At 37.3% G+C, this 144,179-nt stretch overlaps 7 protein-coding genes across 9 annotated transcripts in view; 2 read left to right on the top strand and 5 right to left on the bottom strand.

Annotated features, from left to right (window-relative positions):
• The window catches only part of LOC306857319 (uncharacterized protein), a 3,918-nt gene extending 2,295 nt beyond the window's left edge, over window positions 1-1,623 (bottom strand). The window contains exons 1-2 of one of the 2 annotated variants that reach the window (XM_079397215.1): window positions 1,261-1,623; window positions 78-233 (exon numbers count right to left, since the gene is read on the bottom strand). In XM_079397215.1, coding sequence (XP_079253341.1) covers window positions 78-134 — 57 coding nt within the window. In that variant the 5' untranslated portion in view covers window positions 135-233; window positions 1,261-1,623. Of the gene's footprint in view, window positions 1-77 lie in introns of both variants that reach the window. The other variant, XM_079397216.1, reaches the window with a different exon arrangement.
• Window positions 1-3,910, bottom strand: part of LOC306858097 (inactive all-trans-retinol 13,14-reductase) — a gene marked incomplete at both ends in the record, with an annotated part of 17,824 nt that extends 13,914 nt beyond the window's left edge. The window contains 2 exons of the mRNA XM_079398494.1: window positions 1,620-1,667; window positions 3,754-3,910. Of these exons, the coding sequence (XP_079254620.1) occupies window positions 1,620-1,667; window positions 3,754-3,910 (205 nt within the window). The remainder of the gene's footprint in view (window positions 1-1,619; window positions 1,668-3,753) is intronic.
• Window positions 3,911-5,378: 1,468 nt separating this feature from the next.
• Window positions 5,379-8,391, bottom strand: gngt2b (guanine nucleotide binding protein (G protein), gamma transducing activity polypeptide 2b). Its single transcript, XM_079397702.1, has 3 exons — window positions 8,297-8,391; window positions 7,216-7,304; window positions 5,379-6,856 (listed from the first exon to the last, which is right to left on the bottom strand). Exons 2-3 carry the CDS (start codon window positions 7,297-7,299, stop codon window positions 6,731-6,733), a joined length of 210 nt encoding a protein of 69 aa, XP_079253828.1. The 5' UTR covers window positions 7,300-7,304; window positions 8,297-8,391; the 3' UTR covers window positions 5,379-6,730.
• Window positions 8,392-14,233: 5,842 nt separating this feature from the next.
• On the top strand, window positions 14,234-20,498 carry tmem101 (transmembrane protein 101). The gene is made up of 4 exons (XM_079398173.1): window positions 14,234-14,389; window positions 14,552-14,732; window positions 16,507-16,653; window positions 19,776-20,498. The coding sequence occupies exons 1-4, from the start codon at window positions 14,259-14,261 to the stop codon at window positions 20,082-20,084; spliced, it is 768 nt and encodes a 255-aa protein (XP_079254299.1). The 5' UTR covers window positions 14,234-14,258; the 3' UTR covers window positions 20,085-20,498.
• A 5,763-nt stretch (window positions 20,499-26,261) lies between these two features.
• Window positions 26,262-40,167, bottom strand: lsm12b (LSM12 homolog b). 2 transcript variants are annotated; one of them, XM_079397647.1, is made up of 6 exons: window positions 39,761-40,167; window positions 37,227-37,441; window positions 34,934-35,067; window positions 32,915-33,024; window positions 32,458-32,584; window positions 26,262-27,277 (listed from the first exon to the last, which is right to left on the bottom strand). In XM_079397647.1, the coding sequence occupies exons 2-6, from the start codon at window positions 37,351-37,353 to the stop codon at window positions 27,185-27,187; spliced, it is 591 nt and encodes a 196-aa protein (XP_079253773.1). In that variant the 5' UTR covers window positions 37,354-37,441; window positions 39,761-40,167; the 3' UTR covers window positions 26,262-27,184. The 2 variants fall into 2 exon arrangements, with proteins under 2 accessions (XP_079253773.1, XP_079253774.1); XM_079397648.1 differs by having other exon boundaries at window positions 39,808-40,162.
• Window positions 39,872-46,074, top strand: g6pc3 (glucose-6-phosphatase catalytic subunit 3; the record flags this gene model as incomplete). Its single annotated transcript, XM_079397645.1, has 6 exons — window positions 39,872-40,089; window positions 42,918-43,024; window positions 43,098-43,188; window positions 43,900-44,018; window positions 44,100-44,241; window positions 45,579-46,074. The coding sequence occupies 6 exons, from the start codon at window positions 39,872-39,874 to the stop codon at window positions 45,919-45,921; spliced, it is 1,020 nt and encodes a 339-aa protein (XP_079253771.1). The 3' UTR covers window positions 45,922-46,074.
• A 3,306-nt stretch (window positions 46,075-49,380) lies between these two features.
• LOC306857431 (protein TANC2-like) lies at window positions 49,381-124,514 on the bottom strand (the record flags this gene model as incomplete). Its single annotated transcript, XM_079397373.1, has 24 exons — window positions 49,381-51,400; window positions 52,850-52,950; window positions 53,161-53,307; window positions 53,409-53,500; window positions 54,595-54,627; window positions 57,439-57,571; window positions 58,728-58,903; window positions 59,994-60,117; window positions 60,195-60,328; window positions 64,884-64,977; window positions 65,870-66,271; window positions 70,598-70,834; window positions 72,451-72,573; window positions 72,656-72,764; window positions 74,494-75,101; window positions 76,192-76,361; window positions 77,266-77,497; window positions 82,392-82,516; window positions 83,576-83,857; window positions 88,989-89,102; window positions 99,108-99,350; window positions 100,276-100,438; window positions 102,045-102,193; window positions 124,403-124,514. 24 exons carry the CDS (start codon window positions 124,512-124,514, stop codon window positions 49,381-49,383), a joined length of 6,123 nt encoding a protein of 2,040 aa, XP_079253499.1.
• Window positions 124,515-144,179: the final 19,665 nt, after the last annotated feature.

Raw genomic sequence — 144,179 nt, 5'->3', positions numbered from 1 at the left:
CAACATATTTACAGAGTCAGGAAGCAGCATATTATCGCATGAGTAATTCATAATTGTACATTATTTTTACATTTTACCTGGCTGAGTGAATCCAGCAAATGTCTAATTCTTATGCCATAAACCCCAACCTTCATCTCAAACAAAGCCAGGAGTTTTGGAGTATAGAAGTCCAGCTTTTCCAAGAATGTACGCTCCAAGGAAATTGTGGTGATTCTTCTGAATTAATTCTTGATCTAAAACAAAGAAAATAAAATGTTTATGTCAGAATTAATTTAACAATTGTAAATAAATTTATTGAACTTACTGACATGAAATACGCTTACAACTAAATTTACCTTTACAATTCATTGACTGTGGTTATGCAGTTATGTAAATTAAAAATGAATAATTTGCCAGTGTCATTCATGGCATGTATTTTGAATCATTTATCATAATCTTTTAAACTACACTAACTTTTTTACTCAAGATTAACACTCGTATGGAAACAAATTAGAATCTCCAATTGCTTGTAGATATCAACCACGTGTAAAGTGGATGTTGGTCAGTAAAAGAACATCATGAAATAAAATACAGGCTTTACAACTTCAATAAGGTTGATTGTTAAGTAATTAAGATTTATTTAAACAAGCATTTAGACTTGTGTAATTGCAAAAGTGTGCAGTACAGTCACCTTATCGATGTCTATATATAGCTATCATACCCGATAGTATAGGTAAACAATATAAATAAAGTTCAAGGTAATATTAGCCTTGTACAGTGCATTTTAAAAACTAACGTTAATCCTGTGATTAATAGCGAAAAACAGGGTGATTATTACATTTCAGCAGCTCGAACTTTTCTGGGACAGAATGCTCGAACACGACAGGGCAAAGCTTGCATGGATGTTAAAACTCATTTTTACAATAATCGTCTGACAAGATTAACGTTATATATAAAACTTAAGAAATTTGTTTTCGACAGAGATGCCGTTTGCTAATAACGGATGGTGGTGCAAATCGCAAACTCTGTCAACTATATTAACAGCTTAATTTAGTAATGATTTAACTCTGTTATACATGTGTTTAACAAAACAAAACTAAGATTACGTTTTAACGTTATCCAAAAATCTGTTAACATTGTTAACATGAACACTGTTAGCATCCGTAACTCGATAAAAAAAGAAACGGTAGGCACAAACCACTGGGACTGCAGATAGCTTAATAACTCTACACTTTTCTGCAAACATACCTCAATTAATGAATAAGCATATTAACAACTTACCGTGTTAAAATTCACATTAGCCGTCGTGAAGTCTCCCTTCCTTTCCTCTGTGCGCGCCACTTCGGACTCGGAGCCAAAGGCGCATGCGCATCAATTATTTCGCTGTATTGAGTACATTTTACTTGAGTTGTTCAGTTTTGGTGCGATTTGATTAGATGGCGAACACTAAGTAAATATTACTTAGGAGATTGTATTTAAATTTACTTATGTATTTTAGAACAATAAATGACAAAGAAACTGCAAGTAATGTATTGAATTAAACATGCCATTTTTAAGTAAAAAGACAAAATAGTATTTGTTAGTAAAACATACTTAAATAATGTTTCCATTATTTACAAAGTCAAAAAATCACTTTTTACAGTGCACAATTGCATCCAGATTCTTTGGAATCTTCTCCTTGGTAAATCCTGGAAATACATAGAAGAAGTAAATATGCATTATATGCACCCACATATTTCATAAAAATGAGCAAAAAACGTTATTCAAAACTTTAGTTAAAAAGTAATATATTTAAAATACATTTATTTCATACTAAGCATAATTCAAATCTATTAACACATTTACCGACAGATAACTCGAGACTTACTGATATTAAAATTATAATTAAACTTTATTTGGCACACTACTTGTGCACAATGCACATTTCGTTATATTACTATTACGTTATATCACTTTTGATGAGGATTGTATGATCTTTGAATAATATCAGACTTTAAATGCAAAATATTTAAAGTGCACCTGAAGTATACTAGCAATAGTTCCACTTTAGCACAGTCAAATATGCTAAGTATATCTTTAATTGTACTTCTGCACAATTAAAGTGCATTAAGTACAAAATTAGTTGACCTTAAGTATACCAGTTTAGTATACTAAAAGTACAATTGCAGGGCATTTTATTATGTATAAATATGAAAATGTATTTGTAGTATACTTAGCATAAAATAAATGTATTTGAAATACATTTAAGTATATTTATTTTTCACTAAGGTGTTTGTGCAATCTTAAGTAACATTTTACAGCAGAAACACAGTGAGTGATATGAGGAATGAACAGTCCTGATCTGGGGTAACTCCCAGCATTCTGTGCTGAAGGGCTGGTGGATTATGAAAAAGCCTGATAAGGAGCTCATATGGCCACAAAATATTACCAAATACAGCATTATCTTTCAAATAAGAGGTTGTGTGAGCTCTACAAGTGTTATCACAGTCAGCTAATCTAATTAAGATACTGGCATAGCCATTGACACACATGTTAATAGTTTTACAATAGGATTGAGCAGACTTTACATAATTAGATTACCTTCAGTGCGTATTATCTGATATGACTAATACTTCTTTCTAAAGTAATAAATGATATGCACATGCATTATTTTAACTGTGGTGTGTTATTTGATATTACATTTAAAGTTAATACATTTAAAGAAAAAAGTACTAAACTGCAACTTCATCATTACAAAGATGCGATTACAAATATATTAAAAATGAGGACATATGATTTCAACAGATATTAGTTAACCATAAATGCTTGTCAGTACATTCAGCAGTACTTTAATCATATTTCATAAACAACAGAATTATTAAACTTCATATAAAGATGTGCTTATATCCTAAGAGTGTCAAAAAAGTAAAAATGTCAACTAATTACATATGAACTATACATTTTTTTTATTTAATTGTAAATAACATGCAGTAAAGTATTTTTAATTAATATTATACCAACCAATAACATAATAATATTATTATTATTATTGGTTAAAAAAGTATGCTAATGTGTACTACTTTTATAGTGGTCTCATTACAGTATATACCATTTAAAGAATGGTCTGTTTAAAATAAAATAAAATAAAATAAAATAAAATAAAATAAAGCAAAGCACAGTTTGTGTTCAGCAGATGAAAGAAATTTACACAGGTTTGGATTTTTATAAATGCAACATTTTTGGTTCACCATAAAATCAGCAATTATTGTTTATTATAACTGTTTATTATTCATGATTTATCCATGCACTTCATTAAAAAAAAATCATGTGTCCTCATACTAGTTAATCACAAACATTAACTTCCGCTTTTTTCTGATGATGTATGCACTGACATGAGGGCGGGACAATAACCTGTCACTCACATGATGTCACAGGATTTTGCAAATGACAATGATTTTAATAACTTCTTGGACATTCTTTAAGATATTTCACTTGGATAAACATGGAGAAGAAAATGTTGCAATTTCTGTTTCATGAAGACTTGAACTATTACTTAACTTTGTTTATATACCAAGAATGCTGTGTTCTATAGGATGCTTATTTTAAACATGATGATTAAATGATGGAAGTGCATTCAGCAGAAACATGCTCATATGTTGCATTCGAAGATTAACTCACATTAGATTGTCTATTTGCTTTTAAAAGCTGCAGATTAGCAGAACAGGCTTAAAACAATCTCAGGTCATTCGGAGGTCAAAGAAGCATTTAAGCATCTAAAGAAGTCTGCAGACTCACCTTGTTTGAGCACTTTGTCTCTCTTCCTCTGGTCCAGCTCTAAAGGTCCTGCAGGTCTCACTGACTCCACTGTAAATGGACTGGGCTTTCTCAACAGATACCAGTACGTTCCCCCGGCCCAAATCAGGATGCACACCAAAAACACCAGCAGCCACATCCCGAAGAACTGACTCAAATCAGTTCAGATTTGGGATCAGAGTTTTCTTGAAAAACTAAGAGTATCGCACATAGGAAGCTTACACAGGAGTTTTAAGCTGAAGATAGACGACTGATGAAAGTCTCGTTTTATATGCAAGCAAAGAGCAAAGGTCTCAGCGAATGAGTTTGCAGTGAAGCAACACTCGAGTGTCATACGTAATCGATCGAGATAAGAGTGGTCATATTTAATACAAGCTTTAGCCCATATACAGATCCAAAGCAAACATTTATGTTTGGGAGGTAAACAATGAATAATTGGTTTACTTTGTTTCAGGCACAATGAGCCCAAGGAAGTATTTGGATACTTCAAGCATACTTAAAATGTTTTTTGAATTACAAAACAAAATATCAAACCAGTAATAATTTTTGTGTAACTAATAACATATATACTTGGATGGGTTAAATGCAGAGCACAAATCCTGAGTATGGGTCGCCATACATGGCCACACACCACTTCCTTTCCCCTTATCTGAGTGGAATAACACACACACATATATAAATATCCACTGATGAAACTCAAAGCAATCATTAAGCACCTCAGAGTAGCAAAGGAGAATTGTTACTTTATGAATGTAGAAAACATAATTTTTTATCAGTCCTGATGTGTTCAGCAAAAGGCTTTATCTCAGCTGCTTTGAGGGTTTTTTTGTATCTTGTTAAATTAAGCAAGAGTGTGGAAATTTATTCTTCAGGTTATCATAACCAGATAAGGTAATTACATCTTTGTATCTGCTCTGTGTTTATCTATATGACAGACATCTGTCGATAAGGTTTTCCAGGCCCAATTAAACTAACTACAATCAGTCTGCTTGGGTTTTACATTTAAACCTCATACACACACACACACACACACACAAACACACACACACACACACACACACACACACAGGTCACAAATCTATGTTGTAAACATCCATATCATCTTTGCATTTTTTTTTTTTTACACACTTTTCTTTTATACAGTGGGGCAAATAAGTATTTGATACACTGCCGATTTTTCAAGTTTTCCCACTAACAAAGAATGGAGAGATCTGCAATTTTCATCGTAGCTACACCTCAACTTTGAGAGATAGAATATTTTAAAAAATCCAGAAAATCACATTGTATGATTTTTGAATAATTAACTTCCATTTTATTGCATGAAATAAGTATTTGATCACCTACCAAGCAGCAAGAGTTCTGGCTCTCACAGACCTGTTAGTTTGTCTTTAAGAAGCCCTCCTATCCTCCACTCATTACCTGTATTAATTGCACCTGTTTGAACTCGTTACCTGTATAAATACTTATTTGCCCCACTGTACATTCAAATAATTTTGAAAGAATATTTTTATGGTAAAGCAATAAGCACCACATCTCAAATCAGTAATAACAGTAAATGCTCTCAGAGTGTTCTGGCATGATTCTCTCAAAGCTATGAACAAATATTTCCTTCAATTGGCTTTAATAATGTTTTCAAAACATTAGCACAAAAACATAATTTTTACATTATTCATGGAACAAATGTATAAACAAATAGTTTTCCTATAAAACTTTTAGTTGGATGTTTGTGTAATGGTTTTTAAATGTTACTATACTTTCTTCAGAACATTTTAAACTAAAGTAACATTCTCATAATATTTGCAAAACTATAAAATGGAATGTTTAAAACATTTAAAAACTGGACATATTGAATGTTCAGAGAATTATTATTTTTTTCTCCATAACTTAATTCCAACATTAGTAAATGTTCAAAGAACAAATTTTTGTTGGCAGAAAGATCACTTTCTCTGAGACTCAAACTCTGGAAACCTGAAGATTAGAGTAAAATTACCCTGCAGTTAGTGACTCAGGTTACAGTGTTTCTCAGCTGCTTAGCTTTCAGAAACTGTGTGACAAGGAAAGATTTAGTGTGGAAGCAGCTGAAAAAAGGAGCTCATGAAAGAAGAGCTTTAGGTTTTGAATTGAACTGTGTGTGTGTGTATGGTATATACAAAAATATAATATTATGGCACAGGTGTTTGCAACATAAGACAAATGTTTGCTTTTGAGATGCGTGTGTGATGATTTGTGTGTAAAGTTTTGAAAAAAGAGGCAAAGTTTTGAAAATGTGTGTAAGCAGCTGAAAAAGCCTTGTAAACAGGAGCTGGAGAGAGAGAGAGAGAGAGAGAGAGAGAGAGAGAGAGAGAGAGAGAGACGTGAGGCAGCGGTACAGAGCTGGAAAAGGAGCTTACAGGATGAAAAGCTCAATCCTGAGATGAGGATCAGAGAATGAGCTTAAGTTCTGGAAACGCAGGAAGACAGAGAGGTCTGACACCCAAACCCCGTTTGCATGGCCTCCCGAGGCTTTTTAAAATGCCAGCATCAGATGCAATTGAAAAGCATGTGAAATCTTCAGTGCCGTATTGATTTGGGGTACATTTACACATTTTAAGAAATGTCATTTTTTTTAGTCCATCTCCACCAATTGGTTTTTATCTTTCATTGCATGGGCAAAACTGAAGAATGAAAGCATGCACATTTGGAATGACATGAGGGTGAGTAAATAATGACACCACTTTAATTTTGGGGTGAACCGTGTCCCTTTAAAGTCAAATTAGGGTTCCACTCTTTCCTTTCAACCAGTAAGACATTTGGTTAAATGCTATTGAGTTTATTTTAAAAAGAGACAGGTAACATCATATCACAAGAGGTATTGAATGACATGAGAGCGTCTTCTGTGTAGTATCCAAAACTAAAGTGGTTGCTAAAAAAATAGTTTCTAGTACAAATATTGATGTTTTATACAAAATTAGCCCTGCTGCTACGTTATAATGCATCCACCCTTCTCCTTGAACGGGTTCTTGTCTTCTGGGACTCCTTTGACCAGCGGGTCTTCAGCAGACAACCCCTCAACAAACGCAATGATCTCTGGGGCTGTTGTTGAGACCTGAGAAGAAGAGTCAGGAAAGATGCTTTAAGTTTCATTGACTGCCACCGTCTTCCTCAGAATGGGACTCAAATACGTAAGCAATCAGAAATCTGTAATCTTTTAATCACACTCATGTCATTCCAAAACATAAAAGAAGATATTTTAAAGAATGTTAGTAACCAATGAGTTTCAGTTCTCTTTGACTTCCATAATATGGACGGAAATTACAATGGAAGTCAATGGGAAGCAAAACTGTTTGGTTTGAAACTGTTCTTTAGTATAATGTTCCCAGAAGATAGAGTCATACAGGTTTGGAACGACACAAGGGTGAGTAAATGATGACTGAAAGCTCATTTCTGGGAGGACTGAGCTCTCACCGCTGTTCGAGGAGTGTTCACTTCCAGCTTTAGCTGCTCCAGCTCCATCTTTAGGATGTCTTTATCTGACATGTCCCGAGCCATCCTGCCTGTCCAGAGGACATCAATCAAATATGATGCATGTGAAATTAAGCTCAATATTCAGTCTGAAAATGTCTCACATACAATGCTTGTACACTGTATAAAGAGGTAATCTAACAACATTTATCTCATAACAATCCATGAAAAACAGATAAATAGATTACATAAAGATAAGAAATTTGATTTTTTTTATTATTAAATAATGAAATTATGTATTTAGGTTGATTCAGTGGTCATATTATATTTCTGATTTGAATAAAATCTGTTTATTTTTAGGTAACCATTTTTCCGGTGTACTGTTAAAAGCACTTTATATAATTCTAAAAAGGAAAACTTAGTATGATACTAACACAAGAAAAAGCTTATAAATGCTCATAAAAACAATATGCATGGTTCCAAATGAACTTTTACACATATCAAAAAGCTGTGCATTTATAGAGAAGTTGCTGGAAACCACTTTGTAAAAAATGACTTTCCAAATTTGATAATAAAGATTATTGGCGTATGTTTTACAAGAAAATCCAATTTCAGCATTTCTGCTTATAAAAATGTCATGCGTATTGATTGTGTTTGTTTTTCGCTTCTTTGTAATTATTTGTGAAATTGACAAGCAGTTTCTAGGCAAAAATTGCTTCTACGCCAAATGATACTAAATTTTTTAAGGTAACTGGTTGCAAACATTTTATTTTAGCTACATTTAATATAAAAAAAAATGTGAAAGTTAATCAACTAAATGTGTTTATTTAAATGTAGCTAAAATAAAAAGATTGCAACCACTTACCTTAAAAAAATTTAGTACATTCAATGAATGATTTTTTATCTTTTTCAGTGATAGGATGAAAAACCTCAGGCCTGGTTGTTCCAGTAAAATAGTTGTTTCATATAATCTGACACACACACACACACACACACACACACACGCACACACACGCACGCGCACACACACACACACACACACACACACACACACACGCACGCACGCACACACTCCTCTATTTACCTGTTGAATGGGACTGGCAGCAGTCAGAGAAAAGTTGCTAGGAGATCATCAGCATCGAGGCTCCTCTCCTGTCTGTCTATGAACAGACTACGCTCTGATCTCTGGCTCTTCTCCTCTATTTCTCTCCTCCTCATGTGTGGTGGGGATTGCGCTCTGATGTCATCAATGCCCTGATCTCATTAGGCCAATCAGAGGAAATAGGACGGCCGTGAGGAGTCACCTCTAAATAACATTAAAATACTGCAGGGCTGCCATTGTGCCTCACATTATGCACTGATGGAATTACTCTGTCAACTACCATCAGTGGCTCTTAGTAAGGATCTTCAGTGTAGACAGAGCTCAGTGTGATTGGTATATCTCAGGCAATAAGCACAGCATTGGTTGAAGGAGTAAATATTCATTTCTGGAGAGAAATGTTCTGTGAGAGACACTGAAGAAGTCCTCAGACGGCCTGGAACCAAACATGTCATACTCCTGCCTCAGACTCAATTAAACAGCTACAGATTTGTTTATACAGGACATTGATTTTGCAATCTTCAAGTTTTTCATCAATACAAACTGTTAATAGCCAAGCATGATAAATACTGAAACACACCGTTTACAAGTCTGGGCTCAGTACGATTTTGTTGTTGTGAAATTAATACTTTTCTTCAGCAAATACTTATGAAAATGATCAAAATTTGACAAAAGATTTCTATTTCAAATATAAGCTGATTTTTTGAACTTTCTTTTAATCTATGAATCCTGAAAAATAAATGTATGACGGTTTCCACACAAATATTGTGCAGCACAACTGTTTATAAATCAGAAATGTTTGTTGATCAGTAAATCAGTATATTATTATGATTTCTGAAGATCATGTGACTCTGAAGACTGGAGTAATGATGCTGAAAATACAGCTGCAGATCACAGAAATACATTACAGTTTAACACATATTCACACAGAAAACAGCTGTTTTAAATGATAATATTTGACTGTTTTTACTGTATTTTTGATCAAATGCTGTGGTGAGCAGAAGAGACTTCTTTTAAAAAGAAAAACAACCCTAAACGTTTGAACAATAGTGTGCGCTGGAGTATTAATGGACTGAAAGATCAAAACATTATTTTTTTATTATATTCAACCAATAAACCAAATCTTGATCATTATTAAAATGGTTTTAAAAATCACATTAATAATGCATTTTGTTCAAAATGTTTTTTTTTATATTGTTTATTAAAAACATGTCTCTTTTTAGCACATCAAAATACATAAAATAGTAGAGTCCTTCTAATACAATAAATGTTGTGTTCGTTTATGAATTGCATGCCATAGATATGAACAACACTGAAAAAAAGGTGTAGGATTTAATTAGAAGGAATTTACACACAAAAACGACAAAGGAGTGGCAAGAACAGACTGAAATTAATGTGAAATTGTGAAACAGAAAAATGGAAAATTGCATCTTTTGCAATCTTTGTTTTATTTAGTACCTTGAAAAATCTCCTTTTTTTAAAGTGTGACGCACCATTTTTTTGTGTTTGAAGCACATTATCCAATTGAAATGTTGTTTATGAAATAAAGTAGTCTTGAGATCTCTCAGGTGCTTGTGTTGTGTGTTAAACTCCATATGAAGTGTTTCTCAGCTCCAGGTGCGTTTGGCCGTCATCCACAGCATCATGGCCCAATAAACTGCTCAGCGCAGGATTACTCTGCTTAATAACCGCAATGCTTTCTTACATTCCCCGTGTTGGAAAAACAAGAGTATTATCTGATGATTAAGAGTGTTTCAAGTCCACGTCTAAACAGCTGTTTTGGATAGTTTTGGAGGAGAACACTGCCAGACCTGAGCAGGCTTGAATTCGCTCCAAACTACATTTATATCTGCTGTGTTTCCACTCATGAACTCTGGGTAAGCCGGTTTCTCTGGATCTGGGTCAGGCCCCCTTCGTCCAGGATTACCAGCAGAGACCTTGATTCCTGATCAGTGACTTCACCGCATCATCATGACGAGGAGCTTGTAAAAGCATATGGTCAAAGACCAATCTAAACAATAAGAGTTTAATACAGAGGCATTTTTTAGAAAGTGTCCTGGTGTACTTGATTTTTATCTGAGCAAAAAATGATTACTATCATGCACTATTAACTAAAAATGTATTTTAGTGTAGCAGTTCATCTTGTCAGGCATATTTAGAACCAGAATCATTATAGAGGACATTAAAAGACTCTAAGATAATAAGTCAAGACTTTAAATCTTCACCAATCTTTGCCACTATCCTTCAAACCAGGTCAGCAGAGTTTTGAATCATTTAAAATAGTGCTGTCAAATAACATCATATCCAAAATAAAAGTTTTATTTTTTACATAATATATGTGTGTGTGCTGTGTATATTTATTATGTATATATAAATACACACACATGCATGTATAGGCTATATTTGGAAAACATTTGCAATGTATTTACATGCATACATGTATATTATATATAAACATTAAATATATAAACAACATATTTTTCTTAAATATATGCATGTGTGTATATGTATATATACAATAAATATACACAGTACACACACATATATTATGTAAACAAAAACTTATTTTGGATGCATCATTTGACAGCATTAATTTAAAGTAATAGAATTTAGTATGATCACTTTTTCTTTAGCATTATTTAATAATACTGGTCAGAATACATATGTTTCGTTTTTACATGAATGTATCCGTGCCACAAACAGAGGCGGAATCAACAGGTGAGTGAAACAACAGGATGATTTATTGAACAGAGGATGCTGATTGAGTGGAGAGACTGGCAGGTAAGAAATCCAGAGAGAGAAACAGTTCAAATGGGCCTTAGCTGTAAACTGATCAGAGCCCTTTCTTTACAGGACCAACAGAGAGCGGTAATCAGGATCAAACCTGGAACTGAGACGGGGAAACGCAGGAGAAGCTGGATGGTAATAGCACATGTAAGTATAGCTGGGTCTGGTGACTGTGCAAGGTCATGAACTGTAGACCGGACGGTGAGTGTCTGTGGGAAGCGTGTATTTAAAGGGGAGCTGATGAGTGACTGCAGGTGCAGGTGATCAGAAGGCAGGTGATTGTGAGCTGGCGATTGTGAGCTGGCGTTTGTGATCTGGGGATTGTGATCTGGCGATTGTGAGCTGGCGTTTGTGATCTGGGGATTGTGATCTGGTGATTGTGATCAGGTGATTGTGATCAGGTGATTGTGATCAGGTGATTGTGATCAGGTGATTGTGATCAGGTGATTGTGATCAGGTGATTGTGATCAGGCGATTGTGATCTGGCGATTGTGATCTGGCGATTGTGACCAGGCGATTGTGACCTGGCGATTGTGACCTGGCGATTGTGACCTGGCGATTGTGACCAGGCGATTGTGACCTGGCGATTGTGACCAGGCGATTGTGACCAGGCGATTGTGATCAGGCGATTGTGAGCTGGCGATTGTGATCAGGCGATTGTGAGCTGGCGATTGTGATCAGGCGATTGTGAGCTGGCGATTGTGATCAGGCGATTGTGATCAGGCGATTGTGATCTGGCGATTGTGATCAGGCGATTGTGATCTGGCGATTGTGATCAGGTGATTGTTGTGGCCGGTGACTGAGGTGGCTGTGAATCCCTGACAATCTGTTACACTGAATGCCGATGGAACATTATTTCACTCATATTTTGACATTTTATTTTCACAAACGTTATTCGAAACATTACATTAGACACTTTACTTCCATTCAGTATAATTTCTATGCATTTAAAATACTGTGTAAGTACCTAAAATGTACATTATCAGTACCTTTTAAAAGGGTCCATTTTTATTTAGATGTAATATGGTTCTCTCACACATTCATCAAAAGCATACTCAGCTTTGGAAGTGGAGAAATCAAAACATTATCAGATGAAGAGGCATCGCTAATTCACAAGCAATAAAAATGTCTCTAAAACTTAGATTAAAAAAAGGACATTTACATATTTATATGCATTAAATTCAGTTTGTTTAGTTGTTTTATGTTTGCTCAGCCATGGCTTTTTCATAATGCAACCATGTATTTTGTATATTATTACCATATACTATCTTGATTCAGGTGAGACGGTTCTGTCATTTAACATCCATTAATATAATCACAAATCTAACTGAAACCAGATGTGAATGTTTCTTTAGTAGTACAGATCTATATGACCACTTATATACTGTACAAAACTATTTTTTTCCACACTTGCAAATGAAACAGATTATTAGAGTATGTTTTACAAGAAAATACTGTTTCAGTATTTCTACTTCAACATTTTACATTTAGTTTTATGTGTTACCATTTCTTTTGTAATTATTTGTGAAATTTAGAAATTTCTGAGTGAAAATTGTTTTAAACTTTAGTGCACACTAAAAAAAAATGTACTTTGAAACAATTTTTACTTAAAAATTTCTAATAGATTAAAAAAAAAAAAAAAGATGAAACTAGAAAAAAGAAACAGCAAACAACATTTTGAAGCAAAAAGACCTAAATAGTATTTTCTTGTAAAATGTCCCTAATAATATTTACTTTATTTACAGTTTTGAAAAAAATATATAAAATAATATTTTTTACTGTGTAGGAATAAACAAAGCAGTAATTATTTGTAAGCTCACTGTAAAAAAAAACTGAGCCAACTTAAAATTTTAAGGCACTTAGATTTTTTTTTTTTTTTTTTTGTCTTGTTTCCAGATAAAATATCTAAAAATTCTTAAATCAAGAAGGATTTTCTAGACAAGTAAAAATTGTCTTGTTTTCAGAAATAAAACAAGTCAAAATTAAGTGAGTTTTTGCTTGAAACAAGCAAAATAATCTACCAATAAAATCAATAATAATCTAGTCAATACAATTTATGACACTTCAGTGTGCACTGTTACTCAATTTTTATCTTTTAAACACTAGATGGAACTAAAAGCATTTCCACTTATCTCTGTGGCAGTGAGTGAAAAATAAATGAATCATTTCTTTTTCAGGTATTCATTACAGCTACAGTAGCACATGAGCTGAATTGTCAACATGTAACTTTTAAAAGTAATCATCTGACTGGACCAATCACAGTATTAAATAATTTTATTTTGAGTCGTTTTATAGAGATTTCTGATCCAGCAGGCGCCCCCTGGAGGAAAACCCCTTCATGTCCCACATGTCCAGGTCCTGTCAGGATTCCTGAAAGGTGCAGCGATGGACAGAAGCATCATTCCGCGATTCGGTTCTTTTGAACAGTTCGTTTTAATGAACCAGTTCAAATAATTGATTCACAATTCTTACGTCATGACGTATTTACGTCCTTGTTGCAGCTCATGGAATGTTTCAGATAAATTACTTTTCCAAATGTTATATATTATATTGAAACTATATTATGTTGTACTTATTCAGTTATATTGTGGCGTGAAATACAGAAATGTATCAATAAAAATATTCAGTATTCAAGACCTCTCTCGTTTTTACAGGAAAATGTGCTTTTTTGGCTTTACTAAATAATCTAAAGTGGATGAAACACGCTTTTAATTAATTTATTTAGATTTTTTACCAAATTTTACATTCATAAACAAGTTTACTAATAAAAAAAATGGTTTTGTTGACTGAACTATAGGCAGTAGTAAAGTCTCTTTGAATAAGAAGCTTCAAATGTCTAATTATTCAAATTAGAAATTTGATCATTTTATCACCTTATTTATTTTTTATCACTACACACCCCCCCAACCCCTTTTTTTTTTCTCTGATTTATTTTTGTATGCATTAAAATTGTACAATGTTGAACATCTGCATTTGAAGTAAAAAATGAAAACAGAAAGTCGTTTAGAACCTAAGTGTAGTTTTAAACAATACTTATTCATCTTTACATCTCAGGTCGAAGACGAATCGCTCTTCTGATTCATTCAAACGAATCGACTCAAAAGAACGATTCGTTCACGATCCCTAGGAAGGAGATGATTTACTTCCGCCATCCGGAGCCATGGCTGCTGCAACCAGCAAAAAAGCTCTGAGGTTTTTCTCTCAGTTCGGAGCTTTTATTCTGACTCGGTTCAGCTTCTGGAACTGCTTCAGTATGCTGATGCTGTTCGCGGAGCGCGCGGATGTGAAACGGTACGCGCACGTGCTGCATAAACACACGTCACGTGCAACAATGTAACAAAAGAGCGCTTGTGTTTCAACTGTATCATCAAAGTTTACTTTAAAGAACCGAGAAAGAAGTTTGCCAAATGTTGAATGTAGCTGATATGCATTGTTTGTTTTTTGTGTTGTTAGGAAGCCAGACATCCAGGTGCCTTACCTGTACTTTGATTTAGGAGCTGCAGTGTTGTGTGCCAGTTTCATGTCCTTCGGGGTCAAGAGAAGGTGGTTCTCTCTGGCCGCTGCGCTTCACCTGGCCCTCAGCACATATGTGTCCTATATGGGGGGACAGGTCCATTACGGAGACTGGCTGAAGGTAAACGCATCCAGTTTGAGTTCATCTGAACAAAAAGGAATCGTTGTATTGTTAAAGTCTAGTGTCACCAGAAGTAATAACTGATTTGCCATAGTTAGTTTTTTTGTAGGCCATACTGTAAGTTTGCATCACTCTGATTTCCTTGATTAAAAAAAACAAACAAACAGTAGTTTTTGGATCTACAGTCAAACCAAAAATTATTCAGACGCCAGATATAATTTTGGATATTTTTTTTACCAGTGGGTGCAGGACACTATAGTTCATTTATGTAAGTGAGAGAACAAAATAAAGTGAACTGTGACATATTATACTCAAAAATTCTTCATACAGTGGACTATCAGGAAAATCTAGGATCAAAAAATGATTCGGACGCTTTGAGCTGAGTATGTTTTGCTGAAGTGTTTTTCTTTAATTGTTAATGTGAACTTTATACACCACAGACTGAACAAAATGAAGCATTGCTTGGTGATTGGTTGAGCTAAATTGGTTTGATCTAATTGTGTTCTTAATTTTAACAGCTGACAGCTATTCAACCCAATTCATTACATACCTTTCTATCAAAGTTATCTGACATTATCAAGATCAATTTGTTCTGAGACAGTTTAACTCTGAGCTCTTCTCATATTTTATTACCATTTTCTAAACTATAGTAAATAAACTTTGGTTTAATTTTAAATTTTGGTTTGACTGTATGCTGAAAAAATTTCTGTGACCAGCATAAGTTTGTGATTCTAAAATGTTTTGTTCATCATAAGCTTCACAAATGGGCTCAAAGTTGATGAATTTTGAAGCTTAAATGCATGGCCAGAAGTAAAAATCTAAACGTAGGCTATAAGTAAACTACACCAACACTCTTAAAAATAAAGGTGCTTCAGGACGCCATAGAAGAACCTTTTTGTCTAAATGGTTCCATAAAGAACTTTTAACATCTGAAGAACCTTTCTGTTTCACAAAAGCTTCTTTGTGGCGAAAGAAGGTTCTTCAGATTATAAAAAGGTAAGAAAGAGATGGTTCTTTAAAGAACCTTTGACTGAATGGTTCTTTGTGAAACCAAAAATGGTTCTTCTATGGAAGTGAATAACCTTTTAAGCACCTTTATTTTTAAGAGTGAAGGTTGCATAACTTTAATGCCTCCATCAAAAGTCTATATCTAAATGCATTTTCCTGGAAAGTCTGAGCTAGAATAGTTTAAAAGAGCTCAATTATAAACACATTGAGGCTGTGAAAACCACTAGCGAGTAGACAGATGTTTATTGAGCCTGACAACTTCTGTAGATCCATTTAGACACCTTTTCAAAACAAGTTGTACTGCTTTATTTCATGTTGTAGAATAAAACTTGAAAATAACGAGCTTGTGTTCACCATAGACCTTATTTCAGACATTTAACCAAAAACCCATTAACTTCAGGACGATGCAACGACAAGTGGCAGGTTTTGGCCTACAAAAACACTATCAGCAAGACTCACGCCATCGGATTGCTACTAACATGTAAATTAAGCTATGAATTTGAACTAATTACATGCTTCACATTTACTTCTGTTCTCGTTGATCTTCCTATTTACTGTGCCTCTGACTGCTCATGCAAATCCATTTTTCATATTCACCCAAGAGATTAGCCATCTGCAATATAGTGTTATATAACTGGAGTGATATCAGTCTTTGATCATAGCACAGCGGTCAGAGGAAGGTTTGCTGGAACGTCAATCATCCGTTGCTTGTTTAAGGAAATGTGGACGATGTAGATATGAATGCTTTCACTGATAACCGCTGCAGGTGAGGATGCACTCCAGAGCCATGGCCATCATAGGAGGGTTTCTGGTGCTGGCCAGCGGAGCAGGAGAGGTTTACAGACAGAAACCCCGCACACGCTCGCTGCAGTCCACTGGACAGGTCTTCCTGGGGATTTACTTGATCTGTATGGTGAGTTTGTCCAGTTCATTTGCTTCCGTTTCTGCCATGGGACCTGGATCCAACCTTTACGAACACCTGAACTACCAAATTTTGTTTAATCACAACATATAATCATCGTAGTTATTAGTGTTCACCGTCTGTTTGATTACGTGTAATTTGTAACTAACTGCATGATTCTTACTATACATTTCTGCCAGTCACCACGAACCGGTTTGTCATTGGTTGAGCTATATTCTCTTCATTACTGAAAGTCAAGATTCACTTGAACAATTCATGGCAAATTTATAAAAATTCTAATAGAAATGTGTAGAAAATATACTTGACAATTTGACAACTAGATTAACCATTTTGCATTTACCGTAATGACATATGATGAACTAATGACTTGAGGTTTTGAGGGGTAAGACTATAGCACAGAGAACTATACAATACATCTTGAACAACATGACAATAGCAACTGATAATGTAGGAAACAGCAGACAAATGCACATAATCAGTTCAATGAATGTACCAAAGCAATGGCAACTTGTTCAAAATAATGAGAAACTGCTTTTATGATGTGCACAAGTGACTAGATGATGTGGAGGTTGAACAAGTAGTTTTGAGAATTGCATTTCTGATCTGAGAAATGCACCAAAGCCACTGAGAAACACTGTAAGCTGACTTTGGCCCTTTTATCCATCCATGGAAGGTTCTGATTGGTGATTTTTTTTTTTTTGCTCCTAGTGTTTCCACTTGGGTAATTGTGTGCTAATTGACCTCAAACTTTGCAGACTTGAGTGAACGATATTGAATGCTAGTGCTGTCTAAATGACCACATCAGAATGAGAATGAGCTTTATTGGCCAGGTATGTTTACACATACAAGGAATTTGTTGTAGTGACAGAAGCTCCACAGTGCAACAGAAAGACAGCAACAGGACACAGATAATAAAAGAATAACAACAATTAACCAAAAGGCAATGTGCAAAGCAGCAAAAACACAATATATAATATAGACAACTAGTATGTACAGGTCAAGTATGTGCAAATTAGAAATGAGAAAATAAAAATAAAATAAGTGAGTGTGGTGAATGGATAGTGTATTATAGTTGTGTGTTCCACGTTTATTGTCAAGTGTTCATGAGATGTATTGACTGAGGGAAGAAACTGTTCCTGTGTCTGGTCGTTCTGGTGCTCAGAGCTCTGTAGCGTCGACCAGATGGTAACAGTTCAAAGAGGGAGTGTGCTGGATGTGAGGGGTCCAGAGTGATTTTACCAGCACTTTTGCTCACTCTGGATGAGTACAGTTCTTGGAGAGTGGGGAGGGTTGTACCAATGATTCGCTCAGCAGTCCGGACTACCCTCCGTAGTCTTCTGAGGTCAGATTTGGTAGCTGAGCTGAACCAGACAGTTATTGAGGTGCAGAGGATGGATTCAATGATGGCAGAGTAGAACTGTTTCAGTAAGTCCTGTGGCAGGTTGAACTTCCTCAGCTGGTGAAGAAAGTACAACCCCTGCTGGGCCTTCCTGACAATGGAGTCAATGTGAATATCCCACTTCAGGTCCTGAGAGATGGTGGTGCCCAGGAATCTGAATGACTCCACTGCAGTCACAGTGCCGTTCATGATGGTGAGTGGGGGGAGAGCAGGGGGGTTTCTCCTGAAGTCCACTATCATCTCCACTGTTTTGAGCGTGTTAAGCTCCAGGTTGTTGAGACTGCACCAGACAGCCAGCTCCTTAACCTCCTGTCTGTAAGCAGACTCGTCACCGTCCTGAATGAGGCCGATCAGTGTGGTGTCGTCTGCAAACTTCAGGAGCTTGACAGAGGGGTCTTTAGATGTGCAGTCGTTGGTGTAGAGGGAGAAGAGCAGTGGGGAGAGAACACAGCCCTGAGGAGCTCCAGTGCTGATGGTTCGAGTGCTGGATGTGAATTTGCCAAGCTTTACTAACTGCTGTCTGTCTGTCAGGAAGCTGTTGATCCACTGGCAGACGGAGGTGGGGACGGAGAGCTGGGTCAGTTTATTCTGAAGGGTGTCTGTGATGATGGTGTTAAAAGCGGAGCTGAAGTCCAGAAACATGATCCTCACATAAGTCCCTGGTCTGTCCAGATGCTGCAGGATGAAAGCACTGAGAGATGTAGGGATTTGTGTGTAGAGTTTTGCAGTAACAGTTCACAGAATCTGACTCATGTGTTAAAGCAGGGGAATAATGTTTATAGTTCAGCAGAATGGGTGTGCTTTTTGAAAAATGGCATTATGGTTTTGAAATTTTAGTTCAAAAGCCTGATTATAGTGTTTTAGCAATCGAGAAAAACTAAATAATAGTTAAAATCATTGACAACTATTTTTCATGAACAAGGCTCACTAACTTAAGCACTACATACAGAAAATTAAGCATTAGCTACTAGTTAAATTAAAATTGATTAAACTTAAACTAATAAACATATTTAGCAATTTTATCTAAAGCTTGATTTATATATATATGTGTGTAAAAAAGGCCTTTTACTTGCTAAAAACTCTATAAACTATCAATTAGAGACAGAAGGCATGGAGTAGATTGAGTGTGAAACATGTTTAACAGCAAAGGTCTGATCATTTTGAGGCCTTAGAAGTTCACATATCAAATATGATACTGTAGTCTTTATAGGGTTAATAAGAATCCATCAAAGAACAAAAATAATAACCTCAATTCTTGAAATTCATTTGCCATGTATCCAATACATAGCACTTTTTTTTTTGCACTTCATAATAATAAAAGATTGCTAGTATCTCGGCATGTAATCCTTTTATTTGGATACATAGCAAACCAATTTCAAGAATTGTTTTTTTTCCCGTTTGATGGATTCTGTTATTGACTTGAAATCATGTAATTTTATTTTTTTGCATTGTCAGTTTATTACAATACAGCAATAATGACAGTTTAGCACTCATTACATTATATATACACACACTGTATCGACTCTGTATCAGTAGTAGCATTGCTGTTACATTGAGTCTTGAATGTTTGCGGAAATAAATACTGGAAAAGATCGATTCATGGCTTTTGAGAATCGATATTGAAATCGATGTCATTTAAAGAAACAATTAATTGAAACATCTATTTTTTTTTGCCCTGCCCTAGTTAACAGCACTGCTGTTATTTCTCCTCCAGGTTTACTCGCTCCAGCACAGTAAGGAGGACCGTTTGGCGTATCTGGACCATATTCCCGGCGGTGAGATCACGGTCCAGCTGCTGGTGGTTGTGTTTGGGGTGTTAGCGCTCTCCTATCTCTCGGGCTGCTATGTGCGAGTGGCTTCACAGATCCTGGCCGTTCTCTTACCTTTGATTGTGCTGTTCATCGACGGAAACATGGGTTACTGGCACCGCAGCTGCCGCGTGGAGTTCTGGAACCAGATGAAGCTCATCGGGCAGAACGTGGGCATCTTCGGAGCAGTGCTGATTCTAGCCACAGACAGCTGAAGACAGAGGAATATAATATACAGCAGGAGAGACCCAGCATGTGTCTCAGGGGATAAAAAGAATAACACACTCAAACCCACAGCGGTGGACTACAATTCCCAGCTTGCTCTGGAATCACCATTGCAAGCACAAAGATTGTTTACATTTATTTTGTTTCCATTTTTTCAATGCATTATTTAAAATTAAGAATGACTACGAGTCTTAAAAGTTAAAGTTGAATGATGAATTTGAGGGGAGTTTGGAAAGACGTTATTGTTTTGATGTTCGTAAGCTGTATAGTAATGTGGGATTTTTATCCCTATGTTACCAACATTTAAAATGCCATTGCATTGTTTGCAGCTTCTATTTAGTTTGCATTCCTTATACGACTTCTATAAAAGCATCACAAATGTCAATTAAAACATTTTTGTATGGAACCTACAAAATCTTTTATTGCGTGGTATTTACAGATAGATAGATACAGGTACATCTAAAAAAATTAGAAAATCATGAAAAACTGCATTTTTCTTGTAACTTATTTCAAAAAGTGAAGCTTTCATATATATATATTCTAGATTCATTACATGTAAAGTAAGACATTTCAAAAGTTTTTTTAATTTTAATTTTGATGATTAGAGCTTACAGCTCATGAAAGTCAAAATCCAGTATCTCAAAATAGAATATTTGCTAAGATCAATCAAAAAAAGGATTTTCAAAGCAGAAAAGTTCAAGATCTTTAAAGTATGTTCATCTCTGCACTCAATACTTGGTCGGGGCTCGTTTAGCACAAACTCCAGCATCAGTGAGGAACGGCATGAGATCAGCCTGTGGCTCTGCTGAGGCACTATTGAGTCTTCAGCTCGTCTGGATTGTTGGATCCACTGTTTCTCATCTTTCTGTTGAAAATATCCCATAGATTCCATACGGGCTTCAGGTCAGGCATGTTGTTCCTGACCTTTATGATTCTCCATAAAGCTTGTCAGCAGATGGAAGCATAAAGTGCTCCAAAATCTCCTGGTAGACGGCTGCATTGACTCTGGACTTGATAAAACACAATGGACCAACACCAGCAGACGTCACGGCTCCCCAAATCATCTCTGACTTCAGAAACTTCACACTGGACTTCAAGCAGCTTCTGTGCCTCTCCACTCTTCCTCCAGACATTGATTTCCAAATGAAATGCAAAATTTAAATGTATCTGAAAAGAGGACTTTGGAGCACTGAGCAACAGTCCAGTTCTTTTTCTCCACAGCCCAGGTAAGACTCTTCTGATGTTGTCTCTGGTTCAGAAGTGGCTTGGTAGCTCTTTTCCTGAAGACGTCTGAGCGTGGAGACTCTTGATGCACTGACTCCAGCTTCAGTCCACTCCTTCTGAAGCTCTCACAAGTGTTTGAATCAGCTTTGCTTGACAGTATTCTCAAGTTTGCGGTCATTCAACTTTGCATTTAATATGCTTTGATACAGCACTCTGTGAACAGTCACCTCTCAGTAATGACCCAGTAATATAAATATTCTAATATTTTGAGATACTGGATTTCAACTTTCATGAGCTGTAAGCGCTAATCATCAAAATTAAAACAAAAACTTTTGAAATGTCTTACTTTACATGTTATGAATGTAAAATATATATGAAAATGTGACTTTTTGAAATGTTACAAAAAAGTTTCACGATATTCTAATTTTCTGATGTACCTGTAGATAGATAAACAGGCGTAGACAGACAGACATAGATCGATAGATAGATAAACAGACATCGATATATAGATAGATAGCTTCAGACAGCTGTGCTCAAATTATTCAACCTTGTACTTAGTTCAGGCTGTTTTCCTGACATCTGGAGCCAATTCACAAGAGTGGAGACAAATTGGACCCTAATAATTTCAGGCATTTGTGTGAGCAGTAATCTGGGGAAGTTATTTAGCAGTATTTTAAACAATAGAATAGTAAACTTCCTTAACGAACACAGTGTCCTGAGTCCTAGTCAGATTGGCTTTCTTGATTATAGAACTACTGACCACATTTACACCCTAATCAAACACAGAAAACAGACTAAACACGGAAAAATATTTGCATGCTTTGTCGATTTAACAAAAAAAAAAAAAAAAGCATACGATTCTATTTGGCACAATGGACTATATTACAAACTTTTACAAAGTGGTGTAGGGGGTAAAGTTTATGACATTATTAAATCAATGTACTCAAGCAACAAATGTGCAATACGAACTGGCAACAAACATACAGAACTCTTCTCCCAGAAGAGAGGAGTACGGCAGGGCTGTAGCCTGAGTCCAACACTGTTCAACATCTACATTAATGAATTAGCGGTGCAGCTGGAACAGTCTACAGCCCCTGGACTCACTCTACAAGACAAAAATATCAAGTATTGCTGTACGCAGATGATCTAGTGCTGCTGTCATCCACCCCACAGGGACTACAGCAACACCTAGACCTGCTGGAGAACTACTGCCAGAACTGGGCCCTGGCAGTAAACCTCAAGAAGACCAGCATTATGGTCTTTCAGAAAAAGCCCAGATGTCAGGAACACAGATACCAGTTCAGTCTAGAACACACGATGCAGTACACTTACCTCGGCCTGATCATCACTGCATCGGGGAGGTTCAGTACGGCAGTGAATGCTCTCAAAGATAAAGCTCCAAGAGCTCTATACGCAATCAAGAAAAAATTCCAAAACATTGAAATACCGCTTCCAATTTGGTGTAAAATCTTTGATAGTGTAATTCAGCCCATAGCGCTGTATGGAAGTGAGGTTTGGGGTCCACTCAGTGATCAGAGCTACACTAGATGGGACAGGCATCCAACAGAAGCCCTACACACAGAATTCTGCTAAATGATCCTAAAATTACAAAGAAGAACACCCAATAATGCATGTAGGGCAGAATTAGGCCGTTTCCCATTGATTATAAATATACAAAAAAAGATCGCTCAAATTCTGGATGCATCTAAAATCAAGTCCCAGAGAATCGCTACATTTTAAAGCACTACAAACCCAAGAACTGAACCCTGAAAAGAGTCCACTCAGTCAGCTGGTTCTGAGACTTACTAACCTGACTAACACTACTAACACTAACCAGTCTCAGACCAGCACTGCTTCTCACCCAAACATCAAAATAAATCTAATTATCAAACAATATAAACATATATCTGGAACATTGGGATCAAGAAACCAAAACAAAGTAAATTACAACTCTATCGAACTATAAAATTAAAATATGAATTAGAAGACTATCTCCAGACTGTGAAAGACACAAAGCAGAGACAGATCCTGAGCAAGTACAGGCTCAGTGAGCACAGACTAGCCATCGAGACCGGCAGACACAGAAAGAGCTGGTTACCCAGAGAGCAAAGAGTGTGTGTTCACTGTGAGACAGAGACACACTTCCTACTTCACTGTTACCAATTTAAATCAATCAGAGACATATATATCAAGTTAAGATAATACTGGGAGAGGGACCGACAGTCTGGGACGTGCCACAGTCTGAGAGACAGCAGGTGAACGTGTGTAATGTGTATTACGTCTGACCTCAGTGTCTCCCCCTACTGTCCACCACAGTGACCCTCAGCCTCTGTGTGTTTATATGTTAACACTGTGGTATGAAATATTGTATCTTTGCAGTCATGGCAATAAAGCAATTTTGAATTTGATAGATACATAGATAGATGAACAGCTGTAGACAGACAGGTATAGATAGATAGATAGATAAAATATTACAACAGCCACTCAAGAATTCACACTATTATATGTATTGTATAGCTTTATCAAGAGTAAATAGATTTTGATAAAATATTATGCTCTCAAAATGTTCAAAACTTATACTAAAACAATAATATAAAATGTAAGTTCTGTAAATGACTCGGCAAACAAATTGGTCAAGAAAATGGTTCAGTTCAGTACATCAAAGCACACGATACTACATTAACTCCTAGAATCCACTTGCGTAGATGTAAAGTAACACTGAATAAAGCAGCAGGCCGTCCTCAGAGGTCAGCTGCTCCAGGTATTGAGTCGCAAAAATTAAACCAACCTTCTCCGTGGCTTTTCATGCGTCACTCAGCTGCAGATCACTACTGAACACTCTCGAGTACTGAAACACAAGCTCAAGTCTAGTTTCCTTCAGCAGGACTTTCTACAATTAGCAAGATCAAGGGATGACAGAGCTCACAAATGCGTACTGCAACATTTTTCAGAGCAAGGAAAAAATATCCATATGGAATTCACAGGATTGATAATAAATTAGAGCGCTGCTGTGATGGCATATCTGTGTAGGCTAACCTAGTTCCCTCATTAAGAACCTAATAGGATTTTTCCACTGGCTTTTGGATTATTGCAGAGAATAAACTCTGTGACCAAAACAAGTTTTTGGCTCTTGTATGTTTTGTTCAGCACGATAATCTTCACAAACAAAACTTTTTTTTTTTTTTTCTGCATTGGGAAAGTAAATGGGTTCAGTTTTGATTTCATGTCGAAGTGAGCATACAGTCAAACCAAAATTATCCAGGCACCTTTCTCACAGTAGTGTGAAGTACATTTTAATAATCTAAAGAACCTTTTTCAACTGTAAAGAACCTTTTGCGGAATAAAAAGGTTCCGTGGATGGTAAAGGTCATTTTTGGAAACATTAATGCCAATAAAGAACCTTTTTTTTTATTTTTTTAGAGTGAACTTTCCATTTCACAAATGGGTTACACTGAGAAAATAGTTCTTTTAAGAACTGTTCACTGAAAGGTTCTTTGGGGAACTGAAAATGGATCTTTTATGGCATCAGAGAGAAATCCCCCTTTTGAACCCTTTATTTTAAAGTGTACAGTGGAAAAAGGCTCTTTAGAATATTAAGTAGTTCTTCACACCAAGAAAAAAAAAATTATTCCATGGTTCATAAAAAAAAAAGCCATGTTTTTAAGTGTAGACAGAAAAATTTATTTGCAAAAACCCAAAACTGAACGCACCTCAGAATACACCACCTGCATGTTGCTTTGTGAGAGCAGAAGCACCCGGAGAGCCCATATCCCAGTGAAGGAGGTGCTCCTCAGCTCCGACAGCTTGTTCCCGCTGAGGTCCAGGAGCCACGTGCCATGAGGAATACTGTGGGGAATGAGAGTGAACCCTCGGGATCGACAGTCCACCAGCTCAGACGCTTCATAACAAGAACACTGATGAGGGCAGAGCTTCGAGCTCCCCACGACCAGGAAAGCGATGGGCAAAAAGACGACGCAGAGCATCTTCAACAGCTCAGTCTCCATTCAAAAAGAGAAAAATATGGTCCTAGACATTCCAGATTAACAAGCACACTTGCCTCGCTCGTCCTCAGTGCAGAATCATCAATATGAACTGAAAACAAGTATATTCAACTGGTATATTTGGTGCATTAACAGCTTGCATTCTTTGGATCAACAAGGATGTGTGGCTTGGCATGAGAAGTCAAATTATATAAACAGCTCGAAATCCTTCAATCCGTTTCATTTCACAGTTAATCGCTTTTATGTTGGTCAACTTTCTTCCTGGACAGATGTGCATGGATCTGTGAAGGAATTCATGCATGCCTTACAGTAATAGACAAATTACAGCTCTAATTGTACTTACCACAGTCTTCATGAATATAGTCACATGGATGATTCATATTTCCTCTCTATCGGATTCACCTGCACCCTTGGTTCTTGCTTCACTAAAGAAACACACCTGGATGGGGAGCCTCTCACAAGCAACCCTGCATTTAAGTCTCTATGACACTGACTTGATTTATCCTCAAAGCACAATGCATCACTCAAGAAACAAGAGTACTTGGTTCGTTCAATGAAATATTCATTATGTACCATCAATTTAGAAGCAGGGCGTGTAGTCTTACAGTTCTCCTCTGAAGATCTCAAGAGAAACCCTAAGGAGCACCTTACACTGTGTTCAGTCTTCGAGGTGTAGGTTTAAAGATGGAAACGGGTGCCAGCCGTGTGAATGGAACAATGTGTATTAGTTACAGTAACATTTCAACCTTTATCCTTAATTATTCAAGAACAATCAAGACCTTTGACACTGCCATAGAGTCGAGGGAAGTCAAAACCTTCATAGTAGTGATAAATAATGCACCGAAAACCTGTGTAATTAACCCAAGTCTGTAGCTAGAGATGTTTTATATATGTGACCAGTATATAACCTTATTATAATAATTACACAGACACCTAGAATCACATTTCTTTCTGATTTCTATAAAAAGAAACATGCCACAAGAGAATAAACTTCTGGTTCATACTTCACATTAGAAGTGCAATGCTAAGATGCACTGTTATACTGGTTTGAACGCAGAACAGATGCATGCCATGTTCAATATAAAGTACATACAGCGTAAAATAGATTCTGAAAACAGCCCATGTTGAGTTAATCGATCAAAGAATCTCCCATTAGAAGTTTACCCAATGTGTTTTTTGCAAAACAACTCGGGTCTTTCAGCAATTAAACATTTTCTAACTCCTTTTTGCAAGCAGTGTGTTCAAAGTTTGTGAAAAAGCAACTGAAAGTACAGCATTACAGTCAGAATTTTTGTTACTTTTATTTTAGAAAACGTCCTTTGTAACGCGTGGCATCTGAAGTCACATTTAGTTTAAAATACAGAACAGACAGACAATCGTAGAACAAACAGCCAAAAGAAAGAAAAAAGCATAAAAAGTAAAAGCTAACAGGCTTTTCTGACTGGTTTGTTTTTTTTTCTTTTTTTGACAAAATGGAATAGAAGGCGAAGGAGGGATGTAAGAGAAGAAAATATGAAAAGCTATTTCAGATGAAACAGGAGGAGGAAGAAGGGGCAGAGAGGGGATAAGACACTAAGTTAGTCAAAGAAACTATGGTTTGTTTGATGGTTGGTGTTTTAAATTATCTTTATAAAGTCTAATTTAGAATGAACTCTCTCTCTCGTGTTTTTTTCTTAAAACATTTTTGCTTTTTTTTTTTTTAAATGTTTTTTGTTTGTGTTTCTTTTGTTGATCTTCCAGACCCTAGGCCCTTGGTGCATCCGCCCTCGGACGACGCCGCAGAGCGGGAGAAGAGCGCTGGCTTGCACCAGATCTTAGGCCCTTGATGCCCATGGTGCCCTCCCCAGATGAGCCATACCCCCCACTCAGGAGGATAAAGACGAGTCCTTCTGTGTTTGCTGTGCTTGTGTGCGCTGCATCGACTTCTGGCTTTCCACATCTTTAAAATGTTTCTCAACCTGAAAGGAAAGAGAAAAGCCAGTCAGTCATCGCAGGAGATCAATATGACAGCTGTGTATAGGAGGATGCACCAAGCACAGCAGAAACATGTCAACTGCTTTATATACAAGAAGTTGGTTTTTTTACACCACTGTTGAAAGAAAAAAAAAAAAAAAAAAGCTATGCACCTAGAATTTTTTTTATTGTTTTACATTTGTCAGTATGTACTAGGGCCGGGTTTTGACAAATTTCACGATTCGATTCTCATTCAAGCTTGCAAATCGATTCGATTACCAATTCGATATCGATATAATACAGGTACATCCCAAAAAATTTGAATATCGTGAAAAACAAAAGTTGTTAAATTGTCAAAAGTAATTTTGATGATTAGAGCTTACAGCTCATGAAAGTCAAAATCCAGTATCTCAAAATATTAGAATATTTCCTAAGATCAATCAAAAAAAGGATTTTCAAAGCAGAAAAGTTCAAGATCTTTAAAGTATGTTCATCTCTGTACTCAATACTTGGTCGGGGCTCGTTTAGCACAAACTCCAGCATCAGTGAGGAACGGCATGAGATCAGCCTGTGGCTCTGCTGAGGCACTACTGAGTCTTCAGCTCGTCTGGATTGTTGGATCCACTGTTTCTCATCTTTCTGTTGAAAATATCCCATAGATTCCATATGGGCTTCAGGTCAGGCATGTTGGCTGGCCAATCAAGCACAGTAATATCATGGTCAGCAGAGCACTTGGAAGTGTTTTTGGCAGTGTGGGCAGGTGCCAAGTCCTGCTGGAAAATGAAATCAGCATCTCCATAAAGCTTGTCAGCAGATGGAAACATAAAGTGCTCCAAAATCTCCTGGTAGACGGCTGCATTGACTCTGGACTTGATAAAACACAGTGGTCCAACACCAGCAGACGTCACGGCTCCCCAAATCATCTCTGACTTCAGAAACTTCACACTGGACTTCAAGCAGCTTCTGTGCCTCTCCTCTCTTCCTCCAGACATTGATTTCCAATGAAATGCAAAGCATTTCCCATGAAATGCAAACATTTAAATTTATCTGAAAAGAGGACTTTGGAGCACTGAGCAACAGTCCAGTTATTTTTCTCCACAGCCCAGGTAAGACTCTTCTGATGTTGTCTCTGGTTCAGAAGTGGCTTGGTAGCTCTTTTCCTGAAGACGTCTGAGCGTGGAGACTCTTGATGCACTGACTCCAGCTTCAGTCCACTCCTTGTGAAGCTCTCACGAGTGTTTGAATCGGCTTTGCTTGACAGTATTCTCAAGCTTGCGGTCATCCTTGTTGCTTGTGCACCTTTTCCTACCCAATTTCTTCCTTCCAGTCAACTTTTCATTTAATATGCTTTGATACAGCACTCTGTAAACAGCCACAGCTTTCAGTAATGACCCTCTGTGACTTATCCTCTTTGTGGAGGACGTCAATATTCATCTTCTGGATCATTGCCAAGTCAGCAGTCTTCTCCATTATTGTGGTTTCAAAGAACAAGAGATACCCCGAATTTATACTGTAGAGATGGTCATTTAATGAAAGTCAAATATAAATATTCTAATATATTGAGATACTGATTTTAACTTTCATGAGCTGTAAGCTCTAATCATCAAAATTAAAACAAAAACACTTTTGAAATGTCTTACTTTACATGTTATGAATGTAAAATATATGAAAGTTTCACTTTTTGAAATAGGTTACAAAAGAAATTAAGTTTTCCACCATATTCAAATTTTTTGAGATGTACCTACCTCTCTCTCTCTCTATATCTGTGTGTGTGTGTGTGTGTGTGTGTGTGTGTGTGTGTGTGTGTGTGTGTGTGTGTGTATGTATGTATATATATATATATATATATATATATATATATATATATATATATATATATATATATATATATATATATATATATACACACACATACATATATACATCAGGTACAGTAGACTACATGCCAAATTCTCTCAAGGAAATAAAATCTATCAACTAATGCATGAGTCAGTTGGTACTAACAAACACGCAAACCTAAAGACAGTTTTACCAAAGTTCTACCAACATGTGAACTTTGCAACAAGGGGAAACAACACACTGGACTTTGTTTACACAACAGTAAAGAACTCTTACAAGGCTGAACCCCGCCCCCACCTCGGGTACTCAGATCACATCACTGTTATGCTAATCCCAGCATATAGACCACTTCTCAAACTCGCCAAACCGGTTCAAAAGCAGATCACAGTAAGGCCAGAAAATGCCACCTCAGTACTGCAGGACTGCTTCCAGGACACAGACTGGAACCTGTTTAAAGAGGCAGCCACCTACAACAACCACACAGACCTGCATGAGTACACTGAAACTGTGACTGCTTACATCAAAAAGTGCACTGATGATGTGACAGTCACCAAGACCATCACCACACGTGAAAACCAGAAGCCATGGATGACAGCAGAGGATCGTGGGCTGCTAAAGACCAGAGATGAAGCATTCAGATCAGGAGATAAAGCAGCCCTCAAAACAGCAAGAGCCAATCTGTCAAAAAGGTCATATGCTCAAAAAAAAAACAAAAACAATCACTTCACAGACAGCAGAGACACACAGAGCCTGTGGCAAGCCATTCAGACCATCACTGACTACAAGCCCCCGCCACAGGCCTGTGATGAGGACACATCCCTCCCCAATGCACTCAACCACTTTTATTCACAGTTTGAAATGATGACACACGCACAAAAACTGCCCACAACTCCCAACGACCGGGCGCTCTGTCTGTCTCCAGCCGACGTAAGGAAGACCCTATCTAGGATTAACCCACGCAAGACTGTGGGTCCTGACAACATACCTGGCCGTGTTCTGAGAGACTGTGCTGCACAGCTGACAGATGTCCTAACAGATATCTTCAACACCTCGCTGAGCCAGGCAGTCATCCCCACGTCTCAAATCCACAACAATCATACCGGTACCAAAGAAATCACCTGTGTCCTGTCTCAATGACTACCGTCCCATAGCACTGACTCCAGTCATGATGAAGTGCTTTGAGAGGCTAGTCATGCACAACATCAAAACCAGCCTCCCCAACACACTCGACCCGCTCCAGTTTGCATACCGTCCAAACCACTCTACAGACGGTGCAATTTCCTCCACCCTCCACCTGGCTCTTACCCACCTAGAAAATAAAGACTCCTATGTTAGAATGCTGTTCATTGACTTCAGCTCGGCATTCAACACAATAATCCCACAACAGCTCATAAATAAGCTAAACCTGCTGGGCCTTAACAATTCCCTTTGTAATTGGATCCTGGACTTTCTAACTGAAAGACCTCAGTCAGTCCGTGTCGGCCACAACACCTCGAGCACTACAACACTGAGCACAGGTGCTCCACAAGGCTGTGTGCTCAGCCCGCTGCTCTTCACGCTGCTGACCCACGACTGCACTGCCAAGTTCAGCTCCAACCACATCAAGTTTGCTGGTGACAACAGTGGTAGGTCTCATCAGCAACAACGATGAAACGCACTACAGAAAGGAAGTGGCACAGCTGGCTGAATGGTGTGGCACTAACAATCTGTCCCTCAATGTGGGGAAGACAAAGGAGGTTGTGATGGACTTCAGGAGAAACTCCGTTCGACAGCTCGACTGTGGAGAGAGTCAGCAGCACTAAATTCCTGGGGGTGCACATCACCTGGACCACCAACACCATGTCACTCTCCAAAAAGGCACAACGGCGCCTACACTTTCTCCGCCGGCTGAAAAGAGCAAGTCTCCCTCCACCCATCCTCACCACATTCTACAGGGGCACCATTCAGAGTGTGCTGACCAGCTGCATCACTGTCTGGTACGGGAACTGCAGTGCTGCTGACCGCAAGACCCTCCAGCGGACAGTGAACACAGCTACAAAGATCATCGGTGCCCCTCTCCCCTCCATCCTGGACATTTTCCATACACGATGCTCCAGCAAAACCAACAGCATCGTGAAGGACTCCACCCATCCCTCCCACAGTCTCTTCCAGCTCCTACCATCAGGAAGACGGTACCGGAGCATCACAACCCGCTCCGCCAGACTGCTCAACAGCTTTTTCCCCCAGGCTGTGAGAGCCCTGAACTCAAACCACCCCGGCCCCCCCCGAAACCCCATGCAAACCCCTACCTCCTGAAACATGGACCACCCCCCACCCCAAACCTTACCACACCAAAGAAAAAAAACTGTATGGAACTTTTTTGTGCAATTGGAAGTGTGCTACACACAGGTGAGTGGGCCTGTACAAACCACCTGTAGTAACACACTCTCCTCTATGTGCACTAGACACTTTACACACACTGCTGCGTGAACACAATCCCACAAAAGACTCCGCAATATATGTATGTTTACATGCTCATGCACTACAAATCATCCTGCACTGTTCCCCAACCAGCTGCTGACTCAAAATGTCTCTCTTTGCACATGTACAGTATCTGTGAAGCATTCGTATAGTTTGTATTCATCTTCTATTTTTTAGTTTGTATAGGGTAAATACGTATATATAGTATACTTAGTTAAATCTGTCAGTAGGTTAGTTGTGTATAGGCTTAGTGTTTTTTACTTCATTGTTGTATGTCTGTATTTATGTAGCACCGTGGTCCTGCGAGGCACGACATTTCGTTCCACTGTATGTCCCCACATGTAGCAGAATGACAAAGCTCAACTTGAACTTGACTTGATTACATATTCATTATATTTTACTTAACCTGCTAATGGAGTCATTTATTGTATGTTTGAATAAATTTGTCATGTTATGACAGCCACTGTTTAAATGTTTATATTTCAGCAAATAGGAGCAGAATAACTAAATTATATCATTAAAAGTCTACCAGGGAGTGGGATGGGTTCTAAATTTGCACAACTGCTTTGTTTTATAATATTGTTCCCAGAAGAAAATTCAATAAACAGTTGTTAAGAAAAAACAAACAAATAATGTTTAGTGAAGTTTTGTTAATGTCAACTGAAAACAGATTAAAAGACTGATCTTGGGATTCAAGAATCAATACAGATTCATCAAAATGAACTAAAGCAAGAAACAAAAGGTCAACCTTTCAATTTCACATTGAGACTGAACGTAAAAATGACTGCTGCCTTTTTTAATATTGTCCATCTTGTTAAACCTACAGATGCCACTGGAAGAGATGTATTAAAGCACTGCTGAAATAAACAGCATTAAAGATACTCACAATTTTGCGTATATGACTTAGAGCACTTCCCTCTTTGCCTTTGCAGTTCTCCACCTGGTATGGTGGTGAGATTACGACGTCATCCATAACAATGATGTTCTTCTCCTGCCATTTACAGTCTTTGATGCTGGAAAACAAAGAGATCAAACAAACTCAAGACAGGCACACCACCCGTGAACAACACCCTCTAAACGATCAAATGAAGACAGAAACACATTTTATGCTTGAATGTTTAGGCTTGATTTCTCACTTTAGTTGAAATCACAACTTGACATTGTACTTTAATTCGATCATCATGGCAAACCCCACGAAGGAGGACCACTTTGTTGAATGTAGACGAAAACAACTTTCAGGCTACAGATCTGACTGTAGTCTTCATCTCACATGCTTTTAATCATAAGACAAAAGTATTCAATGCATTCGTTTTCACAATGTATATAAAGTTTGCAAATCTTACGTTTTGTGTATAGTCTGGAATAATTGCTGGCCCTCAACTGACACCCCAGCACTGATTGCATAGGCTTGGGACAACTTGTCTTCCTTTTCTGTCCTTGCCCGACTGGCAAGCTGTGGAAAAAAAGGATGTCAAAATAAGCCAAAACTGACAGACTTTCTGCATAATGGATTGTTTACTGTCACGTGTTCATCTGGTACAAGATATTCAAAGCGTTTTTACAAGCCACTATGAGAAAACAAGAGGATTAATATGAAAAAGAGAACATATAAACTGCGTATAAACTGACGTAAAATTGGCAATAACATGTTTTCCGTGGTAGATAAAGATGCGTGGCTATTAATGATATTAGTAACTAGGGCTGTGTATTGGCAAGAATCTGGCGATACAATACGCACCACGATACAGGAGTCGTGATACGATCTATTGCGATACTGTAAGCATTAAGGCGATATTTCTTTTTTTAGGAACAGGATATATATTTTTTAGGAAAGCGGTCATTAAGAACACCACCATATGCAAACCTTATCAAAAAATAAATAAAAATAGTTAAACCAGAACACACTGGGATCTGCATTTGCAATAATCAGCCCCTATAACATTCAACATTGAACCACTTTTTGTGCAGTATGAGTAAATGCTAGTATTTCCTGTCACTGTTTAAGTTCAGAGATGAAGACTGATATCTAGCAGTCGGGATATGAACTCAAAACTAAACAACTGCCATGAATCTTGTATGATTTTTTTTTTTTTTTTTTTAAATATCGATATTCCGTTTTGGAGAATTGATACAGTATCGCCTAACAAAATATTGCGATACTCACGTGTATCGATATTTTCTTACACCCCAATTAGTAACGGAAAAAACATACTTTGCAGCAAACAACTGAAACTAAACTTCACTTAAAATTCACATAAAAATGAAATAGACCTTATGGATGCACGATATATTGGCCACCACAGCAGTATCGGCCGATAAATGTTCATTTTTACTGTTCTTGTTATCGAACCGATAAGACAATTTGGCTGATTAAAGCTGATAAATGCATAATATTTCCTTCTGAAACACTTCAGATTCGCATTGTTCACCATGATGGTTTTTAATTGCCTGAAATATGATTGGAATCACTTTGAAAATGTAAAATACAGTTAATTTCAACTTGTGCAGGGCAAGTATGTCATAAAGGCTACATAAAATTATATTCAGAACATTACAGTAAAATAATTTATGGAATTTTTTGCACCTGTGTTTCAGAGCGTTGTTTTTATAATTCATATTGTATTACTTATAAAGCTTTTTTATTTAATTTACATTTTTGGGGCTAAAGAAAGTGGGTAATAGGGCTTTTAATGGTGAGACTTTGTAATCAGGCTCCCAAAAGTTATACAAAAATTTGGATTTAGATTTATCGGCCAACATATCGGCTTTCATATATAAAGAATTATCGATATTGGCCAACATTTTCATATGAGTGCATCCCTAATTGACATTTTCACAGGTGTGCATATGTCGTCTATTATCACAGCACCACGGAATGTGGCTCAATTATCCAGTTTTACAGAAAGAAAACAATACAATAAAAGACAAGTGCAACATCATTATTATCTGTACCATACCAAGATATATCGGTTTGTTTTGATACTGATAAATGATTTACAAAGTGTGACATGGAGTTTGGAGCTCACCATGCATTTTACTTTAACAATTACTGTTTTTTTATACAAAATAAATGAATATTCCAGTAAATTCTTATTGCTGGTCAGCACGATCTGTTTCATAATATCGGCCTCTGTTTTTTTGAGTCTGTTTTGAAAATGTCACGTTTTTGTACTAATGCCAGACTTAGTCAAGAATGATCTCATCTTTTGGTTTGTATCCAAATAAAAAGAGAAAGTTGAGTAAAGGCACATTCACAACAATAACATTAACTATAACTATATTAGCATTCATTAAAGTCAGATGAATTCTGATTAGCTGACAAGTGTTTTTAGTTGATTGTGAAGTGTTAAATGTGATCTTACCTTGCTAATATTCAAGGACGCTAGAGGAGGAGGAGTCTCAGTGCGGTCATTAATAACATCCACGTCTGAAACATAGGCTAAGTTAACCAAGATTACGTCACTGAGGTTGGGCTTACCACTGGAGGAAGGACATTCTGGGAGGAGAAGGGTTAAGGAGAAACCAAAACAAGATATCCAGAGATGATCATGCTAACATTCTTTTACTTAAAGACATGGGTAGATGTTGAAAACTCGTTTGGGAAATTAGTTTTACTAATCATGGAAAGCAGGTACTGGCACACCTGTGTGCTACACAGCAAAGACAAAGGGATAGTTCACCCAAAAATAACAATTCTGTCATTAATTATTCACCATCATGTCGTTCCAAACCCGTAAGACCTTCGTTCATCTTCAGAACACAAATTAAGATTTGATGAAATCCGAGAGCTCTCTGAGCCTCCATAGACAGCAAGGATCCTAACACCATCAAGGCTCAGAAACATAGCAAATACATCGTTAAAATAATCCATGTGACATCAGCGGTTCAACCGTAATTTTACAAAGCTACGAGAATCATTTATGTGCAAAGGAAACAAAAATAACGACTTTATTCAACTATTTGTCTCCTCACATCAACATTTGCAACATGTGAGATACTCTCTAAAAATGGCGGTATATGGTGGAGGAGACAAATTATTGAATAAAGTCATTATTTTTGTTCTCTTTGTGCTCAAAGTATTCTCGCATCTTTGTAAAATTACAGTTGAACCGCTGATGTCACATGGATTATTTTAACGATGTATTTGCTATGTTTCTGAGCCTTGATGGTGTTAGGATCCTTGCTGTCTATAGAGGCTCAGAGAGCTCTCGGATTCCATCAAATCTTAATTTGTGTTCTGAAGATGAACGAAGGTCTTACGGGTAGGAGTAAATAATGATCTATCCCTAGAAGTTCAGACGGCTGTTATTTTAAGACCCAGACATATAAAATGAGCAACAAGTGAATACAGAAAGTGAAACTGTAATTAAACCAACATGAATAATTGGTTGAGCAAGTGTACAAAACACAAGATGGGGGAAAAAGTGACTGGCTGAACACGTCAAAGCATCAAAGGTCACGCTTAAATGCATGTGATTTACAGAGAGATGAAATCATGATGGTGTGAAAAGCAGACTAATTCATTTATCAGTACAAACAAATCAACATCAGACGCTTGAAGAACTCACACACATTCCCCAGATGATGCTTCGCAATCTACCTATCCTGAACTCAAAGCATATCGTGTTATATTTGACATGCATTGATTTATAAGACTTCATGATCAAAACATGTCACACACAATCTACCACATGCCTTCGGTCATCTGAATGATATACTTATATAAAAAGTAGAACGCCGTTTAGTGCAATTGTAAAAAATGTCCACTTTTTTTTTTATCATTTTACGCAAGTAATCTGTTATAAAGATCTCATCGATTTACAGTACAAGATTATTTTGTCATAAATATCAGCATCTGTTACAGATTTTTACTCAGTTTGGGCCTCTGAGGTGTTTTTAAGTCCTTGAGGATAAGTTTAAGGTCACTGTAGGAGCCATAAAAGCCTGATGTATCAAATATGATACAGAACATGCATCAAAATACTATATAGGGGTAAAACCTTAAAGACATGTTATATAGGCAGTGCCTTCCAAACACAATCACCAACAGCATGTCCAGAAATATCTGCTAGAAACAGGCTGGATAACAGAAACTTCGTTTTTCATGCAAAAACCTGTTTGGTGATCTATTTTATACATTAAATATACAGTGAATAGAATTTGAGCAGTCACTTTTCCCATTTTAGACCTCGCAAACGCCCGTATTTGTATAAACTAGAGGAATATGAGCATTGCTCCGTCCGATATTACTGATCTGAGAACAGCAGCCAGATACCTCATGTGTTAGGATAAAAACAAGCGTATCTTACTTACCAAGTAACACTTGAGGAGATAAATCAAGGTTTATATTCTGTGAGAGCTGCTGTGGAAAGAGGTTAGCTTAGCGCGCTAAAGACATTAGCTTATTCAGGCTATCGCGAAGACATGCTAATCAACACGCTAACCACAAACAACACTTCTCCGACACGCTTTCAGCGATCAACCCCACATCAAACCAGCTTAGCTCAGAAAACCCCACACGATAAACACAGCGGATCGTGTCCAAACACAGCACGGAGAGTAACTGAAGCGAGGACGGACACTGAATGAGGCCACTAGCACAAACACGCTCGCGGAGCGGCCGTTTAACACACATGCTCGAGGAAGAAAGGATACTCAAAGTCAACATCTTGGACGAATAATCGAAAGCCACCACCTCTCCCTGCAAACGCTGGCCGAGACAAGTGAGGCAAGAGACGTGACTCCCGACGCTGAAATACTCCCCCGGTCCCGGAGCCGCCATCTTCTCCGCCAGGGAAACCAGAGCGCTATTGCCAGCTTTACGTAGACGCACGCAACAGCGTGAACGTCGTGACGCAGACGCACGTCAGCTGACAGGAAAGAGGCTCGAGAGTCAAACATAGAACAAAATGTACTGAGTAGAGAATATATAATATAATATAATATATTAAACAGTATAAATACAGAATAAACAGATAGGTCTATATAACAAAACAACAACAACAAAAAGTTAACATTTGTCCAGTTACATGAGTTTGAAAAGCCTTCGGATGTTTATTTTATTTTTTTTTATCATTTCCATAAGTTTCTTATTTTGTATTTTCACGATTAAAAAGGGGTTCAAGGCGCATCTTAATAATATTTATTTATTTATTCTAAGTAATTGAAATGTTGTGTGCATTTGTCAATTTTATTTAATTTCTGTATTTTCTTAAATGTGTGTATAGATTTTTCTTAATGTGTGTTACTTTTTCTTATTTGTAAGTCACTTTGGATAAAAGCATCTGCTAAATGACTAAAAGTAAAGTAAGTAATTAAAAATGTACTTATTCAAAAATAATTGAAAACATTAATTCATTTAAAAATAATTTTGTTTTTCAGAAAAGTTTGGATACTTTGAAAAGTAAAATATCATAGGATTCTAAATAAATGTTTATTTTCAAATAAATAAATGAATTAATCATTTGTCATACACACATATATATAAATGAATTAAATAATTGATTTATTAATATTTTGTCATGTCCATTTTAAAGTACATTCAAAATGAGACAGAGAAAGGCAATAAATAAATATAAAAAACATAATAATAATAATAATATGTATCTTCAAATGATTTGTTAACATCAGTACATTATAACATACGGTATGGATATATCCACTACTGGCCCAATTTATTATTGCAGCACCTTCTGATATTTGAGCAGTTATATTATATATTGTAGAGTATATTATTATATATTGTATAGAACAAGAGGATCAGGAGGCTCCTAACTTCCCCAAAAACGCGGAGGCTTTCTTTATCTTTCTCTACTTTTCTTTTCCCCTCCAGTCTGCCTGACTCTCAGCTCTCTCCTATATACACTCACCTGAAGGATTATTAGGAACACCTGTTCAATTTCTCATTAATGCAATTATCTAAACAACCAATCACATGGCAGTTGCTTCAATGCATTTAGGGGTGTGGTCCTGGTCAAGACAATCTCCTGAACTCCAAACTGAATGTCAGAATGGGAAAGAAAGGTGATTTAAGCAATTTTGAGCGTGGCATGGTTGTTGGTGCCAGACGGGCCGGTCTGAGTATTTCACAATCTGCTCAGTTACTGGGATTTTCACGCACAACCATTTCTAGGGTTTACAAAGAATGGTGTGAAAAGGGAAAAACATCCAGTATGCGGCAGTCCTGTGGGCGAAAATGCCTTGTTGATGCTAGAGGTCAGAGGAGAATGGGCCGACTGATTCAAGCTGATAGAAGAGCAACTTTGACTGAAATAACCACTCGTTACAACCGAGGTATGCAGCAAAGCATTTGTGAAGCCCCAACACGCACAACCTTGAGGCGGATGGGCTACAACAGCAGAAGACCCCACCGGGTACCACTCATCTCCACTACAAATAGGAAAAAGAGGCTACTATTTGCACGAGCTCACCAAAATTGGACGGTTGAAGACTGGAAAAATGTTGCCTGGTCTGATGAGTCTCGATTTCTGTTGAGACATTCAGATGGTAGAGTCAGAATTTGGCGTAAACAGAATGAGAACATGGATCCATCATGCCTTGTTACCACTGTGCAGGCTGCTGGTGGTGGTGGTGGTGTAATGGTGTGGGGGATGTTTTCTTGGCACACTTTAGGCCCCTTAGTGCCAATTGGGCATCGTTTAAATGCCACGGCCTACCTGAGCATTGTTTCTGACCATGTCCATCCCTTTATGACCACCATGTACCCATCCTCTGATGGCTACTTCCAGCAGGATAATGCACCGTGTCACAAAGCTCGAATCATTTCAAATTGGTTTCTTGAACATGACAATGAGTTCACTGTACTAAAATGGCCCCCACAGTCACCAGATCTCAACCCAATAGAGCATCTTTGGGATGTGGTGGAACGGGAGATTCGTGCCCTGGATGTGCATCCCACAAATCTCCATCAACTGCAAGATGCTATCCTATCAATATGGGCCAACATTTCTAAAGAATGCTTTCAGCACCTTGTTGAATCAATGCCACGTAGAATTAAGGCAGTTCTGAAGGCGAAAGGGGGTCAAACACAGTATTAGTATGGTGTTCCTAATAATCCTTTAGGTGAGTGTATGTGTGTGTATATATATATTCCCCACAAGTACTAGATCAATATTACGACTAACAAATATAAGGAAATATCAGGACTACATTCAAGTGTTGTTATTTACAGAACGCGTTAGTTTAGTTTGTCCCTCCGCGGCCCCCGTCACGGCACCGTGTTCAGTGTGATGTGTCTCTGATCAGCGGAGTCTGTTCTCTGGATGGATGAGCAGCGGCTGATGGAGAGCGTTCACCGCGGAGGTGTGCTGGCGGCGGAGGCGCTGCAGAGGAGCGCAGGAGGTTATGAGGAGCTCTGGCTGCTCGCGTCGCATCTCGGAGACCCTAAAGCCGCGGTGCTGCTGCTCTTCCCCGCGGTGTTCCACACTCACCGGCGCTCGGGCATCGCGGTGCTCTGGGCTGCTGCGCTCTCAGAGTGGATCAATCTGCTTCTCAAATGGTACGAAACGATTTGCTTTGCATCTTGGGATGAACTGAAGCAAACCGAGATCTATTCTCTCTCGCGCTCTCTCTATATATATATCAGGGGCGGAGTCACGGGTGGGCCGGCCCACTCAGATTGACAGCTTGCCCACCCAATCAGATCGATGGAAATACATTTTTTTTTAGAGAATAAGAAGAGAAGAGGATTTTCTGGAATGTACAAACTGCTAAATAATAGCATGTTGGTGAATGAATCTTCTCTTCAGTGGCACCTGCAGCTGTTCTGCTGTACATCATGCCATTAATTATGAATTTATCAGTCTTTTGCACGCCAAAGTCAATATCTGCATATAAACAAAATACGCATTACGCACCTTCATCATGAGATCAGGTTAGCCTACAACAATTAATTAGGCTATTTTACAAATGGGAATACAACGAATTCATGACAATGTTTTACATTCAAGCTACCCGTAAAAATTATAGTGAAAAGTTTTAAAGCGTTTGCTGCATGCATTAAAAAATAAATAATTCACATATCAGACAAAATTGCGTTGCAGCAAATCCTTTAAATTTTAAGGCATTCAGAACGGAGCAACATCAAAATCAGAAAATATAAGCAGCTATACAATTACAGGACAAAGTTTTACATATAGCCTATGCCATTATAATTTGAGTTTTATTTTTTAATTGTATAGAATTATAAAATAAAACGCAAATGATAATCGAGGCAGTTTTAGGCTTTATTTTTATATTTTAGAGATCCATCATTTATGGTGAAGAAAGAAATGACTCCCTATCTCCTCATTGGACGTGCATGCCTTTAGAGAGAAATGCATCTTTATGGATTACATAATGAAAGAGTTTCTATTTTGGATTTGAGTTATTTCGTTTTAAAGTATTAATTTAAAGCTTTCTATAGATAAATATTTTTGATCATATCTGTGAGGCAATTGGCTGAGTTTCATTTCATCATTGTGAAGCACTTCTAGGCAGAAAGTGCATCCTCTCTTTTCCTATTTATTTAATAAAAGCACAACGTTTTGTTGATATTGTGAGCGCACACAAATAAAAGACCCTTTACAGTTCTGAACGATGGGAAGACTGGCTCCAGTCTCGGGCTGAGACTTCTGATAAGCTGTCGGACAAGGGCCGGGCTAGGGCCTATAGCCTATTTAAGGCCCACGTAGGGCTCTAGTCCACTTCATCCAACGCTGCTTAGTTTTCTGTGAGCATGCTCTTTACCATTTTGTTGATTATAAAACGTGACGCATTCGTTCTGCTCTCACTGGTCCTCCCAAAGGAAAAACTCTGTGCGTCCTTGGAAGAAATCCTGCAGGTGCCCCTGCTTCTCATTATAACAAACAAAGAAAACACACAGTGTCAGTAAGAGCAAATGTGCAGTGTAAAAAAAAATCATAAAGCCGTCATAAAAAAATAGGACCAGGTTCGATTTTCTGTGTTTTTGCATCCGTAGCAAGCCTTTTGATATAAGGATGATGAATATGAACAAAAACGCATACGAAAATTTTGGATTCAGTGTACAAGGACCTTTAGGCTAAGAATCATTCATAATATCAAAAAGGGTTTATTAGTGTAACGAGCACTCACTAATGAAGCAGTGAAACGGCTCTATGACCAGGCATGCACTTTACTGATCAGATAGCTGTCCGATTAGAAACTCTTCCATGTAGGGGAGAGTGGGGACGGTTGCAACACTTTTTATATTTCCTTCAGTTTCTCAGAGGCAATTTTTTGTGGAAAGCCAAAATTTTAATATATTAAACCCACATCTGTCAGATACCCACCCACATTGCTGTTACATGCATACATATGATAATATATGTACAATTTAATCTTCAACAGACAAAGTGAAATGTTGCAACTGACCCCTAGCAGGTCAGTCCACAGTTACAGTTGCAACATTCATTAAACTGGAATAATAAAAAAAATTGTATAACATCATATTGCAATTTCTTTATTTTATTTGTGAACATAATATAAAAATACAAAGACTAGTAAAAGAACAAGTAACAACCACGTTTTGGTTAGTTATTAGGCATACAAAAAATTTGAACAACAAAATATTAGACTTAAGACTAGACTTAAACTTTACTGAACTACTTCTGTGAACTCCTGAAATGAACTGTGTGTGTGAGTGTGTGTCTGTCTGTGTGTGTGTGTATGTCTGTGTGTGTGTGTGTGTGTGTGTGTATGTCTGTGTGTGTGTGTGTGTGTGTGTGTGTCTGTGTGTGTGTGTGTGTGTGTGTGTGTGTGTGTCTGTGAGTGTGTGTGTATGTCTGTGTGTGTGTGTGTGTGTGTGTATGTGTGTGTGTGTGTGTGTGTGTGTGTGTGTGTATGTCTGTGTGTGTGTGTGTGTGTGTGTGTATGTGTGTGTGTGTGTGTGTGTGTCTGTGTGTATGTCTGTGTGTGTGTGTGTGTGTGTGTGTGTCTGTGTGTGTGTGTGTGTGTGTGTGTGTCTGTGTGTGTGTGTGTGTGTGTGTGTGTGTCTGTGAGTGTGTGTGTGTATGTGTGTGTGTGTGACAAAGAAATTAGTCCACATCTTTTTACTTCACTCTGTCTTATGCTCCCAGCTAGTCTTCCTTCCTCTGTTTTACTCTTAAAAAATTAAACCTCATACTTATTCTGACCTGTACTTATTAATATATATAAAACTATAAGTGATCACACTAAATTGTACTATTAGATTTTTGATTATTAACACGTCTTGCTGACAATTGGGCAAAACCTTATATTTTGAAGTTATTTTAGATTTCAGTCACATGATCTCGTGTAGGAATAAAATATTAGTTTTAATGAGTTGTGAATGGTGTTTTCTGTTAGGATCCTGTTTGGCGAGAGGCCTTACTGGTGGATCGGAGAGTCTGGACTGTTTTCTAAAAACCCACCAAAAGTCCAGCAGTTCCCGTCGACCTGTGAGACCGGCCCAGGTACAGCAGCAGAATAAACCTCCTTATTATACACCACTTTATACTTCTAACTAACCATTTATAACTCTCTCAGGCAGTCCGTCGGGTCACGCCATGGTCAGCGCTGCTGTCTGGTGGGTCATCGTCTCTTCACTGGCCTCCTGCCTTCACAAGCGCACCGGCAGGTCTGGGTTTAATTAGCTTCTCATCAGATAGCAACCTTAGTTATTCACAGTGTTGGGGGTAATGCATTACAAGTAACACGAGTTACGTAATAGTTCTAGACTAAATATCAACATGTATTTACTCATCTCACCTGCACTAAAACACATTCAGTGTTCCTGAAAATCAATAAAAACAGACAAACTCAAACTCAGAATATTATACAATCCTGCAATAATTAAACATGTTAAATAAGACAAATATAATTTATATATTTAATCCCATTTTATTAACTATTGTCTTTGCTGCTGACCTTCAATGATCCAATTCAACCAAACTAGTAAGCATAAATGACACATTTGTGTTTAATTTTTTAATATTGTTGAACTTTCTTCTCCTGCGTCATATTCTTCATGTGATTAGTTTGAGCGGCGTCCTCTACTGTACAGCATACTGTATTGAGGCATATTCATTTCACTTTTGGTGTGAAAGGGCTTTATATTTGTAAAAGAAGAACTTTTTATATTTAAAACAAACAAGCAAACCCTGTCCAGATTTAAAAAGTAACTCAAAAGTAACACAACGCATTACTTTCCATAAAAAGTTACTAAGTAACATAATTACGCACTTTTTTAGGGAGTAACGCAATATTGTTATACATTTCTTTTAAAAGTAACTTCCCCCAACACTGGTTATTGGTATGTAAGACTAACTAAACTATCTCTCTCTTACAGTAAGATAGTAGCTGCAGTACCGTATCTGTTGTATGCTGTATTTTTGGGATGTGTAGGCCTTTCTCGAATCTTCATCTTGGCTCACTTCCCACATCAAGTCATTGCAGGTCTTCTGACAGGTCAGAAATTAGTATGATATTATTTAATTATTATTAATATTATTATTATGTATGTTTTATCTTCATGTGCTTTCTCCTCAGGGGTGTTGCTGGGGGTTTTTCTGAAGCGGTCAGTGCCTGAACACCGCTCTCTGCACTTCTTCTTTCGCTGTAGCTTGGCTTTGCTCTTTGGAGCTCTTCTAATGCACGGAGCCCTGCAAAAGATTGGGGTTGATCTCTCTTGGTGGGTACAATGTTATATACAAATTTACATTTATTTAATTTTCTCAATTGTTATTAAATGGTATTAGCCAATATCACAGGCATCAGGTATGGACCAGGGAATAATCAGCTGACCACTAATTATATCATATTAGGCCTCAAAATATCACATATACATTGCATATTTGCATTACCAGTGCTAGATAGTAACTAATTAAGTGCAATCAGGATAACTTGGTTTATGAAATTAATATATATAAAATGTTTGATTTTGAAGGATTATTGTAAATGTCTTTATTTACACAACCAGTCAAAAGTTTTCAAGATTTTTTTTTTTTGAAAGAATTCTCTTCTGCTCAACAAGCCTGTATTTATTTGATCCAAAATACAGCAAAAGCAGTAATATTGAGAAATATTTTTACTATTTAAATAACTGCTTTCTATTTCTATTTGTTTTCAAAAGCTGTATTTTCAGCATCATTACTGCAGTCTTCAGTGTCACATGATCCTTCAGAAATCATTATAATATACTGATTTACTGCTCAAGAAATATTTATTATTATTATGTTGAAAACGCCCGAGTAGAATTTTTTCATGATTTCATGATAAAATAGTTTTAGTTAGTTACTTTGATGAAGAGAAAGTTCAGAAGAACAGCATTTATCTGAAATAGAAATATTTTGTAACATTATAAATGTCTTTATCATCACTTTTGGTCAATTTAATGCATCCTTACTAAATAAAAGTATTAATTTCTATACCTCCCCCCCACCCCCACCCAAAAAAAACAAAAAAAAACAAATTATACTGACTCTATTTTGTACACTATACACCATTATACCATTCAAAAACTTAGTTTTATTTCAGATAAATGCTGATCTTTGGATCTTTCTATTCATCAAACAATCCTGAAAAAAAATGTACTCAACTGTTTTAAATATTGATAATAATAATAATCAGACATGTTTCTTGAGCAGTAAATCAGTATATTATTATGATTTCTGAAGATCATGTGACACTGAAGACTGGAGTAATGATGCTGAAAATACAGCTGCAGATCACAGGAATAAATGACAGTTTAACACATATTCACATAGAAAACAGCTGTTTTAAATTGTAAAAATATTTCACTGTTTTTACTGTATTTTGGATCAAATAAATGCAGGCTTGGTGAGCAGAAGATAATTCTTAAAAAAAACATTTAAAAACGTACTGCTCAAATCTGATGAGTTCAAAAGCAATCTGAATACACGTGTAATCCAATAGATTACTTTCCTAACTACAGTGTTTGTCAAGTAATTTGTGATCAGCTGTAAGTAATCTAACCAGGACTTGTGTGTGGTATGCTGTGACCCACAGGTCCATCCCGCTGGCTAAAAGATGGTGTTCTCGCTCCGAGTGGATCCGTATGGACACGGCACCCTTCTCCTCTCTGAGCCGTGACGCCGGGGTTCTGCTGGGTCTGGGACTCGCTCAGTACTGGAAGCCCGGAGGATGGACTCTTCCTTGGGTTCCCAGGACCCTCTGTCTGGCCCTCTCATCCATAGCCCTCCACTACATCAACAGCTTCCCCGTGGCCACCGCTCCTCCTCTTCTCTTCTACTCGCTCTTCTTTCTCAAATACAGCATCGTGCCGCAGGTGGTCATGGTGCTGGTGCCAGGATTCGTGCATCTCCTCACAGCCAAACCCAAGAGGGAGTAAAAGCCAGTGTCGCAGCTTTTGGTGTTTGAGCCAGCCATCAGTAAGTTCTTGACACAACAGAACCATCAGCTTGAAGATCAATCATATATGAGTTCTGTTTGAACAGAAGCAGTTGCTTGCAGCTTTAATGAATGTTTTTGGAGTAAAAGGAAAAGGATCACTGCATTGCATAAACAGTTGCATTGCATAAAGAAAGTCTTTAGTGAAACTGTTTCTTGTTGTTATCTTGTCTTTGATGATTCTTTAAAAAAACGTTTCTTGTAGAACAAAAGCCTGTTCAACTTTACTGTATTTCTTTTTTTAACTTTCAAGTTATTGAATTGTCTCGTGTGTGTGTGTGTGTATATATATATATATATATATATATATATATATATATATATATATATATATATATATATATATATATATATAATTATGTATATTTTTGCTTGTAATAAACTTGCTTATAAGCAAAAAATCAATGTTCTGTCTGGGAAAAACTAGATTTTTATATTTTCTGTGAACGCCACAAAGTAGTTAATTTTCCAGTATTTGCCAATTATGATTATAACGTGTTTTAAGTGGTTGCTAGGGTGTTGCTAACCACCTCAAACCAAATAAGGTCCAAGTCCATAGATATGGTTGGAGGATTTAAATCATTTTCCAGGGGAAAATTATACGTTTCATTAGTTAGAAATGTCATTTTCTCAACAACCAGCATGATTTTGAGGTATCACGTGTCTGTTTAAAGGAATAGTTCACCCAAAAATGAACATTTGCTGGACATTTACTCACCCACAGATCATTCGAGATCAGGAAGAGTTTGTTTCTTCATCAGATTTGGAGAAATGTCTCAGCAATGGATGCTCTGCAGTGAATGGGTGCCGTCAGAATGAGAGTCCAAACAGATGATAAAAACATCACAATAATTTTCACTTCTCAAGACGTTAAATGATGGTCTGGAGTGGTGTGGATTACTTACTGGATTATTGTGATGTTCTGACGGCACCTATTCGCTGCAGAGGATCCATTGGTGAAAGTGCAAACAAGTCTGATGAAACAAACTCATCTACCTCTGGATAAACTGAGCAAATGTTTATTTTTGGGTGAACTATTCCTCTTATGATACTTGTTTTGATGAAATTATTTGATTATTAGTGCTTCTATAACATGTGTATAAAGTACAGTAAACGCAATAAAAGTAATTTTAGGAGCTTGACCAGTTATACATTTCTTATCCTGAAACGTAAAGCATATAAAAATGACAACTGACATGATAAAAACACATTCTGGTTTATTGAAGTCATTAAACGTTGTCACAGCGCTCTGAAAGCTCACATTTACAGACGAGAAACTCTGCTTAGCAAGCAAGTACATTAAAATCAACTCAAATCCAACTGAAAGATCAAAAGAATGGCCAAACCCTTCAGAGGTAAATGTCACATCTCTCCTGTTGAGTTTGGTGGACATGAGTGTGAACTTTATTTCTGTTTAGTTCCTAGACACACGGCAGATTCACGAATGTCTGTGTATGTCGATTCAGAGGGGAATGGAGGATAAATCATGCGTCAGGTTATGTACAGCAAAAATAACTTGCACCAAAAAAACCACACCACCCTAAAGAGGCCTTTGACGAGCCTACATCAGAGTCCTGTGTTCCCAAGTGTTATTTATTTAGCTTTTCCCCGAGGTTGACCATGAGGCATTTCTCGATTCAAGCAAGTTTACACTGACAGCAATAAAAAGGTGAATATGGTTGCCTATAAGACAAGCTGTCTAGATATCTGTCCATATACTGTATTTGTTGAGGAGATCTGACCAAAGCCACATTTAAGCTCCGCGTGTTAATAATATTGCATTCTGAAGCAGAGAACTTCAAAAGGAACTATTGTATTTTTACACGACAAATACACTATTTCAAAATGGCTAGTTTGCTTTTCGGTAATTTGTGACGCCACTGAACTGTGTTTGACACGTGAGGTTCATCGAGTCCTTCTCACGCTGCATTTAGCGACGCGTTTGCAGAGAGCAGGATTTTTGTATGCATGAACACATTTGGCCACTATATACAGCAAGTACACTGCGCTCTATAAAGGCTGTTATATACACTCTTTAATATCTTTTTAAAAACATAATTTTGCTCTTTTATATTATTGTTCATTCATTTGCTTGAAAAATTAGAATTGCACCAAGGACAATAACTGCTATTTGTTTTCTAGTAGTACAACTAATCACAGGTTATTTTCCAGCGTCCACTGAACGTTCGTCAGTAAGGATTTCCCAGCCCAGATCCAAAAACATCTCCAACCCCCTAATATTCACATTCCATATAATCCTTACAAATGAATAAAGTGCTCTCTTTCTTCATAATGTCACAGGCAGATCAAAGTTACGAATAAAAGTTTAAAAGTTAAAGCAAACATACTTCACTTGATATACTAATGCTTCTCTGTGACAACGCAAGATTCCATTTCTTAGAACAATAAAGAAACTGAAAAAAGAGAAGAAATTCTATTACTACCTTGCAAACGCCCCTGAAACTTTGTGTTGCGTAGTATACATACTGTAGAGTTCATAAGACGTCTATGGTGTGATACATTCCTCCGCTTGAAATACGTCTGGATTGCCACTCCAGTACTTGGTAATTAACTGAACTCATTTTAAAGAATTAAAGACCAAGCGATATCCACAAAATGCGAGGGTTACTTGAAATCATATTAAGCTTATTCCCAAGGAATTGATTAAACTACTATTATTGCCACTCTACAACTGTGAATTTTGGCACAAACAATATTTCTGCTTGGGAGCCAGAATTGTAAGGTAAAAACTGTAAAGATTATAATCTCCAGTCATAAACTTTGAATCGTTATTTTGAAAATATCTGATACCATTTCCAAAAGTCCAAATCAATAAATACAAAATTAAAAACAGAAAGAAAACAAAATAAACCTGACACAAAAACCGCTTTAATATTCTATACATCATATAACTTAATTATAAATATTACTCTTTTCCTTCTATAACTACAACTTAGTTTTTCTGAAACAGATTTTCTCTTTTTACAGTATTGAACAATTCAACAATATGATGTCCAGAAAGCCTAGCAAATTTGTTTAGTTTCATTGGGAAGAGAGAGAGAAGGATTACCGCTTTAGTGCTGGGAACGATGGCAAGACACACTATTCCTCTGAGCTTTAAAGGATATTTTTTTTTACTTTAACATACGGTATTGTAATACTCCAAAAGGGTGCTGTCAGGGTATTTGTAGCCTGTCTGGCACCAGAGTTATATTCTACCAACAGATTGAGTTGACAAAGTAGGCACAGGTAATTGTACACAACTTTTGTAACACTGTTTTTTAGTTTACTAAAAGTGTTTCTAGTATGCCGTTTCCTCCATTCGCAATACTGGCTTTAATAACCTCCACCTACACATTCACTGTCACTCACACCTTATGCCCACCCTTTTGGGCGCCTATTAAACATTTGACTCCACAAAGGGTCTCTTTGGTTTGATGGGCGAGGTGGGACCTTGTCTGGCATCGCGGGAAAGCTGGCGGTACATGTTCTCCTGGTACGCCTGTGCCACGGGCATTGTCCGTGCCACCTTAACATCCTGGTATGTTGGCGCCTGGCTCACTCGCTCCATGTGGTCTCGATCACGGGCCCCTCCGTTGGCAAGCTTGCCCAGGGAGGAGGGCTGGGGCTGGATGTAGTACTCCTCCTCTAGCATGTGTCCATTCTGGGCATTATTGGTCTTATTGTAGTAGGCGATATTGCCAAGAGATGTGGGGCTAGTGATGACCGATTCCAGAGATGACACGGGCCAGGCCCGGGAAGGCTGGTGAAGGTACTGCTGCTGAGTCCTTGCGGTCTTGTCGATGATGCCCATGAACGGAGTGGTCCGGGATCGGGCGGGTTCGCCCGAGTACAGTCCGCTCTGAGAGGGCGACAGAGCAGATGGCTCATCGAAGCTCCGTTCATATGGACCCTGCAGCGGGATTTCCATTTGAGCCATGGAGGAGGACGGCCTGAAGCCAGGGGCTAGATTGCAGCTGGAGCCTGAGGAGATATTACCGCTAGATGGGGAGAAGCGAAGATTTACGCTCTGGGAGTGGATAAGTGGTCTGGGGGTCGATACATGCTGTTTTAGGTCACTTGTGTTGGCACTGATAGGTCTGCGCACTAAGTGCGGGATCTCCGGAGAGCCCAGCTGGCACGGTGGCAGAGCAGAAGCTGCCACCGCTCTCTCGAGTTCATGCTTGGAGACTGGATAGTATGCTGCTGACTGACTGCGGCTTATCTGGGGGGTCTGGCTGAAGCGCATGCCTCCAGGTCCCCCTGTAGCTGAGCGGTATGCCGAAGCGGGACGCTGAGGCATCTCATCTTTCCCCAAGTTTGACTCCAGAACCCCAGCAGGCCCACCTCGGCCCCCATGCTGACAGAGAGCTCCCACACTGAGGCTGGATTGCACTTGAGACATTGACCGGCCATCCAGCGAGGGTTGGTACACCAGCCTCGGCTCTCGATCTCTCTCCCTGTCCACATCCATGGAGCTACCTTGGTACCTGCTGCTAAGCGGATGCGCCAACTGGCTGTACACGCTGTTACTGGGCTGGTTAGTGCGGACGATCTGTGCCATAGAGGGCTGCAGGCGCAGACCCTGAACCTGGTGGTGCTGGCTGCTCTGAGAGCTCTGGGAAGGTTGCGACTGGAGTTGGAAGGACCGCTGGCTGCTCATCTTCAGCAGTGGTGATTTAGGACGGCTAGGTAAAGGTTCCTGCTGGTAGCGGACTGGCGAGCCAGACTGGGAACGATACAGACACACGCTCTCAATCGGAGGGCTACCTCTGAATGGAACCCCACGCCTAAGAGGAGATGGCGGAGGACTCTGGTAGTCCATCCCCTGGTTCCCTCCACTGCCCATGGGTGGAGGGCTGAAGCGGTAGGAGGACTGATGGGCTGGCGAGGTGTGCGGTGGACTCTGGCGGTAGTGGGAGTTCTGATGTGTCGGAGAGATACACGGAGAGGTGGACTGGTAACTATGATGGGTAGGAGATGACATGGAGGAGGAGCTTGGGTGGAACTCGAAGGCCTGCCCTCCAGATAGGTAGCCGGTGTCGTGATGGGGTGGAGAAAGGGGTGGACTGCGTATAATGGCAAGGCTCGAAGCGTTCGACCGAATGTCAGAAGCAAGACCAATGGACACGGCCTCTAGCTCTTGTTCCAGGAAGTCGTCATCCTCAAACAAGTCTTGGACGGGCTCCATATCATCCAGTCTTGGCTCAGGAGGAGGGGTATGATGAGGGGGCTCCTCATCTTCCTCCACCGGTAAGGGAGATGGTGGTGGGGATGGAGGAGGCTCAAGCTCTGGCTCCTCTGATTGGGTAACTTGCCTGTACTCCTCGTCCACGCGCTGAAGGAGGCGCTGGATTTCACGATTGTTGGGACACAGCTTTATGGCTTCCCTCAGGTCTTCTAGTGCTTCAGCGAATTGCCTAAAAAGCGGCAATGGAAATATTTAGCAAACAATAAGTAACTTGATATGTGAAGCCCTGTTCATACCACCATGTATGTCATTAGTCTCTGTACTGTGAAGACGCTTCTGGGTGTTCCTAGTGCTGTCGTTCTAATGTTATTGGTAGACTGCACATCTGGACATATCTTTAGAAAATGCTATCACAACTTGTATATTGCTGGTAAAACTAAAACATCCTTCTAATTTAGGGCTGAAAGATTAATTGAAATTGAACCGAAATCTCGATTTGGCTTAATGCAATTATTGAAACGCAAAGGCTGCGATTTTTTTATTTAATAAATATATGTACAGCGTCAGTAGTAAATGCTGCTCAATCTCTGCAAGTCATGTGAGTTTGAGTCACGTTTAACGTGCATCTGAAAAAGCAACATGCACCAAACATCCTCCTAAACTCAATGAAAAGAGATTTATTCACCCGTTATACAACAAAAGAGAACATTTAATAAAATGTCTTTACTCCACAGCATTAGGTTGAGTGTTTGAAATTACTGCATTATCTGACCTGGTTTGGCTTCTTATCACAAAATGATGCAGATAATGCATTCTATACTGTAATAAAGGCTATGTCGATTAGCATTGGATTATAAATGTCCTTTTTTATTATTAAACTACCCAAGATCAGTTCAAACCTTTTTCCTTTTTATTCAATGACAGCAATAGCTAGATAACTTTGTCCATATTAGGGATTTCCTGGAACGTCATGAGCTCTATTACATCTGTGATGCATATTTGGAGATTCTCATATTTCATATTAAAACATGGGAAATTAAGAAATTACTGTCAAAGATTTTGTATGTTAACAAGTAACCCTGCAGTTGTTTGTAAACAATAGTTTTCTGTAAAATTAAATTATTTTTGCTCTTATCTTATTATTTTGTTTATCTAATTATTATGCATTTTTAGTTGTTGTTGTTGTTCATTTGTTTTAAATATCGCAGTTTAAATCACAAATAGTCATTTTAACCAGGTCAATCGCAATTAGATTTTTTCCCCAAATTGTGCAGCCCTATTTTAATTTGACTAGGAATTAGACTTGAAAGTAGCAATCTCCTGTTGGAGAGTGTTGTTACATAAGCTACAGCACAGCTTGGTGCATTAAATCATTAACTGTTTCTAAACGGTTCACTGCATCATATAATTAACAACATGAACCATCAATGTATGAATCAAACTGACAGATTCTTCTCTCCTATTGGTTGTCTCTTAACAAATTTCGCTGTTCGTTTGCATAAAGTTGAACTATTCTTAACTTGTGTTGCTTGACACGCCTACATTCTGCTGCCAGCGGTCACTGTCGCTCGCGTCGCCAGCTCTCTACTGAAAATGAATGGGATCATATCGCTTTGTCGTTGTGTGTAGCTGGAGGTGTGAACAGGGCTCAAGGAAATAAACAATGGAAGAACCCTACCTGCTGCTACGCTTGGCACGCGCTCTAGAATAGAATGCCTCATAAGACTTAGGCTTCAGTTCCAGAGCCTTGGTAGCAAACTCTTCCGCCATACCAAAGTCCTGCAACCAAAAATAGTGTATTTCATTTTTGCAATCTGGGGGTTGACATATCATTATTTTGCACAGTTATACTAGAAGTACGTCAGCAAGGTTGTCACGACATGCCGCATACTGCAGTTACAATATTACAGCATCACACAAGCATTATATGCAGAATCTTACTGTGCGCTAGAATGAGAGTATTTTTAGAAACGCTCATGCTGTTCTCACATTCATTTTCCTCCGACAGCGAGACAAGTTCAGGAACAAAGATACTTTGAGCTCCTTAAAGGTCTTCAGGTCCTCACTTAATCCTTCTCTGGGAAATTTCTTCAGAGCGCACTGGTAGCGCTGAGCTGCCTCCTTCACTTTACCCTTCTGCAGGTGAAAAGATGATTGACTGTGTAAATACACAGAGCCAAAGACTTTGTACTAGACAAATCTGAGCAAACATCAGGTAAATTGCGAGTAAATCTGACCTTGTAGAAGCCATCTCCTTCCTCTAAAAGTTTACTCAGTAGGATAATCATGATGTCAGGTTTCGATGTCGCCATTGCCCAAGTAGCAGGACCTATGGGTTACAGGATGTTTGATGGGTCAAAATGAGCAACTGGTCTGAGGGGACAACATGGGGAGAGACGGAGGAGTGCAGAGAGCGCTCAGGAGCAGTGTTGGGGGTAATGCACTACAATTAACACGAGTTAGGTAATCAGATTACTTTAAGTAACTAGTAAGTAATGTATTACTTTTTAATTTAGGAGGAAATATCTGAGTTACTTTTTCAAATAAGTAACTTGTTACTGTGTTTCTCATGTATTGAGTGACAGCTTTGGTGTTGCCATGTTGAGAAGATGACATTGTGTGTGAACATGATCATATTTAGTCTAGAACTACAGTAAGATTATGTTTTTACTCATCTCACCTACACAAAAACACATTCAGTGTTCCTCAAAATAAACAAAAACAATCAAATGCAAACTCTGAATATTAAGCAAACCTGCAATAATTAAACATGTTAAATAAGACAAATATCATTTATGTATTTAATCCCATTTTATTAACCATTTAATTGTCTTTGCTGCTGACCTTCAATGATCCAATTCAACCATACTAATAAGCAAAAATGACACATTTGTGTTTCATTTTTTAATAGTGTTGAACTTTCTTCTCCTGCGTCATATTCTTCATGTGATTAGTTTGAGCGGCGTCCTCTACTGTACAGACCTGAATCTACATTTCCTTCAGCCTGAGGCGGATTCACTTCACTTTTGGTGTGAAAGAGCTTTTACGTTTGTAAAAAGTTAAAAACAAAACAAACAAATGTTAAGCACAAAACAAGCAAGCCCTGCCCAGGTTTAAAAAGTAACTCAAAAGTAACGTAACGCATTACTTTCCACAATAAGTAACGCAATTAGTTACTTTTTTTAGAAAGTAACGCAATATTGTAATGCATTACTTTTAAAAGTAACTTTCCCCAACACTGCTCAGGAGTCATAACAAACAGATGAAGGCATGGACAACGGGATGAGGATGCCTTCAGTTCTCATTGTAATTCCCTTTTATTTTTAACATGCCAGTTAAACCTACAGCACCCAAACACAGCGCTGCACACACAACAAAGAGCTGTCAGGATGCCTTAAGGAAAGCGAGATGCACAAGCATTACCTCCTTTACACCGACTCGGCAGCGTCTGACATCCTGAGGTCAGAGGTCAGGGGTTGTGAGAGCGAGGGAATGAGGATTGGGGTTGTGTGAGAGAGAGATGGAGCGAATGAGAGTGGTGTGTGTTTAGGTGAGTGAAAGCCAGAGCGGGAGAAAGACGAAGTGAAGAGTGAAGAGTGGTCGTGGAAGAAAGGTGAGGGGGAACACAAAAAAGCAGCCGTGAGTGGTGAGAAATAAGAGCTTCGGCTGAAGAATAAGAAAGTAAGTCAAGTCAAAAGTAAAGTCAGCTTTATCTGCCCACAAAAATAGGGGATAATTCGGCCTTACAGTCTCTCTTTGCATGTTTTATTGATATCAAAGAGTGGATGGCAGCAAATTTTCTTCACCTGAATGAATCTAAGACTGAAGTGATAGTGTTTGACCCTCTGAGTTCTTCTGAACCTGTAATCAATCAGTTAGGTCCCTTTAAATCTAAGGTACATAATCATGCAAGTCATTTTTGATGCAGAGTTAAAGTTTGATTTACTTTTATTTTTAAGAGAATATGGCGTTTCTCATGCATCAATTTCACTCCTGCAGCTGGCTCTGAATGCTGCTGCCAGGCTTTTAACTGGGACGAGGAAATTTGTAAGTATAACACCCATATTAGCATCCCTTCATTGGCTTCCAGTCAAATTTAGAATTCAGTACAAGTTACTATTATTTGTAGCTAGTTGTTCCCAAGTCTATTAAAATCAAAAGGAGACAGGGCCTTTTCTGTTGCAGCTCCTCGTTTATGGAATAGTTTACCTCTCCATGTTAGATCTTGTGCCACTCTTGATGCTTTTAAATTGATTGTCATTTTGTGATTGTTTTACTGTGTTTTACTATTTTTAGATTGCATGCCTAATGTTTGATACACTGTAAAAATGACTGTGATTTTAACTGTAAAAAACTGTGAAAATGCTACAGTAAAAACCTGCTAAATGGTTAACGGTAAGTTCCTGTAACATTTACAGGGAAAAAACATAAACTGACGTTGCATTTCAAATTTTGTTTGAATTTGATGTTTTTTCTTTGAAATAACTGTTTCTTAGTTATGTTTATTAGGATTGTATGATACATCTAATGTTGTTAAATTAATGTGTATTGCATATTTCAGTTTAATGAGTCTCACCATGATGGTGTTTAGTGTTTGTGTGAATGACACGGAGCACCTTCTATAAATGTTATTATTTAAAAGCTGCTTGTGATAGGCTTTGGTTCATCATGCGACTTTCTCATCACCACCTGCTTTTGGTGGTTATCAGTGTATTTCAAAGGTACAAAACAGATTTCAGTACTTCCATCAGTTAATGAAATTTACGGTATTTAACTGTAAATTTAAGTTAAAACCTAAAATGTTGTTACAGGAATTTTTAACCGTAGAATTCCGGCAACCACAGCTGCTGTTTTTTACTGTAAATTTTACAGATTTCTTTTTACAGTGTATGTAAAGCACTTTGGTCAACGTATGTTAATGTGCTGTCTAAATAAATAGACTAGACTAGGTAAAACAGCACCAGCACTAACAATGCTAAACCATCCCTTGCCAACAATTAAACGGACAAACAGAGAAAGGCAGTAAAGAGAAAGAGAAACAGGTAGCGAGTGAAATCAAACGCAAACACCACAAACAAAGAGTCACGGATCTAGAGACACGTAACCAGGAGTCAGTGAAGTAAAGCACATGAATGCTGCAGCAGCCGAGCACAAGCTGAGATACGTGGAAACATACACATATACATGAGGATTTCCAGTCATTTCTAATCTTGTAGACCATGCTAATGCTCATTTCTCTTCCCTAAGCCGTTTTCCTTTTGGGGATCGTCAGTGATTTCTGGTTTTACTGGACAAAGCCGGAGCCACACTAACACTGGGATAAGTTTACATGCACTGATTTTCAGTCGGCATGAATTCAGTCTGATTTCACATATTCATGAACATTTCACATATTTTGACAGTCCACTTTTACTAACTAGAGTAGTAGTAGACTATGGGATAGATTTACTAAACAGGGCAAATTCTGAGTGTGAGCAAAAACCAATAATTTGACGAGCATAAATGTTAGTAAATTGCGTTGCATGATTTATTTGAAGACTCTCATAAATTTTGTGTCTGAAAGGGAAACTCCTACAAATGCATATTCAGTAAGATCAGGAAGCTTCACTGCGCGTCTTTAGTAAATCCTGACAGTACTGTTTTAACACCAAAAGACGGTTTGCCCTTTCTGTTTAATATCTGCTAATACTTTATTTGAAATGCTGACGTATATGTTAGAAAAGTTTAGCAAATATTTATGCTGCAGTTCAAGAAGAAAGATGAAAATAAACTTTGCAAGATATATGTAAATATGTGACCCTGCAGCACAAAAGCAGTCATGAGTAGCACAGGTATATGTGTAGAAATAGACAACAATACATTGTATGGATCAAAATTATAAATTTTTTCTGTAAATTTCCTACTGTAAATATATCAAAACTTCATTTTTGATTAGTAATATGCATTGCTAAGAACTTCATTTGAACAACTTTAAAGGTGATTTTCTCAATATTTAGATTTTTTTGCTCCCTCAGATTCCAGATTTTCTAATAGTTGTATCTCAGACAAATATTGTCCTATCATAACAAACCATACATCAATGGCTTATTTATTCAGCTTTCATATGATGTGTAAATCTCAATTTCTAAAAATGTACCCTTATGACTTGTTTTGTGCTCCAGGATCACAGCACTGCATATGCTGTATTTTTGAATGAGTGGCTGATGTGGCTTTTCAATCTGAGTAGGCCATTGGTTTGATTATTTGGTTACATGTAAATTGTCATACCGATTTTGGCTCCTTTCTTCAACAGGGCTTCCACCACAGACGTGTTTCTGCAGCCGACGGCGCGGTCTAAAGGACGCATCCCACTGTAGTCCACATGCTCGATCAAAGCCCCATGATCCACCAGGAACTGCACCTGAGACCGAGAACAACACTCAGTGATGGAGGAAACATCACATTAAACACACTGAAGTGTAAGCACAAACGGCTGTGGATTAGCACAGAAAACAATGTTTGGATAGTCCTACACTTAAGTTAAGTGAACGAACAGATGTTCTTCCACTAACATTAATAGAAAGTTGACTCGTCTTTAATAATGTTTTCAAAACCATTATTTATTTATAGTTCATGAAAAGTTTTTTTTCCTGAAATGTTTTTGTTTGAATGTGCGCCGGATGTTTTTACATGTTACGACTGGTTTCAGAATGTTTCAGTTTAAAGTAACATTCCCATAATTGTTTGCTAAATTATAAAATGGAATGTTTCCTTAACATTCTCATGACCAAGAAAAATATGTTTTTTAGACATTTAAAAAACTGGATGTTTTCAATGTTTGGAGAACATGATGTTTTTCTAACTTCATGCGAACGTTAGGTTTTAGAATATATTTGTTGCTGGGCAGTGAGCTGTAGACAGCATTTTAAAACTTCAATAACAATATACACATACTATAATATGAACATTATATGCATTCTTTTCACAGAAAAAAAAATGAGAAGAATTGTTAATTTTGCAGAAGTTGATGTGATGTCAATATTTTTTTTAATGGCTCATTATATTCTTAAAGTCAAATGGAATGGAAGCATGCCTATATTTCAACAAATTAAACTATTTGGAAAAGATATCAAAAAGTAAAAACTTGATAGCAGTGTAATCAATAAGTATTTATTAGCCTGAGTGTTTAACACAGTTTAATAAGCCTTTAAGTGTGAAGGTCGAATAGGCCTTACATCATGTGATTTCTTTTTTGATTCATACTCTATTAACTATATGGATGGATTTTGGATATTTGATTATTCGCTACAGTAAACCCAGTAGAAAAACAGGTCAAAACAGCAAAAAAAGGACAACAGCAGGTTTGGAGGAGTTTAACCGCTCTGGGAGGAAAGTAAATCTAAGATTTCTTTTTTAAAAAGTCCAATTATTTATATTACAGATGTGGTCACAATAGGCTGAAGGTGTGCTTTGAGTTTGGTGGATGCATAGCTCCTGGAGGAGTATTTAGAAAATTTGGTCTCAAATTAAGTATTTTTTTAACCCAAACTTGTCAAGCTAACTGAAATATGGCTCACCACGTCTGAGTCTCCATAGAAGGCGGCCAGATCGAGAGGCGTTCGTCCGTTTTTATCGGCGTGGTCCGTCGCAGCTCCTCTTTCCACCAAACAGCAAACCACAGACAGATGTCCTTTCAAACACCCCCAGCTGAGCGCCGTCAGACCCTCCTTATCCATCAGATCCAAACACGCACCTACAGTCAAACCAACATTTCAACATTTCTCATATTAGATCACAGTTTATACCCTATAGTTTCGAAAATGGTAACAAAATATGACAAGAGCTCAGAGTTAAACTGTGTCAGAATTCATCTTGCTAATGAGATAACTTTGAGAGAAAAGTATTTAATGGATTACAATCAACCAAAAATTGTTCATCTGTTTGATTTAATTACACAGTTAACAATTTAGCTCAACCAATTACCAAGCAATGCTTCATTTTGTTCAGTCTGTGGTATACAAAGGTTTCATTAGCAATTAAAGAAAAACACTTACAGGGTTAGGTCACCCAAAAATGTCATGTCGTTCCAAACCTGTAAGAGCTTTCTGACCCTGTATAGACAGCAATGCAACTGACATTTTCAAGGCCCAAAAATGTGGCAAGAACATCGTTAAATAGTCCACGTAACATCGGTGGTTAAACCTTAATATTATGAAGCTACAAGAATGCTTTTTGTGCACAAAGAAAACAAAAACAGTATCATAGCTATTAAACTACATCTTATGATTTTAAATCTGTATTTAACCTCAGAAAGATCTCAAAGTCAGTCTGATTTTGTGGTGGCTGTGCTTTAAAATTAAATGACTATAATGTTAATTGAAATGAAGAAGGATTGTGAAAGTCTGACAGTAATCAGTGTTGAGTAGGTTAACCCTGCCTGCTTTACATGTTTCAAGTGATTAACAGATGAAATCAATTGTTAAAAATTAGAAAAGTAATCAGTTACATTACTTTAATAAAGTAATTGATACAGTTACACTACTATTACATTTTAAATATGGTAACTTTTAATCTGTAACCTATTATATTTCCAAAGAAACCTTCCCATAAAGGTGTGTATCAATTTTACTGGTAGCCCACTGTATGAAGAATTTTTGAGTATAATATCTTCACTTACATAAATGAACTATAGTGTCCTGCACCCACTATAAAAACATTATTTTTTTAAATTATATCTGGTGTCTGAATAAGTTTAGGTTTGACTGTACAAATAAAGACACAAGATATATTTCATGCATGCCCCATTAAACTGTGTTTCTGCCATAAAGGTGTGTATGCTGTACCCTGAGCCATGAGGAACTCCACCGTGTCCAGATGCCCCTCTGAGGCTGCCATCATGAGCGGAGTACGGCCTTGTTTATCAGCCAGGTTCACATCTGCTCCGTGCGACACCAACAGATCCACGATCTGGAAGAGAGTATACAGCTGAAGCGTGCAGAAGCGCTCTGTGGAGATGAAGCTGGAGACCAGGGTTCATCAGTTACCTGCCAGTGGCCCTGCCTCACAGAGCTGAAGAGCGGCAGCACTCCTCTCCGGTTGGGCTGTGACACAGAAGAGCCCTGCTCCAGCAGCATCTGACAGACCTCCAGCTTCCCTCGGCCTGCTGCGGCGGACAGCGCTGAGGACACGAGCCAGACACAGCACTCGGTCATCACAGGAACACTCTCAGAACAACACATGCTCTTCCACTAACATTAACACAACGCTATCTGGGCCTGTATTCATCTTACCACTAAGAGTTCTCCTAAAGACAGTGTTGGGGAGGAACAAAGTAACTAACTAACTATTTATGTATGCATGCATGTATTTATTTATTTTATTTTATATTAATCATATCCAAAATAAACGTTTTTGTTCATATAATATATACGTGTACTGTGTATATTTATGTATATGTAAAACTCACATGCGTGTATATATTTACGAAAAATATGTTTGTTTATATATTAAATATATTTATATATAATATAAATTATATGAATATAAATAAATACATGTAAATATTTTCAATATATATACTGTGTGTGTCATGACTGCCTACTGTGGAGGAGCGAGGAACGAGGAGACAAGGGATACTCACAATAAACAGTCTTTAATTACTAACCACTGGAACACTGACAAGGATTTGACGTATAAGACCCGACAGAGACAGAATACAAGGACCAGGACTTAAATACATGAGGTAATTGGGAGGAACGCAGGTGTGACGAATGACATAATTAGACAGGGAAGAAATTGGGTCATTGAGCACATGGGGAGGGAAAACACAACAAAAACAGTCCAGAGGTGTGACATTACTCCCCCGCGCCATAATAATTCCATCGGGGAGGGGGAGTGGGCAGACAGAGTCCAGGGAGGTGATGAAGGAGGGAGGAGACAGAAGGGGCTTGGAGCAGGAGGAGTCAGGTGGGACCCAGTCCACAGCCATGAAATCGACCCACAGTGGAGCCGACGGAGGGAGGAGCCTTGGTGGAGGAAGGGCCGATGACTCCAGGGGGCCAACCGCTGCGGCGGAGCAGGTGGTGGAGGAGCCCAAGGCGGAGACGGAGAGCCGATGAGCTAGGGCAATGGGGAGGATCCGGAGGGCCAAGGCGGAGATGGGGATCCAGATGGCTGCGGTGGAGCCAGAGCGATAGAGGACTGAGGAGCCGAAGGGATGGAGGAGCCAGAGGGACAAGGCACAGACGGAGGAGTGGATTCCCGAGGCGCAGGATGGTCGATGACAGACCAAGGCGGAGCCGGAGGGACGAGGGAGCCCGGCAGAGACAGTGGACAGATGGGCCACGGCAGAGAGGAGGGAGCTAGGAGCCATGGTGGAGCCAACGGGTCAACGGACCAAAGCGGAGTCCGGAGCCCAGAGGCTGGAGGCGGAGTCAAGGGATACTCCGACCACAGCGACGCTGGAGGATAGCAGTCCCGCAGAGCTCGCACCGCATAGATGGTGGGCTGAGGGCGAGCAGAGGGGCTGTCAGACGACAGCAGAGGAGGAGGCAGGAGCAGGTGGGAGGGTTGGCATTTGTGAGCCTCCAGGCTCTCAGGCCTAAACTCAGGAACAGGAACCCTCTCCTCTTCGGTGTGGCACAGTCACCACGCCATACTCAGCTTGCCCTCAGCTCCTCTCCGCGCTCACACCATCCGCGGCTTTCTCCCTCGTGGCTTGGGCTCTCGCGCCTAGTCTGACGATCTGTGAAGCTCTGGCTCCGTGGCGATCCTCAGCTCTGTCGTACTCTTGGGCGATGGCCCGTCAGTCGCGGCAGGCGATGGCTCTGTCAGCGGTGGGCTCGGTCTCGCGCTCTGCACAGCGGGGAGATGGTGGGCTGGGCATTGGGTCCGGAGTGTCCACTCCACAAAGATGGCGAAATCTTCGGACGACGGCGCTCTGTATGCGTGTCGTCCGGGTAGCTGGTGGTGTTAGCTAGTGGCAGGAACAGTCTAGTATGGTCCTCGAGAGCTTTGTCCCCCCGCTCCAGCAGGAGGAGGAGGTATTCGGAGCAAAGAAGGGCATCCATACAGGGAACACAACGGAAACAAAAAACTGTGCAAAAACGAGAACCAAAAACAGAGGATAGACACGGGGTTAACTAGTTTTAGGTCAGATCTTCTGTAATGATTGCCTACTCTGGAGGAACAAGGAGCGAGGAGACAAGGAGTAAACATGAACAATAGTATTTAATACAACCACTGGAACACTGGACAGGCAGGAACACACACATAGGACACGACAGAGACAGAATGCAAGGACCAGGACTTAAATACATGAGGTAATTGCTAGGAACACATGTGTGACGAATGACATAATTAAACAGGGAAGAAACTGGAGCACATGGAGCACATGGGGAGGGAAAACACAACAAAAACAGTCCACGGGCGTGACATTATGTGTGTGCTTTTATATATACATAATATATGTGTGTGTGCTGTGTATATTTATTATGTACACAAAACATTTTATTTTATTTTGGATGCGATTAATCGTTTGACAGCACTAATTTATTTATTTAGAACTTATTTTTTCCCAACAGAACTAAGCAAATTAATAGACTATTGACTGATTTGGTGAAAAATTAATAGAAGAGAATAGAGTTTTTATTGTCATTGTAAAAAATGAAATGAATTATTATTAGTAGCATTCATTATTAATTAATTCATTAAATATTTCTGGAAAAAAGGAGAGAGAAAAAAGTAATCATTTGAAAAAAAAAATAATAATAATTTCGTAATAATAATAATAATAATATAATTTCGTACATCACCCGCTCTTCAGCATGTGATTAAATCCAACCAAGATTAGATTGTTTTCTTTACACACAGAATAGGACACATGCTTATTTGATAACTGTTTTATTTCCTATTTTTTGTATATGCTTTATTTTTTAAGATTCAGTTTTTTCCAAGGCATTGTTAGATGCCAGTGTTTTCGGTCATAGTTTCAAAAAGATTTGATTTCAAAAACAGTATAGCTATTAAACTAAGTATTATGATTTTAATTCTGTATTTAACTGCAGAAAGATCTCAAAGAAAACATACTGTATCTGCAAAAGTCTGATTTTGTGGCGGCTGTGCTTTAAAATGATTTATTATTATGATCTTAATTGAAGTGAAGACGGATTTTGAGAGTCTGACAGTAATCAGTGTTGAGTTCTACTGTAAAGTTAACCCTGCCTGGATTACATGCTTGAAAATGATTAACATTTGAAAACATTTGTTAAAAATTCAGAAACGTAATCAAAAAGTAATCAAATGTAATCAGTTACATTACTTTAATAAAGAAATTGATATGGTTACACTGATATTACATTTGAAATATGGTAACTTGTAATCTGTAACCGATTACATTTCCAAAGTAACCTTCCCAGCAGTGCCTAAAGAGCAGTAAAAGTTTAGCTAAGAGTTTTCTCTTAAAACCTATTTACAAAGCTGCTGAGACAAACTTTTACTAAGGAATAGAGAGAAGTCTTTAGCTCAGAGTAAGGGGGCGGGGTTTACCTCGTTGCTATGGGTGATGTCAGCATGCATATTAACTATGCACACAGTGATTGGCTGATAGTCTCTGTCAGAGATTTATTCATAGAAATATTGTATATGATGCAATATTCAAATAAAGATTTTAAAATGCAGGCTAGGTGTCACTAATTAAACAAGTATATGTTCAGCTAATTGTCAGCCTCTTACATGTATGCTTCTAATAATAAAACACTTGTTATACTATAATATACACATAATATGCATTCTTTGCACAGAAAGCGATTAGAAACTGCAATGTGAGGAGCTCTGGAAAATAATAATCCTCAATGGGAGCAAGAGAAATGTTCAATTTATGATAAATATATATAAGATTTCCTTGTAGAAGTTAATGTGGAATATTGTTTTTAATGCTAATGCAACCACTTAGAGACTATTAGGCATTTATTTTGTGAATGTTCTGAGGTACATATTTTGGAGAGGACTAAAAATTATTTTAAAAAGAAGCTAGGATTGTTGTTCACTTTGTAGAAGCTGATGTGATGTTAAGGTGTTTTTCACTGGATGGTGATACAAATCTAGTTTTTTATATTTAAAAGTGTTTGATGTTATATTCAGAAAGTAGAATGAAAGAATGCCTATATTTGAACAGACTTAAATTTATTTAGAAACAATATGTAACAGTAAAGACTTGACAGAAATATGAACTATATATATTTTTTTTAATTATAATAATTCCATGCCATATTAATGATAAAATGAATGTACAATGTGCTCTTTATTTTATGCTTATTACATGCTTTTATCTTAGAAACATGCTAATATCAAACACTATAGAGATCAATAGCTATATTGATATATATAGAGGATCTGATTTAAATAATACACTTTTAAAGACAGACCTACTGTGAGCTACAAGGTTGTCATTCCCAATTCTTTGCTGCACAATTTTGTACCTTTTATCTTTTTAACTGTTTTTCAAATACTTATTTGCTTCAAATCAAAGTTTGTAATGTTGTGATTCACCTCGTAGCTGCTTGGTTTGGTTTATGACTCTTAAACCAAGACTTTTACAAAAAATAAAATGGAAAAAATACTCCCAGAACCAAAGAGTCTTTCATGCCAGTTTGGATGCTCCCTTAGTAGTCAGCTGTCTATGTAGGAAGCGCACTAGATTTTAGAACACAGTTATAACTAGAAAAAGCCTCTACCTGTTTCACCCCACAGGGTGTCATAGCTGTTGATCTGGGCGCGCTGAGTGTCTTCTTCATCCGTCTCAGGCAAGTCCAAGAGATAAGACACAACCTTAAACACACAGATACAGTTAGTAGCTATATGTGACCCTGGACCACAAAACTCCATAAGGGTCAATTTTGTGAAATTGAGATGTATACATCATCTGAAAGCTGAATAAATAATCTTTCCATTGATGTATGGTTTGTTATGAGAGGACAATATTTGTCTGAGATACAACTATTTGAAAATCTGGAATCTGAGGGAGCAAAAAAATCTAAATATTGAGAAAATCTCCTTTAAAGTTGTTCAAATGAAGTTATTAGCAATGCATATTACTAATCAAAAATGAAGTTTTTATATATTTACGGTAGGAAATTTACAAAATATCTTCATGGAACATGATCTTAATATCCTAATGATTTTTGTCATAAAAGAGAAATGTATAATTTTGATCCATACAATGTATTGTTGGCTATTGCTACAGATATACCTGTGTTACTCATGACTGCTTTTGTGCTGCAGGGACACAGATATGTTGGCTATGCCTAGTGGGCAGCATTTTAATGCATTCACAAGTTCTTTGAAAAAGTCCAGCCAAAAAGGTGGATGAGGTGAGAGAAATGACAGATTTCATATGCTGAAGTGTATCAATAAAAACATTCCGATTAAAACTGACTTTTTGACCCATAGGTACAACAGGGCTAAAGGCACACAGAAAGGTAAATGTTTTTTTGAACTATTCCCTTAGTGTAAGACTGAAAAAGTATATATCTTTTAAACTGAACATTGGAGCAAAGCATTTAGTGGGAAAATAAATCATATAATAATCATATATCTTTTTTAAATCTGATCAATGCATGATGTGCAAATAGTTCACAGGCATGGAGCAAAACTATTGTTAAAAATACTTTAGCCAGAGTGATACATTTCGTATAATATTTGTATAATATTTGTCCGTTACCTCTGTGTAACCCATGCTGGCGGCTGCTATAAAGGCCTGCTGTACTGCCACACTCTTGCTAAACGTCGCAGGTTTTGGAGACGTCTGCTGCTGAGTCTGAGAGTCTGCTTGTGTCTGCTGCTGTTTGGACTCCTCTGGAGGCTCCTCCTGCTCCTCCTCTTCCTTCTGCTCAGACTCCTGCGCCTCCTCCTCCGCCGCCTCCTGCTGCTCGGGGCTGGAGGGCTGCGACTCTGGGGGCGTGGCCTGTGTGGGGGAGGGCGTGGCCTGTGACTCTGCAGAGGAGGGGCTCTGCAGGTGCGTCTGACCCCAGTCGCTCTGAATGAGGAACTTTATCACCTCCAGATGTCCTCTGAGAGCAGCATGCACTAGAGCACACTGACCGTGCTTGTCCAGGTGGTCGAGCTGTGGACAGACACAGGTATGAATATCATTCTGGTGCAAACTATGCTTAAATCAAAACTCCAATCTGATTGACTGTCTTGATGCAAATTCTGTGAATCGTGCATGGATTTTATCAGACGACCAAAGTGGTTATAAGGTACTGTGGTCCCAAAATGTAACTAACTTTGACATTTGCAAAGCTGGGATCAACAACGATTTAAAATATCTGATTTAAAATCTACCTTCATTTAAAAATCTACCCACATTTTAAAAACTGGTTGATTCTTGGTCGGGTTAAACTGCAAAAGTAGCTTTACTACAGAAACTGTAAATAGTGTAAATAGCCTATCATTAAAAAATACTGCTATTTTCACTTGGTGTTTTTTCAAATAAATGCAACCTTGGCAAGCAGTTGAAACTTTTTTCAAAAACTAAAAATCTTACCAACTCCAGACCTTTGAACAAGTGCATACAATGTTAATTTATGTATTTAATTATTCAATTCCACATTTAATAATAAATATACAGTGCTGAATTTTAATTACATTACAATGTAATTTAATTGCATTACAATATTGCGTTACTCCCTAAAAAGTATCTAATTACTTGAAAAGTAATGTGTTGTTACTTTTGCGTTACTTTTTAAATCTGGACAGGGCTTGCTTGTTTGTTTTTAATATAAAAAGTTCTTCTTTTACAAATATAAAATCCCTTTCACACCAAAAGTGAAGTGAATCCGCTTCAGACTGAAGGAAATATAAATTCAGGTCTGTACAGTAGAGGGCGCAGCTCAAACTAATCACATGAAGAATATGACGCAGGAGAAGAAAGATCAACACTGTTCAGCAATAACTACAATCAAACACAAATGTGTAATTTTTGATTATTAGTATGGTTGAATTTGATCATCAAAGGTCAGCAGCAAAGACATTCGTTAATAAAATGGGATTAAATATATAAATGATATTTATCTTATTTAACATTTAATTATTGCATGTTTGTATAATATTCGGAGTTTGAGTTTGTCTGTTTTTGTTTATTTTGAGGAAATAATATGAGGAAATACTGAATGTGTTTTAGTGCAGGTGAGATGAGTAAATACATGTTAATATTTAGTCTAGAACTACAGTAAGATCATTTAGATATTTAGTCTAGAACTACAGTAAGATCATGTTGATATTTAATCTAGATCTACAGTAAGATCATGTTGATATTTAGTCTAGAACTACAGTAAGATCATGATGATATTTAGTCTAGAACTACAGTAAGATCATGATGATATTTAGTCTAGAACTACAGTAAGATCATGTTGATATTTAGTCTAGAACTACAGTAAGATCATGTTGATATTTAGTCTAGAACTACAGTAAGATCATGATGATATTTAGTCTAGAACTACAGTAAGATCATGTTGATATTTAGTCTAGAACTACAGTAAGATCATTTAGATATTTAGTCTAGAACTACAGTAAGATCATGGTGATATTTAGTCTAGAACTACAGTAAGATCATGATGATATTTAGTCTAGAACTACAGTAAGATCATGATGATATTTAGTCTAGAACTACAGTAAGATCATGATGATATTTAGTCTAGAACTACAGTAAGATCATGTTGATATTTAGTCTAGAACTACAGTAAGATCATGTTGATATTTAGTGTTGAACCACAGTAAGATCATGTAGATATTTAGTGTTGAACTACAGTAAGATCATGTTGATATTTAGTCTAGAACTACAGTAAGATCATGTTGATATTTAGTCTAGAACTACAGTAAGATCATGTTGATATTTAGTGTTGAACTACAGTAAGATCATGTTGATATTTAGTGTTGAACTACAGTAAGATCATGTTGATATTTATTCTGTAACTACAGTAAGATCATGTTGATATTTATTCTAGAACTACAGTAAGATCATGTTGATATTTAGTCTAGAACTACAGTAAGATCATGTAGATATTTAGTCTAGAACTACAGTAAGATCATGTAGATATTTAGTCTAGAACTACAGTAAGATCATGTTGATATTTAGTCTAGAACTACAGTAAGATCATGATGATATTTAGTCTAGAACTACAGTAAGATCATGATGATATTTAGTCTAGAACTACAGTAAGATCATGTTGATATTTAGTCTAGAACTACAGTAAGATCATGTTGATATTTAGTCTAGAACTACAGTAAGATCATTTAGATATTTAGTCTAGAACTACAGTAAGATCATGGTGATATTTAGTCTAGAACTACAGTAAGATCATGTTGATATTTAGTCTAGAACTACAGTAAGATCATGTTGATATTTAGTCTAGAACTACAGTAAGATCATGATGATATTTAGTCTAGAACTACAGTAAGATCATGATGATATTTAGTGTTGAACTACAGTAAGATCATGTTGATATTTAGTGTTGAACTACAGTAAGATCATGTTGATATTTAGTCTAGAACTACAGTAAGATCATGTAGATATTTAGTCTAGAACTACAGTAAGATCATGTTGATATTTAGTCTAGAACTACAGTAAGATCATGTTGATATTTAGTGTTGAACTACAGTAAGATCATGTTGATATTTATTCTGTAACTACAGTAAGATCATGTTGATATTTAGTCTAGAACTACAGTAAGATCATGTAGATATTTAGTCTAGAACTACAGTAAGATCATGTAGATATTTAGTCTAGAACTACAGTAAGATCATGTAGATATTTAGTCTAGAACTACAGTAAGATCATGTTGATATTTAGTCTAGAACTACAGTAAGATCATGTTGATATTTAGTCTAGAACTACAGTAAGATCATGTAGATATTTAGTCTAGATCTACAGTAAGATCATGTTGATATTTAGTCTAGAACTACAGTAAGATCATGTTGATATTTAGTCTAGAACTACAGTAAGATCATGTTGATATTTAGTCTAGAACTACAGTAAGATCATGTAGATATTTAGTCTGGAACTACAGTAAGATCATTTAGATATTTAGTCTAGATCTACAGTAAGATCATGTTGATATTTAGTCTAGAACTACAGTAAGATCATGGTGATATTTAGTCTAGAACTACAGTAAGATCATGTTGATATTTAGTCTAGAACTACAGTAAGATCATGTTGATATTTAGTCTAGAACTACAGTAAGATCATGATGATATTTAGTCTAGAACTACAGTAAGATCATGATGATATTTAGTGTTGAACTACAGTAAGATCATGTTGATATTTAGTGTTGAACTACAGTAAGATCATGTTGATATTTAGTCTAGAACTACAGTAAGATCATGTAGATATTTAGTCTAGAACTACAGTAAGATCATGTTGATATTTAGTCTAGAACTACAGTAAGATCATGTTGATATTTAGTGTTGAACTACAGTAAGATCATGTTGATATTTATTCTGTAACTACAGTAAGATCATGTTGATATTTAGTCTAGAACTACAGTAAGATCATGTAGATATTTAGTCTAGAACTACAGTAAGATCATGTTGATATTTAGTCTAGAACTACAGTAAGATCATGTAGATATTTAGTCTAGAACTACAGTAAGATCATGTTGATATTTAGTCTAGAACTACAGTAAGATCATGTTGATATTTAGTCTAGAACTACAGTAAGATCATGTAGATATTTAGTCTAGATCTACAGTAAGATCATGTTGATATTTAGTCTAGAACTACAGTAAGATCATGTTGATATTTAGTCTAGAACTACAGTAAGATCATGTTGATATTTAGTCTAGAACTACAGTAAGATCATGTTGATATTTAGTCTAGAACTACAGTAAGATCATGTAGATATTTAGTCTGGAACTACAGTAAGATCATTTAGATATTTAGTCTAGATCTACAGTAAGATCATGTAGATATTTAGTCTAGAACTACAGTAAGATCATGTAGATATTTAGTCTAGAACTACAGTAAGATCATTTAGATATTTAGTCTAGATCTACAGTAAGATCATGTAGATATTTAGTCTAGATCTACAGTAAGATCATGTAGATATTTAGTCTAGAACTACAGTAAGATCATGATGATATTTAGTCTAGAACTACAGTAAGATCATGTTCACACACAACGCTCTGCACTTACTCCTGATTTCTCTCAACACCAGAGCTGTCACTCAATACATCAGAAACACAGGAACTGGTGTTACTTAGTTGAAAAATACTCATATTTCCTCCTAAATTAAAAAGTAATGCATTACTTTACTAGTTACTTAAAAAGTAATCTGATTACGTAACTCGTGTTACTTGTAATACATTACCCCCAACACTGCTTACTCAGTCTTAGAAACCCAACTGCATTTATTGTGCATTTAGTGATTTCTGAGCGTCAGATGCTCTTGTACCTTTGCTCTCCTCCTGCAGAGGGCAGTGACGATGGCCAGGTGTCCGGCGGCAGCGGCGTATCCCAGCGGAGTGAGGCCGCTCTCAGATGCTGAGTCCACACTGGTGCCATTCTCCAGCAGCAGGTGCACCATGTCGGAGTAGCCCAGGTGAGCGTGCACACACAGCACCGGAGCGTTGTTTAACACCTCCGTACGGTAATTCACATTAGCGCCACCCAGCATCAGCAGCCGGGACACCTACAGAGCATGCATGTGAGAAATAAATCTAATGCTGCAGAGCGAGAAACAAATGCAAGGCCCAGACACTGGCCTTACGAAAAAGAAGTTTATTCAAGTGTGCTATTAGTATACTTCTTTAAACTAACAATAGGAAAATATACTTTTAGTCTTTTTATGTACTTCTTAAAATTATAATTAAAATGACATCTAAGTATACTTGACATATACTTAGAAAAGTCTAAATATATTTGAGCTATACTGTGCTCCTGGAATCCGTGTTTTCATTGTTATACGGTAGGGGCCGCTAGTACTCATCTTCTGTACAGTATTTCCAAAACACAAGTGAAGAAGAAACCGAAACAACATGTGCTTCCACATGTAATCTAACACCATCATCAGACATAAAACAGCATCAAATCTGTGTAACGTTATGAATAAAATATCAACCAATGAAGAGGTAATAATGACTGTCAAGCTTTGGGTGCTGATCGACTCCATCTACGCTCTGATTATCATTCTGAATCCAATTCATAGTCTTTTTCAGCTTTTTGTTCAAAATGTTGTTTATTTCTTTATGTTTTATTCATGAAACTTACCCACATTCAAGTGTTTAAAAAAGAATGCATGAATCTAGAATAAAATGTTTTTGTTTACAAGCAGATACCCTGTTCTTTCCCTGATGTTTCTTTACTAAACTAGTAGTTTACTGAGACTATACTTCAAAGTGTACTAAAATACTACCACAAGTATTTAATTAGTAAACTATCAGTATACCTATAAGTTCACTTTTAGTCTAGTTGCAGTACAAGCTACAAACATTGATGTAAACTAGTTGTGTACTCAAAGTTTACTACTGTTATACTTAAAGTATACTTATATACTAGAAAGTGGGTCAATGTAGTCTCATGGGAGTATTGAAATAGTACACTTACAAGTATACTACTAGTACACTGATATTTGTATACTTACTACATAAAGTATACTTAAAAATATATTTGAACTTTACGTAAGTATACTTAATAAAATAACATGAAGTATGCTACTTTTTAGTAAAAAAGGACAACTGTATATTCTCTAGTTTACGAAACCTTTTGAGTCTTGAAAACTAAAAAATGCTATTTTCTTGAAACTACATAACCCTTGTCAGACCAACAAAATTACCCCAAATGTTGTCCCAACTAGTCAAATTGAGTTCCCAGCATGCATTGCAGCATGAATAAATGATATTATAGAATGAATGTTTTGCTGTTTGCTGGCTTTGTTGTTGTTTTGTCATTATTGTTAGTTATTTGTTGTACTGCTCAGTAAAGAGCTCATCTTTTTAACATTTGTTGATTGCCACCGTTGAGGTTTGTGTGTCTAGTTTTGAGGCCTAGAGTATGTTCAGTTGCTTACAGCTGCTTTCTGGATATCTTAGTCTTGACGTGACGTGACAAGAATCTTTCTATTAGCAAAATAAGACAATCTGTATTGCATGAACAAACTAATTTACGTTGACTAAACAAAGCATCTTTACTGAGCAGAACTAAAAAACTGTAGTTGAGAGAACTCAAATGTCTTACTGCATCAAGTTGCCTTATTTTTTTTACGTTTTCTCAACTATTTATTTGTTAGGGTGTAGAGAGGAGAAGCACCTTTATGTTGGGTGTGTAAAGGTTTCTGAGCGATGACAGAGCTGGGGATAAACTCTCTGTGCTGTATGACACCCACAGTCCTTGCAGGATGGATGAAGAAACTCCAACCTTCTTACTCAGGCCCTACAGTATGACAAACAAAAAGCCTTAATGCATAAAAGCTCTATGTTATCAAATGATGGCGATCTGTGCATGCCACTCTTACCTTGAATATGTGTGCTTTCAGGATATGGTGACCCAGTTCAATTGTCTGCTGTCTATTAAGTTTGTTTTCTTGTCTGGAGAACCAGAAAGCCAGAAGCGTATGGCCATTCCTTCAAAAAACAAAACCAACATGTAAGAAACATGAAATACATCAAGCTACAGTTTTCTGTGAAACTGGCCCTGTCATAAAAATACATAAAGATACATCATAATTTCTCATATTTCATAGAAAATCTTAAATATCTTAAATGGTATAGCATTTATATATTTGGCATTGTGACACATTGCTTTTATTCCTCTACTGTCAGCTGCTTTGGATAAATGCATACATGTAACAAAATTATTAATTATAATTTAAGAGGTTCTGTTTTTTTTTTTTTAGTAATACTGATATACTATTATATTTTTATGAATGAATTAAAGTTTTTATATTTTCTGTTTCCACTCAATTTAGTTACAGTTTTAGTAATTTTGTTGTTGTCGTCAATTTTTTAACAGGTCTAAATATTTTTTTTTTATTAGATTTTAGTTTTATTTAATTTTGGTTATTTTAGTACGTCAAATTAAACAAGATGTAAATAAAAATGTTGATGACTAGCTGAAATAAAATAAGGGTAACACTTTACTTAAAGCCTTTGTTTATAATGCATTATAAAGAGTTATTACAGGGTATAATGCATTATAATAATTCATAATGTGTGTTGTAATACATTATATCTTGTTGTAAATAATTATAATCAAATTTAAAATGCATAGTGTAACAATGAATTGATAAGTGTTATTATGTATTAACTGATTAAAATTATTCATGAGATTGTACAATGCATTATCATGTGCATTACAAGGCATTAAACTATTTTTATAATGCATTATACATAAAGGCTTTATGTAAAGTGTTACCAAAATAAGTTTAAAATTTTTTTTATATTTTATCTTATTTCAGAAAAAAATCAATTTTTTTTATTTTTGTTAATAAAAACCCTGACATTTATTCAATATAGAAATTTCAGTAGTTCCGGCACTTTTCAACACAATATATTTTTACAGCCGCTCTCTAACCACTTTATTATTGTATGAGCAAAATCCAATATTGATGGACCTCTAATTCATATCTATTTACATGTTAGTGCATAAACCAATTTTTATACACATGTATGTACATATTAAATAAAACATGTTTTGAGTGTTTAAACTTGCATTTATCCTGTTTCACAGCTGAATGCGTGTCTAATTCAATAAATTCATTTTGAGATTGTGTGGGTCATACAGTATTTTATTAAATGTGACCCTGGAGCACAAAACCAGTCATAAGGGTCAGTTTTTTTAAACTGAGATTTATACAATAAATAATCTTTCCATTGATGTATGGTTTGTTATGATAGGACAATATTTGTCTGAGATACAACTATTAGAAAATCTGGAATCTGAGGGAGCAAAAAAATCTAAATATTGAGAAAATCTCCTTTAAAGTTGTTCAAATGAAGTTCTTAGCAATGCATATTACTAATCAAAAATGAAGTTTTGATATATTTACGGTAGGAAATTCACTAAATATCTTAATGATTTTTGTCATAAAAGAGAAATGTATAATTTTGATCCATACAATGTATTGTTGGCTATTGCTACAAATATACCTGTGCTACTCATGACTGCTTTTGTGCTGCAGGGACACACATTTGACTTTAAAAATGCTGGTTTGCAGATGGTTTAGTTAATCTAGGTGCCCAGAAATGGCCATCAAATCATTTTAGGCTGTCGTAAATGTTCTTTGTGAGCAGAAGAGTTTGTTCGTTTGTTCTGTTTCACTAGATAAGACTAGTTTTTACTGGTGTTTCAGACCTGGGATCGCAGAGGAACTTGGTCTTTTCTCCCTCTTCTCTCCATATGAGCCACTCTCTAAAGGACGGGTGCACGAACATGCGCGTCCCATCCCGTCTCTTGACCAGGAACACTGACAGGTTCTCCATCCTCTGCTGGAAGTCGTCCCATTCCAGCGTGCCTTTGACCGAGCTGCTGTTGATGGCCTGGTAGATCTGTTCGTCGGTGAGCGGATGCAGTGAAGCTAGGGCCACGTTGAGCAGCGGCAGGGCCCTTTCGAAGGACGACTGCGTGGGGAAGCGCATGTTACACTGCAGGAGGTACACCTCAGCCAAACTGACCGGCACCACCTTGTAGTTGGAGCTCTTGAGCACCAGATAGCCGCGCTCGATCAGGTCGAAGGTGAGCTTCAGGTAGAGCAGGGAGCCCTGGCTGAGGGCCTTGAGGTGGGAGCTGAGCTTGCTGAAGCTGGTGTTGTCCATCTTGCCATTGAGGGAGATGTTGTTCTGGATCTCTGCGCTGCTGTGGATGCGGTGAAGGATGTAGCTTTGCAGGTCGTGGTCGATGGCATCGTTCTCCTCCAGAGCGTCCAGAGAGATTTGGTGGAAGGGCAGAGGTTTGGTGATGTCCTGCAAAGAAAGGCTGAGAGCTCAGCAACTTCAAAAATCATGTTTGCTTTTTGGCATGTTTAGTACAGAAAGAAAAGTGCAATAAAATAATGCTGTTGTTGTTGTTGTTTTTTAACATTGAAGCCATGCTTTCTTAATATTGCAACCTAGTTATTTAAAGAAAAATGTATTAAAACTATTTAAAATTCATCCATTTATGTAGTAATTGAATATACTTATAAACAAAACAAAAGAAGTTTACTAACAAGAAAATTAAAAATAAATAAATAAATGATGTATCACAGTTTCCACAAAAATATTGTGCAGCACAACTGTGTTCAACATTGATAATAATCAGAAATGTTTGTTGAGCAGTAAATCAGTATATTATTATGATTTCTGAAGATCATGTGACACTGAAGACTGCAGTAATGACTGTAATAATATTTCTAGTGCTGTCAAATGGTTAATCTTGATTAATCGCAACCAAAATAAAAGTTTTTGTTTGCATAATATATGTGTACTGTGTATATTTATTATGTATATATATTTATATTTTATATAAATATATTTAAACTATATAAATATATACATGCATGTGCTTGTATTTATATATACACAATAAATATACACAGTACACATACGTATATTATGTAAACAAAAACCTTTATTTTGGATGTGATTGATCACGATTACTTGATTTTTGATCATATAGAGACTTTCAAAATCTTTTTATCGACCCCAAACGTTTAAATGATAGTGTATTTTTAATTGATTATATTTGTAAGCTAATATATATATATATATATATATACACACACACACACACACACAGTATAGTACCGACACACACACACACATTTTATCCCCTAATTTATGGAATCTAATCATTCAGATGAGCATTTATGTAAATTTGATTAAATGGCATACTATATATATAGTATATGAGTGTGTGAAATTTTATATTAATGTGCAATTAGAAACACATGCCCCGATATAGTTGAGAATCGATTCCAGAGGGCAAATGTTGGAAATATGCAATGATTCTACTATTTATATATTTATATGGTACAATTCAGAGCTGTGTTTATGTGAGATTGAGATTGTTTACCTGCAGAGAGGTTCTGACAGTCACCACCAGCTTCAGCCAGGCTGGGAACTTGTTCATGGTCTTACAGAGGAAAGACACAATGGTGTCACCATAGTCTGGTTTGTGGAACTCAGCCTCATTCAGACCATCAATGAGAATGATGAGGTCTTCATCTGGAGTGATCTTCCTCTCTGAGGAAAAACAACAATGAACAAACTTTAACACATGCATTCAATCTTTTGAATTATTTTACATCTTTTGCATCTATCTTACATCACAGAAACAGTTCACCCCAAAATTAACATTTTTGCTGAATATATACTCACCCTCAGTTCATCTGAGATCAGGATGAGTTTGTTTCTTCATCAGGTTTGTATAAATGTGTCTCTGCATCAGTGTCTCAGCAATGGATGCTCTGCAGTGAATGGGTGCCGTCAGAATGAGAGTCCAAACAGCTGATAAAAACATCACAATAATCCACACCACTCCAGTCCATCAGTTAACATCTGGAGAACACAAAAGCTGAAACTAATCCAGCATTAAGACGTTTTTAACTAAAATATGAGTCCATAATCCATAATAACTCTTCCTCCAGTGAAAAAGTGCATCTGCTGTTGTCTCTCACATCAAAATCCAGCCACATATTTGTTTAGAGCTGTTTTGTCTTGTAAACGCTGCTTGATCTGCAGATTTCTCTCCTGATTCAGACCAGAACACTTTTTCACTGGAGGAAGAGTTATTATGGATTATGGACTCATATTTGAGTTAAAAACGTCTTAATGCTGGATTAGTTTCAGCTTTTGTCTTCTCCAGATGTTAACTGATGGACTGGAGTGGTGTGGATTATTGTGATGTTTTTATCAGCTGTTTGGACTCTCATTCTGACGGCACCCATTCACTGCAGAGCATCCATTGCTGAGACACTGATGCAGAGACACATTTCTACAAACCTGATGAAGAAACAAACTCATCCTGATCTTGGATGATCCTGAGGAGGAGCATATTTTCAACAGGTTTAATTTTGGCTGAACTATTCCTTTAAAGATACAAACAGAAACTCTTGATTGATTGTTTATGACTGTTGATCTCTCGTGCCTTTATAAAGTGCGTCCAGCGGTTCTAGCACCCCTCGTCTGAAGGCAGTGGGTGGATCCTGGACGCAGGATCGCAGGCTGAGCATGCTCTGAATGTGCGGCTCCTTCAGCAGAAGCTCTCTGTATGCAGCGAGCTGCGGCGAGCGACACAGAAGTGCTGCAACATTGTGCACAAACTCCGGCACCAGACAGCTGTATGCATTATCTGCCTGACAGTAGTGATACGCCACGACCTGCAGGGGATGGCAAAGAGAAACACAGCTGAGAGAGAAGCGCCAGAGTGCAGATTTTATGCTGATCTAAAGCCAGTTTGCTGTAATTATAAAATGTTTCTTTTTTTAACTGATGTGTACATTATGATGTGGAGCAACAATCCCTAAATGAGGAGCAGAAAAACAATATGCTGTGGCTGAAGTGCATCTTTATTTGTCCCCTGAGAGGTTTGAGTGACACAGTGCTGAATTGCAAACTTTTTCTCCCTTAATTTGTAATTTGGCAAGCCTTTTATCATTAGTTTCTGTGGGATCATTAGTTTCTGTTTCCCATATCTGAGACAAGTGCACATAATTGGTTCAATTAAAGCAGTAATTAGCTTAATTCGCTGCTTTAATACATGATTTGAAGGGCAAAAAAAAAAAAAAAACACTTCTGAAGCTGGCTCTGTTATGAGCAGTATGCAGCAGATTCATAGTGCCCACTTAAAAACTATTTCAGATGAAAGTCAATTTTGCATTTCATTTGTTAATCAAGGTCCCAGAGTCTGGAGGAAGAGTGGAGTCAACGCTGCCATCTACCAGGAGATTTTAGAGCACTTCATGCTTCCTTCTGCTGACAAGCTTTATGGAGATGCTGATTTCATTTTCCAGCAGGACTTGGCTCCTGCCCACACTGCCAAAGCTACCTGAAGCTGGTTCAATGAGCATGGTGTTAATGGTTCAATGAGTATTATTTAGGGTAAGGGTTAGCTATGATTTTATCTATCATCTGATTTTTATTTTATATTTAGTTAAATTTTATATATGTATTTATTTATAACTGTAATATTTTAATTTTATAAATTATAATAGTAATATTTATTTATAATATAAGATATATATTGTTATTTATAATTTTTACATAAACTACACTATACTGTTTAAAGGTTTGGGTTCAGTTTTTTTGTTTTTGTTTTAGAGAGAGATAAATTAGCAAGGATGCATTAAAATTATCAAAATTTACTGTAAAAGTTTTCTATTAATAATAAATACTGTTATTAAATAAATAAAAATAAATAAATAATCACATAAAAAACAGTTATTTAAAATTCGAACAATATTTCACAATATTATGGTTTTTGCTGTATTTTTAATCAAATAAATGCAACCTTGGTGAGCAGAGACTTTCAAAAACATTAAAAAACTTTTTAACAACAGTGTGTGTGTATTTATATATATATGTATAATATATATACACTGCATATATAAAACTGAAAATGTTCATGTTACAAACAAATACAAACATTAATGTAATTTAACACCAAAAGTAAAACAAAACTTTCTTTTTCACTCATACTTGTGCACATAAGTGTGTCGCTACTCCTGTTGAACTAGTTCATTCACAACTTAATGCATATTGCATAGCCTTCTGTTACGGCACCATTCAGACAATTAACAAACTACTTGGTGATCAGGTTTGGCTAAAACATAGCTCACAACGTTTTTACCTGCTATGGTGTAAAATAATGTGTCTCACTTATTTTCCTGCGTCTCTGCATGATAATTCAGTTTGATGTGCACTATTGTGTTCTCCAGAGAAACGACTTACAAAAGAGAGAACAACAAACACCAGAAACATCCGCTCGAGCTCCACAAACTCCGAAAGCTCCAGCTTAATGAGGTGTGATGGTTTAACGGGGGACAGTGGAGGAGACCACAGAGAAATCAGAGATCAGACCATCAACTATATTAGATTACTAATTCACTCCTACAAATGTTTTAAAAGGACTTTAACCGTCCAGACGTGTAGAAAGTGAGAGTTGATTATTAATGCATTGACTTAACTAGATCTAATAGCATGGCAAGGAAATAGGTTTCTGCCTGAATAAATATTTTATGAGGCTCACTGGCAAACGTACTTCTCTTTTTTAAACATATCTGCATAATGCAATAGCTGAGAGTGCGACAGCAAGCCCGCACATGTTTAGACTGCCTTTTGTGTGTGAGCAGAAGCAATTCTACCGGTCAACAGCATCTATTGTGAGAAGATTGATGTGGGAAACTGTGTGTGTGTGTGTGTGTGTATGTGTGTGTGTGTGTGTGTGTATGTGTGCGTGTGTGTTCAGGTTGGCTTGACACCAAATTTTCAGCTTCAGAGCAATACCAGCTCTAATTTCCGATACCAAATCAATAAAGAAGGTCGCTGAATATGCATAATAATTTACATATCATGTAACATGAGGAAACTAATCCAGTCATTGAAATAAACATGATATCTGTCACATACAATCAGATAAGTGAAGTGAAGTGACATACGGCCAAGTATGGTGACCCATACTCAGAATTCGTGCTCTGCATTTAACCCATCCAACGTGCACACACACACACACACACAGCAGTGAACACACACACACACACACAGCAGTGAACACACACACACACACACAGCAGTGAACACACACACACGCACACAGCAGTGAACACACACACACACGCACACAGCAGTGAACACGCACACAGCAGTGAACACACACGCACACAGCAGTGAACACACACACACACAGCAGTGAACACACACACAGCAGTGAACACACACACAGCAGTGAACACACACACACACACACACAGCAGTGAACACACACACACACACACAGCAGTGAACACACACACACACACACAGCAGTGAACACACACACACACAGCAGTGAACACACACACACACAGCAGTGAACACACACACGCACACAGCAGTGAACACACACACGCACACAGCAGTGAACACGCACACAGCAGTGAACACGCACACAGCAGTGAACACGCACACAGCAGTGAACACGCACACAGCAGTGAACACGCACACAGCAGTGAACACACACACACACAGCAGTGAACACACACACACACAGCAGTGAACACACACACACACACACACAGCAGTGAACACACACACACACACACACAGCAGTGAACACACACACACACACACAGCAGTGAACACACACACACACACAGCAGTGAACACACACACACACAGCAGTGAACACACACACGCACACAGCAGTGAACACGCACACAGCAGTGAACACGCACACAGCAGTGAACGCACACAGCAGTGAACACGCACACAGCAGTGAACACGCACACAGCAGTGAACACGCACACAGCAGTGAACACACACACACGCACACAGCAGTGAACACGCACACAGCAGTGAACACGCACACAGCAGTGAACACGCACACAGCAGTGAACACGCACACAGCAGTGAACACGCACACAGCAGTGAACACACACAGCAGTGAACACACACAGCAGTGAACACGCACACAGCAGTGAACACACACACAGCAGTGAACACACACACACACACAGCAGTGAACACACACACACACACAGCAGTGAACACACACACACGCACACAGCAGTGAACACGCACACAGCAGTGAACACGCACACAGCAGTGAACACGCACACAGCAGTGAACACGCACACAGCAGTGAACACGCACACAGCAGTGAACACGCACACAGCAGTGAACACGCACACAGCAGTGAACACACACAGCAGTGAACACACACACATACAGCAGTGAACACACACACAGCAGTGAACACGCACACAGCAGTGAACACACACACACACAGCAGTGAACACACACACACACAGCAGTGAACACGCACACAGCAGTGAACACGCACACACACAGCAGTGAACACACACACAGCAGTGAACACACACACACACACACACAGCAGTGAACACACACACAGCAGTGAACACACACACACACACACACACACACAGCAGTGAACACACACACACACACACACACACAGCAGTGAACACACACACACACACACACACACAGCAGTGAACACACACACACACACACACACACACAGCAGTGAACACACACACACACACACAGCAGTGAACACACACACACACACACAGCAGTGAACACACACACACACACACAGCAGTGAACACACACACACACACAACAATTCAACAAATCAATTAATAGTGTATAAAACTTAAAAATAAATAATCATCACAAACATCTTAACAAAAATATTCTTCAAATATTACAGAAAATAAACACCTGCACCTGCTCCAAAAAATAACAATTACCTGTGCATTGAATAATTAAAAGTGATTTTCATTACATAATTTTATATATATTTTTTTGTTATAAATGTAAAATTATTATATATTCAAATTATAATTTCAATACTATAATTGTAGAATTACTATTTTTTATTTAAAATTAAATTAATGTTTGTGCTTTAGTCCCTCATGCTCAGTATCTGTACCATATAAAAGCTTGTTTCGGCCATGGGATAAAAACTTTTTTTTTTTTTTTTTCCATGCAGTTCTGAGCAAAAAAGTCAGAATCATGAGATAAAAAGTCACAATTACCTTTTTATTATTTATCCCATAGCAGAAACGGGCTTCCATAGTACCAAGAGCATGCATGTAATCTGAGAAACCTCTGTAGCACATTCAGTATTATGATGTTAACGATAATTGATCATTAAATTACAGCATTACACTGATGCATGAACACTCCCAAGTGTGTGTGTGTGTGTGTGTGTGTGTGTGAGTGTGTGTCTATGTACCTACTTAACCATATTTTGGGGACAAATTTGTACCCAAAAGTGAGGTAAACCTGACACAAATCTCCAAAAACCTCCCTTTGGGGATGTCCTCATTTGTAAAACGGGTTTAAAAATAAACTAAACAAAGTTTTTTAGAAATTGTAAAAATGCACAAAGTCTCCTGTGAGGCTAAGTTTAGGTGTAGGGTTGGTGTAGGGCAATAGCACACACAGTTTGTTCAGTATAAAAACCATTACGTAAGTAAATTAGCTAAGTAAACGTGTGTGTGTGTGTGTGTGTGTGTGTCTGTGTCTGTGTCTGTGTGTTTGTACCTGTGATGCAAGCCTCCTCATGGCTTCCTCCTGCCTCCTCCTCATTTCTGGAGTTCCAGGGCAACTTCCTCCTCCCAGTGTACCATAGGAAGGCTGCGGCTGTGTGAGAGGGATGCCATCTCCATCTGACCACACATGCAATCAATCAATTACATTCACTCCAGCCTCATTGGAAAAACATGCCTATGGTGACATTCTGTAAAAGGATATGTATGTTTTGTGACACTTTTCAAAGTGAAATGCCCAGTGAGTGGCGCTAAAAGTGTCTTCAGTTTTATCTGGACCAGATAAGCATGAATCTGGCAATGGTTTATTACATTGGTTGTTGTATGTATTGCAGCAGTTCATAAATGAAATGTTCAGTGAGCGGAACTAAATGGTTAATGCACTTTTGAAAATAGAGTACCATCTACACTAAATCTGACCCTAAACCTAACTGAGAGTTTATAAAAGCAAACATGAGATAAAAAGATGCATTTGCTGAAGCAATCATTTCATTTTATCTTGCTTCCAGAAGTCCTTGAGCTCTTTTGACTCGTGTTTGACAGGTTTCGTACTCGAGCGCTTTTCATCACAAGCGTAATGCCGCACCGGGTGCGCTACCGAGCAAGTTTACTATGTGAGAAAAGCCAAACATATGGAGCTGGTTTTGTGATGCAAACATCAAAATGTATTCGTTTACAAATCATGCACTGTGGTAAGTGTTTCGAGATCATAATATACTATTGTGCAAATAAATTGTGAAAAAACAAGCCTTTTTATTAGTCATTAATGTCAGTGTTTTTCAGCTGCTTGCACACTAAACCTTCACTCGTCAACAGTTTCTGAAAGCTGTCACTCAAACAGCAGAAGCACAAACCAAATATACAAAACCAGACACTAATTCTCAGACTTTGACTCAGTTTTCAATTTCATAAAACACTTTTTGCAAAACACAACACACAGTTCTCTATGTAACACACACAAATCTAACAGGAATTAATCTTATGGCAAAGGTGTTTGCAAATGTTTGCTTTTGAGATGTGTTTGTGATATTTTGATTTTGCAGTGCTTCATTTTGCAAGAGATGTGAGGTGTTTTGCATTTTGTGTGCAATTCTTGCATTTGTGTGTAAAGTTTTGAAAAAAGAGGCAAAGTTTTGAAAACGTGTGTAAGCAGTTGAAAAAACCTGTAATAATCCTTACGTTTCGGCGAGGCCTGTGGGCTGTCGGAGGCGATCTGTCTCATGCGGTTTCCATGGCAGCTGAGAGCCACGAGGCGAGAGATGATGGCAGTTTTGCCGAAGCCGATGCTGCCCACCAGAACCACGCCGCGATTGGTGGAGGAGTGGGAGGGGCGCAGGTAGGCATCGACCTCCTGGAAGAGCCAATCACGGCCAGTGAACACAGAGTCCATGGTGATGCTGGGCACCTCGAACAGAAGCGGCTTCAGAGCGATGTCCTGCAGTCGGTACGGAGCGAATCGCACTGGGGTGGACAGAGAGAGCACAAAATCATGAATGAATATGAAACACATGCTCCCACGCAGATGCATCCACAAAAATAACCTAAAAACAATCAGACACATACACTAACATTAAAAAAGATTAATAAATACTGTAATGAATGTATTTTGTTCATTGTTTGTTCATGTTTGTTAATACATTAATGTTAGCAAATGTTAACAAATTTTGTAAAGTGTTACCATTTATTTGATTAGACACTCTTTTTGATAAAATGTCATTAGGATAGAATAGTTCAATAATTATTATAGATAATAATTGTTATATTACTGTGTATTATGCATATATTTATATACGTGTATTTACATTATATTATGTGTTTTATTATTATTAATTTATATTATGATTCTATAACATCAACAACAGCATTTATTTTTACTCATGATATTAATAATTCACATATACAGTGCATTAAATAGTATTATATTATAATTATTTCAAATAATTTATTTTATTATGTTATAATAATTCTAACTGTGATGATATTATTAATGATTATTATTCACTAAAAATACAATTATATAATCAGGTGTATAATATAGGTGAAAAAAAAAATTAAAAAAAAAAAAATTTATATATATATATATATATATATATATATATATATATATATACACACACACATACATACAACGTATAATATAATAAAATGAAATTAAATGAATTAGAAATTAAATGAATTACAAAAATATTTTATAGGGCCCTACATTTCCACACATCACACAACTCATTCATCCACATCACAAAGTACAGTACGATACAGTCATTCCTGCAGGACTCCTGCTACTCATCTGACAGCACAGACGCAACAGAGATCATCTTTGCTGGAACACACACTTACGTGACTGAGACTGCCAGGCATGGCTGTTAGCGGAAGCTGAGACACACACAGACAGGCGACAGGAGAGAGAGAGAAAGCAGATCACTCCAGATCAAACATGCAGCGGGTGAAGACTTGAGGTGAGAGGATGGGAGAGACGGTTAAAGAGGACACACAGAACTGTGGGAAGGTTATAACACATATCTGCATTAAAAGCACCACTCTCATCATCCAGAGATCTCAAATCCATACATTTACACTTGGCAACTGGCAAATGCAAGTATAATCAGGCTTTTTGATAAGGGTGAGAGTGATGGACTTGACCTCGACTTTTGTGACCAGCACAGCTTCTACAGTGCCAGTCAAAAATTTAGAATAATTACGATTTAAATGTTTTTAAAAGAAGTCTTTTCTTCTCAGCAAGGAATGTATTTGCATTTATTTCATCATACAAATACAGTAAAAATAGTGAAATATTATTACAGTTTAAAACAGCTGTTAAAATGTGAATGTGTTAAACTCATTTATTTCTGTGATCTGCAGCTGTATTTTCAGCATCATTACTCCAGTCTTCAGTGTCACATGATCTTCAGAAATCATAATAATATACTGATTTACTGCTTGAGAAACATTTCTGAATATTAGCAATGAGTAATGAGTGATAAAAGAAACATCACAGTGATTCTAGCATTTGATTTCATCGCTACAGTGTTAGTAAGGATTATAATATACACACACACCTAGCAAGACTCTGGATTATTGGCCGGTTCTTGAAGTCGAGCGACTGGTTGAGTGATCAGTCATGACAGTAAATGGCTCAGATGAAGTGCTGCTAATCCAGTTAAGAGGTGAAGTAAGCCGTCGCTCACATATAGACGGCTAATCATGATGACTAGTACTGTGAATGTTGAACTGAGAGGAATGACGCACAGTAAATTCCTGCACTTATGCTACAGGAACGTTATGAGTTAAGCTCTATAGTACGGTGATGCATTGCTGCCGCAGACATAATATTTTTTCCACTCAATTATGTCATAATAACGAGATCTTTTCTCGTTAAAATTACATGTTTTCTCGTTATAACGACATCTTCTCATAATAACAAGATCTTTTCTCGTTAAAACTACTGTTTTTTCTCGTAATAACGACATTAATAAAAAAGATATGTTTTCTGTTATAATAGATATATGATAGATAAAAGATGTCGTTATAACAAGAAAAGATCTCGTTATGACGAGAAAAGATGTCGTTTAATGAGAAAATATCTCCTTATTATGACATAATTTAGTGGAAAAAATATTATGTCTGTGGCAGCAATGCGTCACCGTACTATAAACAACATAACTGGCAGAGAAAATCATTTCAATCATCCCTCAGCTGTTCTTAAATGTTTGCAGTTAAAATAGGCCACTGGTTGTTTTTTTTATGTTTCTTTGTGTAAAAAAATGTATATTTTTTTTTTTTCTGTGTCCATTCAAACGTTTGGGGATAAAACTTTTATTCAGCAAGAGCTTATTAAATTGATCAATAGTGATAAAACACATTTAAAATGTTACAAGAGATTTCTATTCCAAATAAATGCTGTTATTTTGAACTTTTGATTCACCAAAGAATCCTGAAAAAAGAAAGAAAGTTTTCAGCATTAATAATAATAAGAATGAGAAGTCACTGAAGCCTGGAGGAATGATGCAGAAAGTTCAGCGTTGATCACAGCAATCACTTATTTTACAATATATTCACATAGAAAACAACTGTTTTAAATTGTAATAACATTTCACAATATTACTGTTTTTACTGCATTTTTGATTAAATAAATGCAGCCTTAGTGAGCAGAAGAGACTTCCTTTAAAAACATAAAATAATGACTAGATATATACTATTTAAGATATAAATATTGGATATTTTTGCAATTTTGTCACACTAGTCTAAAGTTAACACATCACTTAAACATATTTTTGGCAAAACATTTTAAATTCATATTTTTTATGTTTTTATGTGTGTGTGTACCTGGTATTCATCACATTATGAAGGCCAAATGTCCGCACACAGATAGCAATACCAGTAAATATTGACCTTGTGGGGACATTTTTTTGGGCCCCATGAGGAAACAAGGTTATAAATCATACAGAAAGTTTTTTGAAAATCTAAAAATGCAGAATGTTTCCTGTGTGGGGTAGGTTTAGGTGTAAGGCGATAAAAATACAGTTTGTACAGTATGTCAAAAACACTCCATGGCTGTTGAGTTTAACTTCAAATGTTAGTGGCTGTCAGTACGAGGGCTCCTCGAGGCGCTGGTTAATAATAAGCCATATTGTATTATGAGAGTCACCTTCACGTTTTCTCTCCTGAGCATGAACCGGATGCAGTGAGAGCTATTTTAATTATTCACCAGGTGAGAGCAGCTCAGCAGACCAGCAGGAGCAACACAGCCCAACGTCACTGACCGAGAGTGTGTGTGTGAGTGTGTGTGAGCATGTGTGAGTGTGAGCGTGTGTGAGTGTGAGCGTGTGTGAGTGTGAGCGTGTGTGAGTGTGAGCGTGTGTGAGCGTGTGTGTGTGTGTGTGTGTGAGCGTGTGAGCGTGTGTGAGCGTGTGTGTGTGTGTGAGCGTGTGTGTGTGTGTGTGTGAGTGAGTGTGTGTGTGTGAGCGTGTGTGAGTGTGAGTGTGTGTGTGAGTGTGTGAGCGTGTGTGTGTGTGTGTGTGAGCGTGTGTGTGAGCGTGTGTGTGAGCGTGTGTGAGTATGAGCGTGTGTGTGAGCGTGTGTGAGTGTGAGCGTGTGTGTGAGCGTGTGTGAGTGTGAGCGTGTGTGTGAGCGTGTGTGAGTGTGAGCGTGCGTGTGTGTGAGCGTGTATGTGAGCGCGTGTGTGTGTGTGTGTGAGCGTGTGTGTGTGTATCTGGGGAAATTTGAGGTCACTCCAAGGCTCTGGTCTCCTAATGATCTGCTGCAGATGAAGGATGAGTGTGAGAGTATGAGTCCAGCAGATGAGGCCTGTGTGAAACCTCAGCAAAGCACCAGTGTTATTTCACCATCACTGAGATACTATTATAGGCTTTTATTTATTGATTAGTTTTTATTTATTTTTATTTAATTTTCCTTTTTTTCCCTCTATTTATTCATTTTATTTTAGCTATTTATTTTAGTACATCAAGTCATCAATTATATATATATATATATATATATATATATATATATATATATGTGTTCTTTATTCAATAAATGTTTAAAATGTTATGGTTTTAGTTTATCTGTTAAATAAGTCAAACAGGTCAGATTTCTGCAATAGTAACTATCAAGTGAATGTGTTTGTGTACACAATAACTAGGGTTTATATATTTAACATCAATAAATCCCAGTTGTTTCAGTCTCATACATTTCAACTCAGTATATTTTTTCCACAGCTAGCTATATTTTAGCCATAACTGAGTAAATGTTATTTCCACAGTTAACAGATTTATGTTGATTCTGAGGATCTTGAATAAATGCATTTATTTAAATAATTAAATAATGAATAATAAATGTAAATATTTAATGTAAATAATTGTAAAAAAAATTTTTTTGCAGAAATCTATCCGTTTTATTTATTTTGGATTAAAAAAATATTACATAGTTTTTTTGTTTTTATGTTAAAACTATCTAAAATCTCCAAAAGTATTGAAATTCAAAAATACGTAATTCAAAAACATAAATTTAAGCCTAAATATTATTTGGAGTGCCAAACAGGGCTATTTTAGTTAACAAACTAAAACCATTAAAAAAAAATCTTAAAAATAAATTACATCCTAAAGATCATGGAATAGTTTATTATTAATTATTTGCATCTATTTGATTTAATTAAAATAATCATATTTTCAAAATGCATTTATTCAGAATCCTTGGAATCAGCATAAATCTGTTAACTGAACAATTTTGCGAATAAACAATGAACATGGTAAAATACGACAGGAACAAGTAATATTCAGTTAGTTAAAATGTATCAGACTGAAACAACTGATATTGACTTTATTACTATTACAGAAATCTGACCGGTTTCATACTTGTGCGACTGACAAATACACATCACATCAAGTTTATTAGATTGTTAAATGTGTGCAATCCAAATGGATGTAAATTTTATATGCAATTCAAAAACATAAATCTTAAATGTAGGTCTAAATGTGTTTGGGAGTGACACGGAAACCCCGGGACAGAGAGCAGATGAGGATGCAGTGCTCTGTGAGAGAACACCGTGATAAACGCTGATCTGCGGACGCTTTCTGAGCACGTCTATCACGCTCACCTCGCAGGTCCTGGCCGGCCGTGTTCTGTCGCGTCATTCTCAGCGAGGAGCGCAGCGGAGCGTGTCTCTGATCATCCAGATACACCAGGTCCTCCAGATGAGCCGAGCTGGTGGCTGATGGGACAGAAACAAGAGCTCATCTGATCAATCAATCCATCTCATCAACACTTGACAATAAACCTGCAACACACTACACTATCATACATTTATTTAACACACATACTTATTTACATTTCAAATTTGCACATAACATACATGTACATACAAAATTGTCTATTTCGTATATATTGTGTTTTTGCTATTTTGTATGTTTGTATATTATTCTTTTTATTATCTGTGTCTTGTCCTGTCGCTGTCATTCTGTCGCTCTGTGGAGCTTCGGTCACATACCTGGCAATAAAGCTCATTCTGACTCTGATTCATTCAGACCTAAGACAAGCATTAGTGTTACTACTGTTTAACCCTTTAACCCATAAAGAGATATCACAAATTTATTTATTGCTATTTTCCATCTTATTGTGACTCAAATAATACAATTTCATGATTTTATTTATTTATATTTCAAAACATGACTGTTATTTTTTATTTTAACGTTTGTGTCCCCAGGATACGTCTCCACTTTGGGGGAATAAATTCACTGAAATCAGAACAATGTTTATCAATGCTTGTTACAACATGGTTGTGATTCCTGAACACTGTGGAGTAGACTATTGCTGAAGTGAAAGCATTTCAAAATAAAATAAAGTATAAACAAGTTATAGAATTTTAGGTAACATCATTTCGATAGTCTACTTTAGACATTCTACTAAAAGTAAGTAACTTTGCAACTACATGTCAGCTAGCAGTCATTAGAGTATTAGTAGACTTAATATCTTCCAACACTTTATTTTGATGGGTCCACAACATACAACATACTGAGTATCAGAAACTTAGCAAGTACATGTCAACTTATTCTACTAACCCTAAACCTACCCTAACAATCTACTCTAAGTAACTTTGTAACTACATGTCAACTAATTCTCATTGTTAGTAGAAAGTCTAAAGTGGACTATCAAAATAAAGTGTATGCTTACAAACAGTTTGTCACATGAAATGCATATCGTAATCTGACAAAAGGCCAGATTTACAGCACACAGTGGCAGGCTGGAGATGATCACAGTCGCCCGAAGAAGTCTGATTAAATCCGGATCAGGAAAAGATACTGTATATATATATATATATATATATATATATCCTTCAGTCCAGGACTGGACGCTTTAACCTCTAAACTCTCATGGAGGAGCAACTCCATTGAGTCCTGGCATGAGCGTGTGTGTAAGCAAGACTCCTCTGGTGTTAACCGAGCATGTGTGAGCCTGTGGAGGTCCAGGTCTGCTCTGTCTGGACTGAATGTGTGATCGTGAAGAGATCTTCTGTATGGAATGAGCGCAGCAGCTGGGAATTCTGGGAGGGGCTGGACTGGAGTCAGAGCGGCTCACAGAAAGATGGGATTTGTGTGAGAAGGAGCCAATATTAAAACAATTAGATTAACAATCTCACAATTTGGATTTTTATGGTTTTATGGTTTTGTGTAGTTACAGCGGGTAAAATAAGTATTGAACACCATTTTTCTCAGTAAATATATTTCTAAAGGTGCTGTTGACATGAAATTTTCACCAGATGTCGGTAACAACCCAAGCTATCCATACATACAAAAGACAACAAATCAAAGAAGTTCAGAAATTAAGTTGTGTAATAAAATGGAATGACAGAGAAAAAGTTCTGAACTACTGAAATGTATTTAATTCTTTGTACAAAAGCATTTGTTGTTGATGACAGCTTCAAGACGCCTCCTGCAGGAGAAACTAGTGGCATGCATTGCTCAGGTGTCATTTTATCTTCAAATCTTGAAGGTTCTGTGAGTCTCTTATGAACTCTGATCTTTAGTTCTCATTTTCTATTGGATTCAAGTCCGGTGATTGGCTGGCCGTTCTAGCAGCTTTATTCTCTTTCTCTGAAACCAGTCCAGAGTTTGCTTGTGTTTGGGATCACTGTCACCCTCATCATTTCATCTTCATCATCCTGGTTCTGTAGGTGTTGGGACTGAAACAGCTAATATTAATTTCCACTGACGAGGGGCAGGATTGCTTTCTAATTACTGATAGATTTAGATTGACTAATTACTGATGGTGTCTTGGCTTTCCATGCCTTTTTGCAGCTCCCTTTCTTCATGTGTTCAGTACTTTTTTCTCTCTGTGTCATTCTATTTTTTTTTACATATCACTTATTTTCTGAACTTATATGTTTGGCTTTCTTTGTATGTATGGATAGCTTGGGTTGTTACCCACATCTGCTGAAAATGTCAAGTCAACAGCACCTTTAGAAATATATTTACTGAGAATAATGGTGACGTGTTCAACACTTATTTTACCCGCTGTATAAACTCACAATTACGAGTTAACATCTTGCAGTTCTGAGACTTTATAATCTTTCAATTTTAGACCGCAGAATACAAACTCAGAACTGTGAGCTAAAAACTCAAAATTAGCTTGATTTCTATTCATTAATTGAAACAAGAATTGCAAGGTGTAAAAAAACAACAGAATTATTCATTTATATTTACCAGTTCTGAAACAAAGTCAGAATTGTGAGATAAAAAGTCAGAATTATCTTTTTTTCTTTTTTATTCCGAGTACAAAATGGGTTTAAAGTAGCTCTACAGAAAATGCTTGTACAAATAAATAAAACAATAAAATAAAACAAGACTTTTACGTATCAAATATGAAGTTTTGACATGAAAACCAATGGTGTTTGACGTTATTAATATCCAACCTGCGTCATAAGCCGATTACAAAATGATCAAGTCCGAACCACTTTTATGGTGCATTTAAAGCGCATAATTATTATGATTCATATATAAATGTGATATTATCAGTAGTATTATGCTTGTTGTCATTATTAGTCATATTTTCATTATATAATGGTGAAATAATCATGACAGGCCTAGTTTCTACTGGTGCTCAAACCCATCTGAGAGCACAAGTGTAATTTTCTGAGAGAGACTTTTGTGTTATTTTCAGCTCGATGGTTATTTTTGACAGGGATAACATATTCCACAGAGCTCAAGGAGTCTTCTCAGAATGGCTTTGTGTGAGTGGACGTCTCACTGTAAGTGCATCACATGAAATAGAAAGGGTTCTCTACAAAAAAATAAAGTAATCACGTTGAAATTGATTTTGGGTGTGCTTGTGTGTATATGACAAGACAGCCTTGTTCTGAGATAATACGTTTAAAATTGAGTTTGAGTGTGTGAAGACGTGTGTGTGTGTGTGTGTGTGTGTGTGTGTGGAGCCACAGCTGCATCTTATTCCATAAAACCACAGGTGAACGAATCTGAGGTTCTGCTCGCAGTGAGACGGGAAAACAAGCAATTATAGCAGCTTTCCGATAGAATTAAAGACGCTCTGTTCTCACGAGGAGCTTCCAGTTCATTAAAATCGAGCTGAGTCAGGTTGAGCTGCCCCTACTGGACCAGTTAGAGTCTTGTTATGCAATATGGGAAATATAAATGTAATAGAAACTATTCCAGCCAAGCAACACAGCCTGACTTTGCTCGGTGCGAGATAAAGGACACAAAAATGAAGGTTTTGTTATCATTTAATCACCCTCATGTTATTCCCAACCCATATGACTTTATTTCTTCCATGGAACACAAAAGAAAATGTCAGGCAGAATGCCCTGTCTGCTGGTTTCTATCCGCTGAAAGTAAATGTGGATAAGGATGGTCAAGCTCACAAAAAAAAAAGAAATCAAAACCAAGGTTATTATTGTTAACTAAATTATTACAAACATTTTGTTAACCAAAAACAATTTGAAATAGAAACATAAATATTAGATGTATTAGAAAAAATATTAGAAACATTTTTTTATTATTAAAATAAATTAAAATTAAAGCTGCAGTCCATAAGTTTTGCCTCTTTGTCGCCATCTCTGTTGAAAACCTGGCCTAGTTGGAGATGGCGCCGCAGATGGTAGCTACTGTGCATTACTCTTCAGTGTTTGTACTGTTTTTGTTTGTTTTTCCTGTTTTTTGTTACCCAAATACCTGCTGAACATTCGGCAGAACACACCACAAAATCTTTTACCGGATTTTGACTACTCGGACGTTTTGCTGGACAGTGTAGTTGGCGGAGCTGTAGCTCTGGTCAAACGCTTCAGGGCGCGCAGACGGGGGAAGCGAGCCGGATTTAGAACGGCGATGCCTAGCATCCATCTGGCGAATCTCCGCTCTCTACCCAACAAAACGGACGAACTCCTTCTGCTCTCCCAGACAAACAAGGACTTTTCTAACTCTGCTGTCCTGTGTTTCATGGAAACCTGGCTAAATGGCGACATACCGGACAGCGTGCTACATCTGCCTAATTTCCAGCTGATCAGAGCAGATCGGGACGCGGAATCAACGGGGAGATCGCGTGGTGGCGGGATGTGCTTTTACATCAATGAGAGGTGGTGTACAGATGTAACTGTGTTAAAGAAGATGTGCTGTTCAGATCTAGAAACACTCTTCATTAACTGCAAGCCGTTCTATTCGCCGCGGGAGTCCTGCTCGTTCATTCTCGTGAGTGTCTACATTCCACCGCAAGCACACGTTAGCACAGCTTTACAGAAACATACCGATCTGGTCACAGACACAGAACAACAACAGCTTTACGGAAACTCACTGATCTGATCACAGACACAGAACAACAACACCTAAAACAGACTTTGTTTTAATCATTCTCGGGGACTTTAATAAAGCAAATCTCTCCCGCGAACTGCCAAAATACAGACAGCACTCACATGTCCCGCTGAGCGAATCATTGGTACAACCCTCCCCACTCTCCAAGAACTGTACTTATCCAGAGTGAGCAAAAGGGCTGGTAAAATCACTCTGGACCCCTCACATCCAGCACACTCCCTCTTTGAACTGTTACCATCTGGTCGACGCTACAGAGCTCTGAGCACCAGAACGACCAGACACAGGAACAGTTTCTTCCCTCAGTCAATACATCTCATGAACACTCAACAATAAACGTGGAACACACAACTCTTATTTATTCACTACACTTGCTTACTTTTATCAAATTTTTTTTCATTTCAAATTTGCACACATCAGACCTGTACACCATAATTGTTTATATTATATATTGTATTTTTGCTGTTTTGTACATTGCCTATTTGGATATTTGTATTATTCTTTATTATCTGTGTCCTGTCCTGTTACTGTCTTTCAGCAACCTCAGTCCCCATTCACTTTCACTGTGTGGAAAAGAGCAGCCTAGACATTCTGCTAAACATCTATTGTGTTCCATGAACGAATGAATGTAAACAATGCAGGCATTTTTGTTTTTTTTACGTGACCTATCCCTTTAAGCTCAGGTTTTCTTGTGTTACGTCACACCTCTCTTCTAGAAACCTCTAATTAGGACATTCACATGTCTTCAGTATCTCCCACAACACAATACCTCTACAACCTTACGTAATGTACAATCTGCACTCCTCTGATTCCATTCACACCTCCTCATCTCCCGGTTTCTCCGCCGGTCTCTGTGTGGATGAGGATCTGGGGACTTGAGATGCTTTGATCTCCTCCAGCTGGAGCTCAGCCAATCAGCAGCCAGCGTTCTCTCTGCCTTCATCTCTCTCGCTCCACTTCTCACCCTCAATCCTTTACCTGCCAGTATTCTCATACTGTTTTCTTTCATCCCCCTTTCCTCTCTTTTATTCATGCCTCGTTACATCATTCGGGTTGATAGTGAGTATTTCTCGCTCTCTTTTTCACTGAGATCATCATTTACCTCAGTACATTATTTATATCGCTGCCCTTTCATCTTTCTTTTTCAGACTTTCATTTTTTCCTCCTTCACATCTCTCGTTCGGAAAAGATTTGTTTTCTAAGCGATGTTTGAGTTGCAATGATTAAGTGACGACTACATGCACTGATACAAATGATCTCTGTACACTGAAAAAATGATACCCGCACTTAGTATTTTTGTCTTGTTTTTCTGTACAAATATCTTGTCAAGATGCATTTACTTCAGAAGCAAAATGACTTGAAGGAACAGCTCATTCACAAATGAAAAATAGCTGAAAACTGACTCACGCTCAGTTCATCCGAGATGAAGATGAGTGTGTTTCTTCATCAGGTTTGTATAAATGTGTCTCTGCATCAGTGTCTCAGCAATGGATGCTCTGCAGTGAATGGGTGCCGTCAGAATGAGAGTCCAAACAGCTGATAAAAACATCACAATAATCCACACCACTCCAGTCCATCAGTTAACATCTGGAGAAGAAAAAAGCTGAAACAAATCCAGCATTAAGATGTTTTTAATCCATAATAACGCTTCCTCCAGTGAAAAAGTGCATCTCCTGTTGTCTCTCACATCAAAATCTAGCCACATATTTGTTTAGAGCTGTTTTGTCTTGTAAACGCTGCTGGATCTGCAGATTTCTCTCCTGATTCAGACCAGAACACTTTTTCACTGAAGGAAGAGTTATTATGGATTATGAACTCTATGGTATTTTAGTTAAAAACGTCTTAATGCTGGATTTGTTTGAGCTTTTGTCTTCTCCAGATGTTAACTGATGGACTGGAGTGGAGTGGATTATTGTGATGTTTTTATCAGCTGTTTGGACTCTCATTCTGACGGCACCCATTCACTACAGAGGGTGAACTCTTTATATAATAAATTTTGAAAAATGTCTTACTAAGTTTATGCTTAAAACAAGACAAAATCCCTGCCAGAAGAGCAAGAAATACCTTATTGAAAACATGTAAATTTATGTTTGTTATCCCACTGACAGATTTAGTTTTTTTTTACTGTTCACACGATAAATTCAGTAAACAAGACTTAATTTCTGCAAATCAAGACAAAAATACGGAGGAAAAACATTTTTGCAGTTTTTATATATCTAATGGATTTTGGGAAATTCATATTATCACAAAAGCATTTTGTGAAGTCTGTGAACATGCTCTTATTAATGACTTGTTATGCTCGATGGGATCCCAGCAGCCAGCAAAAAATAAAAAAAATAGGTCTAAATGCAAAGTGAATGTGGGCTGATAAATGTAGTTTTGGAAATTCAGCCAAGGTGAAAATATATTGCAGTTTTTCCAAACCTGGAATTTTTACCCTGCTCGTCTGACAAAAACACATGTTTGATTCAGACCAGATTAAAATCACAAAGCGATTTTCACCAAACCGCCTCAAGAAAACTAGTTCCATCCAAACAGGCTTTAATCTCTGGTTTCTCTTACTAACAGGGTCTGATGGGACTCTGCAAACATGCATTAGTATTAATAATACTTCAGCTTGCTCCGGTACTATTAGGTTAAGCCCTGAGTTACTGCAGATATCCAGACGGCCACCGTGGAGATCTGCCTCATTGTGATTCTGACTGACTGATGTAAAAGACACGTTACGATACATGTTTAATGAGTACATCTGCTCCCACGATCCTGCACTGAATAAACAATCATTGCTGTCTGCGACCGAGACAAACTAATGCATTCTGATATGATTCATTCACCCTCGAGTCACTACAAACCCACGTGACTTTCTGTCTTCAGGGGAGTAAAATAGGCACATTTTGGAAGAATATACTGGCTGCTCTTTTCTTGATTAAAAACATGAACACATCATAAAAAATCATTCATCCGACTCATGCGCTATATTACAAGCCTTATGAAGCCATATGATAACTTTGGGAGACAAACAGACTGACAATTTTCCTCAGTTCACCTGTCAAATATGGTGGTTGTACTATGGTTTATTCTCAATAACCCGTAGCATTCAGTGTTCACACATCATTTTTGAGGTCCATATGATTTTGTAGTATATTTTCGGAGGGGATGAATATTTATGACTGTGAATAATCACTTCTCGTATGCTGTATTGAATGTAACCACCAAGTCATATTGACCATCTTTATTATAATTTTTAAAATGGATTTTGGTCATTTTGGAGCTTGACGACTCCAGTTTTCATTTACATTTTTATGATATGAAAGGAACAGCCAGAAAGTTCTTCAGAAACTCAGCTTTTGTGCTTCACAGATCAGTGCAGGTCATTTGGGATTTAACTTTAACAGCAGATATTCCAGTATAACAAAAGATTAAAAAAAATATTGTTAGATCATGTAAATCAACAGCATATTTTACAGACTGTTCTAAACACGTTATAATATAAAATATGGGCTACTAAAATAAGTCATCAACAAAAACAATAGACTATACGTAGGAGTAATATATACCACATTAATAATACATTTTAAATAAATGGTTGAAATGCAACCTATAAAGCTGTTTTCAGTGGAGGGGAACATTAATAACTGTGAATAAGTCATAAGCCTTGCAATATCTTGGCATATGCTGTCATACTGACCACCCTTCAGCTGATTTTAAGGTGTTTGAGGTAGACAACCTCAGTTTTTACTTAATTTATTATATGAAAAGAATTGACAGGATGATTATAAATAAATGTTAAGAAAACATTTTTTTTTTTTTTTTAAATGTTAAAAAAAAAAAACAACAGCAAAGAAAATATATATTCATGTATTAATAATGAATACCAAAACTACAATAAACAAACAAACAAGACAAATAAATAAATAAACATAGATCACTTTTATGTTATGTATATTATTATAATTGTTTTTAGGTTTACAACTTTAGTCTTTATTCAGTTGATTATATAAAAAGAGCAGCCATAATATTCTCCAAAAATGTATCTTTTGTGTTACACAGAACAAAGTCTTATGGGTGTAACAAAGGTCCTGGCGATGAGTGAATAATGACAGAATTGTCATTTGTGTGTTAACTTAATTCTGTAGCTATTCCTCTTTAGATGACAGTATATTTTCCAGGCCGACCTGCACAGCTTGCCACAGTCAGGTTTACAAGACGATTAATGCCGCTGTCAGGTATGTATGGTTTTTCAGAGCAACTGCATCACTCCTGATCACAAGCGTGAATACCAGCCGTTTTCTCCATTAAGAAATAATCTTTTATATCACTTGCCCTTTCGAGAGCCACTTTCTTTTGAGATAACCATAAGTCATTGCTCTCTCTCTCTCTCCTAAAAACGCTTCTTCTCATGAATACAACAATGCTGATTACTTGGACAATAACACAATCAGCCAGCAATGAAGAGGCACTGCGTTATATAAGAAACATATCATCATCAGACAGATTTAGCTTTTACTTCAGGGAGCGAGTGCTATTCCACAAGGCTCATCATTACCGCTGCTATTAGACGCCTCATCTCCTGTAAACGCAGAGCTGAGACACGCGGTCTGTGACCTGTCTGATTCAGTTTGATGGCTCTGAGGCTGCAGACGGATGAGAGAGATTGTTCTGACCCGACTGAACACAGGAGAGTGCATTAACCTGGACACCCGGGTCAGCCGTCAACCACAACCCAATCAAGAACGCCTGTCACACTCCTGATCTGAAGATGAATATGAGCTATCTGACTTAAAATAGATGGCATTTAAAGAAACATTTCATTTCTCAGTAGAAATTACCCATGAACATGTGACCATATGACATAACCTATTTAAAAACTATTTAAGTCAGCTTATCTTATTTTATTATTTAATCATTATTATTACTACTTACTATTAATTGCCATGATCATTAGATAGATATAGATAGATAGACAGACAGACAGACAGATAGACAGATAGACAGATAGACAGATAGATAGAGTTAGTAATTGAATGAACTTTGATCAATTGTATATATTTAATTACATTTAATAAATGAACTCATTCTTCAAAGCAAGCTTGCAAGAGGAGAACATTGACAGCTGTTCTTGTGTTCTTTGTTGTTGTGTGACTATTGAATTTCCTTTCATTGCAATTCAAATCCCAATTCAGCATTCTGTGGTTTGTGGTCAATTCAATTCAAATTCCAAAAGTCATGAAGTGTAACAGAGCCGATTCTCATATTCTGAACGTCGCCCAACCCTTTCAGTAATCAACATGACGTCCAAACATCTTGTGTTGTGAGTTTGGGCTTTTCCGCAGGAAGCTGTTCCCGTGCAGCAACAGGAAATCACATGACCGCTGATAAAGAGAAGGAGGCGGGGCTTCACTCACCTGCCACTGAATTGGGGCGGGGCATGAGGTAGAGGGGGGCGGGGTGAGAGGAGCAGTGGCCGGAGCCGGGCTCGGGGATCTTGTTGAGGCTGAAGGTGGAGGCAGTCATGTTCTCATCCACGCGGTACAGACTGGAGTCCAGAGTAGATCTGTGCGAGTGCCAGAGCTTCAGGCTGCTGCCTCGAGAGCCGTCCCCGTGCTTCCCGCTCCGGTCCATCGGCTCCGAGTAACTGGTCAGGGTGGCTGGGAAAAGAGACAAGCTGTCACACCAAGACCACTGTTGGGGAGTAACTAATTACGTGTAACTAAATTACGTCATTTAATTACACAATAAGGTAACACTTTATTTTAAAGTGTCTTTGTTACACAGGTTACATGTATTTACTATTATAATAACAATTAATTATGGATAATTGCATGCAAGTAGCCCTAAACCAAACCCTAATCCTAAACCTAACCATATAGTAAGTACATGTAGTTAATTAATATTACTCAGTACTTAAATGTATAATTACACTGATTACAGTTACATTTATTTTAGGTTACACTTTATTTTAAGGTGTCCTTGTTACGGTTACTGAAAATGTGTAATTAAATTAGTTACTTATAATGATTACAAAGGGGGTTACATTTGATTTTTTTTCCTCACATACAGACAGATTTAATTGATTTCTTTCATAAATTGCATTGACTGCTCTAAAATAAGTACTTACTACTGTAAGATTAACCCTGCCTGCTTTACATATTTGAAAATCATTAACAGTTAAAAACATTAGAAAAGTAATCAGAAAGTAGTCAAATGAAATCAGGTACATTACTTTAATAAAGTAATTGAAATAGTTACATTACTTATTATATTTTAGATAGGGTAACTTGTAATCTGTAACCTATTAGATTTTTTTAATAATTAGCCCAACGCTGGTCAATATAAGAAAGTTCTGCTAGAGCGGATCATTTCTCCAGAGGACCGCGAGTAAGGTTTGAATACTGTATGAAGAGCGATTGCACCAATTAAGTTCCTGCAGAAGCGCATGGTTTGGCTTGATTTTCAGTGCATTATCTTTAGATATGCTTTAGAGCCGTAAAAATATCTTCCAGCTGAAGAGTGAGATCAGCCTTGGTGAGCAAGAAACCCCAGCTCACAGATGAGCACAGGGCAGGGACTCACCGATGATGCCGCTGTCTCTGCTCTCCAGGGTGGATGTGGGGCTGGAGAAGGCCTGTCCCGGAGCAGCAGGAGGAAGGGTGGAGCAGGGGCTGCAGGCGGGGGGCGAGGCGGTGCTGCTGGTCAGAGTGGAGCATGGACTCATCCTCCCGCTCACTCCTAAACCCTGCACACACACACCTGAGCTCTCAGTTCATCAGCCCTGCCTGTCATTACCATCAACACATCACAACACACACAGCTCCTCGCCCTGAAACATATTCACACACTCACATACACATACACATAGACATACACACACACACACACACACACACTCACACTCACACACTCTGTCTCTGCAGTTATTCAACACTATTCCTGTTGTTCAAACCATTCTCAGGATTGCATGCAAACATGAGGAAAATGGGCAACTGCATTCTGGAAACTGCTGTATCAACAGAGCGAAGAGCGAAAGGCTGTCTTTATGTAATTCACTAATTAGAGGTAAACCCATTTGAATGACATATGTGGCCTCTTCTCTGCAGAAGGGAAGATCTTCTTTGAATAAAGCTGACACCTCAAAGAACTAGTTTTTAGTGTGAAAGTGTGTAAAATTCTGCTTTCTGCATCGTAACATTATTTTCACGACAATTAATCTCCCACCTGCCAAAAGTGTTATTATCATAACGATAAATATCATTACTCTATAATAAAAAACAGATTATTATTGTAAAATATTTAAAATATCATGATATAATTGGTTTAATTGACTGCTTATTTCCTTGTTAAAAAAAGACAATTTCAAAGTTCACTTCAGGATTATAGTACTGGTGTATTTATCATTTGTGGAGCTTGACAGCACCAGACCACCATTTACTTTCATTTTATGTGAATGTTCTTTTGTGATCTATGAGAAATAAATATGTTTTTATATTGGGATGAACTATCCCTATTATTCCCTTAGACATAACTGTATGTACATTTATTACAGTTTTAATAAATCACTTTAATCCAGCTCTCAATCAAGATTTTTTTTCTCTCAAAACAGTAAGTTCACCTTAGTGTATATATATATATATATATATATATATATAAACAAACAAACAAATATATTATAGTTTAATAAAAAACTATAATAGTATGTTTATAATTGCAAAATAGCACTGCTCTGAACAATTTCTTGTCCACACCAGATTTGTGAAGCACATTTTGAACTAAATGCTGATGATTTGCTGATCAAAAATGAAATGATTCTCTGTGAAACTCTCATATAACATTTTCTAAACATTTGTGTAGTGTGTCACATGCAAAATCATTCTAATAGCACTGGCCAGTTTACTGACACAGTCACTAGATTTTAAAGAATGACTGAGTATTATATTTAAGTCATTATATCATTTCCAGACATGCAATTGTCCCATAAAACAGTGACAAATACACTTACAATTTAGAGAAGTCTGATTCAAAAATGGGCCAAAGCTATTAATAAAAAACTGTATTATTATGATATATTATATTATAGTACAAACAGTACTGTTTTACAGCAAGAATTACAGAAATACTCAAAAGTAAAACATCTGGACATTACAAAATGTGTTTAATGGTCATGAAAATCACATCACAATAAATTAAATCTTAAAAAAAAAAAAAAAGAAAGTCCTAATCAAGCTTCACTTTTCTTAATATGTTGTAATTTGTAATATTTTAGGGTGAAGCAGGAGAGACCGGGCCTCTCTGAGTGTCTTAAGGAGGTGTGTATTTATGGCCGGAGAGGAGGATGAATAACTCACCTGTGCATCATCAGGCTCATCCATGCTGTACTGCGGCCCTGGAGACCCCTCGCTCACTTTATCTCCGAGTAAGAAGCCAAGACGAGTCATCAACGTGTTCGCTGCCTCGTCCACTGAGGGAGGGGGGCCAAGATCTGGACCTAACCCCCCTAAAGAGAGAGAGACAGAGACAGAGAGAATGTAATGAAGTCAGGTGTAAAGTGAAACAGAAAACTAGCTCACCACAACAGAACAAGTTCATTATGAGCCTCACATCTTCCGCTGCGCATGTCAAGTATGTCATGATTATGGAATCCACATGAAAATTCAACAATTGAGTAAGTGATTTCCCACAGATCTTAAATGACAGCTCACCCTCGGAGCCCATCAGTCTCTCTCTGTGTTCTCTTAGCCATAAAATCAGCCTGCGCTCTTTCTGTAGAGCTGCTGCGTGACGACATACAGAGACGAGACCGACAGACACAGACTATATCACCAGCTCACAGAGAGACACGGAGAGATACAACAGCTACGACTGCCAAGAAGACACACCGCTAAACCTGCTGAAAGACTGGAGAGTTTCATTCGGAGGTGGATATTCTGAGATGGATAGATACGTGAACGATAGATAGATAATTTTGTTTACACTCACTACCAGTCAACATTTTTTGAACAGTAAGTTTTTAAAATATTTTTGTAAAGAATTATCTTCTGCTCACCATGCCTGCATTTATTTGATCCAAAATACAGCAAAAGCAGTAAAATTGTGAAATTGTCACACTGCTCTGGGAGCGAGGAGTTGAGGAGCATGTCAAAATCCCTTTATTGACGCGATCACAGGAATACACAGAGCACGGGGGTTAAACCAAACAGTACCGGACATAAGACACGGGGAAACACAAGGCTTAATAACTCTGAGAAATCAAACGAGGAAGAACTGAGACAGGTGAGGAGTAATCAAACACAGACGGAGACTAATGAACTAATGATGACACCAAACGAGGACAGGAACAGGAAGACCAAATAAGGGCATGAGGAAACAAGAGGGTGGAAAAACACAGGACACAGGGACACAAGTCTGACATCACACCCGCTATGGCGCTATGGAGGCCTCAAGGGACAGGGACAGGGAGACAGGACAGACGGTCTCCAGGGCGGCGCCCGTTTCGGGACCCACGGTGGAGCAGGGAGCTCGGGAGGCCATTGTGAAGCAGGGAGTTTGGGCGGCCATGGATGTGCGGACACTTGGGGGCGCTGCGAGGAACTGGTGCCGGAGGGCGCTCAGGAGGAGCAGGCACAGCATAGCGCTTTTGAGGGGCCGGCACTGGCTTGGAAGGAGCAGCGACCGGCAGGCTTGCCATACGTACCGCCGGTGGGCTTGGGAGAACCGCGGACAGCAGCGGTTGACTGGTGGTTGACTTGCGTTGGCCACGGGCGGCGGCGGGCTTGGGATAGCCCCGGATGACGGCAGGCTAGTTTTGGCTCGGGGCCAGACACTCTCGGGACACAAGTCTGACAGAAATGTTTTCTATGTTAATATATTGTAAGCTGCAATTTATTTCTGTGATCTGCAGCTGTATTTTCAGCATCATTACTGCAGTCTTCAGTGTCACATGATCTTCAGAAATCATAATAATATACTGATTGGCTGTTCAGACATTTATTATTATTATTAAAAACAGTTCAGTCATTTTTTTTTTTCAGGATTGTTTGATGAATAGAAAGACCCAAAGATCAGCATTTATCTGAAATAAAAAGCTTTTGTAATTTTTTTTTATTTTTTTTATAGAATTATAGAAATTAATACTTTTATTTAGCAAGGATGCTTTAAAATGATCAAAAGTGATGATAAAGACATTAATGTTACAAAAGATTTCTATTTCAGATAAATGCTGTTCTTCTGAACTTTCTATTCATCAAAGAAACCTGAAAAATTCTGCTCAGCTGTTTTCAACATAATAATAATAATAATATTGATAATAATCAGAAATGTTTGTTAGCAGTAAATCAGTATATTATAATGATTTCTGAAGATCATGTGACACTGAAGACTGCAGTAATGATGCTGAAAATACAGCTGCAGATCACAGAAATACATTACACTTTAACACATATTCACATAGAAAACAGCTGTTTTAAATAGGAAAAATATTTCACAATATTACTGCTTTTGCTGTATTTTGGATCAAATAAATGCAGGCTTGCTGAGTAGAAGAGAAAAACATTAAAAATCTTACTGTTCTAAAACGTTTAACTGGTAGTGTACATTAGTATGATAAAACAATAATCCATGAGATATATTTACTACCATGGTAAAGTCACTGTAACACACAAGTTTGTGTGGCTTATTGCTTTTATAAAATGTGCCAATATGCCAAAACACAATACTGTTAAACAAAAGTTACATCTATTTCATTATTACACTAATGTTACATTATTACATAATGTGCATCACTTTTGTGTTTAAAATCATTTACAACAGTTTTCAAACGCAGGAAGTTAAACAATTGATTCTGATTCTGAATGTTAAATCTGAGTCCTGAAGCAAAAGCAGTTGTGATTGATCGCCCTGAGCCAAGTTTAGTCAAGCCAACAAAACACAACGAGAGAAGAGTTTAACATTCTCATGCTCATTCACAGAAACACAGGAGAAACTGAGACGGACTGAAAGATGTGGATAAGAAACAACAAACCACAACACACCTGTTCCCTGACACGCCATTCCTTTAACACAACACACATGAGTCCAGCGTCCGGCGCGCAGGCAGTGTATGAACGTGTGTGTGTGTGTGTGTGTGTGTGTGTGTGTGTGAGAGAGAGAGAGAGAGAGCGAACTGTGTGTGTGTGTGTGTGTGTGTGTGTGTGTGTGTGTGTGTGTGTGTGTGAGAGAGAGAGAGAGCGAACAGTGTGTGTGTGTGTGTGTGAGAGAGAGAGAGCGAACAGTGTGTGTGTGTGTGTGTGTGAGAGAGAGAGAGCGAACAGTGTGTGTGTGTGAGAGAGAGAGAGAGTGAACAGTGTGTGCTGGGTGTGTTCTTAATAAGTCTTCAGTCAAACATTCAGCTGTTTTGGGAAGGTCAGGGTGGACTGTCCTGCCCCACAAAACAACACAGCATTGAATAAAGATCAGAACACAACACAGCTAATGAGAGGACAGCTGGAGCGCTCCAGTCTGCGCTGAAGATCAGATGGGTCTCATGTTGCTGTATTACGTCAAATTGTATGTGTTTATTTGTATATTGCTTGTATTGTGCATGCACATTGGGGGGGAAAAAACTTAGAAATTCCTTGAAAAATTCCTTGCATGAAATTAAAGTGGATGCAAATGAGACAATGCTAAAAGTTTAACATACAATATTCAATACACTTCTCCATATTGTGTATAAAATGGTGATTTATTTTATTGAAAGGAACTATCAATTAAACCAAACATCCTTTCCAAATGTTACATTCAAGACATAAAATGCAGTACTTACACTGTAATTAAAATAAGCCACGTTTTCCTTACTATTACTATTTATTTTACCATTAATATTTAATAATTGTTGTATCATACCTTTTATCATTACTTTTTGGTAGCTATATTATTATTATTATTATTATTATTATTATTACTATTTGTCAAGAAACAGAAGAAAGGATGATATAATATAACATTCTGTAGTAATAAAAAACAATTATTTGAACAAATATTGCATAACATACAGTAAAAATGAAGTTTGAATAATAACCAATGCACGTTTACTTACTATTATTATGTATTTTATTACTACTTATTTACCATTAATATTTAATAAATGTATTATTTAGCTTTTTTGCAATGTGTTGGTAGTATTTAAATTGTTATTATTATAACAGTTTTCCATTGAAACAGAAGAAAGGATGTTATTTAGTAATCTGTAGTAGCAAACAACAACTACCTTTATTTAAATATACGTTTTTAACAAATATTACAGTAAGAATAGAGCTATAAAACTAATGTGATATAGATCAGATAATTGCCTTTTACAAGAATTTAATGATAATTTGTTTTTGTTTTTCTCAGGAATCATAAACAGGTCAACTTGCATTGCTTTTACAAGTAACCCATCATTTTCCCTGTCTGTTGTCCTCACACACCGTGAGAGTGAAATTCCCCTTCATGCACAACGACAACAACACACACCAACCAGACCGACGGCTTTCCTCAATCAGCCCATAGCAATAACGCATATGCATGATCTGATACCATCTCCAAAGCTTGAGCAGCTGACCCCGAGTCAACATCAAACAGGCGTCTCAACATGTTTAGAGTCACACCCTCCACAAGCCTGTCATATATTAACACTCCACAACACACCGCTTTCAATCCATTCCAGCTCCTACAGCGGATAAAAATACCACCGACTGCATTCTCAAACACAAATATCTATGGAAAGAACTGCAGCATTTTTGCTCTGTTTTCCCTAAAAGTGAAAGAGCACTTACTGTATCATACAGTCAGAAAACACTGGAAACTTCACACATACAGTAATGAACCGGTCAGACCTAACTGACAGACAGCAGCCCGAGTCTCTGGATCTGCTGCTTATAAAACCCAGCGCTTGTGTTTGTGTGTGTGTAGGTTTTAGTGCATGTTTGTGTTTGTGAGAAGGTTTCAGTGAGAATGTCAGAGCTGGAAATGCATCTATACATAGACGGTCACAGCACCCACGCGCCGAGCTGCTATCTATAGGAGCAAACGCTCTCTGTGACGAACATCTGAGAAACTTCTCCTCAGGTGAGATCATTTGCTATTAGTGCATCGTGATATTTGATTATGTTCATTAAACACCTCTGTATTTCTGCATCAGATGGCTTCAAAGATGAGAGGAGCCGTGGTTTCATCCAAACAGCCTCTGTTGCCAAGGAGATTCAAAATGACTCATAAAACACAGTAACATTGTAGTTACTGTTTGTCAAGGAACAGAGGAAAGGATGATATTCAATAACTTGTTTCAATGCAGTGATAATCAATAACGTTCATTTACATACATGTTTTTAGCAAATATTGTAATGCAATATTTATATATACTGTAAGCATATTTACATATATATTTGGGATGAGATTTTTACTTTTTATAAAAAATAAATGATTATTTTTATTCAACAAGGATGCATTAAACTGATCCTGTACATTTTTACGATTAGATATTAATATTAGATACTACTTAGATACTGTTAGCATTTTCATTAATATTTTATTTTTTGTCAGTTTTTATTTTCTTTTATCATAATCTCAGTTTCTAGTAATTAAAAAAATAAAACTTTTTAGCTGTTTTTATGTCTTTATATTTGTTTATTAATTTTTATTTCAGTTTTAGTTATTTTAGTACATCATTAAATTTCCTTTGACAACTAGCTGAAATAAAACAAATATTTATTATTTGAGTTGTTATTTTAGGTAACAATATAATAACAACTATAATAACCCTGAATTGATCAAAAGTGACAGTAAATACATTTATAATGTTACAAAAGATTGACAAGTAAATGCTGTTGTTTTCTATTTTTCTACTTTCTATTGAAAAATAAAATGTATCAGTTTCCACAAAAATATGAAGCAGCACAACTAGTTTCAACGTATAACGTTACTAGTTTCAGCATTGATAATGATCAGAAATGTTTCTTGAGCAGATAAATATTATATTTATGTTTCAAATGAATCAAACAGATCAAACTTGTCAACTTCAGCATTGTTTTGGTCCTGACAGTATTAAAACATCTCCCTGTAAACGAGCTGAAATGAGTAGGATGTGATGACATGTACGGTCCTGACCAATCAGAGATCGAACGAGTGATCGGCTGAAATTCCCTGTGAGAGAAAGGCCATACAGATGCCAGAAGAACATATAAAGCACTTTCTCCTCCTCCTCCTGTCATCCTCACATTCCTGCACTGTGGAGACAGATGGTTGCTATGGCAACATGTGATTCAGTAGGAAGGGTGGCTGTAGTTTTGCGACAGCATGTCGTCTCTCTCTGTGGTTTTTCAATCTTTTCCCGCATGCTAGCGCAGCAGGAGCGGCCAGCGCTGTGGCACAGGAGCGAGAAGCAGAGATCTGAAGTCTGACAGAAGAGACGCTGTACAGATTCATCATCAACTGAGAACCACGACGGGGAGTGAAAGAGCAAACCGAGCAGCAGCCTAAACAACACACTCACACAGCGGCATATATATATACTGTATATATATTACCCTGCAGCACAAAAGTAGCACAGGTATATTTGTAGCAATAGCCAATAATACATCGTGTGGGTTAAAATTATACATTTTTCTTTTATGCCAAAAATCAGGTTCATGTTCCATGAAGATATCTTTAAATTTTCTACCATAAATACATCAAAACTCTGTATGCACACACATAACAATTATTTTAATATATAATTACAATATTTCATATAATAATATACATTATTTCATCATCATCATTTCATGTTTTATCTAGTCTAGAGCACCAAACATGCCACAGCTACAACCTTTTAGGCATTTGTACTATTACCTGATTTGCATAATTCTTTAATCAGGTGCTAAAACAAACGCAGACAATGTGCGGCAGTAAAGGATGCTGCAGGGAGTAAGTGCGGCTCGGTAATGAATTCCCCATCAGTGTTGGGGAAAGTTACTTTTAAAAGTAATGATTACAATATTGCCTTACTCCCTAAAAAAGTAACTAATTACGTTACTTAGCAACTTTTTATGGAAAGTAATGCGTTCCGTTACTTTTGCGTTACTTTTCAAATATGAGCAGGGTTTGATTGTTTGTTTTTAATAAAAGAAGTACTAATTATAGCAAATGTAAAAGCCCTTTCACACCAAAAAAGTGTACTGAATAAACCTCAGGCTGCAGGAAGAGTAAATTCATGTCTGTACAGTAGAACGCAGGAGAAGAAGGTTCAACACTCTTCAGCAATAAAACACAATGAAGCACAATTAGTTAGTTTATCTAAAGTCATTTTTGCTTATTAGTATGGTTGAACTGGATCATCAAAGGTCAGCAGCAAAGACGTTGGTTAATAAAATGGGATTAGATACATTTGTGTTATTTAGCATATTTAATTATTGCAGGTTTGCGTCATATTCTGAGTTTGCATTTCACTGTTTTAATTCACTTTGATGAATACTAAATCAGTTTTTTGCGTCACATCATGTTCACACAGCGCACTGTCAGTCAATAAATGGGGAATGCATTATGCATTACCCCCAACACTGTCCTCCACATCCAGCGGCAGTGTTTCCCACATGAGTGGATGCTGCAGAAGGGGTTTGACAGCGATGAGGAAGCGCTCAAATCAGCCGAGGCCGCTGACCGAGCTCTAAAACAGCTCCAGACAAACACACACCTGGAATACAGATGAGTGTGAACCGTGGCAACCAGGTGCCGTGAAGAAAACAGCTGCAGACGTCGCCTTGGGTCAAGATTGCAAAAAACATTTGTGATTTCACATATTTACAGCCAGAAATTCAGTGATTAAAGCTTCTGTAAAGGCAAATTATTCTGAAAAACCCTGTCAAAACTATAGAAAACTCACAAGGCTGTAGTTATTTGATCAACGATAAAGTAAAAACAGTAATATTGTGAAATATTACTACAATTTACAATAACTACTTTCTAAAATGTTTTGTTTTAAAATGTAATTTATTGCTGTGATATTTGAATAAATAAACAATAAATTACAAAATTATTTTAAATATGTCAAATTTGTGTTCAATTTATTGTTCAAAATGACCAAAACATAATATATCCAGCCCGGTGGCTAATTCGTACGACCTCACTTGTATAAATTCATAAAATGTTTGCTAAATCGTACGCATTTTACTAGTTGCACAATTTGTATGAATGCCCCTAAACCTACCCTCCACTGGGGTCTAGACAAATCATACTAAATCGTTAATAATTTTATTATATATATATATATATATATATATATATATATATATATATATATAAATAAAACTATACAGACATAAAAATACCAAAACTTATAGAACTTTAACTTCTATAAAGAACATTAATAAAATAAACATCTAGAAAATTGTTTGATATCTTCTGCAGTAATTCCTTCACTGGGTTTGTCTGATCTCACACACACACACACACACAAAAATCACACACTCTCTCTCTCACACACACACACACACACACACACACTCAAAACGGGTGTAATGACAGAGAAAGTTTACAAGCCTAGGTCTGAGCAGAACAGACCTCAGATGATGAAGTCAAAGGAAGGATTGGGTTCGACTGCCGGTGATGGTTTTGTAAAAGGCACAGATACATTCATCTGATTTAATTTCTGATCCATTATTTAACCATGTGATCTGATTATGGGCCAACAATCCATTCTTATGCAATGAGATATGAGAGGCTGTGCTATATCACAAACATATTGATCGTCATACTGGACAAACTATTTATATTTAAACATATTATTAAACTCATTAACTCAAAGAGTGTTTAAAATCGAGATTTTCTCAGCAGCACTTCATAATAAACATTTCACAATAAATAATGACAAACAAATCCTGGAGGTCTTCGTAATCTGGAGAAGTGTTAACTTGAGTATCTTGTTTTGACAGGAAACTTGGAACACGAACCGAACACACACCTCACCAATACGGCAGACTGGGACAGAACACAGGAGCAGACTGACTGGGGATCGCTGCAGAACACACTCGGGAGGAGACACTGCAGGGAAGGAGGCAAGTAGTAGGCATAGAGCTGTGATAGCTATGGCAGTCCTCTTCGCATGAACGAGACCGGACACTGGAGTGTTGTGAGGTGTGTGTGTATCTGAGGAGTGTGTAATGAGTGTCTTGATGATGTGCAGGTGCGGTGATTAGAATCAGGTGAGGGAGTGCGCTGTGACTGAGCCTGGCCAATCTGTGACTCTGACATAACTGTCATAAAGAATATACTTACAGTAAGTCTGAACTGAATGTAACATTATTGTGAAATGTGAAAATAGCAAATTAATAAAAAATAATTTTAGCAAAAAAAATTATATTAAATACAGTTAGCTGAAGCTTTAAGTAGGACTGAAGTACATCTTTATATGTCAGTTCATAATTACTTCTTTCGACTTTAAAATATGGTTAAAGTGTATGAATAGCATTTATGGAAAACTAAAATATACTTCAATGTCATTTATATTGAAACTTGAATGTCATGAAGTTGCAATTTAGTACATTTAAATATATTAACTTTTAAACATAATATCTAAATATACGCAAAAGTTGAAATGATAAACAAGTATTTTACGTCTGCTTTAGTATGTTATTCAGCACATTCAAATAAGTGTGATGCAATAAAGCACGGCGAAAGATTATTAAAACATAATCATTTAAAATGTAGCCTACTTCAAATAAAACTTTAATCTGACATTTTTACAAGTGCATTTTTTTAAAGTGTACTTAAGTGTGTAAAGAAACGTATATGAAAGTGACTCTTTATTTCTCAAAAATCTACTTTTAAGATCTGAAGTACACTACAAGTTCACTTCTCTTTCACAAAGGGAAATTAGCAAACATTTAAGCATCTTAATTAGTGTCCCTGCAGCACAAAAGCAGTCATGAGTAACACAGGTATATCTGTAGCAATAGCCAACAATACATTGTATGGATCAAAATTATACATTTCTCTTTTATGCCAAAAATCATTAGGATATTAAGATCATGTTCCATGAAGATATTTTGATCAGTAATCTGCATTGCTAAGAACTTCATTTGAACAACTTTAAAGGTGATTTTCTCAATATTTAGATTTTTTTGCTCCCTCAGATTCCAGATTTCCAAGTGCTCCAGGGTCACATATTGGTTTTCTGTAATGATAGTGTCAGATGCAATGGGACTTCAGCAATACTGGAAGTGCATTCTACGAGAGCTTCAGATGCACAAGAGCGGCTGAACATGAAACCGTCTGCAGAGATATGTGAAGCATTCACACAGAACGCATACTGACAGATGCCTCAACAACAGCAGGAGGCTGCGGATACAGTCCTTATGAGGACACTCTTCCTCACCGGATGTGTTCAAATACCACGGGAGACACAAAACCACTGAAGGTGCGTGTCAGCTCGCTGTGTTTCCGTGTATGAATGCTGTTTTTAGCTAGTGTGCATGAATGCTATCATGATGCTGAGCTCTGAACGCTGATATGCAAGACATGAAATACTGAATGCGTTCACTGATGCTGAACATCAATCAAACACAAGCATTACAGTAACCAGACGCCCCAATCTGATCAGAGCTTTTGCCTTGTTTTCTGGTAAACAAGATTTATTTCTCATGGGCTATTATACATGTTCAGAAAACATTTCTTGGATTCAAGCTTATTTTTAATTCATTCGCAAATAGTTATGCTTGTTTCAAAGCATAAATTAAATAACATTTACTGACGTTTTTGCCTCAAACAAGAAAAAAATCTATTGAGATAAAGTTGATTCATAATTTGATATTTTTAACATTTTTATTAGACAATAAGATAATGAGAGTCCAACAGCTGATAAAAACATCACAATAATCCACACCACTCCAGTCCATCAGTTATCATCTGGAGAAGAGAAAAGCTGAGACAGCATTAAGATATTATTAACTAAAATACGAGTCCATAATCCATAATAACTCTTCCTCCAGTGAAAAGGTGTTATGGTCTGAATCAGGAGAGAAATCTGCACAGATCAAGCAGCGTTTACAAGACAAAACAGCTCTAAACTAATATGTGGCTGGATTTTGATGTGAGAGACAACAGCAGATGCACTTTTTCACTGGAGGAAGAGTTATTATGAATTATGGTATTTGAGTTAAAAACGTCTTAATGCTGGATTTGTTTCAGCTTTTGTCTTCTCCAGATGTTAACTGATGGACTGGAGTGGTGTGGATTGTTGTGGTGTTTTTATCAGCTGTTATCAGGACTCTCATTCTGACGGCACCCATTCACTATACTTAATTATGCATGTTTACTTTCTCTATTTTTAGATTTATATTACCTTTTCCATCACCTACCATTCATTTAAAGCTCATCTTAAAAAATATTTTAATTTAATGACACTGTTAAATGTACTAGTGTTTCTCACACTAAACATCAAACTTTTTGCATTTAAAACATAGTTTGTTTGTTTGTTTGTTCAATTTGGGACAGTACTATACAATTTTGGTAACACTTTAGTTTAGGGAGCACTTCTCACTATTAACGATTTGCTTATTAGCATGCCTATTACTAGTATATTAGCTGTTTATTAGTACTTATGAAGCATATATTAATGCCTTATTCTGCATGAGCATATCAGATCCCTTAATAAGCAGCAAATTAGGAGTTTATTGATGCAAGAGTCATAGCTAATAGTTAGTTAATAGGTAGAACTGAACCCCAAACTAAAATGTGAGCACAAATTTAATATCACACTTTCCTATCTGCCATTGTAAATTCTAAGTAATTATCATCTTGTTATCAGTCAGAATGGTAAAGTCAGTGCATATAGAACTGGATGATTAACACAGTAAAACTGTCCAAACAGCACTGTATGATGGCATTTGTTGTTGTTACACTAAACACATTTTACTTTACAAGCTTTGCGAGTTAATAAATGTCATGTCGCATTACAAAACTTTGATTCCTAAAATAAGCTCCATTTCCTTATGCAAGATAAAGCGTATTATACTTCTGATCACTGTGAACTCTGACAAGCTGTAGCACGGTGCATAAATTCATGAATCTAATGCTCTTCAAAGTCCGGATCACTGTCATGAGAAACAATTATGTGTGTTTTGTGTGCTTCAGGTTAATGTAAGACACAAAAACACACACTTGAGAGGAGAACACACACTCAACAAAGCAAATCCTGGACGGGTTTCAGCAGAGCGTGTCTAATACTTCCTTCAGATACAACATCTGCTGGCTGTTCAAGTTCACATGAGGTCAGCTGCAATGAAGACGTGTCTCAAAACACTCACACCACCAGTGCGCTTTGTTCCTGTGTGTGTGTGTGTGTGTGTGTGTGTGTGTGTGTGTGTGCAATGAGTGCATATGCTGGAGAAATAGATGTTTGTGATGATTCAATGAGAGTTTTACATTCCTGTCAGTCCTCAACACACAAACTCCCAGAACACAGATGCTTTTCAAACAACACAAACCGAGTCATTCATGTGCATTTCTGTCAATCACGCAACCTGAAGTGAAATATGCAGCATTTGAATATAGTCAGAGCTGAGAGAACATTAATCATGCATTTATATGTATTTAAAATCATGCATTGGTTTGTAATTGCATCACAGCTTTGTACTAGTGCAATTATCAGAAAAGGATCTGAAACAAAGAGACTGAGCTGATTTAAATCAGTCATCACATCAATATTTAGAAAATAATCTACACACTACATACAAAAATGGTGACGTACAAATTTAGATTTTCTTCTTTGGTGATTCTGCTTGTTAACATCAGGTGTCTTCAATAATGGTCAATCATCACTCAATTAATCACCTAATTATCTCATTAACTTTAACACTGCGTCAGTGTTTATATGAGTCCCGTGAGTCTACGCTCAGAGTTAAATTAACACTGGGGATTTTGCTGTGTACAGTTTACAGCGTGTCAGAAAATACAGCTGTGATTTCAGTTCTGATTGAAAGAATATATTTAAGCACAAATTCATTCCAAATTTTTTTTCTTGAAAATGCTGAAAAAGTGAGCGTGCAAGTTATTTGAGGCAATGCAAGTTATATAAAAAATATATTATATACATATAATGAAAGTGGCAATATAAAAATTACAGTAAAGACATTAATAATGTTACAAAAGACTTCTGTTTATAATAAATGCTGTTCTTTTGAACTTTCTATTCATCTGTGAATCCTGGAAAATAAAAAGCATCACAGTTTCCACAAAAATATTGAGCAGCACAACAGTTTTCAACATTGCTAATAATCAGAAATGTTTGTTGAGCAGTAAATCAGTATATTATTATGATTTCTGAAGATCATGTGACACTGAAGACTGCAGTAATGATGCTGAAAATACAGCTGCAGATCACAGAAATACATTACAGTTTAACACATATTCACATAGAAAACAGCTGTTTAAGATTGTAATAATACTTCACTATTTTACTGATTTTACTGCATTTTTAAACAAATAAATGCAGCTTTAGTGAGCAGAAGAGACTCACATTTTACTGACTTTGACAGAATTTTAAGAATGTATGCAAAAAGTGTTCAACCTCTTTTTTATGCATCTCATTAAACAGCATTATGTCTGAAGTATATATCAACCATCTGACACAGCACTGGAAGTCTAATATTGGCTTTAAACATCATGTTCAGAATAAATCTGAAACATGAAGTGGATGATGGCATGAGGTCTGAATAAACTACAAGGTTCCACCTGTCAAATTTCCCAGCATTACCCTCTTGTTTCTCAAGAAAGCTTTGGAAGTGCAGCAAAAGCATGTTATGAAGGACACACTCAGCTTCTCCGCTGTGTTAATGAGCAAACCAAAACACAGCTAATAACGTCAGCCACACAAATCACAGCACTGATCGCTCCTCAGCGGCGACTGAACACCGGGAATTTGGCGAGCTAATCAAAATGACATCTTTCAGCGCGTGTGTTGATTGTGAATAGAGCAGAGGACAGGAAGGATATTAAAAAGATGTGTTGGTATTTAATGCGTGAGCTGCGTCCAGGCCTGCGTCTCTGAATCACCCGCTGATGCTCAACAGCACAAGCAGAGGCTGTGTCGATATGCAGAAATTATATTTAGTGGCTTTATCAGATCATTGCATTAGCATGGTGTAGGATTTCTCTTCATTCATTTCATATTTACACCATAGTTTTGCTGGGAAAATGAAAACTAAGAAATGCACTCAGATCCTGGTTCAGGTTTGATCTGGTTCACTGTCCCATAAAAAATACATAAAGTTCCAAAAATACAAATTAGGCAACATCATGAATATCAGAATCATTTAAAGCATTCTTATTTGTTCAGAGGTGTTTAATATAAATGTAAATGTAATATCAAAGTAGAAATTGTGTTTGAGCTGGTAAATTTATTTCAATACATTTAATTATTGAAGATTAATTTATCAAAGATTTACATTAATAATTAAAAAAGTAATAATAATAATGTTTATATTATATATAAAAACAATGACTGATGGTTGAAATGAAAATATTAATAATAATAATAATAATAATGTAACTTTATGTATTATATGTGTTAATTTATTAACAATTACTGATAAAAAAATAGAACAATAATAATCCAGATTTGTTTAAATATATTGCTCAGCTAGAGGATAACACAACTGTATGTATGGCTCTTACACCTTCATTTATTTTATTCAATGTTATTTAAGTTACAAGAACAAGCTTTTGTATAATAAAGGACAATTACAAACATTCAGGACACTCTACACACCTCTATTTCTATATATCTTATATATCTTATATACAGCACCTAAAGCAGTAAGCAGCCCTGACAGGCTTCAGAAGAATATAACAAGAAGAATATACTTACTTACTTACTTACTTTACTTTTGTCATTTAGCAGACGCTTTTGTCCAAAGCGACTTACAAATAAGAAAAAGTAACTAAAACTAAAAAGTTACAACTCTATAAATACTATCTACCCACATATTTAAGAAAATAAAGAAATTAAATAAAATTAACACATGCATATAACAACAACATTTCAATAATAAACATATCAATGAAAAAATTAAATAAAAAGCTACTACTATCCCTTGCCGGTGTCCCTGCCCGGTGGAGTCGCACGGTAGAGTCGATGGTCTTTACACTCTTTACTTTTTTACTTTTGTCATTTAGCAGACGCTTTTGTCCAAAGCGACTTACAAATAAGAAAAGCACTGAAACACACACACACACACACACACACACACACACACACGTTTGTTTTTGTGAATTGTGGGGAATTTCCATATACTTCTATTAATTTTATACTGACCAAACAATATTTTCTATCCCCTAACCCTAAACCTACCCCTTACAGAAAACCTGTTTGCATTCGTACACTTTCACATAAACATAATTTACTATTTTTAATCATTTTTTCCCCTCGTGGAGACCACAGGCCGGCCCCCACAATGTCAAAACTTTCAGATTTTACTATCCTTGTAGCATAACAATGTACAATGTAGCATAAACAAGTACACACACAAACACACACACACAGACACACACAGATACATCACATGAATGTGCGGCCCAGATCACCATGGTAACGGGGGGAGGAGGACAGGTGCTCCAGCAGGTCCTTGTGCACATTCTCCAGATAAACACTGAAACATCCATTTACATCTGAGCCTCCATCCCGCTCTGATACAGCCACAAAATGCACAAATCTTTCACATATGAAACATATTTCTATTCTGTCACTGAGAAAAAGCATACAAACAAAACTGAAGCAACTGAGTGGCTTCAGAATGAGTCATTTAGAGTCTGATGTCAGTTTTTTAGGTCTAGTTTCAACTTTTTTATTTGAATATTTTAGATTTTATATAGATCTTTCATGCAGTGTGTAACACAGCTCTAAGTGAATGAACACATCCTGCTAGTTGCAGAGACAATATTTCAATATTTTCAGTCAGTTTACCTTGATGTACTAAAATAAATAAAAATAAATCTAAAATAAAAATGAATAAAAACGTCAAAAACTTTAAAAAACGCACACACAAATAAAAAAACACAACAAAATCACTACAATTTTAGCTAAAATTGAAAAGAAAAAAGCAACATAAAAATACAAGTAATAATAAAATTTTAATTAAAATGAATTGATAATATTAATATAAATTCCATCTGAGTTATGCTAAATGAACACTAATCTCATGTATATTGAAAAGTGCTCCCTGTTGAGTGTTTATAAGGTTTAACTCCTTCAGTGAGACATGTATCGTAACTATTTTGAATCTCCTGTTAAATATTGTTCAATATTTCAGTGATCTTGAAGCCTGTTCACTTATGGCTGATTGACTAATTGAGCAGGAGATGAAATATAGATGAGAGCGAGGGGAGATCCTGAGTGAAGAGCTCTCCAGCACCAGCAGCACGCTTCACACGCTTGTGTCAAAACCAGCACAAAAACTGCAGCCAAGACTGTTTTCTTTAAGTTTCATTCAAAATCCACTAAAACACACCGCTCAACAAAATAAATGAACCCAATTATTCCTCAAAAATTCAAATAAAAGTCAACTTATTTCAACTGGTATCACTTGCATTACTTGTAGACTATTTTTAAGTTCCATTAAAAGCCACTAAAAAGCTCATGCAGCAAATAATGATAATAATAATAATAATAATAAAATTACACAAACAAACAAATCTATAAAAAGTAACTTAGTACCTGTTATCCCTTGTCTTTCAGATGTCTATATTTCAAGGCAAAAACTATTTTCAAATAATAATACTAAAAAGATAAAAATGAATAAATAAACACCACTTTTCGACTATTTTACATTCCATTCGAAGCACACTGAAGGTGTCGCTTTTGGAGCGGTTTCCCCGGTAACGCTGAACACAAAGCAGCACTGCTTCACAAACACTGCTTTATCGGGCGTTGCAGGCGAGATGAGATGAAAATGAGACTAATCGGCCAATCACCGCAGATTAGCGTCACGCAAAGGAGGGGCTTGGAAAAATGTATCGTTGAACGAATTGTTTGGGAGTCGTTGAGCAAGTAAGGTAAAAATAAATGCATATTATAAGACAATGAAAGTATTTTTTGACCTTGCATGCATGTCAACCTGTTGTTGGGGACTCCCAAAACTATGGCGTTATTTTACTGCCAAATGTCGAGAGCGCATTTTTGTAGCACGAAAGTAGATTAATATAATGTGCGAGCGCGAATCTCCCCGCTCGCACGTGGATTTCCTTTGCTCTCGCACAAAACCTGACACGTGCTCTCGGATATATGCTGCTCTCGCGCAGAGAGAGTGCGCGCACTTAAAACGTGTCTCTCCTGTCGCTCAAGTGTGCACTCAAACTTTGTACTGTGCACTCGCACATCTCTGTGCTCTTGCGCTAGATATTCTTTTCACACCTGGATTAAACGTCAAAAGTTATCAACCAATCAGATTTTTCTACGACTGACCCGATGAAAATACTAGGCCTACATGAAGAGGGAACTGATCCTGGAATTTCTCTACAATTTAATAATATTTAGTCATATCAAATGTATATTAGAAATGGCTAGGAATCGGGTGCATGGATGATTTATAAAAAATAAAAAACCTAGTTTGTCTAAACATTTGGTCAAACCCCTCTGAGCGATTTATCTAAACAAACAAACAAAAAAAAAAGTATATGATTCTTAAAGTTCATGTGGCCATGCATGTATTGTGTACTTGGGTTGAAATAAATAAATATATATATTAATCTACTTTCGACATTTGGCAGTAAAATAACGCCATACAAAACCAAAATATGAACCTTTCATTACCCATAATTGGAGCACTTTAATTTCCAGACTGCCGCTGTATGCACAGAAACCAGTGTACAGTAATAAAACAGTGTCACATTCATCCGGTCATTTCAGTTTGAAAGTGTTGTGAAATATGCAAGAAGCATTGTAATATTTTGCACAAATGTCACCAATCGCACAGTTTTTTCTCACAATTATGAAAAATAAAGTGAGATTTGCGAGATATAAACCATTTTTTTTCTCAATTGCAAGATCATATCTTGCAATTCTGACTTTATAACTCACAATTGCGAGTTTATATCTCACAATTCTGAGAAAAAAAAAGTTATGAGATGTAAACCCAGTTGCAAGAAAAAAAAGTCAGAATTGTGAGATGATAAAAATTATCTTTTAAATTTTTTTTATTCAGATGCGGAAACTTCTATGAGGTAGCTAAACATTGAATGTTTAAAAACTATTTTGTGATAGAAATGTTAATCAATCACAATAATATCCAGTGCTGTATTAAAAAAAAGGTATTCAGCTTCAAATGTAACGGTTTTGAATTGAAACAGCATTTATACTGTAATTTACATGATTCATGTAATGCATTTCGTAATTGAATGAAACCAATATGCGTTTTTAGCATATATGGCATATGATTAAGAGTGGTTGCATGCATATTTTAAAATAAAAATATAATTTGCAAATAATTGCAAATGTTTAAATGCATTACTTTTAACTCAGAATCATTGGAAAATTGTGTGCAAGGTGACAAAAAGATATTACAATGCTTCCTGCATATTTCATGACACTTTCAAATTGAAACATGAACCTGTTTACTAAGATGTTTGCTGTACGTACAGTGGCAATTTGGAAATTAAATATCTCTATCACATTTGATAAGAACATGAGCCACTGTGCTAAACCCTAGTGGTAGTGTCAAGTGAGATAAAAACACATTTGCTGAAGCAACCATGCCATTTTAGCTTGTTTCTAGAGTCTTCAAGCTCTTCTATTGTGACTTGTGTTTCACAGGACTTGCACTCGAGCTCTTTGTATCGCAGGTTCAATGCTGTACCGGGTGCGCTACTGAGCAAGTTTACTACATCAGAAAAGACAAACATATGGAGCTGCTTATGAGATGCAAACATAAAAAAAATCACGCACTAAGTGATTTGAGGTCATAACATAGTACTGTGCCAGGAACTGCTCGAAAAGTTGTTGGTGTTTTACTGAGACTAGTGTTTATTAGAGCTGGAAATTGCAGTGAATAGTATGTTTTTGGAATTTTGCATGCACGTTTTTCCTATGTTGATTATTTTACAATAAATTAAAGTTATTGTACTGTTTTCCCTTTTCTTTATTCCCTCTTTAAATCCTTCTTTAATTCCTTTAAATAAAAGGACATTTGTGACCATTACAACATCAAACAATTGGACTTTATTGAGAGCTGTGTAAATTGACTGCACATTTTCAAATATTTCCGCGAGTTTTGAGTATGCGTAAGATAGTGCTTATTTAAATTCAATTATGTGTACATTGCATATGTTATCATTAAATTTCATCAGCCACCATGCTCTCCAGATATCCGTACTGGCATCGGCATCAGTCAAATCCATTTACAGTATACAGAACTACATTTATGATCTATCTGCATACGAAGGGAATCTATGTAAGCGCACACATATGCTGGCCAGTGGAAGGCATGAGTGCTAGCTGTGGGGAAAGATCCAACACACTGTTAATCCCACGGCTCTGTTTTGTAAGCAAATCATTATCGAGACTATTAATGGCACACTGCAGAATTCTCCCTTCCTCCCTCTCTCTCTCTCTCTCTCTCTCTCTCTCTCTCTGTCCTTCACTTGCTCCCACTCAGTCTCTCTTTTCAGTCCATTTCTCCCACCTTCTCCATCTCCATTTCTCTCTGTCTGTTTTCGGGGAACCTTTTTAATGCTCGGCTTCATTTTTCCTCCCTCTTTCTCTGTTCCAAACCCTTGTGAGCTGCCTACGGAGGCATTTTAAGGCATCGCTGATGCGCTCCCGACGTGAAAGCTGATCTTAATGATTTTGACTCACAAGAGATCTTGTTTTAGCCAAATTGTAATGAATGTATTCTTCACAAGGAAGCCAATCCCATAATGCACTGCAATGAGCTCTGTGAAAATTGCTATAAAATTAGTATAAACCTATAATTCATTCAATATTAAAGTGGATAAACACTATTGAAATCAATTGAGTCTCTCATGCTGAGCTCTACCTGTGCTGTGTGTGGAGTTTCTGTCTATGTAGAGTGATCCAAATTAGCCAATATTACTTATTCAGAACACGTTATGTGATTTGGAACCATCTACATGCACTACACTGTCTATGTAGAGCGTTCCAAATCAAGAACGTGTAATTTAAAACACTCTATATGATTTGTAATATTCTACATGCACTATGCTGTCTATAGTGTGTTCCAAATCAAGAACTTATAATTCAGAACACTCTATATGACTTGGAACCAGTTACATACACCATGCAGAGCATTCGAAACCTTCTCAATCACTATGCAGTCTATGTAGAGTGTTCCAAATCAGTAACATATTATTTTGAACACTCTATGTGATTTGAAACACTATACTTTCTATTTGCTGTTTGTGAAGAGCGTTCCACATCAAGCACTTATAATTTAGAGCACTCTACATACACTATGCTCTCTATGTAGACAGAGCATTCCAACCCAATAACTTGTAATTCAGAACACTCTATATGACTTGGAACATTCTACATGCACTATGCGCTCTATGTAGAGTGTTCCAAATCAGGCACTAATAATTTTGAACATTCTACATTATTCAGAAAATTGTACATGGCATGCCCTACACTATAGTGTGTTCCAAAACAAGCAATTATAATTTAGAACACTGTACATGATTTGGAACAATAATTTCTATTCACTGATCGTGAAGAGTGTTCCACATCAAGCACTTTTATAATCATTTAGAGCACTCTACATAGACAGTGTGGGTCATGTATAGTGCTCCAAATCAAGAACATATCATTTAGAATGATTTGAAACATTCTATATGCACTATGTTTTCTATGTAAATCATTCCAAATGAATCGCCTGACTGTTAGGATGCTGTCTTAGAAGGAAGCTGTCTATGTAGGCAGTGAGACAGCTCAGTAGGGTTTGGAAAAGAGCTTCTGTGTTTCTTTTAGAAAAAAACTCTGAGCTAAACGTGACTGAAAACATTGGACGCTAGCCTCCTACTGACTGTGTTAACACATTGCCTGGGCTAGTTCAGCTAAACGACAGCAATGCTGAACATTACAGACCCAGAGATATTCGTAAGGTAAAAGAGGGGGCAGAGAAGGAGAGGAGACGTTTCGAAATGAATCACTGGGAACATAAGAAATCTGAACATTTAGTACTACATTAGTTATGCCACACAGAACAAAATGTGATGCTGTGAAACAGTCAACATCAAAACTAATATTCATCAGAGTCTCAATATACCTGGAAAAAAACCTTTCTATTCAACCATTCACTCTTAAATTCTCCATTTAAACATAAGACATGCTTAAAATACTATAACAAAGAGTCATAAAGAAATATGCATTGCTTGAAACTACAAAAAAGCCCATGCTAGACCAACAGATTCTCCTAAATATTGTCCCAACCAGTCAAACACAATTGTCTTAATAAAACAAACTGAACAGCATTACTGAAATGTTAAAGGATTAGTTCACTTTTAAAAAAACTTTTGCTGATAATTTACTCACCCCCATGTCATCCAAGATGTCCATGTCTTTCTTTCTTCAGTCGAAAAGAAATTAAGGTTTTTGATGAAAACATTTCTCCATAAAATGGACTTCATTGGGACCCAAACGGTTGAAGGTCCAAATGACAGTTTCAGTGCAGCTTCAAAGGGCTTTAAACGATACCAGACGATGAATAAGGGTCTTATCTAGCGAAACGATTGGTCATTTCAAAAATAAATAAAAAAGTTTTATAAGCACAAACGCTCGCCTTGCTCTGTTCTGTGATGCACGTTCATGACGTTACGTAATATGCAATGACGTTGAAAAGGTGAGAATTAGTCCCTGTACTAAAGTGTTACCAAATATTGGTTGCATATGGATGATAATGGAAATTCAGAAGGGTTGGGGGGGGGGGGGGGGGGGGGTTCGAGCAGCTTGAACCTTCTGTGAAACATCTCCTTTTGTGTTCTATAGTTTGATTCTCACTTCAAGTGTTTAAAATGACACGAGGGTGAATAGACGATGATACATTTGGCTCACCATCACTTTAAAACACTTTAAAGAAACCAGCACATAAGTTTACTTCAAAGGGCCCAAAGGTGTCTTTCTCGATCACCACACTGAGCCCTGAGGTCACACCCTGTTTGATCCTGATAAAACTACAAGCATTACACAGAAACTCTGCCATGACCTTGGAAACTGATAGTATAGCAATAACCATCCAAATGTAGCACAGGTGACTCTGTAAACATGCAACAATTGCGTTTGAAGCTTCAACATGCACCAGATTGCACCGAATGTTCGTTAATCATCAGCAACAGAGCAGCCTCTTGAGACTTTACAACCACATGCAAACCCAAGCTGCCTGGGTGCGATTCAGCTAACAAATCACGTAGCGGCCCTCGAAATGGTGGACGCCAAGGGGTCAAAGACTGAAACTGAAGAAAGCTGAGAACATTGCAGCACACTCCACCTCCCACATGTCCTCAGCATAAACACTCACTCAAACCAGCCTCGTCTAGACAACATCGCATCCTTCAGATTAAAACCATCCAACACGCAGATAAATCAACATACCATACTACCGCGGCACCCATCCATTTCTTCAGCGTCTCAGGAAGAGAGCGATTAAGTGCGTGTAGGAGGAGAGAGAGTGAGGTTAGGTAAGGAGATGTGTGGAGGGTGGGGTTCGGCGCTCACCATGCTCAACCCAAACCCCGCATTGGGCTGGCAGGTGGGTGTAGATCTGTCCTCCCTTTCCGTCCACGGACACACACAGCCCCTGCGATCCTCTCACCGACGGCCAGCTCATCCACGCGCGTCCACAACCACTCTCTCCGATGGAACAGCAAGGGTGGGATCGGGAAGGCGGCTCAGGGGAAGCACGTTAGGGAAGAAGCATTCCTTGGGTTTGGGTGGATGGGTAAACCTTAAAGCGGAGTCGCTTTCCAGAGGAAGCCTAGCAGCTCGTCTTCCTTCCACGCGGAGAATCCAGAGAGAGACAGCGAGAGATTGAGAGAGAGAGAGAGAGAGAGAGAGTCTACAGCTACAGTCCATGAATGGTGCAGTGCTGCTGTTGTCATGGTAACCACTGGGGAGGAGGCTGGTGAAGTGGTGAGGGGGAGTGAGAGAGAGAGAGAGAGACAGAGAGAGAGAGATGCTCTGCAGAGGGACACTGGAGCGCTGGAACGACAGACTGGAGAAACTGGAGGCTCTGGGTCTGCTGTGACCTCATGTTACCCTTGAAAATGCCATCTAGTCCATTCATCACATTATCAGTCTATGTTCATCTCACAGTTGCCCCTGCTTCTTGTTTTATAATCCATTCATTCATATGAATATGGGGTGATAAAAACATTAATGTGCTGTTTGTGCTCATTTAAACTGTTAATGAGATAGCATCAAAGTGTGTGTGTGTGTGTGTGTGTACTTGTTTATGCTACATTGTGACAAATGTCTCTACAAGGATAGTAAAACCTGAAAAAATGGGGGAAAAAATGATTAAAAATAGTAAATGATGTTTATGTGAAAGTGTAAGAATGCAAACAGGTTTTCTGTAAGGGGTAGGTTTAGGGTTAGGGGATAGAAAATATAGTTTGGTCAGTATTAAAGTAATAGAAGTCTATGGAAAGTCCCCACAATTCACAGAAACAAATACATGTGTGCACTGTAAAACCTGATAAGTTAAGAATACTCAAAACATTTAAGGAAACTTATTGCCTCAAAACATTCGAGTAAACGACCCCATTTTTTTTTTAAGTTAGTAGAACTTAAAAAATCTTTATGACAAATGGGGCGGGCCGAGAGCAATGTGAGCCAAGCCAAGCCTCGCTTCCATAATCCCACCCCACTTATCACAATAATAATTATATACAACTTGCTTCCATCAACAGCACATTCATTCAGATCTTTATAGTTTAGTACTAGTTAGCACCAGCACTCTGGCACATGCTAATGTAGTTATCTAAAGACTCAAAACAACACTTGCATATAAATAGTCATAAAACATGCAGTATATATTGTCTTGAAGTTTTGCTGTCCATCCACAGCCTCTTCACCACAACAGTAACACTACAAAACCAACATAACAGTAACCTAAGTATATCCTAACATAACACAACATTTAAGTACTTATTTATGTCTCTCTATGTTAATCTTGTGCAAAAACACACAAAATAACACTTAATTTCTACATTTATTTTCCTTGTTGTCTGATGCAAAGCAGGCTGGGAAGTAGAAAACGCAATAATTTTAAGTTCACCTTACTACAACGACATTTTGAGTATACAGAACTTATTTCAATTAAGTCCAATGAACTTTAATTATTATTTGAGCGAAATTAACATTTCATTTCATTCATTTCACTGTTTGGTTTTACAGTGTGTGTATGTGTGTGTGTGTGTGTATGTGTGTGTGTGTGTGTGTGTGTGTGTGTGTGTGTGTGTGTATGTGTGTGTGTGTGTGTGTGTGTATTTGTTTTTATTTTTCAATACAATGAAAGTCAATGGGTTCCAATGATTAATTGTTTGACAGCAAAAAAAAAATCAGGGGGGGGGGGTCACTTTTTCTTCTGTTTTGTTGTGTTTGTTTGGTGGTTTGGTTTAGCTCCACTCCTCTTCTCTTCTCTGGATGAGCTGAGAGTCTTAATGACGGGTAGAGCTCATGAGTGACTCCTGCTGCTCTCACTAATGTGCTGCTTGAAATGATCTCGTTCTTGTTCTCTTGTTCTTAATCCAAACCTGACATTCAGAGCACTTGAAGAATGAGCTGCTTTAAAAAGTGACATGTTTACTCATATATTTCTCCGTTTTCTTGGTGAGCATTAATAAAACAGGGCAGAGGTTTTCAACGGGCGGTCGGTGCGACGCTGAAGGGGTCTGTCAATTGTTGTTTGGTTTCAAATGAATTTGCGTGAAAAACAAGCTTTATACAAAATCAAAGTTTTAAAGTTTTTAACTTTAACCAAAGCTGAAGTTAAGAAGCCAGGGTAGAGTTAAATGTTTCATTGCCCATCCCACATTAAAATGTATTACGTAAAAAAGGATGGGGTCTGTAAGACTGACTTCTGCTCACCAAGGCTGCATTTATTTAATCAAAATTACAGTAAAATCTGTAATGTTGTGAAATATTATAATTTAAACTAGTTGTTTTCTGTGTGAATATGTGTTAAACTGTAATGTATTTCTGTGATCTGCAGCTGTATTTTCAGCATCATTACTGCAGTCTTCAGTGTCACATGATCTTCAGAAATCATAATAATATACTGATTTACTGCTCAACAAACATTTCTGATTATTATCAATGTTGAAAACAGTTGTGCTGCTTCATATGTGTGGTTTTTGTTTTGTTTTGTTTTTACTGGAATTTTTGGTAACACTATATTTTAAGGTGTCCTTTTTACATATGTTACATGTGCTTACTATTATAATAACTGTCACAAATCTGGTTCGTGGCCTTCTGTCCGACTGCCACAAGAGGTTGCCTCTCCATCATATTGACTCTCACACCACACATCACACTGGACTGCATTTCCCATCATCCATTGCACTGATGACACACACACAGCTGATTGCACTGATCACAGCCATTTCACGATCACACGCTCACACCTAAGAATTATCACACAATCACACACCCTACTTAAACCATGGACTTCCTTCCACAGATCGCTGAGTATTGTCTAGCGGTTAGCACTCTCCTAGTGTTAGCTACTTACCAAGCCTGTCCGTGTTTGTTTTTGTGTTCAGTCTCCTGTATTGTTCTGCGTTTATCACTCTCCAAGTGTTAGCTGCTTTACGGAGCAATTCCTAGTTTCCATTTCTTATTTTAGTTTAAATCTAGTCTTTTCGTGTTGCCTTGTCTGGTTCCTTATCTTCTGCCTTGTATCTTGGATTAACCATTTGCCTTCCATTTGCCCCTGCCTGGACCATTGCTCGTGTACCTAGATTACCTCTCTTGTCAAGCCCTCTGGATATTGTTCGCCGATCGAAGACTACGCCTGTTTACTAGGGTACTCATCTGTCTTGCCCTCAATATACCTGTTTGCCATTTGTTCGACCCTGCCTGTGTTTTTGACCATGTCTATTAATAAAACTTGCACATGGATCCGCACGCCTCACGTCTCGTTCGCCATTTTACAATAACAATTTATTATGCATAATTACATGCAAGTAACCATAAACCAAACCCTAACCATATAGTAAGTACATGCCGTTAATTAATGTTACTCAGTACTTAAATGTATAATTACACTGCAACAAGGATGCCTTAAAATAAAGTGTAACCAATATTCAATATAGACTCAGGTTTATAGAGCATTCAAAGCTCATCCTGCTCCATCCACATTCCCCAGGAATCAAACTCAGGGCCTTGTTGTTGCCAGTGCTGGATACTCTTAAATAAAGACATAAAATATTAAAGATCAAGAAGCATAAACGCATCAGCGATTCGAACAAACAGTTCAGACTGGCCAAAACGTGACTTGAATGCTAGTTTGCGATCCAGCCAGAATTTGTCTAACTTTCCGACAGCCTTGATTTCACTCTCTGCACTGTATTTGTTCCGGTAAAACGGACAGAGATTTATGGGTTTAATATCACTCGATGTCTCTCTGTCCTCTGAATGTCAAGCACCAGCCCTGCATGATAAACGCTTCACTGTACATGCACTGTATGCTGCACTGCATCTCAACTCTCAGAGAAGACAGAGAGGCTGGATTATTCTCTCCCAAATTTAAGAATAAATCAATTGTGTTTGAGCGAAGCTGAACTACAATTCACTGGGTCAAATAATGCAAATGCAACTACCCACATTTAACAATGATGAGCAAGCATCCGCAGGAATCTGATGATGCCATACTATATCGATATGAGAGTCACAATACAATAACATACAACATTCACTCTTAAAAATTAAGGTTGCATCTATGGTTCCATGAAGAACCTATAACATCCATGGACATTTTCCATTGCATAAAAGACTCCTTATAGTGAAAAAAGGTTCTTTAGATCATTCAAATGTTCTTTACACTACTTTAACCCTTGTGCATCAATAAAAAAAAAATTACACAGGTCCAAAGTGGACAATAAATGTCCATGTCAAAAAACGGTCATAAAAATGTGAAGCTTGGGAGCACAGACTTAAGTTTGGTCTCATTTTAAAGACGACCCATGGCAGATTATTGTTGATGTAAACAGAGTCTAAAAAGCGAAACCAAAAAGTTGTAGTTAAAGTTTACACAAAAAGTTATGTAAAAGTTATACAGGTTTAAGTTTATGAAAATGATTTATGAACAATATTTTATATAAAATATATATTTTATGAAACATGTTGAACTCTAAACCTGCTGGAAAATCAAAGCCATAAGTCTAAACAAGTTGTGTTCCAAATTTGAGGTTGATATATCAAAAAATGAGCTTTCAGTAAGATTTTGTTTGGGCGCAGTACCAAATTTTCCCCATTAGATGCCAGCAAAACTCTGCTGGTGCTCACAGTGGTTAAATTTGTGATTTGCAGTCTAGTTTTTTTCTCTCACATATTACAAGAACACACACATATACACACACTATTTTTTATGACACACATACAAACCACACTCCGACATCTAAACCAACACACCCACACAATTATAGCTGCATTATTTATCCAATCAGCTCTATAATACACAGAAGCAGAAAACAGGAATAAAGCGAGTATTTGCTTTATAGACCCTTTATAGACCAAACCTGAAAAAATGGCACCATCTGGGAAAAAAAAGTAAAAAATTTAATTTTAAAGCCTTGCCAACAGAATGAAAGCCTATTAACAAAAATTGCATTATTTTACAGTTAAATGGCACAGCGATTAAAAATAGCAGTTTTAATGGGTTTCAATCGGGACACTTTTTGTCCAAATGTTCCTGAGAGGAACTATTTTTTGTACCTATTGCAAAATAGATTTATTAAAGGAAATGGGGCTGAAATAGTAAAATTCCAATAAAAAATACACACCTGCAGCTGCCAATAACCCAGGCAAAATGACAAAAAAGACAAAACTGAAAAGGACTAAAATGTCCAAAAGGTTGCACAAGGGTTAAAAAAAAAAAAAAAAATTAAAAACTGATCACTGAAAAGTTATAAAATGGTTCTTCTACAGTATTGCTGCAAATATATATATATATATATATAATAACCTTTATTTTTAAAGTGTATGGAACCTTTACATTGCAAAAAAAAAAGTTCTTTATAGTGTAAAAAGGTTCTTCTGATTATTTAAATATTCCTCGCACTAAGTATTTCCTTTGGGAACTGTTCACTGAAATGTTCTTTGCTGCAAAAACCGCCTTCTGAGCCTTTATTATTAAGAGTGCATAATGACACACTACCTAAAGGCATTAAAATCAACGCTGCTTTTCCTTCTGAGAGGAATCTACGTCATCAGTGCCTGCCTTTTTCTCTTTTTATGATTTCTTGCTCAATTACTGGTCATCTTTTTATCATCTGGACTCATTCTCACTCCAGTTGCTCTTCACCTGAGCAGAATTCCAGCTGTAAATGTCACATTTCCATTTAGCTGAACAAATGACTGGCTGTGGAGGATGTGGGGGAGCTGGAGACGGGTTGGTAATTGGGAAGCGATTTGAAGAAGTCAAAGGAGATGAAGTGAGATAAGACGAGGTAAGTTAGCCGTTTCTGGGGTTGTCTCTGAGCTATTGAAGGGATAGTTCACCCAAAAATGGAAATTCTCTCAGTATTTATTCACCCTCATGCCATCCCAGGCGTGTTTGATTTTCTTTCTGCTGTGGAAAGAAAAATTATCCACATAATGCAAGTGTATGGGACCTTCAAAGTTGATGCTTCAAAAACCACACAGAACGAACACAAGGATAATCCATACAACCCCAGCTGATGAATCAATACTAACATTTAACATTTTCCATACCATAAATCTTCACTAGGAAAATGAATGTTATATATTTATGTACACATGAGTAAGAAAGCACAAACAGAGCAGTTTGACTCTTGATTACTGAATATTTTCAAAACGTACGGTTTGATTTCTGATGACTTTTAAGAGCTGATTCTTTTAGTGAATCAAAAACATACAGTGCAATCTTTGACGTCTGATTCTTGGTGACTCTTATGAACTGATTATTTCCATTAAAACCAAAATATACAGTGCAATCTGTGCCGTTCAATTCTTGATGACTCTTATGAATCTTTTCAGTGAATCAAAATCATGCAGTATGCCCTGTACGGTTTAATGGTTTATAGCTTTAAAAGTTTTTAAAATTAATACTTTTTCCTCACACACATCTATCATTTCACTTCAGAAGACAGTGATTTATCAGCTGGGCTTGCATGGATCTCCAAAATATAAAGTATAAAGAAAGTAATATAGATCTGGGATTGATGGATTAAATGTTGAGAGAAGTTTCATTTTTGGGTGGAGTGTCCCTTTAAGATCCAACTGATGGATCCAAAGAGATCAGTGCTTAACAGGTGTAAACGGTGTCCTAAATAGTCTGAAACCATTTGTGGAGGTAGTCGACAATGAAAGTGAACACACTGCATTTGTAAAAAATCACTCCTAAATGATATAAGGAAGAGTGTCAATCATGTAAAGCTGATACAGATATTAGACCAAAATAAGTGAGGATTGTGCTAGAAAGATCATGTTCGTTCTTGTGGTTTGCTCTTAGTCACAAGAGACTCAAGTTACTACAAAGTGTAAACTGCACTGTGTCTCACCCGACCACTGGAGACGGATCTCAGGTAATCTATTTTTGGTAAAATCCTTCTTCATGGATGCAGGGAGGAACCGGTTGTTCTCAAGAGGAGTTAGTGAGAACAGAAAAAGGGGCTAATCGTTGCATTGTAATTGTGGTATGGATTGAGGAGGAAAAGTGGAAGCAGATTGACAGCAGAGGAGGAGGTCTAATTTCATCAAGCCAATTAATTGGCATTGAGGGAAAATGTAATTTTGCCTCTTTCCATGGAGATCTATGGGGATAGCAGTAATGCTATTGATTGCGGTAGTTAATTTCTGTCTGGAACAGGAGGTGACATGAGGCTTATAGTTCAGAAGAGGGAATCCTGGGATTCAATCAGGGAAATCAACAACACTGGGGGTCAAACTAAAGCAGAAAATAAGGTCAAAGGTCAGTTCTGACTGGGTCACGGAAAGCAGGAAAAACAAAACAAAAAAACAATCCTTAATGATAGTAATATAATGCAACTCGACATACAATCATGTGTAGATAAGAAAGTAAACACTGCAGACAATTCACAAACAAATGACTCTGAGTCGGTTCTTTTCAGAGATTCAAAAATATACAGTGCAATCAGTGCAGTTTGATTAGTCTTATGAGATGGCCCTTTTCAGTAAATCAAAAACACATAGCATGATCTGTGTAGTTCGATTGCTCATGACTCTTAAGAGCTGATTCATTTTAGTGAATCAAAAACATAGAGTGCAATCGCTGAAGTTCAAGGGTTCAGTGACTCTTATGAACTGATACTTTTCAGTGAATCACATACAGTGCAATTTATGCAGACTGATTCTTGAGTGCTGATTTATTTTGATCAAACTCATACAGCGTAATCTTTGCAGCTCAATTCTTGATGACTCTTAAGAGCTGATTCCTTTTAGTGAATCAAAAACATACAGTGTGACTGCACTTCAATTCTTGGTTACTCTAATAAACTGGTTATTTCCACATACAGTCTATACAGTGTGATCAGTCCAGTTTGATTTTTGATTACTCTTTTTTTTTCTTGATTCTTGATTACTCTTATGAGCTGATTCTTTTCAGTGAATCACAAAATAGCCCAACTCCGAAAACAAGCGACTCTTATAATCTCAAAAAAGAGTTACCCGTCTGAAACGCTAAATACATTTTGAGGAATCAACAAGTTTTCTCTCAAACGCACACCAGCCCTTATCACAGTTTCTTTACCGCAGTACGAATTGACAAAGCGGTCTCAACAGACCACACATTCAGCTTTATGAAATCTCAATAAATCAGCTAAACCACACTGGAGTGCTGTATATCTGACTTTGTTGTGCTCAGAGGTGAATTAAGTGCCTCCCCGCAAGCGTCGACAGAAGTTAATTGACGTCACAGCTATGCACCTGAGAGAAACAGAATTCAATCCACAAAACAAAGGCCTTGTGGCATTTCCAATCAAGAGCCGCTACACACCTCCCCTGCTCACTGAGGCTGGACCGAGGGAGGAGGAGGTGCATCGGACCCCCGCCTCGCCCCGGGAGGCTTAAATCAGGATGTGATTGATCTGTTAAAAAGGTCACTGCTCTCTTGCTGGGCTTTGTTCAAATGTGAAGGTGAAGAGATGGATACAATCTGCCATTTTCTCCTTTTCTTCACCTGACAAATGGAATGAGGGAGATAAAGAAGGAGAACAAAAGAAAGAGTACAGCAGGTTGGGAGAGGGTTTTCCATCACTTTTAATAATACGATAGTGGATGCCGGATATGAAATTAAAAAAAAAAAAAAAAAGTAAAATCGTGATGTATTGTCAAGTATGGTGACCCATACTCGAAATTGGTGCTCTGCGTTTAACCCATCCAAGTGCACACACACAACAGTGAGTAGTGAACAAATGCACACACACACACACCGTGAACACACACCTGGAGCAGTGGGCAGCATTTATGCTGCGGCGCCCGGGGAGCAGTTGGGGGTTCGGTGCCTTGCTCAAGGGCACCTCAGTCGTGGTATTGAGGGTGGAGAGAGCGCTGGACATTCACTCCCCCCCACCTACAATCCCTGCCGGCCGGGGACTCGAACCCGCAACCTTTCGATTACGAGTCCAATTCTCTAACCATTAGGCCACGACTTCCCCACAAGAAATTATGAGGGGGGACCAGATTAGAGAAAGTTGCGAGCTGGGCTCAAAATCACATTTGAGTGTTTTATTGTATTTAAACAGGCCCAAAATACAGTGTATGCAACGCTTCTTATGCAAGCTTGATTTCATATGTTATTGCATTCAGTATTCAACAGGAAAACGTGCCTATGGTGACACTTCTGCAAATAATGTTTCTTTTACGTTTCATGACACATTCAAAGTGAAATGTCCATTAAATGGTGCTAAAAGGAAAACAGACAAATGTGAATCTGGCTGTATTTGATTATGTTGGTGGTTGTATGTATCATGGCAGTTCAGAAATGTCTGGTGAGCGATGACAAAAGATTAATGCTGTTTGCTTTTGAAAATAATGTAAATTAAACCAGACCCGAGATAAAGAGGAGATAAAACACATATACTGAAGCAATCGTGCCATTTTATCTTGCTTCCACAAGTCTTAGAGCTCTTTTATAGTAAGTCGTGTTTAATAGACTTGTACCAGAGCGCTTCACATCCCAAGTGTGATACTGCACGTTTACTTCATCAGAAAAGCCAAACATATGGCGCCGGTTGAGATGCAAACATCAAAATCTGCATTAGCTTTCAAATCATGCACTGTGGTAAAAGTGTTTTGAGCTCATAACATAGTATTTTGCAAGGAATTGTGTGAAAATAAGTCTTTATTAATCAATCTGCTCCTCTAATCATAATCTGTGTGAAAAGGAATACAATTTGTTGGTGTTTTACTGCCACTAGGGTTCATTTCAACTGGAAACTGCAATGAATCGCAGGTAATGTTTTTTAGCTTTACAGAAATATAGGTAGATTTATCCAATGAGCCTACAGTATGCTGCAAGTATTACATTCTCTCACAAGAGTCGCTATAGATGGCATAGCTGTAAACCGTGTTCTTTCTTCTCTTTTAGGGCCTTGCTGGATAAGTTAAAGCTAGTTAAAATGACATTTTTATACTGTAGCTAGTTACCTGAATAATATTACATCGGGTTTAATGGTACAAACCTTTGCAGCTAAGTCTTTGGCCTCATGTGTTCTGAGGTTTGTTACCTCTACAGGACTGCAGGAACACTAACAAGCATCTGCGCATCTGTGTTTGTATGCATCTGCCTTAAAATGTACACATCTTTAGTGAGTGGCAGACCTAAACTATGACTAAAGCTAATGCAGCATGGAAATACTGCATGGAAACTCATATACCGTAATGGCTTATACGGAAAAGTGAGGATATTAGCATACTGTAGATGCATACCTTAATTATGTCTACAAAAATGCTAATATATTTAATATTTCCCATTGCCACTATTGCTCACATATGAACATGTACAAGTGCAGTGCATTGTTTAATTCTCAGGTCTATGGTATGTTTACCTCCATAATAACAGGACAGTTCTTAAATGCAAAAGCAACACCTGATTAGGTTCTCATGAATATGCAGAAAATGGATGAAAAACGGGATGAAACGGCTCTCATAAAGAGGCCTGACTTTCATTAGCAGAGATGAGAAGCTCCCCACTGCCGCTTACAAATCAGCCGGCAAAAAAACACTGCAATTAATGCTGGGAGCAAATATAGAAGATCTACAAATTGGTAAAACCCTTTTCTGCTGCTCCTAAACAGGGTTTAGATGACACTCTAACCATTCATCTTTAAGACGGCTTCCTGGAAATAAACTCTTAAAAGAGTATTAGAATCTGCTGTTGGCTGTTGGTCTGTTGGCTCGGGCGTGAGAACATTAATTTCTTCCTTTCTCCCTCTTTATACAATAACGCTGCTGCCATTTTGTTTTCTGTAAACTATAAAGCACAAAGTCCAGACTCTGAAACGAATCATCCAATCTGAATGAAAGTGAACCTTGAACCAGAGCAGTGAGAGACATGAACATCACAAAGAGCAAAAGCAGAGCCACTGAGTGACTCATATTAACAACAACACTGTCCGTTTCAGCAAAACTCCCACAATGCACTTGATTTCACAACAGACGAGAGTGCAAGGATATGCTCTTCTTGATAAGATTGTAAGAGTCATGGTATAATGACGACTCTTTTCTCATCTAAACCAACATTCAGATGCTTTCACGAATGATTGCATACTAAGACATTCTGCTGAAACATGTATCTGTTCAAGCCTCAGTAGGAATATGAGACTGGCACACCCTAGTGGACACATCCAACACCATCTACAGGGGCCCTAAAAGCATTTGGACACCCAAAGCACACATTTAAAAATGCATTATATTTTGCATTATATATATATGTGAGCCTGGAGCACAAAACCAAAACAAAACGTTATAAGTGTCAATTTTTCTAAATTGAGATTTATACATCTGAATAAATAAGCTTTCCGTTGATGTATGGTTTGTTATGATAGGACAAAATATGGCTGAGATACAACTATTTATAAATCTGTGGGTGCAAAAAAATCTAAATATTGAGAAAATCTCCTTTAAAGTTGTTGAAATGAAGTTGTTAGCAATGCATATTACTCATCAAAAATTAAGTTTTGATATATTTACGGTAGAAATTTACTAAATATCTTCATGGAACATGATCTTAATATCCTAATGATTTTTGTCATAAAAGAGAAATGTATAATTTTGATCCATACAATGTATTGTTGTCTATTGCTGCAGATATACCTGTGTTACTCATGACTGCTTCTGTGCTGCAGGGTCACAGATAGCATTATATTTGCATTATATTTTTAAACAAATAAAGCACAAATGCAACTTTCTAATGAAAAGATTTCAGAAGAAGTCTGAATTTTTTATGTTCTTTGAAATGTATTAAATAAAATAATAATAAAAAATTTAAATATTTTAAAGTAATAAAAATAAAATAATTGAATTAAATGTAATTAAATTAAAAAAAGAACAACTAAATAAAATTAAAAATACTAAAAAAAATAGAAAAGGAATAAATAAATAAAATATATATATATATATATATATATATATAAAAAACATTGTTCATATACTAGCTCAGCAGCATTGCCAAACAGTATCCATGTCTTTGCATGACAGTACTGTAAATAAAACTTTTCTGAATATTTAGGTATATGATGTTATGCATTAGGAGCCGTGACATCATCACTGAGAGAGAGCTGAGTACAAGTCAAGCCGAAGAGCTTCCTGATGGAGGTCTCCTGGGAGAGCAGAGGTGAAGAGGGCAGAGACCGGGACATTCCCTCCATCAGACGGGTAAGCCCCTCAGCCATGGAGAGCTAAACTGGTATTATCTAATTGTGTTCTTAAATTTAACAGCTGACAGCTATTCAACCCAATTCATTACATACCTTTCTATCAAAGTTATTTGACATTATCAAGATCAATTTGTTCTGACACAGTTGAGTTCTTGTCATATTTTATTACCATTTTCTAAACTATAGCAAATAAACTGTGACATAATGTGAGAAATGTTGAAGGTGTCTGAATAAATTTTGGTTTGACTGTATATTTAGCAGTGCATAAGTTTTAAGTAACACTTTATTTTGATAGTCCACTTTAGACATTCTACTAACAGTAAGTAACTTTGCAACTACATGTCAGCTAGCAGTCATTATGCTGACAAGATGGCACCGCGCATGGCAGCCATTGTGCTTGGCTCTCCAGTTGTTTTGGTGTTTTTGTTAGTTTTTCCTGTTTTTTGTTTGTCTAACACGATCAGTTTCACCAAGGAAGAACTGCTGAACATTCAGCAGAACACACCACAAAATCTCCAACCGGTTTTCGATTATTCGGATGTTTTGCTGAACATAGTAGTCGGTGGAGCTGCGGCGCTGTTTAGACGCTTTAGGACGCGCAGACGGGGGAAGCGAGCCGGCACACATGCCGTTGCCTAGCATCCATCTGGCTAATCTCCGCTCTCTACCCAACAAAACAGACGAACTCCTTCTGCTTTCCCGGTTAAACAAGGACTTTTCAAACTCTGCTGCTCTGTGTTTCACAGAAACCTGGCTGAATGACGCCATCCAGGACAGTGCATTACATCTGCCTAATTTCCAGCTGATCAGAGCGGAATCAACGGGGAAATCGCGTAGCGGCAGGACATGCTTCTACATCAATGAAAGGTGGTGTACAGATGTAACTGTGTTAAAGAAGATGTGCTGTTCAGATCTCATACCATCGTATAGATTTAAAAATCTTGTTAATTACTTATAAAGCCCTGAATGGCTTAGCTCCTCAGTACTTGAGCGAGCTCTTATCACATTATAGTCCTCCACGTCTACTGTGTTCTCAAAACTCTGGCCATTTGATAATACCTAGAATATCAAAATCAACTGCGGTCGGCAGATTCTTTTCCTATTTAGCACCCAAACTCTGGAACAATCTACCTAACACTGTTCGGGAGGCAGACACACTCTTGTCAGGTTAAAGACACATTTCTTTAACCTGGCTTGCACATAATACACTAATACACTTCTATTATTCAAATCCGTTAAAGGATTGTTAGGCTGCATTAATTAGATCAACCGGAACCAGGAACACTCCCCATAACACATGATGTACTCGTTACATCATAAGAAGAATGGCATCTACTCTAATATTTGTCTGTTTCTATTCTGTTTCTCAGTCTGTGTCCGGATCAGATGGTGGATCGGCGCTGGGAGATGATGTATGTGGCCCTGATCGTCGGTGGAGGCCAGACACCTGGATGAGCCCCGGGGACATATCCCCAGTCACCGTAGCCACCCGATCCGGTCCGTATCCAGCCCAGATGGCCACTGCAGTCACCAGATCCAGTCCGTATCCAGATCAGATGGTGGATCAGCACCCAGAGACGACCTCTACAGTCCTGAACATCAGCGGAGACCACGACACCTAGATGAGTGCCAGAAACAGATCCCCAGTGAGGATCCCGCCACTTAGACAGCCATCGGAAAAGACCACTGGAACCAGTTGAGCCCTTAGAATCTGACTTTGCTGCAGTTGGAACTGAACTGCTGGGTCGTTTGGCCAGAGGAGAACTGGCCCCCGACTGAGCCTGGTTTCTCCCAAGGTTTTTTTTCTTAATTCTGTCTCTGATGGAGTTTTGGTTCCTTGCCGCTGTCGCCTCTGGCTTGCTTAGTTGGGAACACTTAATTCCCAGTGATATCGTCGACCTGATTGCAAAGACACTATTTAAACTGAACTGAGCTGGATGATGACATCACTGAATTCAATAATGAAATGCCTTTAACTGAAAATCTTTTTTTAATCTATTAATTTTACATTATTGACACACTATTCTCCTTTTTTGATATTGTGCAGTTGTTTGACACAATTTACATTGTTAAAAGCGCTATATAAATAAAGGTGACTTGACTTGACTTTTCCCTCCACCCTTTAGCAGTTTGGTTTGATCCTGATGCTTCTGTGTCTTGGAGGGCAATTGAGGAATCTATTGTTTATCCGTATAAATTGATGCATCTTGTTTTTTCGGGAGTTCTGCTTAGGCAGTGTAAATCTCGGTTTGGTCCCATTGTAACCCACCTCCTCTCCACATGGAGGGATGTTGAAAGACGTTCACAACTAGCTACAAAATGGCATAGGCATTCGCATATTTTCCACAATAATAACCTTTTGTCAGGCAGTACTCCATTTCATTGTCCGCAATGGACTCATAGTAAAGTAAACACTATCTATGATCTATGATGATAGTGGTTTAAAATCTTTCCAGAATCTTAAAACTCAATATAATCTGCCAGGCACCTCCTTTTTTATGTATTTGTGCATTAGATCGGCCCTACGGGCATATGGGGTGCCTTGGAGCTCTCTGCCTGTTCACCCTTTACACAAACTAATCCTTCCTTCTGAGGAATCTCCCTCCTCTGCTTCAGTCATCTATCTCTTTCTTCTTGAGCATTCATACAAACCTTTATCTATTACAACTGTTTGGGCAAAGGTTCTTAATGAGGATGTGCATGTTTTATTTTCCGATCAGGTATGGGGTATGTTTAAATTGTCTTCTAAATCTCTAATCACCAAATGATTCATTGGAAATTGCTGCATAGGGTTTACTGTTACATGTCTGTTTCTGTTTAGTCCCCTTTTGACCTTATTTGGTTCTTCCTGTTCTGGTTTATTTAATTGGTAATCATCGTTTAGTTCTGTCACCTGTTTTGCATTAATTATCTCGTTCACTCGTTTGTTCCGGTCCTCAGTTTCCCTCTTGTCTTTGTCCAGTCACCCTAACGCATCCTTTGTTGGAATCGTTGTAACCTTAGTTTGTTGAAGTGTAACCTTAGTTCTGAGTTTGTGTTTCTAATTAAAAGAACCTTTTTGTTATATCTGGCTCTCTGGACTTCCTTCAAGGAGAGAATCGTTACATTTACTTGACTCCAATGAAACGTTTTTATATGAATCTGTCATCTTCTACTAAGTGTAATCTCTGTTCCCAAGGAGTTTTAGGCCTGTTTTTGCATTTTTTGGGGGAGTTCTCTCTCTCACCTTTTTGGACTCAGCTCTCACTGGACCTATCATATTTGTTGGGTACTGAGATATGTTTGACTCCGCGCCATTTTTTCATGAATGACTTTTGGGACTTCACCTTGTCCATCCAACAAAGATCTTTACTCTTAGCTGCTCTCATAGCAGCAAAGAAATGGCTGGTCAACCGTTGGCATCCTCCTCACACAATGGACAGGGATGGGTTAAAGTGGGTTCTAAATTTGTACAGCTGCTTTTTGTTTTGTACTGTTGTTCCACAAAATAAAATTCAATAAACAGTTGTTAAAAAAAAAAAAAAAAGAGTGCATTGCAATCAGAGCTCACCTTGTGCAGTGAAGTCGTGACGGGGGTCCAAGCCGGCGCTCTGCAGGTCTGTGCTCTCCTGGTTTGCATCATCTGCAGAAGAGGTGCGAGAGAAAGAGCAGAGCGATTGAGCGCGAGGGGGAGGAGCGGGGCCCGCTTGAGTTCCCTCCAGCAGATACACCAGCTGGGCATCCAGTAACCAGGTTCTAGTGTGCAGGACCCCTAAAAGAGTGCTGGCGCACAGACCCTCCACGCTCTTCCGGCGGGGCCGCGACTGGCCCTGACTGGGGGCCACGTGTGAAACCGAGGAAACCTTCCATTTTTTGAGCTTCCCCATGATAACGGCTAAAGCGATCCGGGCGTGCGTCGACGGAAATGGCCAGCGCTGCAGGAAAGAGCAGCATCGTGCAGGAAAACAGACTCTGCTCTGCTTTTGTGGGCATGAGAGGAGAGAGAATACAGCAGCTCTTCTGTAAACCAGCGCTCAGTGATGGATTAGCATGGAGCTAACGATAGAAGGATCAATTACTTCAGGCCTTGGGGGACTGGTCTGCTAGGACAAGGGTACGACACGTCAATGAGCATTAAGTTCATCTCTGCAGAACAGAGCTCTTTATGGATCTAACTCTAGCACTTTATATTCTAATTCTATTTTATCTGTTTGTTTTATTTTTATTAAAAACAAAACACTTGATCCTCTAACACTTGCACTCTATTCCTTTTCTAACTGCTTGTTTCTTTTTAAAAAGCACCTCTAACACTAACTTTTTCTATTCTATCTACTTGTTTTATTATTATTTATTATTAGTGCTGGGCAACGATTAATCGCAATTAATTGCATCCAAAATAAATGTTTTTGTTTGTATAGTATATGTGTGTGTCCTGTGTATATTTATGTATATATAAACACACACACATACAGTTTATATTTTGAAAATATTTACTTGTATTTACATATATATACACATATATATATATTCATATAATTTATATTAGAAGTAAATATATTTAACATATAAACATAACATATTTTTTTTATTTAAATATATACATGCATATGTGTGTATTTATATATACATAATAAATATACAAAATACACAAGCATATTTTGGATGCGATTAATCACTGCCCAGCACTATTTATTATATAGATAACTTATATAAAAACGTTCTATGTGTACTGTGTTAGGCTTGTTATAACACTTGCATCATTGCTCTTTTGTTGATTTTGACTGCTTCCATTTTCCTCATTTGAATAAAAAGTCGCTTTGAATAAAAGCATCTGCTAAATAACTAAATGTAGATGTAATCTTGATCTTTGCAGAAGAAAGTAAAAGCAGTCTCAGAAGAGCAATGCAAATATTAGCCGAGCAACAAAACCGCAGAGTTGGCGGCACGAAATGACTCAGTTTTGAATCTTCTTTGAATTTTGAAGTGGTGCAGGAATTACATGTCTGTGGAAATGAAATTAAAATGATGAAATGAGATGCAAAGAGAAGTGAAATTCAACACGGCACTCATCAGAGCAGATGGAAAGCTCAGACGAATCGATATGTGAATATTAGCTGCCTGAGGGTCAAGCACTGTACCGCTGCATACATGTGCATCGCTGGCCTAACTATAACAACAACAACAACCCTGTGTCCCAGAGTCCAGTCTGCATCCCAGTCCAGAGTAGACTCAAATTCTGGGTGCAATTGAGGTCACAATCAAATTTATTTCAGTAACAATGATAAACTCTGATAAGTATGGTGTAGCAAATTAGCTTAAAAGGGAATATTTATTATTAATTATAACTGGTTATAATTAATAATAAATATTTAGATTAGATCTTAGAATTAACTGTAGCAGAATCGATATTACAAGGAGCAGCATTCAGTGACTTCGAATTGTGAGCAAAACACAGAGGCAATCGATTACGAATATAAGGGATTTAATAAATGACACTATTGCTAACATACAACTAAACTAATCAAAACACACATACATGATTTCTTTAGGAAGATTTTCCTCTGGTTCTTCTGAAGATAGGAAGTTCCACAAAGTTACTTGAAGCTAAAACTGCCAGAAGGTTAACTCAAGAGGAGAGTTTGGGAGCGTGTCCGTCTCAAGAAGAGGAGTTTTGAGCACCGATTAGTCTGAGTTCAGAACTGTTGATAGTTTGTAGCCGCACCCACTTTTTGGGTGGAGTGGCCAATCAGAGGCATGAATGTTTAGCGGGAGAAACTTTCTTTGTCTGCGTTTATGGCCCATTTGCATTTTTATTGCCGGTCTGGAGAGTTGGTGCAGTTTTACTTCAAAACATAGTAACAATTGTTGATGCATTTCACGACCACATAGTGTACCTCATTGTTCGAGGAATAAAAAGAATATAATTTTGATACCAAGAAAGTAACCTATAGAAGATATTAAAGCAGAGATACACTCATACACTTGAATATAGGCGTTTAGAGTCTAACTAATACAAGTAAAGGGTTGTAACTAGGTTAATATAATAGGGGAATATATATACAACACATGCATATACCAGATACATTTATAACTGCTTAATTATAGCCTAAATAAAGCAAATGTCTTTATGTATGTGTGTGTGTGTGATGTGTATTTGAAATTGTGGCGACCACTGGTCTAGTCAGGCACCAAATATTAAAACACAGAATTTAGGGGAAATAAAGTGATTTCATGGGGCTCTCAATTAAAGGTAAGTATGTGGTTTAATTTTGTGTTTAATTGTGGAGTTCTCAGGGTCTAACAAACATGTGGAAAGCAAACATTGATGGACATAAATACCAATATATGGATTGCATACCATATGATATGAAAAGAAATATATTAATTGCATTGAATCCAATTCAGTGTAATGCATTTTAAGTGTAGAAATGCACGTTTCTGTGAGTTTTTTAGAGCATTGCAGTCACAATGACAAGATCATGGGTTCGATTCCCAGAAAAATTCACATGCATGATCTGATAAAAATGCATTCCTTCAATACATAAATTAAAAACTGAGATACCAACGTAAAATACGTCAAAAACATTTTTAACCATGAAATATGCAGGTCAAACTGACCTGTAAGCATCATAATCACACTTTACAGACATGTTCATAACCCTAAACGAGAAAAAGTCACAAAACATCTAGAAAAAACATCATAGGTTATCCAGTATTTCCAACAACCCAAAAATCAGTGTAGGTCAAATTGACTCGGAACATTAAATAGACCTAATAGAAATTTAACTTTTATGGGGTGTAATTTCCTAGAGATTTTAATTACTTTCTGGTACCGCTGCTTAATATTCAGAGACAATCATAAGTAATATATTACTAGAATATTATTAGTTATTGTGCAAACACGGTGTCTCTGTGGCTCTACAAAAACATTGCTCTGTTTGCTTTTTAACATCCCCGGCCCTTTATTTGTATATTGATTATGGAGTTATCTGGATTTAATCGCTGACGACTGGACACGATCATAAACACTCTGTTAGAAAACTTTTGTTGGAGTTATATCAGCAATATGCTCATAAACTCAAACCTACTCTGGACCAGGTTCATTTAACAGAAACATGAAGAATGTTTTTGTGCATAAAATCAAAGTCAGTGAAGTCCCAAACAACAACGGACACCATTGACTTTCATTGCACGGACTAAAAAAAACACCGGCTTGAGCCAATGGAGTGAAAGTATATGGAAGTCTTCAGAAAACCATTTGAAATTGATATTTTTGCATTTCTACTGACACATGTCAGCTTTAACTAATCAACCGCAGAGGGACGTCTGAATGCTCCACAGACCACAGAAATGCAGCGACATATCTCTACTTTCCATTAAGCATTGCTAAATTGGCCCCAGCCTTTATGTGTACGTTGGTGATTGCTTGCCTC

Source organism: Barbus barbus (assembly GCF_936440315.1).
Source record: "Barbus barbus genome assembly, chromosome: 38".
In the NCBI taxonomy this organism is placed as follows: Eukaryota; Metazoa; Chordata; class Actinopteri; order Cypriniformes; family Cyprinidae; genus Barbus; species Barbus barbus.
This window is presented reverse-complemented; position numbering and strand designations above follow the sequence as displayed.

Excerpts from the sequence above, each read along its gene's own strand:
- tmem101 (XM_079398173.1), top strand. The coding sequence starts at position 14,259 with ATGGCTGCTGCAACCAGCAAAAAAGCTCTGAGGTTTTTCTCTCAGTTC. Across the intron at positions 14,390-14,551 it reads GAGCGCGCGGATGTGAAACG|GAAGCCAGACATCCAGGTGC; the intron begins GTACGCGCACGT and ends TTGTGTTGTTAG. Across the intron at positions 14,733-16,506 it reads ATTACGGAGACTGGCTGAAG|GTGAGGATGCACTCCAGAGC; the intron begins GTAAACGCATCC and ends TAACCGCTGCAG.
- gngt2b (XM_079397702.1), bottom strand. The coding sequence starts at position 7,299 with ATGGCTCGGGACATGTCAGATAAAGACATCCTAAAGATGGAGCTGGAG. Across the intron at positions 6,857-7,215 it reads TGAACACTCCTCGAACAGCG|GTCTCAACAACAGCCCCAGA; the intron begins GTGAGAGCTCAG and ends TCTTCTTCTCAG.
- lsm12b (XM_079397647.1), bottom strand. The coding sequence starts at position 37,353 with ATGGCGGCTCCGGGACCGGGGGAGTATTTCAGCGTCGGGAGTCACGTC. Across the intron at positions 35,068-37,226 it reads GTCCAAGATGTTGACTTTGA|AATGTCCTTCCTCCAGTGGT; the intron begins GTATCCTTTCTT and ends TTCTCCTCCCAG. Across the intron at positions 32,585-32,914 it reads TTCCAGACTATACACAAAAC|CATCAAAGACTGTAAATGGC; the intron begins GTAAGATTTGCA and ends TTTGTTTTCCAG.